General features: G+C 49.0%; 1 protein-coding gene and 2 long non-coding RNA genes across 7 annotated transcripts; 1 reads left to right on the forward strand and 2 right to left on the reverse strand.

Moving 5' to 3' along the window:
• Nucleotides 1-25,763: 25,763 nt before the first annotated feature.
• On the reverse strand, nucleotides 25,764-44,049 carry LOC123776518 (uncharacterized). Its single transcript, XR_006775380.2, has 3 exons — nucleotides 43,912-44,049; nucleotides 29,659-29,801; nucleotides 25,764-29,305 (listed from the first exon to the last, which is right to left on the reverse strand). It is a non-coding gene; the product is annotated as an uncharacterized LOC123776518 (long non-coding RNA).
• On the forward strand, nucleotides 43,513-120,526 carry SPIN1 (spindlin 1). 5 transcript variants are annotated; one of them, XM_045772550.2, is made up of 6 exons: nucleotides 43,513-43,660; nucleotides 81,529-81,738; nucleotides 97,981-98,029; nucleotides 109,161-109,414; nucleotides 113,604-113,837; nucleotides 117,040-120,526. In XM_045772550.2, the coding sequence occupies exons 2-6, from the start codon at nucleotides 81,687-81,689 to the stop codon at nucleotides 117,237-117,239; spliced, it is 789 nt and encodes a 262-aa protein (XP_045628506.1). In that variant the 5' UTR covers nucleotides 43,513-43,660; nucleotides 81,529-81,686; the 3' UTR covers nucleotides 117,240-120,526. The 5 variants fall into 5 exon arrangements, with proteins under 5 accessions (XP_045628506.1, XP_045628505.1, XP_087714871.1 ...); XM_045772549.2 differs by lacking the exon at nucleotides 43,513-43,660 and adding an exon at nucleotides 44,186-44,328; XM_087858745.1 differs by lacking the exon at nucleotides 43,513-43,660 and adding an exon at nucleotides 44,186-44,328 and having other exon boundaries at nucleotides 109,161-109,296.
• On the reverse strand, nucleotides 58,294-72,324 carry LOC148107158 (uncharacterized). Its single transcript, XR_015722866.1, has 3 exons — nucleotides 72,241-72,324; nucleotides 59,604-61,475; nucleotides 58,294-58,750 (listed from the first exon to the last, which is right to left on the reverse strand). It is a non-coding gene; the product is annotated as an uncharacterized LOC148107158 (long non-coding RNA).
• Nucleotides 120,527-142,369: the final 21,843 nt, after the last annotated feature.

Below are 142,369 nucleotides of genomic sequence, written 5' to 3' on the forward strand. Positions count from 1 at the left end.
ACACAGGGCCCGCCTCTACCCTGTCCTCACTGGGGTCCCTGAAGTTTGTCGACTGACTCAGGGAGAGGGACGTCTCTGGCTTGAGAAACTTTTCCAAATACAACCCCTGGACCCATCCCTGAGACAGGCCAACACAATGTCTCATTCATGGTGCCACCAGCAGCCTGCACTGCGTGTTTGTGACGTCACCGAAGTCACTGAAGCCTCCAGCGGTCCGGAGGGGTCGTCCAGGGGTCAGCGCTGTGTGTCAAGCAGACTCACGTTGTACATCTGTATGTGTGCAAACTTCAGGAGGGCAATAATGACCCAGTCCTTAGGATGCTTTTTTGCGTGGCTGCCTGCTCTGGTCTGGGACAAGCTCTGGCATCCTTCCTCTCTGTTCCTGCTGCAAATGGGGCAAGACTCGTGCCCTGGGCCTCGTATGAGGCTGTCTCCTCCAGGCCTCAGGAGGGGGACAGGCCGCATCCCAGGAGGGCTGCAGCACCCCAGCCCATAAGAGCTTCCAGAGTGGCCTGGCCACTCCTCCCTGGACAATGAGGTCCATGTGTCCCCCTGGCCCCCACTTTGCCAGGAACATTCTCTGGGCTCCTAGCAAATGGCCCTAGGCCGGCGGGATGGCTGGTCACCCAACCATGAATCCAGGTGACTTTGGGACAACCTCACCCCGTGGAGCATGCTGAAAGGGACCATGAGTTCCAAACTGGGGCATAAAAGGATGTGGGGCTTCATCCAGGTTTTCCTGGGGATTAGTCAACCTTTTTATTGTCTGTATCTTATGGTATTTTGACATCTTAAACAGCTTGCTGGCCAGAGAGGTGGCCCTGTCCAGGGCTAGCCAATTCTGAGACAGCACGCCATTCGAATGCAAACCAGCCAAACCCAGGTCTGTGCCCCGAACCACCCCTTACCTGACACTCATTCACCAAGCAATACCCCCCCCCAGCCCTAGGTCACCCCAGGGCCAGCCCTATAGCCCAGAGATAGAATTGTTCCAAGAGCCGCTCCCAAGCTCTTTGCTGCCCTGCCCTGCCTGTCTGTGGAAACTCTGACAAGTTCCAGGGCCCACGCGCTCCCCTCACGCGTGTTCTGCTTCCTGACCAAACACGCAGGTGCCCTCTGTGGCCCCATGTGGCAGCCCTGGCGTGGCCTGCCCCCTCTCTCTGGAAACGTTCATAATAAATTCTTTTTTGTATGGCATTGGCCTCTCCGTGTCATCACATGGTCACCTCCATAAATTAAAATCTCTCGGGTACAAGTAAGCCATCCTAGGACACAAGCCCTGAGTAAGGCAGCTGGCACGTAAGACGTCCCCAGGACCGCCGCGCTGGAGGGGCCTGTGCACAGGAGGGGACAGCACTGCCCGATCCCAGCCTCCAGCCGTCCCCGCCAAGGCACCGACGCATGCCAGGAGAGATTTTGGATCCTCCAGACCAGCCAACCTGCCAGCCATGTACCCCTGAGTGACCTCTGCTGATGCCACGTGAGGGGGTGCCAACCCCGCACAGCTGAAAATCCACGTATAGCTTCGCACTCTCCAAACACCTAACCACTCGCAGCTGCTGTTGACCTCACCAGTCACGTAAGCAGTCGGTTAACATGTAGTCTGTTTGTTGTATATATTATACCCTGTTTTCTTACAATAAAATCAGCCGAAGAAAAGAAATGTCATTAAGAAAACCATCAGGAAGAGAGAATACATTTACAGTTCTGCACTGTATTTATCGAAAAAAAAAAAAAAAACCTCTACATGTAAGTGGACCAGAGCAGGTCAAACCGTGTTGTTCACGGGCCCCGGTACAACCTGACCTTTGGGCTGCGTCTCTGGGTCGCCCTTGGGGACGGAGGTGTTGCCACGTCATCTCAAGTGGGAGATACAAGGTTAGCTGGACGAGTATATTTGGCAATCAGGACGCCACGGAGCCTCTGCACGCACAGATGGACGATAGCCACGCAAGCAGCCGCCGCCCCTCCACCCGCTGCCCGGAGCCTCGGCCACACTCTGCCTACGCGGAGCCCAGGGCCCTGGTAACACATCCGTTAATCAGAAGACAGTCATAGGCCGCCCTGGGTGGTGGTCAGGCAGCCACGGGGAGCAGACACCGGGCTCCCCTTCTCTGCCGCCTCTTGGCACTGGGGTCCCTGGGTCGTGGTTCTCGGTCGACGCGCCTCACGGCCTTGTGTGGCCGCAGGCCTGGGTGCCATTGGGTCTCCTGTCCTTCCTCCTCATTTCAAGGACTGCACAGCCCCACACCTCTGCGGAGCCCACATCTGAACTGTAGCTGCAAACAATTTCAGCCTAACATTTCAACTTGCTGATACTGAGTCTTTGGATTCCGTGGGTCTCGTTAGCCCTGGATCTAGAAATTGGAACTCCTGTGACTGTGCACACTTATTAGACCCCAGATCTTTTCTTTCTTTTTTCCTTTCTCAGGGCGTCTCTCAGGACGGCATTCCCAGGGTTGAAGGAACACGGGGCCTCCAGCCCCATCTGGGCCCGCAGGACCTCCAGCTCCCACCTCCTTCTTCCTCTCGGCTCGGAGGCCCCTCCCCGGACCTGCGGCTGCTCTGAGGGCTTCCATGCACTCAGCCTTCGCCAGCTCCCAGGGGCGCCGTCAGCCAGCAACACTCTTAGCTCATTAAAGCAGATGTCCCTTTGTCCGGCGCTCTGGTCTCCAATAAACATCAGCTGATTGATTGATCCCATGAGGTCCTTGTGCTTTCAGAAAGTAAAATGACAGAAGTGTCCACGCGGCCACCGGCCACTCCCCCAGGTGTCCACACTCTCTCTGGGCCTGCTCCTTCACCGCCCAGCCTCAGTCCAGGCCGGCGGACCTTGGGGTCTGCTGCAGACCGCCCGATGCTGTCACGGCACCCCTACCTGGTATGTGTCCTCCGGGTGTCAGTGGGGCACCCTTCACTCCTTGCCTCCTCTCCTCAGTCACACGCAGCGCCGTACGTGGGGCACAACGCTTGGCACCAAGCAGGTCTTCAGTAAACGGTGTAAAGAAGTGGTTCACAGTATCCCATTTTAAAAGGCAGAGATAAACCAATTTTTTCCTCCTCCAAACAGCAGGCATGCAGGCAGTGAGGTTTATTTCTGTTGAAAGGCTCAGATTTTAAAAGGGGAAACGGAACCAAATGTTCCCCTCGGCACACCAGGTATCCTCGCCAGTGGAGCTCATGTCTGTGAAGAGCCTCCAGCTCGGGCCTCGCACCCCACGCGTCTGGAGCCGGCTGGAGAGATGTAGGTCACTGCTCACAACGGAGGTAAAACATGGGATAACGGGTTGGCTTAATCAAGAAATACGACCTTAACAAGCCACTAACCAGAGTGCTCTAAGGATTGCTATCTGGGAAAACAGTAAACAGAGCATTTTATGCTGCATTTACTCGGGAAAAGGAGCGTCATCTCCCAGGGGACGTGGCTTTTGCTTTCTAAAGGGGTCACATTCCCAAAGTTTGCTCTGGTCAGGGTGCACCTCAGAGCGTCAGTGCCGGACGGCGTGGGCAATGCTGGTGGTTGAGTTCTGGAGGGTTCGGTGCGAGTGACTGTAACACCACAGGGACGGGTGGCTGGCCCGTTGGAGGAGGCCAGTCGTGACTTGCCATTTCTGGAGACTCGTGAGGGGGAATCGCTTGCAAGACGGGGGTGGCCCCGGCAGGTTTGGCAGACTTTCCAGAGGACGTGCTGACAAGGGCGACGGGAATGGATACCCGTTCTGACTTGGACACCCGCCCAGCCCAGCCCCTGCACTCCTTGCTTTGAGCGGGAAGTGTGACTGTAGTCTTCAACCTTGGTTTAAACCAAACAGACCAGAAAATAAAAGCTGAAGCTCAAAATAGCCAAATGGTAGTTATTTGGAAATTACTCTGAAAATATATTTCTCTGGGTGAGCCCAGCTGGCTCAGTCGGTGGAGCGTGCGACCCTTGATCTCAGGATTGTGAGTTCGGGCCTGGTGTAGAGATTACTTACAAATTGGGTGTAGAGCTTACTTACAAATAAAATCTTTAATAGACACACACACATCTGTATTTTAAGAGTTTACCTAATTCACATTGTATTTAATCTGACCAATGTTTAGAGTATATTTTATGTATCTATGTCATGGGTTGAATGGTGGTCCCTCAAAAGATATGCCAGGATCTTACCGTTGCTCCCCATGTATGAAAGTGACTCATTTAGGATATTTTCAAATATAATTAAAGATCTCAAGACACGGTTTTCCTGGATGAAGGTGGCCCTAAATCCAATGACTGGTGTCCTTATAAGAGACACAAGAGGAGAGACACAGACACAGAGGAGAAGGCATGCGGGAACAGAGGCACAGATGGGAGGGACAAGGTCACCAGCCAGGGAGGCCTGGAGCCCCGGAGGCTGGAAGAGGCAGGAAGGACCCACCCCCCCCTGGAGCCTTGGGAGGGAGTGCGGCCCTGCCCCGCCTGGATCTCAGACTTCGGGCCTCAGAACTGAGACAGGATAAATTCCTGTGGTTTCATGTCACCTGTTCAGTGGTCTTTGTTAAAGTGGTCTTTAGTTAAGAAACTAAAATGACCTATAAGGAATTTTATTTTGGGGGATAAAGCCGCAGAATTTTATCTATTTATTTTTTCCCCAGTTTTGTTTTTGCTTTTCATGTCCGTTTTTCAAAAACCTGCAGGGTGCCTGGGTGGCTCAGTCGTTAAGCATCTGCGTTCGGCTCAGGATGTGATCCCGGAGTCCTGGGATGAAGCCCCATGTCAGGCTCCTCCGCTAGGAGCCTGCTTCTTCCTCTCCCACTCCCCCTGCCTGTGTTCCCTCTCTCACTGGCTGTCTCTCTCTCTGTCAAATAAATAAATAAAATCTTTTAAAAAACAAAAACAAAAACCTGCATGGAGGTTTTCAGAGAGGCTTTGAGGTGCTTTCCTCCAGGTGCAGAGCCTAGGTCTCGGCTGGCTATTCTGGGGGTTTGTGTGGCTGCTGGGTGGTGTCTCTGACCCTCTCTGCTCGCCGCCCCCCACGGGGGGTTGTTCTGAGGTCTTGATGCATTTTGGTACTCCTGCTAGGGATTATGTCCCTCCCCTTATCTGTTACCGAAAAGAGTTAACTCTGAGTGTCCATTCTGTGTCCAGCCAGGGAAGATGGAACCCATGCACGAGGCCAGCAGCTTTCCTCATTTTGGAGAAAGGAGGTATTTCTACTCCATAGGGCGCTCCACCGTGGGCATGGGGTAGCAGGGGGAGGGGGATGAGTAAGGTTTTTCAGAGTTGTACCTAAGAGTCTTCTTGTCTCCAAGTGCTCTTAGAGGGATAAGCACCGAGTCTGTCCATCTGTGTCCAGGAGGGACTTCTCCAACTTCGGACAAATAAATCACGCACTGCACAACATAGAGGGAGAGAGGGTGAGCACGTGAGCCTAGAACCAGATTCCCGGTCAGTGAACAAGGCTGAGCCTCGGGCTCCTGACCGTGCAGTGGACCTGGTGTTCCCCAGCTCGCGTGTCAGTCTCCCTGACGCCCGTGGACCCTGGAGGCTGCCCCGTGGAGGGAGCCAGGGCACTGAGGAGGGACCCTCAGAAAGGTGCTTTCCCTTCAGCTTTCCCTCCACCTCTCCTGCCCCATGAACACACGTCCACAGCCCATTTTCACAGAACGGAGTCAACAGAGAGAGAAAGGTCCAAAGGCAGAGACACTGAAAATGGCCGTGTTGCACTCAGACTGCAAAGTTATTTCTTCACGAGAAGGTAGAACTCTTACAGATACGGAAATTCAACCTAATTTTTAATTTTTTTCAGTTTCTATGTAAGGATTTTTCATGATGGCTGCTGTTGATGAGAAGGCATTGGGGTGTTTATCACACAGAGTCCCGTGTGTTTGCCACGGGAGAGGCCGCTGACCTACGGACCCCACCAAAGCTGTTACTCAAAGCGGTGAGTGCCCCCTCCTCGTCCAGGAAGAACGACGGGCAGCCTCGGGGCCAGCCTCCTCCGGCAGACCTGACCTGTCCGGGGTGGCGCCCGACTCTCCCTGAACCCTGGGGCTTCGGGTGCGCACCCAAGTCTCTGGGCGACCCGAGGGTGTAAGTCCAGCCCACCAGTGAGTGTCCCCCCAGAGCACCACAAAACCCAAGATGCGAAGGCCCTTCCACCGTGCGTGGGGCTCGCCGCCGTGAGGTCGACGTCTGCAGCGTTCACTCTGTTGTTACTGTAGCTAATTCACTGACACAAGAGAAATCTCTCCGGGCGTAAGGGAGCCGTCGGCTTCACGCCTTTCCTATTGGGCCAAAACGTTCCCTGATGCGGACCATCCCTCAGATCGTTTACCTGGACTGACAGCGCAAGAGAACTATCTTCCTTTGTAGAAAACCATCTGAAGCATTCACTGAAGGGCTTTCTGTCTGCTGTGCTCCCTCCTTGGTATTGAAATCTGTACTGTATCCACAGCTGGGGCACTGGACAGGGGATGTGGGTGTGTCTGTCTGTCCAGCACCCCATCCCGAGGGACAGACCCCTCCCCAGTCCTCCCACCGCGCTGGCTCGCCCACCTGTCACTTGCCTTTCACTGATTTACATAGAAAATAAAAGGGTGGATTTATTCTGTGCGACTTTGAGCATTTTGGAGACGGAGAAGGTACATTTTTGTTGTAACAAGCAACTTTATTTCTCCTGTGCCTGGTATTTCTGCCTGAAAGCCCCCTAAAGCCCCCAGTCTGGGGAAGGAGATGCCCTGCTTCACACTTTCCATTTCACGTAACGTTTGAGGGTGCTCCACGGGCATTTCACTGAACTCCTACTACGGAGAACTAAACAGCAGTACAACTGACAGTGAACTTGGGAGCACAAGCCTAGACAAACGTGCTTACCAGGACAAAACCTTGGCAATGATCATTTTTCTCCATGAAAAGTAGAAAAGGCTAGATAAGGACAATGCTGTGCAGACATCTATTTGTGATTTCAAAGGCACGTCTGCTCCGTCTCTGTCTGGGAGGGCGCAGGCGCGTTCCTCCCCCCAGACTCAACAGCGAGAGTCAGCAAGTCCTCCAGTCCCGGGGCCACCAGGGCAAGTCCACGTGGGGCTAGGGGGGTAGGCGGGGTCTCCAAGGAAGGCCGTGCAGTGTCTGCATCCCCTGTGCTCCTCTGCCGTGTGACCAGGTCCTTCCCAGATCCTTCCCTTTGCATCTGGGCTGGCCGTGGACAGGCTTAGACCACAAGACTGCAGGGGAGCGTGGTTGCCAAGACCCACGGGGCCACAGAACAGCTGGGTTCCCCTCCTCCTCCGGCAGCCCTGAGCTCCATATACAGAGCCACGTGGGGAGAGAGGTCCAGCCAGCAACCAGGCTTCAGCCCCCCCGGGTGGGGCCAGGTTTATGGGTGCCAGCCCCAGGGGTTTCAGGCCCCAGCCGATTTCCCACCCAACGCCACATGGAGCAGAAGTACCCAGCTGAACCTCGCCCCAGCTCCTGACCTACAGAATTTTGCACAAATAGAGTGATGATTGCTATTGGAAGTCACCAAATCTATGGGTAGTTTGTCATCCAGTGAAACGGTCGAGTGACCCTCTGTAGCTGGGGTCCCGGCAAGCCTGACAGTGAACGGTGTCGGGGGCGTCCATGCACAGATGGCGGGAGGTGAAGCATGAGGAGCTGGGTCCCCAGCCACACAAAGGTCACGTTCCCTCTGCCAGGCCCACGCCCCAGGAGGCCTCGAAGCTGTCATGGCAGAGACGGCAGACAGGGGTTCGCGCCCTGGGGCCTTAGCCGCAGAGGCTGTCTCCTAAAGCAGCCAGAGATGCTTGAGCGGAACCGAGCACTGAGGTCGGAGATACCGGCACACAGGTTCAGCCTCGCGGAGCCGGAGGAAGGGGCCCGCTGCCCCGCGGAGGTTCAGAACGGGTCTCAGCTTCGGAGCTATGGGTCTGTGCGGATGGGATGGAAAAGCCCGGCTCCCACAGACTGAAGGAATACAGCTGCAAACAGACCCTCGTGTTGCTCGTGAGGATTCCGAGAGCATTCCGTGGGGAAAGAACAGTCATTTTAACAAATGGTGCTAAGACGACAAGAGCTCCCGTGCAATAAAATGATGTTGGATGTTCACCTGGCGCCATATATGAAAATTAACTTAAAGTGATTGATAGGCCTGATCGTAAGTGCTCAAACCACTGGACTCCAGGAGAACACAGAGCCGGAGTCTTCATGCCTTATCTCGGGTGGTGGTTCTTAGGTATGACACCAAAAACACAAGCAGCAAGAGAAAAACAGTTGAACTAAGACCACACCAAAATCCACAATTTTTGTGCTGTGAATGAGGTCATCAGGCAGGTGAAGAGACAGCTCAGAGGCAGGGACAGATGTCAGCAAACCCCACGTTGGATAACAGACGTGAACCTAGAACAGATAACGAACACCCACAAATAAGGACAACTAACCCAACTTAAAAATGGGCACAGGATTTGAAGGGACATTTCTCCAAGGATGCTGGCGTCCCTCCTTCTCTGCAGGGCTCAGGCTCCAAGACCCCCAGGGGATGCCCGAGACCACAGGGAGCACCCAACCCCGTATGCGCGCTCTTTCCTATACGTGCAGGCCTGTAAGGAAGTTTAATATAGAAGGTTAGACAACAACTGATAAGAAAATAGAAGAACTGTAACAATACATTACGATAAAAGTTATGTGAATATGGTCTCTCTCTGTCTCGAAATATCTGACTGTGCCACACCCACTCTTCTTCCCGTGAGGATGTGAGGTGACAGAACGCCGCGGGAGGACATGGAGAGGAGTCACACGGGCATGTGACGCAGCCGAAGGCTACTGCTGACCTTTTTAGAGTCTGTAATTGAAGTAAAATGGATATGTGATATTAAGTTAGTTTCATGGGGCGCCTGGGTGGTGCAGTTGTTAAGCGTCTGCCTTCGGCTCAGGTCATGATCCCAGGGTCCTGGGATCGAGTCCCACATCAGGCTCCTCTGCTGGGAGCCTGCTTCTTCCTCTCCCACTCCCCCTGCTTGTGTTCCCTCTCTCTGGCTCTCTCTCTCTCTCTCTCTGTCAAGTAAATAAATAAAATCTTTAAAATATATATATATATATAATCAATCAATCAATCAGTTTCAGATGCACCACATGCTGATTCCACAACCACACCTACGAAATGCTCACCACGCTGTGTATTACGGTGTTAGCAGCTCTATTCCCTGTGCTGTACGTGTCCTTACTACTGACCGTGCGATGACATCGTCAGAAGGAGGCTCCCCGGCTTCAGGACCACGGCTGACCATGGGTAACTGAAAGCACGGCTGAGGGGGGACCACTGTCCACAGATCAGTCAGCAGGCTCATGAAGAGGTGCTCAACATCAGCAGGGAAATGCAAACCCGAACCACAGTGAGACACCACCTCACTCACAGTCTCGAGAGGGGTACAGTCAAGAAGGCAGATAGACCCAGTGTCGGCGAGATTGTGGAGAAAGGGGACCCTCCTGCATGGCTGCTGGGGACGTAAAATAGTGCCTGAGCCTGGGCTGGGGGTCGGCTGGAGAACGGAGATTAAATGCTGGTTGGTGTGGAATTTATTTTGGGGGGGAAGGGACAGAAATATTCTAAATGCAGGTTATGGCAAGAGTCGTGTGACTCCACGGACATAGTATAAACACGCTCCGTTACGAACTCTAAACAGATGAATTGTACGGTGAAGGGGAGCTGAACGGCCACCCGCGCAGGCCACACTGGCAACGGGATTATTCTGAGCTGAACGCAGCCGAGAAGCAGCAGGTGCAGGAAATAGCTCTGCTCTTCCCCCCATTTGCCTAAAAGCAGGACATAAATTTGTAGAGACAGCCCCACTCTCCCGTCTACGGGGAAGGACAGAGATAAATCACCAGACAGCCCCTTGCAGCCCCGAAACCCAGCACAGGCATCGACACACTGCAAGTAGCTCTCCTGGCCGTGGATTTCCCCATGTATTTGCGACCCCACAGTTTGCAACCCCAGGAAACCCACGTCCTCCCCAAGTCCTGTCACTTCCCCACGATTTACCGTTGTTTTGTGGACGTGCTGTGTAACCTCTCTGGGTGGCTCATCTCTGGGTGCTCCTGGGCACGAACCTCTGCTTGTCCCTCTCTGGTTAATTGGTCTGCTGTCAGTCTAACCGAAGGGCCCAGCCAATGAGCCTAAAATGAGTGGTGGGAAACCCTCAACAGGACGTGAATCACACCTCAGTAAAACAGCTGCAGAAGCAAGCAAGGCCCAGTTGGCCAGGGGAGCCGGCCAGGACTCAGGGGCTGAGCCGGCTCGGGCCTCGCCCTGCCCACACTCCCCAGCTCCCGCCTCCCTCCTCCCTGAGCTGCGGGGCCACAGGACCCAGCCACTGGCACAGCTGCCACGTAACACGCAGGACTTTAAAAATGGTTTTAATATAGCAAAAGAAATAAAGGATCTAGATTGCATTTTTTAATTACATGCTTTTCATGATGTGCTTAATCAATTACAATTTTCAATAATCTGACCCCCAGTAAGAGCAGGTAAGACATGTAGGTGCAATTATAGTTTTGCCTGAGGGTCTAAGATTTTACTAAGTGTGTCTTGGAGAAAAACGTATCTAAATTCAAATTGGAAAGGTCAGCGTGAATTCACAGAAGTAAAGCAAGTACATCTCCCCCATTACGATAGCGGGTCAATGACCACCACGGCGCCTCTGCCTGCCCTCGCTCCTTGTGTCCTTCGGTTTCCGATTCTCTTCTCCCCCCAAGGACCCAGGGCATCTGAGGCCGTGTCTCAAGGCAGAGGGAACTCGGCCTGGAGTAGCTGCTGTCTGGAATGTCAGACGGTCACTAAGGGACAAGGAGCCGGCGTGTAGGGACTCCCCGCGACTGCGCTGAGACGCGGGTCCTCCCTGTGGCTGGTCTAACAATTAAATTAACGTGAGACACATCAACAGGAGAAAAATGAATTCAATTTCGTACGTACACACATACGTACAGAAGCTCCACAAAGACATACACCCAAACAGGTGACCAAAGCAGGCAGCGTTTGTACTTTCTAGACAAAGGAACGGTAAATTTGCGAGGATTTGACAAGACAAAGAGGTTCAGCTGGAGTCATAAATCACAGCCTCCTCGGCCCTAAATATCCCGTCTCTGGCGATAGGGCTGCTGCCCCCACCCCAGTGCAGGGAGGGCACCTGTCATGGGAGAGACTGATCTGTGTTGGGGGGTGGTGGCGGTGGGGAGGAAGGGGGTCAGAGTGTCCTTGTGCGGGCTGTTTCTCGAGTATCTTTAATTCAAAATAATCATTATGGGCAGGTGGCACATTTCGGGGTCACAGATTCTGAATCCCAACAAGGATTAGAGGTTTATCAAATGTAACATACTGAGAGAAGCACCCCTGGGGTTTGCCCCCTTCCTTGCCCCTGTCCCTCTCCTCCAGCCATGCAGTTCACCCAGTAGTCAGACCAGAACCCTGTCTTCTTGACTCACCTGCACATCCCCCTTCCATCAACAGCTGACGTCTAAAACAATCCCCGGGTTAAATGTGTGCATCTGAGCTGACACCTGCACGGGGCCTCCCTGCTTCTCCCCAGGCTTGCTGGCGTCCTTGGACCCTCGTGCCCGCTTTGGTGCAGGCTGGGGGTCACCTCTGGTCACTGGGGAGACTAGCAGTGGTCGGGGAGATCGCAGGTGTAAATACAGGCCCGACAGCAAACGCTGCCAGGGTGAGTGATGCTGGTGGATGGGCGTGCAGATCGCAGCCTGTTCCTGGTGCGGTGGGAGAACGTTGATGGGGGGACAGCAAAGGAAGCCACAGCCCAGGGGCACCAGCGCTAGTGCGGGAGCTCGGCGGGGAGCCCGGCGAGGGACGGCTCTGCCTGCAGGATCTGGGGCGGGCCCGGCCCAACAGCTCAGGGCTGCAAACCAAGTGCAGTGTGCAGGTCTGTGTTTGGAACAGTCAGGACCCCCACATGCCGCCCCCACGGGTGGTCCTCGCCAGCAAGGCTGCTCAGCCCAGCCGGGCGCCCAGAGGTGTGAGGAGCCGCGTGCGGTGAAAGGAAGCAGGACGGAGAAGGCAGGACAGGAGGCGGATGGAGAAAGTTACCTCGGAGGAAACAGGGAGTTCAGAGAACATAGGGCATAAAGCGAAGGCCACAGAGGAGGCAACGTCTTCGACCTGCATCCTCAGAGGCTTTAGAAAACCGCACACCCCCAGGACAAGAGCAGAGCCACGTGAGAAATGAGCCACGTGAGAATGCCCGCGACAAAGCCTCTGGAAATTCAAGGGACGTTTCACAGAACGTGAGCTCATGCGATGGACGGACAAGAACCTTTAGGGAACTCAGCACTCGGGGCGCCTGGCTGGCTCAGTCCCCAGAGCAGACGGCTCTAAATCTCAGGGTTGTGAGTTCAAGCCCCGTGCTGGGTGTGGAGCCTACTTAAAAACGGTCAGGAAACTCAGAACACAGAGAAAGAGGGGACAGACAATATGACAGAAACGGTGAGAGATACGGAGAATCAAACCAGGATGAATCCAGGTACGGAGCCTGAGTAGCAGGAATTGCAGAGACAGACAGAGAAGGAAAGAAAGAGAACAACGGAAAGAACGTAAGAGAAGGGCAGAGCATCGTCATGTGCATGACAGAACCTTTGCAAGAGCTGAGGAAAGACAGGCTGTCTGCGCTGAGCATGAATGGGCAAACAGCACCGTGAGGAGCCTTGGGACGGCCATTCCCGGGGCAGCTGTCCACACGCCCAGCGGTTTCCCTCTTAGGTCTGTTCTCAGGGCAGAGCTTCCAGAGCTTCCAACTGCCCGACCTGCCCACCTGAGCCTCGTCCTCGTCCTCGTCCTCGGGTGGCGGAGCCCGCGGATAGCGCAGTGGGACGGCCGTCCAGTTCCCCTGCTGCACTGCAGCCCGGGGCCGTGAGGACGAGCTGGGGGAGGCAGGGAGGCCGTCAGCTCCGACGGACACAGGGCGGCCCAGGCAGCGGTGTCTGCGGGGGTCGGTACAGACGGGGAGACGGATCAGATACAGCGCCTCGCTCACGCCACGAGCAGCACGCAAAATGAAAACACATGCAGGACCACACAGACCACGGCGGATAAAGTCTAGAAACAGCATGCTGGGCAAGAAACAAGCTGCAGACCGTTCACACAACGGCTATGATGCCATTCACGTAAAAGTAAAAAATCCACGGTGGACTGTACGGACGACGGTTTACTACTGTGTTTTTAAAGCCGGCAGTGCGACTTCAGAGTGTCTTGGCTGTGACGCGTGGCAGGGCCCCGCTCCACCACCAGGGGACGTGAGCCTCCAGCACCTTGCATATTCTCCCCTGCTGTGCTGGCCGGAGTCCAAAGTCTAGGTGCAACTGTGGGAGGACAAGACGTCCTGCAGAGAGTCAATGACGGGGGTGGTGACTACACGTGAATAAATCATAGAGCAGGATGCATTTGCTCCGTGAGTCTGGAGGGATTTGGACCCAAGAGCGGGGAGCACACATGGTCCATGCCCCGCTGGAGCTGCTGTCTGGCAGAAGTGCCACCCGCGTGAGCGGCCGCTGGAATGGGAAGTGGAGAGAGGCGGGCTCCCTCGGGAAAGGGGACACAGCCCACGTGGCGGGAAGAGCCACCCCGATGAAGCGATGGGCACACTCACAGCTGTCGGACCCAAGGAGCCAACAAGCAACAGGAACAAAGGAACATTCTGGGTGCAGGGAGCTCGGGAGAGGAGCCACCTGAGAAGGTACAGATGAAAATGAGAAATTCATGGGGCGCCCCCTGGCTCAGTCGGTAGAGCATGCGGCTTCTGATCTCGGGGTTGGGCGTTTGAGCCCCACGTTGGGTTTAGAGATTGCTTAAAAATAACATTTTAAAAATAAATAAACAAAATGAGAAATCCGTGACTGCAAATACCAGCAGGGTCACTCAAGAACTACCCATGTCATCTCCATGCACAGGGTCCCGGGAAGCAGGGATGGCCCAGGCTTCATCTTCAGGGTGATGAGGCACCGCTCTGCTTCTCTGAGGTCCCAGCATGGCCCCCACGGGAGTGGCGCGCTCTCTGCACGTCTGAGGATACCGCATTCACCTGCTTGTGTCGCCGTGAGGCTCACGCAAGACAATGTCCTCTATGCCAATACGGAGACTGATTTTTGTACCTTGTGAAAGTATTTCTGCCCTGGGATGCTGCGGATTCTGTGTTTCAGAATTTAGAACACGGACGGCGGGGGCGGGGGGTTGGTGTTCGGATGCCTTTAACAGCCTAGGAAAAATTCATGGTGTTCTGTATTCGAGCTTGTAATGTCATTACTGATGTTTTCTTCCTTCCTTCTTTTCTTTTCTTTTTTTCTTTTCTCTTTCTTTCTTTCTCCTGTTCACAGTGACTATTTCAGAATTCAAAACTACAGATTTTATTTTGAAGATTTTATAAAAAATAAGATTGTCTACTTTAATCTAGAAGGTGGAATTTTCAAATGAAATGAGAATACATCATACCTGAGGTCCTCACTGATGTAATAAGATGGGGCGGGGTGGGGGGCTGGGAAGCATGAACGATGAAGTGGTGATTGTCTTACACAGGAAATTTTAAATGATCAACAGAAAACCGAGTGGAAGAAGCAGGGAGTTGGGGAGCAGATATGGCTCCAGCAGATCATAACCGCTAGCTTTTCTGCACATGAGGAACATCCAGTTAGAAAACATCATAAAATTGGGGCGCCTGGGTGGCACAGTCGTTAAGCGTCTGCCTTTGGCTCAGGGCGTGATCCCGGAGTTCTGGGATCGAGCCCCACATCAGGCTCCTCCACTGTGAGCCTGCTTCTCCCTCTCCCACTCCCCTGCTTGTGTTCCCTCTCTCGCTGGCTGTCTCTCTCTCTGTCAAATTAATAAATAAAATCTTAAAAAAAAAAAAAAAGAAAACATCATAAAATTATCCTAACAAAAACTATGAAAAACTTAAGAAATGTGATCGGTAAATGCAACCCATCCTAAGCCTAATGTAACTTGAAAAGTGAATTCTTAAATTCTCCAAATACATAAAATTCACCAAGACAATTTTGCAGGAGAGGAGGCAGGAGAGCGCGCCGTCCTCATATGTGCTTTGAGGTGAAGATAGTTAGTGTGGCCCTGGCGCCACCGGACACAGCCTGACTGTGGGAATTTTGCACATGACCAAGGTCAAGGTCCAGAAATGGAGAGAAAGAACGTTACTCTGTAAATGGTGTGAGACGGCTGTCTGTTTCCACAGAGAAACGGGGATTCTTCTCAGGTCAACAATCACATATTCTTCAAACATATATATTTTTTTTATTGATTAAGAACCTACAGGTAAAAAAGGAGAATTATAAAGTCCTAGAAGAAACCAGAGGAGACTATTATGATTGTCAGGTGGGGAAGTACCTGCTGTGGACTGAGTGTCCCCCCCAAATTCATACATGGAAGCCTAGCCCCCAGGGTGATGGTGTTTGCAGGTGGGGCCTTTGGGAGGTGAGGTCAGGAGGGTCTGCCCAGGAATGGGATCAGTGCCATCATAAAAGGACCCCCGAGAGCCCCCTGGCTCCATCAGCCACGTGTGAGGACACATGAGAAGACAGCCCCCTAGGAACCAGGAGTGGGCTCTGTCCAGACACCCAGTCTGCTGGAGCCTTGACCTTGGACTTCCAGCCCCTTGACCTGGGAGGAATGAACGTGTGCTGTTTATAAGCCCCCCCCCCACCCCGGTCGGTGGCATTTTGTTACAGCAGCTGGAATAGACTAAGACAAAGCACTTACAATTAGGTATGAAATACAGAAGGTGCAAAGAACATAAATGGATGGGGTGCCCAGCTGGCTTAGTCGGCAGAACATGCGACTCTTGGTCTCAGGGTCATGAGTTCCAGCCCCATGTTGGGTGTAGAGATTACTTAAAATCTTTTTTAAAAAAGAAAGAGACTAAATGGAGGGATTTGGCTGCATTAAAATTTAAGCTTTTATATAGCAAGACACCATAAAAATTTAAGCAAATAATGCACAAAAATATTTTTAACATAAAAAGTACACCAACCCGGGGCGCCTGGGTGGCGCAGCGGTTAAGCGTCTGCCTTTGGCTCAGGGCGTGATCCCGGCGTTCTGGGATCGAGCCCCACATCAGGCTCTTCCGCTATGAGCCTGCTTCTTCCTCTCCCACTCCCTCTGCTTGCGTTTCCTCTCTCGCTGGCTGTCTCTATCTCTGTCAAATAAATAAATAAAATCTTTAAAAAAAAAAAAAAAGTACACCAACCCAGTGTGTGTTTGTGGGCGGTGGGGGGGCACAAAGGATATGTGTGGATGGTTTATGTAAGCGAAAAATACAGGTGATTAATTAAAATGCTCTCCTTTAGTAGGAATCAGAGAAATGTAAATTTAACAGTGAGAGCATGTAAGCTTATCACATGGGCATCGATACTGAAGTTAATAACATCCAGTGAATGGCAAGGAAGACCTATTTTTTAATTTTAATTGTAGAAAGAGAGAGCACGAGTATGAACAGGGGGAGGGGCAGAGGGAGAGAGAGAATGTCAAGCAGACTCCATGCCCAGCATGGAGCCCGACTTGGGGCTCAATCTCACGACCCTGAGATCATGACCCGAGCCCAAGCAAGGGTTGATGCTCAACTGACTGAGCCGCCCAGGAGCCCCGGGAAGACCTGTTCTTATGCGTGTTTGGTAGGAGATCGGTAGAGGAGGTCTACAGGATGGTCCCGATCTATCAACGCTTAATGTGGACTTCCTGATGGCAATGCCGTTTCTAAAAAGGGTGTCCTACAGAAACACTGAGGTATACGTGGATGTTTCTGGAAGGAATATTCATCACAATAAAAGCCGGAAGCACCCCAAGTATCCATCAGAAGGGGATTTAAGTAGAAAACTATGTAGTGGTTACAGAGAATATGAGGAATTCCAGCTCAGGACAGCAGAGCAACGAGTCGTGTCTCGAGTGACGCCTGCGGCTTCTTCACCCCAGCCTTCCTGCCCACACGCCCTAATGTGACCCGTGCTGGTGGCCGGTGGGCCCCCGTGCTCCTGCACAAAGTTCACCGGACAGACCCCTGGGGGGACATGACCTCCATCCAAAACAACAGTGCAAAATTCACTGGCTACGGAAAAAAGAACCAACAGTTTACAAGAGAAATACTTCTATAAACGAAGGGCTGGGCCAGGTGGGAGGGAATAATTTGGGGAACCACATACAAGTCAGAAAGTCTCTAACACACCTGGAGAGATTATGATTCGTCCCCACGAAATGCATCTGGCGAAACGGGGATTTGGTGCTGAACAGGGACAGAGATTCGGTGGTGCCCGAGGCGGATTGGGGGGGGGTGCTGTGGCGTGTGAACACGCTTACTGCCCAGCACCGCACACGTGAAAACGGTTAGGATGGCATTGCATTACTGCATTTTGCAGTAGAAGAATAAAACCAAGACACTATGAGAAATGAAAATCCAAAGACAACGGCTCTGACCGGTTTCTGGGCACCGGGCTTTTTGCTGCTGGTGGCAGCACAGCCGATGCGGTGGACGGTGCTGTTTGACTTCTGGGAAAGCAGGAAAGGGGCACACACCCTGCAGGTGTGGCCGCAGACCAACAGCTGTCCTGGGACCGGTGGGAAGGCAGGCGGGACCCTGGAGGCCTGACCCCGACGGTGCTGTCTGGTGACGCGATATGACCCCTCTGTGTGCCCGGCCGCACCTGGCAGAGACTTGCGGAGTGCAAGATCAGGCTCCGTGACACCCAGCACAGCACCACCAGCACTCGTCACCCTGTACACCTAACGAAGAAAAACAGAAGCCTTCCCTGGGAACGGGTGACCCGGCGGCACCTTCCATCGGGGACCTCAGAGGGGAAGGCGTAGGGATGACGCCCCAGCCCCCGAGGTAACAAAGCCAAGCCCCCCCCGTGTGGGTTCGTGTGCGTCAGCCCATTGGAAAGCCGGCCTCAGGGCATGAGTGCCCGTGGCAGGTGACAGATCTCCCCTGCTCCTCGAGGCGGAAGCTGGCGTGCCTCAGCCATCGGGAGAGGCATTAACCCCACGCCAAGAGCAACGTGTCCCTTTATTCCTGGCAGTCGACAGTATCACTTATTCCAGGGACACAGGAAACGAAAGAACTGAAGAAAGTGCTCAGCTATCGATGGCGCGTCCTGGAGGACGGAACAAGAGTTCAGCCGCCAGCCCTCCTCTTGCCTTTTCGCGATCAGAAACTTGGGCCTGGGAAGCTAATATTTATCACTAATTTAGCGACTCATCCAAGAATGTAAATCCTTGCTCAGCAGTGTGGAGAAGGAAAAATACTTTTCCTTTACTCCTGAGCCCCTGGCTGAGACCCTCCCCTGTAATATGACAGATAAGCAGGAGAGAAACAAGTGTATTCACATGCGAACCTCCCATACACACGGGACAGACCCAGCTCCCGATGGCCCAAGCCACCACCTCAAATACCATCAAGGCAGATGTTGGGCGGGGGGCCGGTTATGGGGGGAGCCCAGTGCAGCAAGGAAAACGGGGCTTGAAGTCAGTGCCATCCCCACTGATACGATTCTCCTGTGGTTTGGAGCCATCGTCTTCCAGGTGCAGAGAGGGAGACCGACAGTGGAGATTTCCTTCACAAATGTCCCTCACAAAGGGACTCCTACCCTCTTTTCAGAGCTACTCCTGCCTCTGCTGTTTCTCAAGATACCAAGCGGTATCTTTTGGGCTGGCATATTCTGCTATCCTTCAGAAAGCTCTAGTATCTAGAGGAAAAATGAATAATCCCGGTATTTTCCCCAAAGATCTACAAATTCACTGTCACCTCAAAAAGAAAATCTAGGGGCACCTGGCTGGCTGCCTTGGGGGAGCAATCTTGATCTTGGGTCATGAGTCTGGGCCCCACGTCAGGTGTGGAGATTACTTAAAATCTTTACAAAGAAAATCTAGGTGCTTGTGTGTGTTAAATAACAAATCCAACTGAAAGATCAAACTGGCTTTAATAAACAATCCGTGAATCAGGCAGCGAGTGGAGGGGAGCTTGGTGGGGCTGCGGAGGAGAAAAGGGTTTTACAGGCAGAGAGGGAGAGGAAAGGGGGAAATTATTATTAGCAAGGAATGCACTGTTCTAGGCCAGCTCCCCCCCCCCCCCAGGGACTTCCCAGGAAGCTCAGGACAGGTTGCATCTGCCACCAGCTTAGATATTAAGTCTTGGGTTGCTGATGGGAGGCTCTTGACATAATGGACACCATTCTGGGCCTGAGGTTTTCTTCTTAACAACTGTAGTTTGTTTTTTGGGTTTTTTTTTTTTTTTAACCAAGCTGGTATTTATAGTTCTGTTTCCCCATTGAACAAAGGCTGTGGTTTTAAGGCCACTGCAGCCTCCCCGCCCCCACCCCACACGCCACTATGTCCCCTTTCTCTTGACTTTCCTTGACAGCTGGGCCCTTGCCTCTAAGCTCCGGGCCAAGAAGAAATCACAGTCTAGAAAGATGATCGAAAATGTGAGTTCACAATTTTATACTTCTCTACTCTGGGTTTTACAGAGAACTTTTTATTTTATTTTTTTAAGATTTTATTTATTTATTTGACAGAGAGAGTCACAGTGAGACAGGGAACACAAGCAGGGGGAGTGGGAGAGGAGAGCAGGGAGCCCGATGTGGGGCTCAATCCCAGGACCCTGGGATCACGCCCCGAGCCAAAGGCAGACGCTTAACGACTGAGCCACCCAGGTGCCCCTACGGAGAACTTTTTAAACCATAATGTATGCTGTGTCCGTGTCACCAGCTAGACCCCAGGACTGACTTCTGCGAATCACCTGCTTGTACCCCACCCCCATCTTCGTCCCACACTTTCCTGAAGCTCTTGGTCCCACTTACCTCTCACGTCAGGGAAAGGACCGCCAGGCACAGCAGCCTGCGTGGAAACAGAAACCACCCCTCAGGCAGTAACGCCTGCTCCTGGGGAAGAGCTCTGGCGCCCAGACCACTCAGACCCCTTAGAGCGTAATCCCCACCCCGCCTGTGCAGGTGGAGCACGCAGCGACCCACGGGGTGACGACAGTTACCGCTACCTCGTTATGACACTAGAATCCTCGCCCCAGGAGGAGCTCGAGCCTCATTTACACGTGCAGGTGCACACGTGACCTGCGGCCCGCCTCTGCTCAGGATGACAACGCTTCCCTGTCTGAACGCTCATTCGAATCCTAAATAAAAGGAACCCATCCAGCCTTGCTCAGGCGTGGCAGCTTGGGCCGCTCTTGCCTGTGATCCCCTTATTTGCAGTAAATAGTGTTCTTTGTGCGACAGCTCACTTGGTGTGGTTTCCATCTGTCACTCAGCAAGGAGCGGACTCGCGTGGTGTCCGTGACACTGGATTGTAGTAACATGCGGATTCCCTTTTCCTAAAAATCGTAGTTGACATCCAGGAGCGTTTAGCTGTAGACATCACATGTTCCCTCCACAGTGGTCCTCGAGCCTAACTTGGTGCTTCCTTCAGAAGTGAGGCCAACAGTGTAGCGAGACCAGCAGCTCTCGCGGGGAGAGGTGCATCAGCACAGTGAGCAGCGGCCACGAACCTTTCGGGAAGAATGACCCGCGGCACCTTCGTATTTTCTGGGTGTGTCCAGGGTATCTGTCCCTGCATGGCTGGCATGCTGTCTCTGCACGTGTGGGGTGAAAACCAAGTTCAGTATCTGCTTCAGCAGTGCTAACATAGCCTATCTGACTAACTGGCGTGTTTCCTTAACGGTGTGATGTTTCTGATGGTGACGTGTACAAGTGATAGCTGACACGGGAACAAGGGCAGAAAGAAATTATTCAATTTCCTTACTCCCTACAGTCCACTGACAAGTCCTTGAAACAGGCAGAGTGACATTCCTCCAGGGACTCAAGGCCTCCATGTTGACACTTTGCTAAAGGGCAACAGGCAATCCTGGCCTGACCCCCTCCCCAGGGTCCTGTAAGTCTACTTTAACCTATAAAAATTCTTTTAGAAATTTCCTTTATCTCTACCCCCCCCCCCCGCAACATACATTTTGGCAATCATCCCCCAGGCATATGGCCCACCGATCTACATCCATCTGAAGGGCCTCATAACTAAGGTTTTATTAGACGGTAATAATTGACCTTTTTCCAACAATAGCTCAAGGTCCTGGAAATCTTGCTTCCAAATTCCTTAGAGACTTACAAGATCCCTAACCCCCTCCCAACTTGAAAGTATATAATGGGCCGGTGCAGCTCCTTCTGCCCCCGGGGTCCTGTCCCTGTGCTTTAATAAAATCACCTTTTTGCACCAAAGACGTCTCAAGAATTCTCTTTTGACCATTTGCTCCGAACCCCAACATTTCTACATCAATAGTGACGTATTCCTACCCGATTTGTTTGTTCATGAATCAACCTGGTTCTTATTTCCTTGTTTCTTTGCAGAAAATGTTGTTAAACAAAATAAGTAAATGAAGGGGGCGCAGATGAGCACCCCAGGTATTAACCAGGAAAGCAGGCCGCGGTGGAGGGAGGCCCATGTGCGAGCTCTAGGGACGTGCCCCCAACACCAGAGGCCGATGGATGGCAGGGCAAGGCCATTCAGGTCTGAGGAAGAAGCAAACCCTTCCTCACTGACCATGGCGGCTGCCTCCTGCGGGCCGCGTGGCCTGCACCTTGGTCTCCGGTGCTCAGGGAGCAAAAAGGAAGCAATCCGGGGGTGAAGCCCCCTCTTCCCACCAAACACAGAACCCCCCTGCTCCCCAGTGTCACGCTGGCTACAGTCTGGTCGTCGTAGGAATAAAACAAGAAGAAACAAGCTAACGGAAACCTGGCACTTGCTCAAAGGGCGAGGAGCGAGGTCGGGGCCAGCTGCAAGGGCACTGGGGTGTGTGGCGACGCAGGGTGGGGCGGGAGGATGGAGAGGCCCCCGGGGGTGCCGTGCAGGTGGTGGGGCTGCGGCTAAGCCGGCCGGGCTGCGGGCCCGCGGGCGCTCATACCTCAGGGGGAGAGGCCGCACCGACTCAGCAGGATTCTCGGCGGGCGAAGGCTGTCCTCAGGGCCGAGGCCGGGAGTCCGCCTGGAGTTCGGGCGAGAAGGGCCCCTGCGAAGCAGCAGGTGTGACGGGGCAGCTGGCGCGTGCCTGTGCACGTGCGCCCGTGTGTGCGTGCGCCGTGCGTGCGTGCGTGCGTGCGTGCGAGAGGCAGGCACGGCCTATCTTTAGAGGGCGCGGCCCTCCGCCTCTGGCCCGGGTGCCCCCTCTGCGTCTGGGATGTGAAACAGCGAAGACTCGCCCGGCGGGTGTTTGGAAGCGCGGCCTAACCTGCTCCAGGGACAAACCCGCCTGAGACACGCACGAGGCGAGACAGGGGTGGGGGGCGGCGGGCCGCACACGCTTCGCTCGTTCCCACCGCGGGAGGCCGCGCAGGGTCCTGTGGGGCGTGCACGCTGAGCCCCTAGGGCGGCCCTCGCCCCTCGCCCTCCAGCACGTCCTGAGCACTTGCTCTGCGCCGCCCGGGGTCCCGCGGGACGGGGCAGGGCTGCGGGAAAGCAGACCGGGCAGGGGGGGAAGGGCACCTCGGACAAGCCCCCGCCCCCCCCGCGCTGACCTCCCTGCTTCCTTTGGGTCGCAGGGTAAGTCCGCCCGCCGCTGGGGTTAACCCGTGCCTGCCCGCGCCCCACCGGGCGCAGGAGTTGGGGTCGGCGTGTGCACGCGCACAGGGCGGCCCCGCGAGCTTCCGGCGCCTCCTCTCGGCTGCTGCTCTCCGGCAGTCACCCCGGAGGAGGGGGCCAGCCCCGCGGGAGGAAGGCGTTAGCTCTCGCCGGTTCCGCCGGGCTCGCTCACTGCGCGGCGCGCCACACGTGCACAGGAGCCGGACCAGCAGCAGACAAGGGCACAGGTATCCGGCGTGCGGCTCGCAGACGCCGACACTGCAACGGGGGGCCGGCGGGGCGTCCAAACACGCACCGGTCCACCTGCGGGGAGGGCCTGGGGCTCAGGAACAGCTGTCCGCGCTTCCGTGCGGCTGTGGGAGCGGCTTTGTCATGCAGACTTTCCTCCTGCCGTCTCCGGAGACACCTTCACAAGTGCAGATTGGCCTCCTGCTTTCAGGCAGCTGCGGGGGGAGGGGGCCGAGAGCCTTGTTTGGCATCCGCTGTGTCTCAGTTGTCTTTAGCTCAAAATAGTCCTTATGCCGAAGTGGCCTCCTTGAGGGCGGTGTGCTGATTCCCTACAGCCCTTCATAATCCCAAATTTTGCATGGTGGCCAAGTACACGGCAGCACAGTCAGACAGTCGTGGTAAGAGGGATCTGTGTGGCACCGGGTCGGCTGAGTTTCAGATGCCGCTGTCTGTCGCTCCTGGCTGAGGAGCTGCGCTCCGGAAATCCGGAAATCTCTGCATTCACTCATTACTCAACAGAGCCGCTCACTGTGCCTGCCCCGAAGGCCCGTGTAAAAATAAACTGTTAGCAGGTGTGAAATCCTCAGCACATCACCGCACACGGTAAGCGCTCCATAAATGCCGGCGTCTATTAACTACAAGAAGACTTCAGCAATAATCTGCAGCCAGAGGAACCCTGTGAATTTGGGGTGAGTGTCTGCCTTTAATGGATTATATGTGGGTGAGGAGACTCCAATCCCGCTAACAGAAGCCACACACTTCCGTTGGTCCCAGACAGAAAGCTGCGGGTGAGGAAAACATCGCACAAACAGAAGTGAGAAGGAAGGGTGAGGACAGAGAAAAGAACTTCAAAGAAATGAGTAAAATTAAAAGTAAAGTTTGCTTCATTTGCAAAGTTGCTGATCAGGGTTAGCGTGAGAGCTAGCATGAGAGCTAGCATGAGAGACATTTTGGAAGAAGCTAGTGTTTCAGAGAATGGAGTGTTTCTCGGCTCTAAGAGGACCATCCAGTGGGAGGCTGCACGGGGCAGTTTGTGGAAATCTACGTACCTAATTCGTAATTTTGTTGTCAATCTACAACTGCTCTGAAACAAACCAAGTCAGCTTTTATAGATGTACTGAGGGCGTAGAAGGAGACACTTTACAGTAGAGAGATCGGCTCATAGTTCTAATGAAATTGCTTCTTTGCAACGAAACATTCCATCAAACAGCACTTTTACAAATCCCGGTGTTGGTGCCAACAAGATGTGCGCGGGTCAGAAACATCTTCCTTGGAAAGGCCGTACGTTACGGTGTCTGTGTGGGAAGAGAGGTCTCTTGAACCTATGATAATCGTTTCATAAAATATGTGAATCAGGCCATCACGCTGCATGCCTTAAATGTGAACAGTGAGGTACGTCAATGATTTCTCAATAAAACTGGAAAAATAAAATAACAGGATGATCCGTAACTAGCACAAAGGAGGCTTGACCGGCACTGATGCTTTTGTATGCAGCTCCCCTGACAAAACAGGATGCAGACGGGCAGAAGGCAGTGTTTCGAGAAAACTTTAACAAGAAGAAAGACAAAGATGTCGTGAACCACGTGCAGAACGGCCCTCTGAGTGTCGTGTGCCTGACACCTGCGAGGCCACCGTCACTCTTGGTCACCCTCTGGAGGCGCTGGTTTCATCGTCCTTGGCGGGTCTGGGTGTCGGGCCAGGCAGGGAGCACGTGGGCACCCACTGTAAGGACACATGACTCTGGTCACTGACGATCCAGATGCAGGGAGAGGAGGCGGAGAAGACAAGCACATTGAAAACCCTCCCTGGGGTTTCCCGCTCCCGTGGGTAGATTGTTCCAGATTTCTCTGCGGTGGAGAGCAGACTCGCTGTTACAGAATGTATGAATGAGGTAAGTGGCACCACTTAGCTTGTGTGAAGAGACATTTCTTAAGGATGGGACCACCTTCCACGGCGGCACTATGAGCTTCTTTCTTATCAGTCCTTCCATTAGACTCGAGAACACGATATTTGCTCCCGTGAAAAGGCCAAGTGCCTGACCACTGCTGCTGACGGTCACCTGTCCCCAGAGGACGATGCAAGCCTCTTGCTCGGAGTGCTCCACAGCAGCCAAGAAAGCCCTTTAGAGTCCGGCGAGCCATGGGAAACAGCCCCATCTACCAGTCCAACCGCGGCCACGCTGACAACGCTCTGGGTGATGCAGACGCATTCAGCATTTGGAGCCCAACAGCCGGGAGCCTGTGGTCCTTTTCCACAAGCTCTCACCCAACACAAGGCCAGCCGGGCGGGGCGCTGGTTGCTGGGAGCACAGCCCTGGACCACCTGCTATCCCTTGCCACCGGCCCTATGGTGCCAAACCTCAGGGCAGAGACCGAACTCGTCCCTCTGGGACAGGATGCTGTCCTGCCAGCAGGGTGGTGCAGCTGCGGTGTGGGAGAATGTCAGTGCAGCCCCTCGTCCTGGCGAAGCAGCGGGTGAGGCTGTATGTCGGCAGATGCAGGAGGGACAGGCCGTACCAGCCAGGGCCCCAGCTCCACCACACGGGGCACCCAGGCTGGCAGGGGGGCCAATACAGACTGAACAGAAGAGGCTTCGTGGTCCTGAGAAATTCGGGAAGAGACATCCTCCTTCCCCTTTTCTTTCAGAATGTCTCTGTCTATTCTTTTTAAATGTATGAAAGTCTTGGGAGGGGGTGGGCCCGACTGGTCACCTGACTCCAGATGGCAAATCTCCCCAAAGCGCAGCCTGTCTGCAGTTTCCTTCTGTCTCTGCAGCACCCTTAGTGGGTGCCTGATGGTCCTCACGTCCAGGGTTAATGCTCATCTGATAACAACGTTGTTTCCTTTCTCTTCTATCCTTACGGAGCGATTTTCTGGGACGCGAGAGGATTTTGTTTGCAACTGTATCTCCCCACCCCTGGCCCCAGACAACCCCCAGCGCACCTGCCCCAGAGCACCTGCCCAGGGTGCACACTCTGCCTCCTCCCTGAGGCACCAGGGGTGCTCCAGCGGGAGCCCAGGCCCTTCACCCACAATCGGAATTTCTGGGCTAGGGCTGGGAAATCAACATGTTTTGTTTTGTTCTTAACTTCCCAGGAGATTCCTGCAGAGATTCCACTCTGGGAGACAAACAAACTCTAGCAGGAATTGGAGACTGCAGCAGAGCCGTAAAGGAGCCGGGTCTCTAGACTGCCTTCTATTTGGGGAATAGTAAGTTGCCATGAATTTAATTTCACTTAAGTTAGCTCACCATGAAAAACCCAAGAAAGCTGTCCTAAGGAAGCGCAAGGAATCGGGGTCCCTGGCTGGGTCTGAAAAGTAAGCTGACAAAGACAGGTGACACCGATGGGCAGAGAAAAGCAGACAAATGGATTTACTGTAAGTTTCACAGGCAGGGGAACCTGCGTAAGGAAATGAAGACCCAAGGGAACAGTTAAACATGAGTGTTTTCATGGGAGGTTTGCTGAAGAGTGGGCAGTCGTGGGCAACAGGGCAGGACAGGGATGTGAGATCACCTCTTGTGTGAGGGGCTTATGCCCAGGTTCAGGGGGAGGGGGCCAGAGAACTCTTCCAGCACCTGCCATTTCTCAAATCCCTTCAGCTTAAAATATTCACTATGATAAGGTGCCAAGATGCCCCGAATCCCACAAGAAGGAATCATTAGTCTGAGCTTTATAAGGAAAACTCTTAACCGTGAGTCAGATTTTTTCCTAACATCTCATAGCTTAGAAAATCCAATCCAACCTTCTTAAGACCATAGCCCTGTTAAAGAAAAAATTATTCTGACACTTGTTGAAACAGGACAGTGGGGATCGGTGTGCAGACTGTCAGACGTGGACATCGAGTACAGCAAAGATGCTGGAAATGTGTAGCCACCTGTCATGGTCATGTTGGGCTGGTTTAGCCAGAATCCCCTCCTGGTGGGTCGGTCTTGCTATATCCCAAATGTTCTTTAATACACTAGATTTTAAAACATTATGTAACTGTCGCTATGATTAGATTGTCAACTATCTGTGGAAGAGACCGAGCATGGTGCCTGGACCCCGAGTAGTTTCTCAAACGTAGTTAATCTTAACACGAAGACATACATTTCTTTCAAATAAAATAAAAGCCAAAAAAAAAAAAAAGAAGAAGAAGGAAAAGAAAATAAAAGAAAAAGGAAAGAAAAAGAAAAAAGAATGAAGTAAATTTAGACTATAGTTGGCAAAACTAAACTCGGGGACTCCCCACGGAGTCACCCCTCGGGTCCCGAGGTCTCTCGCCAGCCGGCCTTCTTCTCTGCACCTTTCAGAGTCTTGTCATGTCTGTTTCACGTACAACATCCAGTGGTTTGTGTTGTACTTAGTGGGAGGGACGGGGAAACCACCATGACTCATCCATAGTGAAGTAGATCATTTGAATAGCTACGGATCTTCAAAAAAAAAAAAAACGGAGGCCATAATTTAAAACTCTCAAAAAAGAAATATTTAGGGCCAGATGTTTCCATTGGAACCTTCTACCAAATGTTTAGAGAATTAACCCCAATTGTACACAATCTATTCCAGAAAATAGCTGAGGTGGGAACACCTCCCAAATCATTTTATGAGGTTAGTATTACCTCGATACTATAACCAGACAAAGAAAATACAAACGAACAAATAAAAAACCACAGACTGATATCCCTCATGAGTAGAGGTGCAAAAATCCTTAGAATATTAGTAAATAGAATTCTACAAGGTATTTAAAATTGCACACCACGACCTGTAGAGTTGGTTCTAGGGACGCAAGACTGGTTCAATGTTTGAAAAGCAATCAGTGTAATCCATTAAACTAACATCATAAAGAGGAAAAAAATCACCCGATCATGTCAAGCAGAAAAAGCTTCTGACAGAATTCAAGGCCCGTTAATGATAACTCTGCTGGAGGGCGTGTGGAACGGAGCGAGCCATTTCTGTGGTTCCTCAGCGTGGTACACCCAGCGTTACTATGTGACCTGGCCGCTTCACTCCTAGGCACCAACTGGGAGAAACACACATGTGGGACGACACAGAAACTCGGACACAAGTGCTCATAGCAGCATTCTTTGTAACAGCCCCCCCAATAGAATAACCCAAATGTCCATCAACTGATGAATGAATAAACAGAATGTGATCTATACACAACTTATTGACGAGATGCTTCGAAAGATCTTACGTACATAAAAACACACCTGCTGTTGGAACGGGCTCTGCGGAATCTTCGACCCGTACCTTATCCCTTTGTTTGCTTGACAGCAGGGGATGAGAAGCCAGGTAATTTTCAATTTTCTTTTCTTTTTTTTTTTTGTTTTATTTATTTATTTGGCAGGGAGAGAGAGAGTGCGCATGCTCACACAAGCAGGGAGAGGGACAGGCAGAGGGAGAAGCAGACTCCCCGCTGAGCGGGGTGCCCAATGCAGGACTCGATCCCAGGACCCTGGGATCAGGACCTGAGCCGAAGGCAAATGCTTCACTGACTGAGCCACCCAGGCACCCCGATTTTCAATTTTCTACCACAAATGAACTGCCCCCTGGTTCAGTTAAAATGCTATATATGAGTGACTGACACATTTTCTGCACCCAAGTGGGAAGTGGGCTGTCTGGCTGCCCTCACCGTCTGCCATGACGAAATGCAGCAACACCTGCAGCCCAGTGCTGGGCTCACTCTAGGATAGGGGTGCCTGGCTGGCTCAGTCAGTGGGACAGCGACTCTTGATCTCCATGTTGTGAGTTTGAGCCCCATGTTGGGTTTAGAGATTACTTAAAAATCTTAAAAAATAAAAAGCTTTACTAGTAAGAATAGTTTTACATGAAAACCAAAGTAAGACCAACAAAGAGGAGGATCTTTTGCCAAATGGGGTAAAATGAGTATGGGATCAAAAATCCTATGGTAATGAGGATTTTGCAGTAATTGTTCTAGGCTAAAGGCAAGCTAAACAGCACAGCATGTGTTCATGCCATGGCTACGGCTGTTATTTAACTCAAATGCCACTGGCTTTTATTTAAACTAGAGTGTGGATTTTATTGCTCTTAAGTTTGTTTCCTGGAGCAGCACACAGCATGTGTATGAAGCACCAGGAGAGAAGTTTAAAAGGAAACACGTGCCTCAGTAGGGTGAGTGGGTCCCCCAGGAGCCCCACACTCACTCAGCATGACGGTCCTGGGGGACCTGCCACGGATAGGCCACAAAGGGAGTGTTCTCCTTCTAGTCAGAGTGTGGTAATGGGCACAGAATCTACCCCCTGCCTCACCCAACCAAAAACATACCCAATAGAGGAAAGCATCTGAGCAGCCAGTGGGCAGCAGGCAGGCAAGACAGCGGCCCCTGGATTACTGCCTGGAGAGCTTGCTGGCTGCGGCTGGAGGCTCCGCTGAGGGTGGGGTGGCCAGAGAGGGCCGGGCTTCACAGCAGAGCGGGCCTCTGAGGACAGATCACAGATGGCTCCAGGAATCTGTCTGCAGAGACCTGACTAGGTTCTGCAAAGTGTGAGTGCCTGCGGGGACGAAGGCCAGAGAGAGATCAGCCTGGTGGCGCAATCCCCAGGCTCGCACAGGCCAGGGCTAATTCACGGTCCACCGGCCAGGCTGGAAAGACTCCCAAGAAACCATTTGTTGAGAAAGGTACTCAGAAGGGTATTTGGTCTTGGTGAGAGGGACTGGCTCTCACCAGAGTAAACAAGTCTCAGAGGACTCAAACCCTTTCCACCACCTTCAGGGTGCACCCCAGAAAAAGCTAAGAATATTTAAAGGGATACTCAAAAATCCCGCACCCAAGGACATAGTTACCACATCTGTCAAGCAATAAAATATTACCAAATATGCAAAGAAGCCGGAAATGATAACTCACCATTAGTAGAAAGATCGATCAGTAGAGACAGATGCAGAAGGACCCCAACGCGAGGACCAGTGGACACGGACTTTGCAGCAGCTCTGATAAATCTACTCCAGGTGTGCAGGAAGAACCGCGAAATGCATGGGTACGAACGAGATCTAGAACAAGGGGCCCAAACAGAAAGACCTTCACGAAATAAAAACACAACATTTAGCGTGAAAATGACCGGATGATTCACGGCACCTTAGACGACGTGGAAGAAGAGCGACGGCCGAGCAAAACCGTCCACGATGCGACCCCACCAGTGAGCTGCGGGCCCTGAAAGCGGCCCAGTAATTTTGTGATGTGAGCCCAGAAGTATGGGGGGAGGGGACTGGACGAACCCTATAAACCCAGGGCTCAAACACGCAAGAACAAAAAACAGAACTCAGCGACCCCCCGCAGAAGGAACATGGAGAAAGTGACTCCAAGCCATGTTATAATAACGTTGCTTTTAAAGAGAACGATGAGGGAAAATCTCCCACTGAGAGAACATTGCCACATTGGGGGCAGACAGGCCAACATGGCAGGGCGGCCGGGGTGGGTGGGTCCTGGGACCCTGGGCCTGGAGGGCCTGCCTGTCCTCCTATGTCCTCTGGGGCCCAGCTCACAGAGGCTCCTGTGAGGGGCAAGGATGCTGCTGACTCTGGGCCTCCGAGGGGCATCAGAACCCCTGTGGCCCCTCCTGGGCTCCCTCCACGAGCCCCTCCCAGACTGGGGAGGTGCGCTCGCTCGGAAGGGGTGGGGGAGGCTCCAGGCCCCGGTCTGTGAAATACTCTGCCAGCGGGCGGGAACACAGGACAATAGACATTTGTTAGATTTTAATATTGTGTGAACGGGCGTCCTGGGATAAAAGTGAGTGTCCCAAAGGCGGTTGATGTGAGAGCTTCTGTTCGTCCTGATAGCGGCAGGGGAGGTGGCCTCTTAGGGGAAGGAAGGATGACTGGGCCCTTGGAAGAAAAGATGGGACATGTAATACCGTTAGAAACAAAACGACCGCGGCCTGGATGGTGTCCCCAAACCACAGCTTAACACCCAACCAACGGCAGTTTCCACCTCCCCTAGAAATGCAGTCTGACCGGCCAGTCTGGAACCTTCTTTGGGGCAGCAGTGAGGAGATCTGCCAGCGGGGCCCTCGCCACCCCCAAGGGAAGGTGAGGGGCTCTGCCCCGTAAGACCCCTGCCCTTCCCCCTCAGGGAAGGTGACCTTGCCTGGAACAGCCGTTTCTGCTTTTGCTAATTGTCCTGCCCCCTTCTGCCTATAAAATGCTTGCATTCCTAGAGCTCCTGCAGAGTCCCATTTACCTGCTGGGTGGTCTGCTGCCCTGTTAATGAGCCGAAGGAGAAAGCCAAGAAGACCTGCAGATTTACTGGGCTGCATTTTTGTTCTTTAACAACAGTTTGGGACAACGTCTGTCTGGGTGTGGTGGTGGCTTCTAGTCTCTTCTTCTCTGATAAGAGCCAGTCTTCCCTGGTGCGTGGAACCCTCAGGATGGACCACAGCTGAGCTGCTCTGAGACCCTGTCTTCAGCAGATGAGGGGACTTCAGAGAACCTCTCCTGGCATTTGCTCTTTTCAAGAGCCTTGACTCAAAATAATATGCTAAAGAGGCTTATTTCTGGGTGGCGTGTCTGGAACTCCTTCAGGAAACCTTAGAATATGTGCGTGCAGAGTGGGGGCCTCAGGAGGTACAGAATCCAAGAAATGTCACTGAAATATCTTACAGCCACAAAAGGCAAACATGAAAATGCAAAGAGGTCAGCTACTGTCTTACAGGGGAGCCCGCAGCGCATCATCGATAATGTGTAACTTGAGTTCTGGGGACATAGGCCCTCTGGCCCAGAAACGTGTCGCTCATGCTGAGAAGGGTCACATCGGTTTTCTGGAGCTAAGCTAGTGGCACTGCTTGGGAAGGGCGTCCTCACCCCACTCCTGTCTCTGTTGCGTGAATGTGCTTGAATCCAGGAAGATTTAAACCGTGTGGACCCGAGGACACAAAGTGAACACGCAGTGTTCATATTCTTGTGCATTCTTGGTATTTTCAGTATTTCTAAAGTAAGGATTTGGGGCACAACAGTCTCGTGATTTCGATTTAGAGTATGTAAATAACTGAATGGACTTTTTTTTTAATTTGAAAAGGAAATTTTTCTCTTCATAAACATTATCAGACCATCTGGAAGAGCCTACAATGTATGAATTTGTGAAGGTTGGTGACCGCTTGGGAAAACTTTGTTCACTCATTACTCAACGAAAGCTCTGACACAGGAAATCTAACATTTTGCGAAATGCTTGAGGGTTGTATCAAAGCCCCTCCTTAGAATTGATGCAAACGTGTATTAGATACATAAATAGAGTAGTAAGAATTGTAAGTTTAACTTGAAGAACTAGGTTTTTGCATTTTTTAAATTCATAAATTTATATTCATCCCTTCGGTAAAGTAAATATTGATTTAAAAAACAAAGCTTGCCCCACCAAGTGGCTTGAGTGTGTGCGGGGAGCCCCTCTCGAAGGTGTCCAACACTGTGCTTTGGAAAGAAGTAACTTCTCCCATGACGGAGGAATGCGGGAAGTCAGCAGGAGCCGTCCCCGCGCAGTGCAGGGGAGCCGACTGTATACAGCTGTCTGGCATTCCTTCTACCTCGCTCAGCAAGTGTGGATCCCTTTTCCAGTAAGAAAGCGTTTTGAAAAATGAATGTCTCATTTCTCCTTTCTTATCACGGAAGACCTAGACTCGGAAGTCCCACTGCATCTGCAATCCTCAGGGAGGGGTTGGGAGCCGGCCCCCTCCCCCAGGGTCCTGCTCACTGCCTGCACACAGGAGGTGACCAGGGCAGCGAAGGAGCAGTTTGCCTTTTGCTGCTCCAAGAAGAGGGACCAGCTGACATTTGTCCTTGAGAACCAGACATCTCTCCTAGGCAGATTTTTTTTTTTTTTTAAAGTAATCTCTACACCCAACGTGGGGCTTGAACTCACCACCTGCAGACCAAGAGTCCCACCCTCCACTGACGGGGTCAGCCTGGGCCAATTGAAAGCTCTTCCTCTTCCTGGTAAATAACAAAACTCAACGGAGCAAATCCAAAGCTCTAACTGGCTTTATTAAGTGAATCCTGGAGGGGCAACCCCCCACTAGTGAGCGGAGAGACGGAGTGAGAGCTGGGTGGTGTGGAAGGTGGTTGTAGACAGAGCTTGGGGGCCGAGAAAGTTAGCAGCAGAAGAAAGGGATTGCTCCACAGGAGGCTGGGGGACAGCTCAGGGTCTGGCTATACAGATGACCTCCCCTTCTCTCGGGGGTGAGGAGGACCAGACTCCGAGGTGCTGCAGGAGCAAACATTTCCTCGGTGCCTGGCGAAGCCACATTTCCAGGGGAGGTGGAAACCGCAGTCAGATGGGAAGGAGGTCTGGGCTTGGGGATTCGGTGTGAGCGATAAGCGACACCACTGCGGCCTGCTACCCCAGTGTTACCATCAGCATGGCGCCACTGCACGCTCGCTACTTGGACTAACCACGCTGAGCTTACCGATGTCTAAGGCAGCGGGAAAAGCTGTACTTCGCCAGTCTTTCACATATTTTTAAAGATTTTATTCACTTATTTGAGAGAGAGCGAGAAAGAACAGCAGGAGGAAGGGGCAGAGGGAGAAGACGACTCACCACTGAGCAGGGAGCCTGACTCAGGGCTTGATCCCAGGACGCTGGGATCACGACCTGAGCTGAAGGCGGACGCTTCACAGACTGAGCCCCCCAGGCGCCCCCAGTCTTTCGCGCGCTAATACACAGCAGTATATAGGGACGTTCGCGCGAAGCATATTCGGATGTGGGGATGCATGGGGCTTTTAGCTGCCCGATCAAACATGTTTGAAATTCATCTGTTTAGAGCATACGGATGCCCCTGACTCAACGGAGGGGCATCAGAAGAATGGGAACAAAATTCTTGCCTTTTGATGGGCAAAGTAGGCTTCCGAGGTTTCAGGGTAGAGGTTGTACTTTGGGACAGAAACGGGAAGCCTCTGAGCTGGGTTTGAGATTCAAACACTGGTGCCTAAGGACACTTGGATTTGGGGATGTGGGGAGAGCAAATGAGGTCAGCCCTGCCCTGCCCTTCTGCAATCAAGATGCTCTCCTCCTCCCAGGACCAGAAGTCTGGTGATGCCAGGAGAGGGTCTGAGCGTCAGGGCTTGGCACAGATCGTGGGCTCAGGAGCCCTCTGGCCCCAAGCTGTCTAGGCCGGGTCCCTGGAGTCTTGGCAGAGTGCCCCGTCCATGTTGGTCTTGTCCTGGCCACAGGCTGCACGGCGGGGGTGACCCTGGACGTCTGTTGTTCGCTGGAATGTGGGTGCTCACCACCGCGTGTGCCCGGACTTTGCTCAGCCTGAGTCACCCTCACAGCAGGAAGAGGTGTGGCGAGGCCCAGCGTCACCCTCCGTGGGGCACTAACCTCACACACCCAAACTGAAGTTGGTGAATGGCCTTGAAGGCACATTGTGAGAATAACTTGTCACCCAGGGTCATTGTTTGCAAGCACTGGGGCCTCACAGATTTAATCTCTCCCATTGTATGCTAATTATTCCCGTCTTTTTTCAAATCAAAGAAATGAACTTTAAAGCCTTTGTGCTCTGGAGGCTAATAGGGCCAGGGGAAGAGGGTGCTGAACAAGGACGGACAGACAGACAGACACACACACACACGCACGCACGCACGCATACGCGTGCGCTCACCTGTGGCCCTTGGGAAAGCGAGTTTTGGATTTCTTGTGAAGTCCTCTCTGAATGATACAGACGGATATTTAAATGTGATAGAGGATGAATGTAAGTGGTTTTGGGTATTCGACATGGAGAAATGTTTAAAGACAAAGTCGAAATTAATCTTTTCTAGTGTTTAAGGTTATATTGTATCATTCCAAGTCTCTAAAGAACCCAAAAAAGAAGTTTCTGAACGTGAGAGGAAAAAATGCATTATCTCATTGTAGGGAAGGTCTTTCCAAACATGGTAAAAAATGAAGGGGCAACGTAACAGCACCAAATTCACTCGTATAAAACTTAAACCTTTGCAGGAAAAAAAAAATACCAAAAACAAAATAAGAAGCCAACCGAAAAATCGGGTAAAAATTTTGCCAGCATGTGATAAAAGACTAATATTCTTCAACGTGTAAAGAGTTCCTATAAAGAAAGGAGAAAAATAAAACAAAACTCCAAGTGAATGAAAGAGTAGACCAAGGCCATGGACAATTCACAAGTCAGCTGTCCAATGGTGTGTTTTCTGTTTTATTCTTTTATTTAGCAGCTTGTTCTGAGAGAGAATTCACACAGCAGACAGCCCCCCCATTTAAAGTGTCCAACTCAGTGGCATTCAGTACATTCACGTAGCTGTGTACCCATCATCACAACCATCCTGGGACCTCCCTGCACCAGCCCCGGGCAACCGCTAACCTGCTTTCTGCTTCCATGGGTTTGCCTATTCTGGGCATTCATATAAATGGAATCACACCCTCTGTGGCCTTTCTGAGAGTTGATGACATTGAATGTCTTTTCGGGGGCTTATTGGCCATTTGCTTATCGTTTGGAGAGAACTATCTGTTCGGATCCACGGTCCATTCTTAATTGAGTTGTTTGTTGTTTTACTATCGTAAATTCTTTGTGTGTTCTATACACAAGTCCTTTTTCAAATATGTTATTTTCAGATATTTTCTCCCATTTTGTGGGTTTTCTTTATACATTTTTAAAAGGTTTTATTTATTTGAGAGAGAGAGAGAGAGAGAATGCACGAGATGGGGGAGGGGCAGAGGCAGAACCAGACTCCCCACCTGTCAGGGAGCCCGACGCAGGCTCGATCCCAGGACTCTGGGGTTGTGACCTGAGCTAAAGGCAGATGCTTAACCATCTGAGCCACCCAGGCGCCCCCTTTACATATTTCTGATGGTGTTCTTTGGAGCTCAAGTCTTAATTTTGGTGATTAGTAGTTTACCTATTTTTCCTTTTACTGCTTGTGCTTTTGGTGTTGTATTTAAGAAACCACTGCTCTAATCCAAGGCCACAGAGATTTACACCTGTATTTTCTTCTAAGCACTCTATAGTTCTTACATTTCAGTCTTTGACACATTTTGAGTTAATACTTAACACACAGTGTGAAGTGGGGTAGAGCCCATCAAAAAATGGGCAGAAGATATGAACAGACACTTTTCCAATGAAGACATACAAATGGCTAACAGACACATGAAAAAATGTTCAAAATCATTAGCCATCAAGGAAATTCAAATCAAAACCACACTGAGATACCACCTTACGCCAGTGAGAATGGCAAAAATAGACAAGGCAAGAAACAACAATTGTTGGAGAGGATGTGGAGAAAGGGGATCCCTCCTACATTGTTGGTGGGAATGCAAGTTGGTACAGCCACTCTGGAAAACAGTGTGGAGGTCCCTTAAAAAGTTAAAAATTGAGCTACCCTATGATCCAGCCATTGCACTACTGGGTGTTTACCCCAAAGATACAGACGTAGTGAAGAGAAGGGCCATATGCACCCCAATGTTCATAGCAGCAATGTCCACAATAGCTAAATCATGGAATGAGCCGAGATGCCCTTCAACAGATGACTGGATTAAGAAGTTGTGGTCCATATATACAATGGAATATTACTCAGCTATCAGAAAGAACAAATTCTCAACATTTGCTGCAACATGGACAGCACTGGAGGAGATAATGCTAAGTGAAATAAGTCAAGCAGAGAAAGACAATTTTCATATGATTTCTCTCTATGGAACATAAGAACTAGGATGATCGGTAGGGGAAGAAAGGGATAAAGAAAGGAGGGGTAATCAGCAGGGGGAATGAAGCATGAGAGACTATGGACTATGAGAAACAAACTGAGGGCTACAGAGGGGAGGGGGGTGGGGGAATGGGATAGACCGGTGATGGGTAGTAAGGAGGGCACGTATTGCATGGTGCACTGGGTGTTATACACAACTAATGAATCATCGAGCCTTACATTGGAAACCGGGGATGTACTGTATGGTGACTAACATAATATAATAAAAAAACAAAACAAAACAAAAAACCACACAGTGTGAAGTGGGGGTAGAGCGGGTCCAACCTCATTTTACATAAGAACATACACTTGTCCCAGCACCACTTATTGAAAAAACTGGCACCCCATTACGTTGTCTTGGTACTCCTGTTGAAAATCAATTGATTGTAAATATGTGGGTTATTTCTGGGCTGTTTTATTCCATCTGTCTATGTATCTGTTCCTATGGCAGTCCCACGATGTCTTTGTTACTGCAGCTTTGTAGGAAGTTAAACCATCGAGAAGGGTGATTCCTCACACTTTATTCTTCTTTTTCAATATTGCTTTGGCTATCTTGGATCCCTTAAATTTGTACACGAATTTTAGGATCAGCTTGTCAATTGTTGCAAAAAAAAAAAAAGGCGGGAGGGGGGTTTTGCACTGACCCCATAGACCCATCTGGGGAGTACTGCCACCTATGAATATGAAGTCTTTCAGTCTGTGACTTCATTCTTTAATTTCAATACTGTTTGGCAGTTTTCAGGGTATGAACTTTGCACTTTTTATTAAATATACTCCTGTTTTATTCTTTTGAAATCTATTATAGAATGAATTTCTTTTCAATTAAAATCTATTTTCATTTTTTTAAGTGAAGTATAGTTGACACACAATGTTACATTAGTGTCCAGCATACAGCATGGTGACTGCACGTTACACGGTGCTCCCCACAAGTGTAGCTGCCCTCTGTCACCGTGCAACACTATCCCAGTACTGCCGACGGCACTCCCAGGCACTCCCCACGCTGTGCCTTGTATCCCCGTGACTTAGTCATCTGTCACTGGAAGCCGGGACCTCCCACTCCCCTTCCCCTGCTTTGCCCATCCCCCACCCACCTCCCTTCCTGCGACTGTCAGTTTGTTCTGTCCTTAGGGGTCTGTTTCTGCTTTTTGTTTTCTAGATTCCACATATAAATGAAATCATATGGCATTTGTCTTTGACTTATTATAATACTCTCTAGGTCCACCCACGTTGTAGGAATGGTTTCCTTAATCTCACTTTTAGTTTGCTCATTGCTACTATACTGTAAAGCCACAATTGATTCCGGTATGTTGATCTTATATCCTGCAACCTTGCTGAATTGGTTTACGACTTCTAATAGCTTTTAGTGGATTTCCCAGGATCAAATGAGTTTTAAACATATGAAAAGAGACCAGTTTCTCTTATAATGAGAGAGATGCAAATGCAAACTATCATGGGATATGGTTCTCCTCACCTATTAATTGGCAGAGATCTAAAGTTCTGATATTGTATGGGTGCGGTATCTAGTAACACATACACCTCAGTCATCAACCCCACTTCTGGAGCATATCCTACAGCAGCTGTCTTCTAGTTCGCGTGCAGTATAACTGGGATGTATATATCATATTGAAGGAATATGACATATGCAGGCACGTCACTGTTTGATTCCATTTATATAAAGTTCAAACACAGGCAAAACTAATCTGAGAGAAATCAGCATAATTGCATTATGCTCATAACATTTAATCAAAACTCTCAGGATGTTTTTTTTAAATGATGAGGATTTCCTCCCTCTCAACCTGACCATAGCGCCATCCAATAAAACAGTAAATTCTCCCTACCATCAGGTGTCCAGTGTGCTTGCTGTTTGGAAGTTATTATATTATCCTTTCCATGAGCACTCCGTTCAGCCCAAAGCTGTCCCCCGACATTATTACCGTAGCCTTCTTCATGGTCTCCTGTAGTTCATGATTCTCTCTCTAAATTCTCCACTAGATAGCACCAGATTGATTCAGCAGCCACCCCAAAACCCAACTGAACATCATTAGCGGTCTGCTGGATGGTGAAACTCCCCTGTGCGTGCGTAGGTAGGGCTGTACAGAATTTATTTTGATCCTTGACATAACCTTGTAAGAGTAGGTAATGAGAATTTAAATTGCCCGATGTCCTGGCATTTGAGCCCCTTCACAAGCCCTACGTCCTAATAAATCCACATGATCCAGTATTCCCAGAACAAGTCGTACGTTCATCTATAATAAATAGCTGCTGAGTCCTTACTGTCCTTCAGGAGGTATACTGATAAGGACAACAGATCTTGTCTCTGACACCTGGACTTTACAACGGGGTGGGGAACAGGCAATACACACATGAACGAATCAACGCGGTAGGTGATTGCAAGGGAGAATCAGTGCTCCGAAGAGAAATCAACAAGGATGTACGTCACGGAGAACAGTCGACTTGTGCCGGTGGTCCTGAGAGGCTTCTGAGGAGACATCTGAGAGTGTTTATTTACCTGCTGTGTAGACAATGACCTGGAGGGGCACAGGGCTGAACCAGGGGAGGAAGCTGCATGGTTGACCAGATGGCTCAACTCTGCTCCTGCTGTTTCTCTTGGAGTCATTCTCTCTGCAAACATTTCCCTCGCTCCATGTGATGTTCCCTCCACGAAGTGTAAACGTTCTTGTGGCTGTTGACGTAGTGTCCCCTCCAGAGGCTAATGTGGTGCCTGGACTGTTTGACATTTGTTAAGCCAGGGGGTGGGAACGCTCTCCCGACTCACTTCTTCATTCGGCAGGGCCCTGACAGTTCAGTTGTTTGAGAGAAGCCTGGAAGGGGCAGGATGCTCTAATTTGTGATTTTGTTGAAGTTCCAGGAGCAAGTTATTAAGCCAAAAATGTTTGTGGAGAGAGTACCTTCTGAGAGACAGGATTCCGGGAGACAGGCTGGCTCCCTCCCACTTTATGAGGAAGAAGCTTCTGTGTGGGATCTACCTGGTCTGAGGCTTCCTGGAAAGCAAGGTGGCCAGGTCCCTCCATTCAGAGTGGAAAGGGAGGGGATTTACACCTTCCCAGCTGAGGTGGACCCTAGAGGGCCCTGGGTGTGGGGAGAGTGGTCAGCAGCGAGGGTCTAGGCCTGGGACTGTGTGGCCCTCCAGAGCCTGTATTAGCATCTCCGGTGAACCTGAGTTTTTTCCTGACCAATTACTTCCCCTAGAAGAATAACATCTGCACGGAAGTTGTGCAGCAAAGCTGGGAAGCCATTTGTAGACCACAAATGGTGTGCAGGCTCTTCAATGAACCCCTCTCCCATTCTGTCTAGTCCAGCCAATGGAGATACAGCAGAGAACAGAAAGAAAGGGTCTTACAAGAGATCGAGTGACAGGAGGGTGAGAGGAGGCTTGGAAAATCCATCCCCAGCCATTCCAGGCTCCAGGAGCCCTGAGTGTAAATATCTGGAGAAGTTCCAGGCAGAGCTAACCCTGCCCCTGCCGGAGCTCTCCTTACCCCTCCCCCTGTTAGCGCTGGTCACCTCTGCACTGGATGACAGCCCTAGACCTCACGCATCCTTCTGCAGAGTGTGTATCATGCTGGCTTTCGGTCAGAGATCTAGCCCCAGCGCCTTATCAGGACCAGCAGAGTCCCGACGCCTCTGTCCTGATAAGGCCACCGTCTTATCAGGACTCACATGCTAGGGCTGCCTAATTAGCATAGCCAGAAATCTGGAGCCACAGGAGGGAGTGGGTGGGCCAGTCTGAGCTCCAATCGTAGGACCAACATGTTAGACACAGAAGCCCCAGTGTTCCCGGTTTAACAGCCTTTGCCCCCACTGCAGGGGGGTGGGGTGCAGGAGGGGCGGGGCAGGGTGTAGCTGGCTGTTGGGCTGGAGGATGACCCAGGCAGCGAATAGGGAAAGAGCATACCTACCTACAAGAAGCTCGTCAAATTCATCCACCTAGAGGCTAAACTAACACAAAGACTTATCCCTGTGCATGGTGTATATGATGCATTTTGAATACTTTTGCTGTTGAACAACTGGATTATTTTATAATATAACTTGAAAAGGCTTCTGAAGTTTGGTTTCTAACTAACACAACAAGGCCAGTGGGGTAAGTATACCAATACACCAAGGTTTGCTGTGGGTCTAAGCTCACCCCGCTCCCACACCACAGATTTATACATCTCTAGGGCAGAAATGTCCTCTCCCCCAGTAGGAGCCCAGGGACCTTAGGGGCGCCTGGGTGGCTCAGTCGGTTACGTGTCTGGCTCTTGGTTTTGGCTCAGGTCATTATGAGCGTTGTGGGATCAAGCCCCATGTTGGGTCCTGCAATGGGTGTGGAGCCTGATTCTCTCTCTCCCTCTCCTTCTTCCCCTCCCCGTGCTTGCTCGATCTCTTTCTCAAGTAAATAAAATCTTTAAACAAAAAGATAGAGAGAGGCATAGACCTAGTAGAGGTTGGAATTGCTAACATGACCATTTATATTTACCAGCAATAAAGTTCCTGCAGGAGGAAAAATATATGTAGGCTCATCACCAGAAGTCCAGTATGGTTGAGAAACTGTAAAAAAATCCAACTATATATTTAAGTTTCTGGAAATACCTGGCTAGTAAGTTGGAAGGCAGCAGGGACTGCTTACCGAGCGTCCCATCCTAGAGATTCATGACGTAACTGGAGTTCCACTTTTCCAACTTGTTATTTTGAAAAATTTCACTTTCCCAGAAATGTTAAATCAGACAATGAATGCACATATACCCATCACTTAAATGTACCAATTGTTACCATTTGTTACATTTCCTTTATCTCTAGATAAAATACATCTCTTTCTGAACCATTTGAAAATAAGTTGTAGCCACCTGGGCTCTTCACTTAAATTCAGGACACATCTCCTAAGAACAAGGGCAATGTGATAGACGTCATCACACTGAAACATTTAGTGATAATTCGGCAACAGTCTCTCTGAACTGTATCTCATATAAAAAATCCTCCAACTGTCCCCCAAATCTCTTTCACAGTGTGTTTCCTTTCGAGGGTCATGTGATGGATTTGGTTGTGGTCTCTTTGGCCTTGATTCCCTAGCTTTTCTGTGTGTGTGTGTGTGTGTGTGTGTGTGTGTGTGTGCGTGTGTGTGTTTTGATAGTTTTTGAAGAGTCCAGTGAAGCTGTTGTGCACGATGTCTCTCAATGCATTTGTCTGATTTTTTCCCCCTGTAATGAGATTTATTTTAAAACTTTTTGGCAGATTTATCTGGGTGATGTAAAAGCCCATTTTTTGACCTTCAGATTGCTAAGGAGCAAGGCTTCTGAGGCTAGGGCGGGTGAGATACCTCTAGCAGAAGGACTGGGGGTTGCCTACTTGGGAGCGTGGCTCTTTCCGACATAGGGTTGGCTCACCTCCCCAGTCTGTGCATTGTTGACAACTCCCAGTGATCGTCACTAGAGGCAAAATTTAAACCCGGGGTTCTCCAGGAGGGAGGAGATGGGAAAAGGGATTTGTCCTTGCCTGGAGACCATTTTGACTGTCATAATGTCGGGGAAGGTGTGTGCTACCGGCATCTAGTGAGTAGAGGCCAAGGATGCTGCCAAACGTCCCCCCTAAAAAAGAACTACTCAGCCTCAAATGGCAACAGTGGCAAGGTGGACACACGGAGGGGCCAGCACTGAAGGTTCCGACCAGCTGCCTCCTTGGCACCTGCCTGCTGCCCACCCCTCCTGGTTCCCGATCTGCTCCATACTGTCTGCGCCATAAACCTTAAACACAAGCGGAAGCAACAACTTTCCAGCGCTTCCTCACTGCTGACTACAGTGACACACTTCTAATGTCTGTGTCTAAATGGGCTCTCTAGTTGGCCTGTGAACTCCCGGTGCACGCCAAGTGTGTCACCTGAGATGAGCCTTAATTGCTTGAGCAGGCACATATCCGTCTTATTTGGGAGAAAAGTAAAAAGGTGCCAGTAAGATCCCGCGGAGCATGGCTAACTACCAGTAGAGCTGCAGGCCAGAGCCTAGAGCGCTCTCCAAAAGTCCTGTCATCTGACCTGACAACACTGGGTAAGCGCTTTACTACGACATGGCTGTGCCGCTGCACTCGAGGAACCCCGGCTGCTCGGTGACCTGCTGGAGGACACCGGGCTGGTGGGGGCGGGGAGAAGGGAAAGCTCCTGGCCCCGGGGGTGTGGGCGGTGCGCGCAGAGCTTCCAGGCTGGGGTGCGGGGGCTTGGGGTTCTGCCTTCAGGTCCTGCACTTAACTCAGCAGGAGTCAAACTGTTCTCACTTCCTTCCCCTCTCCCCTTCCTCCCGCAAAAAACCAATAAAACACTCAAGGGCCATCTTGGGTGAAACGAGTCAAACGAGTTCATGAGTGACCGTGGGAATGCCTGGCTCCCGATCTCGGAGGAGAGCTGGTCGACTTCTCTTGTGTGTGGTCGGGGCCAGGCTCTCAAAGTCACAGATGGGTGGGCGAGGCCCGGGTCCGCGCGGACAGGGGCGCGGGCCTGCAGAGATCCCCTCCTCCGCCCGGCAGGGCAGGTGGGTGGGCGAGGTCCGGGTTCGCGGGGACCCGGGCGCGGGGCGGCGGCGGCGCAGTGCGGCGGCGGGTCCGCGCGCGGGAAGCGGGCCAGCGCTAGAGACTGGCGCCCTGCCCGGCGCGTGGGGCGCGTCAAGACGGCCACGGCTCAGCCCGCGGACGCCCCTACCACTGTACCCGGCCTCATCGACCCCAGCGGCGCGCGCGCTGCAGGACGTCTTGCGGCTTAAATCCCAGAATGAAGACGGCCGGTCAATCCAGGACAGTCCTCCCACCAAGCGAAAACGAAACTTCCCAGGATGCTTGACTTCCGGCGCGAGCCGTGGCGGCCCTGGCTCCCGGGGCTCGGCGCCCCGAACACCGCCCCTTCCCGGCGCGCACCTGGGGTCCGGCCCCGCGCCCCGCCCAGCCGCCCCCGGCGCCAGCAGGTGAGACGCGCGCCAGGCTCCGCCCCTCGGCCCCGCCCCAGCCGCCCACGCCGCCACCTGGCCAGAGCGGCGCCAGGTCCGCCCCGCTCGGTTTCACGCCCAACCGCCAGGTGAGCGGCACCAGGCCCCAGCGCCCAGCAGGCCCAGCCCCGCTCCCTTCCTCCCCGCTCGCCCCGCTGCCAGGTGAGAACGGCACCAAGCCCGTCCTGCTCTGTTCACCGCCAGCCCCGCCGCCAGGTGAGCAGCTCCATGCCCCGCCCCGCCGCCAGGCCCTGTCCCGCGCCGTCCGCTCTCATCCTCCCGGCCGCCAGGTGAGTGGCGCCGTTCCTCGGTCCGCCGCCCACCAGGTCCCAGCCCCGCCGTCGACCCTGGTCCAGCTTCATCCCGCCCCCCCCTCCCCGCCGCCAGGTGCTCAGCTCCAGGCCCCGCCCGCCGCCCGCCAGGCCCCACCCAGACGCCCGGCCCTGTCGTGCTCCGTTTAGTCCCACCTGCCTCGCCGTAGGGTGAGTCGCGCCAGGCCCAGTCCCGCCTCTAGCCAAGCCCGGCTCCCAGGCCTTCTCCCACCTCCTCGCCAGGCCCCGCCCCGCTTCCAGGTGAGCGCTGCCGGATCCAGTCCAGCCTCCAGGCCGCGCCCCGCTGCCCTCCAGGCCCCGCCCTGCCGCCAGGCCCCACCCGCCGTCTGCGGCGCCTGCGCAGTGCGGCCCGTCGGGCCGGGGCCGGGCGGCGCGGCCGGCGCAGTCGGCGGGCGCAGTGCGCGTGCGCCGTGCGGCCGGGGGCGGGCGGCGGCGGCCGCGGAGCGGAGCGGGGGCGGGGCGGCGCCGTCTGGCTCGGTCGGGCCGGGGCGGGAGTGCGGCGCGGGACGGCGGGGCCCGCGGGCTGCGGACGGCGGCCTGGGCGGCCGGCAGGTGAGACCCGCACGCCGCGGGGGAGCGGGCGCCAATGAGGGGGGAGGGGGCGCGGGCGGGGCGCGCTGCGGGGCGGCGGCGCCCGGGGAGCGGCGGCCGGGCCGCGGCGCATTGTCCGGGCGCGGGCGGCGCCTGCACAGCGCCCCCTGCCGGCCGGGCCGCGGGGCGGGGGGCCTCGGGCTCGGGCCGCGCGCCTTTGTTCGCCGCCCCCGCCAACATGGCGGCCGCCCGGCCCGCTCGGCCGCGGGCCCCGCGCGCTTTGTTCCGCAGGCCTGGGCGCCGGCGGGCGGGGGGCGGCGGGGGCGGGGCGCGGGAACGTTGCATAACCCGCCGGGCGGGGCGGGGGACGGGACCCCCAGGCGGGGGCGGGGCGGTGGGGGAGGGGCGAGGCAGGGCAACCGCTAGTCCTCCCTCCCTCCCTGCGGGCCCGGGTCGCTCCCCGTCCCCCGCCCCGGCCGGGGTCTGCCCCTCGCGTCGCGCGGCCCTGCATCCCGGGTGACCTTGAGCGCGCTGCGCCCGGGGCGCCGGGATGAGCCGCACGACGCGGAAGCTTGCGCAGTGCCCGGGGTGGGCTCGCGCACCTCCGCGGACCCGGTTTCGGGGGGGCGCGGTGGAAACGGCCGCGAGGTGGGCGCCCCGCGTCTGTTGGTGCAGCGGGTGGTATTGGCGTGTGTGCCGTGTGGTCGGGGTCCAGGTCTGGACGGGGAATTTCCGTGCACGTTGGGGCGGCACACGCAGGTTGCGGGGCTGTGTTGTTGAGGACATCAGGAGGCAGCACAGGACACCCTCAGCCGTGTGACGCGCCTGGAGCCGGGGACCACAGGCCTGCCGAAATGCGAACACCTGTAACTTTCTGTGTTGGAATTTTCTGGAAGGAACTCTGCAGTCTGGAAGGGTGGACGGAGAGGGCAGTCACAGCCTTCTGCATAGCTTTTGTTAGGAAACGAAAATCAAGCCTGCACTTGGGTGTTCCCAGGGCGGGCCAAGTTTGTGAAGGTCCTCAGAGGTGGTGACATTTCAGACGGGGTCAGAGGAAAGGGGGAGGCTTCTCCCAGCCTTGGTTGGTGGGCAAGCACCCCCAAGTTGAAATCGCCAGGAATTTACATTAGATTTTATGATAGCAAGTAAAGGTCGCACAATTTGTTTATGTCAAAATTATAGATAGTAGGTATTAGCTTCTTGTGAGATATAACATAGAATTTTTCATCTTGACTAGCGAAGTAATGTTAAGATGTTGCGAAATGGGTAAGGCAAGAAAAGGCCTTCTAGTTCTTCATGTTTGTAATTTTTTAAAAAAGATTTTATTGATAGACAAGAGAGGGAACACAAGGGGGGAGGGGCTGAGGGGGAAGCAGGTTTCCTGCTGACCGGGGAGCCGGATGTGGGGCTTGATCCCAGGGCCCTGGAACCATGACCTGGGCCCAAGGCAGACGCTTAACGACTGAGCCACCCAAGCGCCCCAGTTCTTTATGTTTGACTTAGAATTTTTTTTCAAAGACTTTGGCGGATCCCAGGAATTTCGCTGGTACTGCTCCGACAGTACCTTCAGTTCTAATTCACAACATGGTAACAGTATTTACTTAGTTTTGGATTATCTGAAGCGGTGTTGCTTAAGGTGGTGTGTTTATAATGCTAGTTCTAAGAGATGCTGCTGGAAAAACAAAGGGTTCCTTGGTCACCTCAGCTTGGGAAACAGTGCTGTGTTCTGCCCTTCCTTAGGCTCAGAGTTCACTGCATCGAATTAAGAGCTCTGAGAAATACTATATTGTTTCCGCAGTTGGCTGCAGATCTTGTTTTGTTTTGTTTCAGCATCCATGAAATCCAGGTAACAATGAAACGTTGGTCGTTGCTGTCCTCGCAGTGCATCTTGGGTAGTGGTACCTGTGCCTTCATTGTGAACTGGGAGGTTGGTGTGGTTTCTGAGTGCCTGTGCATCTCATGGACAGTATCTCAAATCTGCTCTTAGTCTTAAGATATGAGAATTATTAATTTGAAGTTGTAAGTGGAGAAATTTAATTACAGTGTTTTCACTTCCCAGTGACTTCACTTGATTGCCCACACACTCATAACTTGACTTGCTGCACTCCTTAATTGTTAGCGTTTTTTTCCTGGTACATTAAAAATACGTGGTAAGGATACTGTTTCTGAAGAATTAATCTCATGGGTTATTTACAGACTAAAAATAATGTTGTTGAGTATTTCTTCTGGTTTAGCTGTTAGCAGGGTCTTGATTTGCTGAGAAAGCAGTTAATACGTATCTATGTAAATACTTCCTTATATTTATTGATGCTTAATTAAATGTTTTCTTTCCCTGTTCCTTGAATGAGAACAACTTGGAAGAGGGAAGCAGTTATTTTGCCCAAGTATTTTGTTCGGTCTGGCAGACATTGTGGTCTTTGTGAAAAGGCCATGCGCTCTGGAGTTGGCCCTGGAGGTAGCGTTGCCTTCAGCTCCGGAGAGTCTGGGTGGAAATGCAGCCCCACTCGGTGCTGGTCTGAAGCCATGCAGCAGATCCCTCCCAGCCTCGTGGACTTGCCATTTCTCAGCTGTAGACTGGGAGGATTCGTGTCCTCTGAGGCTATCGCGAGAATTAAGTGGATTTGTAGGGTTCCTGAAATGCATTAGCTACTGCCAGTCATTGTTGATTTCCTTCCTTCCTGCTTTTGAACTTTGCTGTAGTTACTAGCATGATGTATTTAATGTTGAGGTGAACAGTATTCAACAGTTTGTGTTCCAGTATTCAATGTAATTTTTATTTCTTTGTTGGGTGCTTATGGCCTTAAAATTGCCGTAAGTTCTTACAAAAATGAGTCATGTGTGGGCAAATACATAAAGATGCGCGGCCTCGTAGACCTTACAGTCTGGTAGGGAAGGTATGCATGCACGTGATGAGGGAATTCAATGCGGAGAGCATCTGGAAGAGAAGGCAATGCTCCAGCAGGGTCAGGAGTGTAGAGCAGGAGAGCAAAGTCGTCTAGGTAGAGGGACAGGAGCAGCAGAGGCGTGTGGAGGGTGTCTGAGACCATTTTGGATTTGAATCCCAGCCAAATATTGCCCCGTGTTAGCGTTTACTTCTGTGAGTGTGTTTATCTGTTGAACAGGATGAGAACACCTATGTCATCAAATGTAAGCTTCTAGGGCTCTGTAGTAGGTGCCCCATGGGTACCGATGATGGTGATGGTGATGGTGATGACGACATTACCATGCTGACACCACCTTTAGTTTGGTATGGCTGTGTAGCATGAATTTGGGGCCAGATTTTACATAATTCTGTGTATCCCGTCAAGGCAGCTGGTGTTTATCCTGTGTGTGAGGAAAGCCTTTGGAAGGCAGTAAGCAGCACGAAAGGTGCACTGAAGGAATCTGCCGGCACAGGATGTCTAGTCCAGCCTGTGGGAGGTGATGGATGAAGTCATTTGGGACAAGGGGAAGTGGTCTGGAGTCTCTAGAATGTTAAATGTGTTGAGTTTGGGGGTGGGAGGAGTGGAGGGAGAAAGATCCATTCAACATGAATGTTGTTTTATCCACGTGTTGACAGTGTAAGTAGACTAGGAAAGCACTTTTTACACCATTTTAGATATTTTTAGATCATAGTAATGTCTTTAAAAAAAAAAAAAAGGGCAGGGACGCCTGGCTGGCTTAGTCGGAAGAGCATGTGACTCTTGATCTCTGGGTCATGAGTTCAGGCCCCACGTTGGGTGTGGAGATGGCTTAAATAAATAAAAATAAAAAAGGTAGAACAATTTTTTTTTAAAAAAACCTAGATTGTATTTGTTTATAATAAGTTCAGTTTGCTTATAGTTATATTCTTACAGCATAGGTGTAATTTTTGGACCTGTTTTTGGCCTGTGTGTTTATCTGTAAATGAGCTCTGGTAATCTAGATACATGAATCTATGTTTATAGATTTATATGTGACTGTATGTTTATATATTAACTAGTTATATATCTTAGTATTAATTAAGTCCTGACAAGTGATCAGAAAGTCCTTTTTTCTGTGTACAGGGTTGGGTTGTTGTGAGTTTCTTTTCACTTTTTTCTGTTTTTGAAACCACTGTGGACCTGTGGATTTTTGTGTATTCAGTGTGTTTTAATCAAGTAGTCCTCATTCTTTTTCTTCAGCTTGTCCTCACTTGGTCATGGTGCAGTCTCTTCAAGCTGGATCTCTTCCCTGGGATGCCACCTCATTAATCTTTGAACCATTTCTTGCTTTCTGATACTAGATGTCTAAGACTTTGTGCTTTCCTGATCAGCCAGTTTTTTTAGCTCTTTTTATTGGGGGTTGGAATTTAGATACCAAAATCTGGTGCAGTGTGTCTGTATTGTTAGTGGGATGCCTCTACTTTCATGGGACAGATGTGGGAAATACATAAAATTTGATTTTGTATTGATATTTTCAATTTAAATTTAACATTGCAGAGCTATTACTTTGAGTTTATCCTTTTTTCTCTAACGTTGAAGATTTGCATTCTTTGCAACATTACTTCCCTTGTTCTGCAGTATATAAATGATGTTGGAAAAGGCCAATAACAGTTCTTCCGTTCTTAAAAGTCCTTAAAATGTATCCACGTAAGGATGCGCAGTTGACGTTCTGAAGGATAAAATGATCTGAAAATATTTTCTTTCTGATAATGTTACCAGTTTAATTATTAGTTTGGTTTATTTGTGTGAAATCTTCAGGACTTAATGATTGCATTAATTTTTTGTTTAATTTTTTTTTTTAATTTTAGTATGTAAAACGTGTATGTAGTTCCAAAGTCAAAGCTGTGTTACAGAGGTATGTTCGTAGTCTTCCCGTTGCTGTCCCTGCACCATTTCCATAGTGCCCTATTTCTGTTTCCGGTTTCTTCTGCAAATAGAAGCACAGACACATATTTTTATTTCCTTTTCATTTTTAAACAGACGGTAGAACTGAACACTGTTCTTTCTTTTTTACTTAATATGTTCTGGAGATTGCTTTATATAAGCTCTTTTCCATTCTTTTGTGTTTGTAGTTTCCCGATGATGAATATGGGCTGTTAATATTCTGTTGCTGTTGTAAATGTTGCTGCAGGGAATAACCTTGTGGATATACGTTTTTTGTATTTGTGCACGTTTAGCTTTAAGATAGTGAGATTATTGGGTAAAAGATAAATGTGTTTGAAATTTGTTTAGTGTCAAAAAATTAGAGATTAAAAAGGTGGATCTGATTATGTCACCCTTTTACTTAAAGCTCTCAATGGCTTTAAGTACTGTATTTAGTAACATGATCCCAAGGGCATCCATAATTTCTGTCCTTTGGAGTCTCAGCCTCACCTTGCACCACATCTCCCCTTGCTCTCCTTGCTCCAGCCATGCCTGTCATTCTTCTGTGCCCAGCACCTTTGTCACAGGGCATGTGGCACTGTTTCTTTCTCCTCTGCCTGAAATGTTTTGTTTTTTTTGTCCTATTTCAGTTCTCCCTAGTTTTCCTTTAGAGTTTGTCTCAAGCATCACCTTTTCATGAGATTGTTCGTGTGAGTTTGCAGATTTTCATGATAAAGAGAATAGTCTAAACAACTCTGTATATCCATCGTACATTGCAACAGCCATCAATTTTCTGAAGTTCTTGAGTTTTTTTCTTGACTTCAAGTTGTCTTACAGACACTACTGTCCTTACTGCTACTTAACAAAATCACAGTGTAAATTAATGTAACTTAGTGAATTTTCATTTTCTCTGGAAGGTTGAGCTTTGTGAAAGCAGAGACTGCTCCTGTTTTTGCCTATAATTACTTTCCTAGTTCTCAGCTTAGTGCCTGGGTTGTTGAGGACTCAAGCCCTCCTGGGCAGTTGTCTAAGGAGAGAGATGGATGCTGTGTAGTTATGTCTGGTTTGCTCTACGGGACAGATTAAAAGTTGTGTCTGTTCTGTTGCCTCTGACTTTAGTCTCGGAGCTGACCGCACACATGGCCCAAGAGGTAGGACTCAGGGAACCTGGGGAAAAGACGAGCCACTGCAGCAGCCTTGCAAGGCCAGCCCTAACTGGCCTCGGTGAGGGGAACCAGCAGGCCCGCGGACGCAGGCTACAGATGGGCTACACTCTCTGCCTGCTGTACCAGAAGCTTTCTTGTGGCCCAAACTAGAAACCAATGGAAAAGGAAGTTCTGGGAAATGCGGTTCAGTCTAGCCAAGTTAAAACGTTACAAAGCAAAGTGATGAGCTCAGGGTTTTAAATTCCAACTCAGGTTCCACATAAGGCGCCTGAAAGTTTCTGCGACTGCCTTAAAAAAATGCAGATTGAATTCCAAATTCATAAGCAAGAACATTGATTGATAAGGAGTGGAATCCTAAAAATTGGATTAGGAAACATATGGTCAGATCCCGGTTAAGCTGGAAACCTAAATTCTGCTGTGCTAACTTTGCCAGTAGAAGCAGCTTTTCCAGCCCCTGTGTGAGGAACTTAATCTCCCTTTGCCTGGCAAACCTGTAATTGCTCACCCTCCCCCAAGGATCGCCCCAGCAGGCCCCAAAGTAGGAGGTATAGAGTGTGACTCATGAGGAGACCCAAAAGATTGCCTGGTTTGCCACCATATTGGTAGGACTTGGGGGGTATTTGTGGGAATGGATCTTAAGGGTGTGGGATAATGGTGGAAGGGGCGTGAAGAACGTGGGTTAGGCTGAATTTGTTGATACCGGCTTATAAGCAGGCATTCTGGATCAGTTTTGTGTAGCTCGAGGAATTAGAGTGCTGCTTTACTTCCTGAAACAAATAGAAACGTGGTCTGTCTAAGCAAAGCGGAGAAGCCAGATACTGTGGAGGAAGAAGGCATCCAGAGGTTTAGGGAGATTGGAATGTTGGAGCCGCTTTGTTGTGAAAGACCTCACTCACCCTGGGAGGATTCAGAGCTCATGGCTTATATTGTAGTTGCAAGGGGAGCCCCAGTATCTTGAAGAGCTCTGGTCACTCTTCTCAGTGGGAACTGCAGGATCTGTAAATGCAGTGGTGATAGTGGGCTCCTGGGGTGGCATGTCTGTGCAATGGTCTTGTTTTATTTTATTTTATTATTTTTTAAAAATATTTTTATATTTATTTGTGAGAGAGTGTGAGTGGGGTGAGGGGCAGAAGGAGCAGCAGATTCCCTGCTGAGCAGGGTCATGACCTGAGCCGAAGGCAGATGCTTAACCACCCAGGCGCTCCATATTTATTTATTTTTTTAAAGATCTATTTATTTATTTTTCTCTAGACCGAGCAAGCAGGGGGAGAGGAAGAGCCAATCTCCAGCAACCCCCCGCCCCCATCATGGAGCCCAGCTTGGGGCTCCATCCTTTGACCCTGAGATTATGACCTGAGCTGAAATCAAGAGTCGGATGCTCAACCGACTGAGCCATCCAGGTGCCCTGGAATGGTCTTGTTTTAATTTAGAATTAGTATTTGGATTGCACCTAACAGTAATTTCTTTGGCTTACTCTGGTATTGTTTAATCCTGTAAAGTTTTTTCTTTAAATTGATTCAGTAAAAGAAGTGATCCTATGAACTTCCATTTATAACTATTTTTTATAACTTTCTTTCAAAGATCATTTATTTATTTGTCACAGAGAGAGAGAATGCACAAGCAGGGGGGAGGGGCAGAGGGAGAAGCAGGCTCTCTGCTGAGTAAGGAGCCCGATGCGGGACTCGATTTCAGGACCCTGGGATCATGACCTGAGGTGAAGGCAGATGCTTAACCGACTGAGCCACCCAGGCGTCCCACTTTTTGTAATTTCTAAGATGTTAGTCTAATAAAGTAAGATTCACCTAAAGTATACATAGGTTTTCAATAAATTGTGTGTTTTTTGCGGCTGCAATTTCATAGAACCTCTTTGGAAAGTAGTTTCACTATATTTAGACACTTTCAAAAAAAGATTTTATTTTAGAGAGTGGAGGAGGGACAGAGGGAGAGAATCTCAAGCAGACTCCCTGCTGAGTGCAGAGTTTGACACAGGGCTTGATCCCAGAACCTTGAGATCATGACCTAAGCAGAAACCGAGAGTCTGATGCTTAACTGACTGAGCCACTGAGGCGACCCTATATTGACGTTTTTATTTATTTATTTATTTATTTATTTAAAGATTTTATTTATTTATTTGACAGAGACAGCCAGTGAGAGAGGGAACACAAGCAGGGGGAGTGGGAGAGGAAGAAGCAGGCTCCTAGCGGAGGAGCCTGATGTGGGACTTGATCCCGGAACGCCGGGATCACGCCCTGAGCCGAAGGCAGACACTTAACCGCTGCGCCACCCAGGCGCCCCTATATTGACATTTTTAAACGCTCATACTGTTTGGCTTAGTGGTTCCACTGATAGGAATTTGTTGTATAGATGCATTTGCATGAGTATACAAATGTAAGTGTAAGATTTTTCATAATAGTAGTATTTGTGATATGACAAATTTGAAACACCTGTCCAATATTGGGGTTAGGGCAAAATAAGTGAATTTTATATCCATACACTGGAATGTCTTGTAACTATTACAAATAAGGAAAATTTTACTGTACTGTGTGGGAAACAAAATATTTAGTAAGAAGCGAATTATAGAACTATGTTCTTGCTTCTGTGTGTGTACTTTAAGATATTTGTCTTCTGTCTATGCTTTAAGTATTTGCATAAGGGTATGTTAGAATCATAGCAGTCTTATAATTGGTTAATTCTGGGGGCGGGCTGATGGAGGAAGGTGAGAGGAGGGCTCTGGCTAACATAGTAGCAGTTTGTCTCTAAATAGCTTAATCTGAGTTAATAGTAGCAGATTTACCTTAGGTTTGAGGACTCTCGACTTCAGAGTCTAGCTCTGTGTGTGTGTGTGTGTGTGAGAGAGAGAGAGAGAGAGAGGTGTATAGAAGTAGTGGCACAGTTATTGTGTGACACACTGTGGAACTGTTCATCATGAATTTCATTTATGTGGTCACTAGAGTTGTAGTTTCTCTTTCATGTATGAATTGTACTATTCATGGGCCTTTATTCTCTTGTTGATAAACATTGGATGTTCCCAGTTTGAGACTGTTAGTTCAGGTCTCCCAAGAACCAGTGGACAATAAATTTGGATCAGGTTTGTTTGTTTATTTGTTTATTTAAAAGGTCTTACGAGAGAGAGAGAGAGAGAGAGAGAGAGCGCACGCGAGCGAGCGCACAGAGGGGGAAGGGGCAGAGGGAGAGGGAGAAGCAGACTCCCCACTGAGTTGGGAGCCAATGCAGGGCTTGACCCCAGAACCCTGGGATCATGTCCTGAGCTGAAGGCAGATGCTTAACTGAACCAACCAGACATCCCAAGTTTGGATCAGATTTAGATATAGTGGGGGAAATACATGTGTGGGCATTGTCAGCACTTTGGAGGTCTGCTGCATGTGGAGGAGGAAGGGATGAAGAATGTTTGGAGGCAAAGTCTGAAGAAAGTTTAAGCAAGGCCAGAGAAAAGTCTTCCTGCAGGAATAAGCTTGCTTTAGTATTCTACCTGTGGCTGGTCATTGGCTGGAAACAGCCTGTGGGAAGTGTGGTGCTGGTGTGGAATGTGTTGGTGAGTTCAGAGTGGAGCAGCTCTCCATGGTAGGTGATGCCAGAGGCTCATTTTCATGGCTGTCAGAGGGCTCACATGAGTGGACTTGCTGTGAACTTTCAGGTACATGTTTCTTGCATACTTTTGTGTTCAGTACATTTAGGAGTAGAATTGCTGGGTCATATATTAGGTCTGTGTTCAATATTAGTAGATAATGCCAAAGTTTTCCAAAGTGGATATATCAGTTTCTATTTCTAGTACAATGAATAAATACATCCTTGTGGCTCTACATCCTCACCAATATTTGGTATTGTTGGTCTTTGTAATTTTAGACATTGCAGTGGACGTGTGGTAGTATCTGGTTCCTGCTTCTTGAGTTAGATGTGGCCATGTGTTTATCTTGGTCAGTGAAATGTGAGCAGAAGAGACTCATCACATAAACTTCAAGAGCAGTGGTGAGATTTGCCACATCCCTTTTCTCTTGCCAGTGATCACGTTTCCAGATGGATCTTCCTGCAGTGCTGGTCTTTTATGTGTCTACAGTGAGCAGAAAGCAGGGTGGGGGGGAGAAACGAGGAGGGAGGAGTGGGCAGGCAGGGGTGGGAAGTGGGAATTATTTTGGGTTAAGTTTTCTTAACTAAGATTTCTGGGGTTTGTAACCAAAGCATACTTAACATAACCTGACAGATAAATCTTTTTAAAAAATAGACTTTATTTTTAAGAGCAGTTTTATTTTATTTTATTTTATTTTATTTTATTTTATTTTATTTTATTTTATTATTTTTTTTTTATAGATTTCATTTATTTATTTAACAGAGATAGAGACAGCCAGCGAGAGAGGGAACACAAGCAGGGGGAGTGGGAGAGGAAGGAGCAGGCTCATAGCGGAGGAGCCTGATGTGGGGCTCGAACCCAGAACGCCAGGATCACGCCCTGAGCCGAAGGCAGACGCCCAACCGCTGTGCCACCCAGGCGCCCCTTTAAGAGCAGTTTTAAGTTCACAGAAAAATTGAGCAGAAATTACAGAGTTCTCCTGTACCTCCTGATCCCCTTACCACCCCCCAGCCTCCCCCATTGTCAACATCCTGCACTAGGTTGTACATTTGTTTGTTACAGTCACTGAACCTTTGTTGACACATCATCGCCATTCTAAGTCCATAGTTTTATGTTAGTATTTACTGTTGGTGGTGTATAGTCTATGAGTTTTGCTAAATGTGTGGTATGTATCCACCATTATAGCGTCATACACAGTGGTTTCACTGCTCAGAGAATCTTCTCTGCTCTGCCTATATATATTTTTTAAGAATTTATTTATGAGAGAGGGAGAGTGTGAGAACACGTGCACATGAGTATGGCGAAGGGCAGAGGGGGGAGCAGACTCCCTGCTGAGCAGGGAGCTGATGTGGGGCTTGATCCTGGGACTCTGGGATCATGATGTGAGCTGAAGGCAGATACTTAACCTACTGAGCCACCCAGGTGCCCCTCTGCCTATGTTTCTGTCTTAATTCTGTTGTGGTCAGAACACTGTTTAAAAGCTTATGAAATTTTTGAAGCTTGCTCTATGGCCCAGGATATAATGAATTTTGTAAATGTCCACTGTGTGCTTGGAAAGAATGTGTTTCTGTGTTTGTTGGATGCAGTGTCTATATATGTTGGTTCAACTTGGTTAGTCATGTGGAGTTTAACATCCTTCTTAGTTTTTCCTTTTAGTTTACTGGTTGTATTGCTTAGCAACAGAAATGTATTAATACTGTGAACTTGCATTTGTTCATTCCTCCTTAGTTTTGATAGTTTTTGCTTTATGTATTTGGAGGATATGTTGTTAGGTGCATACATGTTTAGAGTTGTATGTCTTCCTTATCAGTTGAGGTTTTAAAAATTATTAAGTGTCCCTCTTTAAGACAAAAGCAGTGTTAGGATAAAGTTTATTTAGCTGAATATTAATGCAGCTGCACTATCTTTTCTCTGGTTAATATGTATAATGTATGTCTTTTTTTTATCTTTTATTTTCATACTTTCTGTGTATTTATATTTTTGAATGAGTCTGTTGTCATCAGTGTATAGTTGGAATTTAAATAATCTAGCCTGACAATATTTCTTACATTTGGAACATTTGGTCTGTTGACACTTGACAAAATCACTGACATAGTTGGGATTAAATTTTATCTTAATAAGTATTTTCTCTTTATTATACTTGTTCATTGTGCTTCCTTCTCTCCTTTTTTGTTTTTCTTTGGATGCTTTTTTTTCTTTTGTTAACTTGGAAGTTATTAAAACACCTGTTGCTTTTGACTTCTCAAAATGTAATATTTGGTTATTTCCCTCTCTTTGTGGGCACTTAAACTCCATTTATCTCATTTTTCACTTATATGCCACTTGTGCTCCTTTAATTCTGTATTTATTTTATCCTAGGAAATTATTAATTTTATAATCAATAACCATTTAGATTTATCTTTCTCATTGTTCTTCATTCATTGCTGTAATTCCAGTCCTTCATCTTTGAACATTGTCCTTATGCCTGAGGAACCCTTTGTGTTTCTCACTTGTTGTATGACTGCTAATAGTGAATTCTCTGATTATGTTAGCTAAAAATTTCACAAGTTGATTTTTTTCCAGGGGATAATTTTGATGTGTATTGAATTGCCTAACTTGTTGATTTTCTTTTAAGGTTGTTGAAAGAAGCTCCTGAATTACATACTCGGTTTCTCTTCTTTCTGGGAGAAGTAAGCTGTCAGTTTGATATTTACTCCCATGAGTAGAATTTCTTTCTTTCTTTCTTTTTTTTTTAAGATTTTATTTACTTGACAGCGAGAGCACAAGCAGGGGGCGCAGGCAGAGGGAGAGGGAGAAGCAGGCTCCCCACTGAACAAGGAGCCCGATGTGGGACTCGAACCTAGGACTCTGGGATCATGACCTGAATCGAAGGCAAATGCTTAACTGGCTGAGCCACCCAGGCGCCTGGAGTTTGTCTTTTTTTACTTAAGACTTTTATGGGGTTTTTTGGTCTTTAGTTTTCAACAGTTTTACTGTGATGTCTGTAGGTATGTATTTCTTTTTATATATATTTTGTTTTTGTAGGTGTAATTAAATCTGTATTGAAGTTGTTTTCATTCTTTTGAAAAGTTTGTAGGCACCATCTTTTGAAGTGTTTCTGCTGCCTGCCTAACACCCCCTTCTCAGAATCCACTGAAAGCATATTAGAGCCTCTCAGTTTCTTATCCTCTCCGTGCTTCATTCAGGATATTTTCTTCTAATCTCTCTTTGTTCACTAATTTTTAACAAGATTAGCCTACTGTGAATGTCATCCATTGAATTTTCTGTGCTGTTTTCACTTCTGGAAAATTCTGTTCTTTGATATCGTCAAAGGTTCGGAATAGCTAGAGTACAACTAGTGAATAACTGAAGTGTTAATTAGTAAAAGTTTGTTGTGCACACACCAAAGATAGAGTTTCAAACGAGAAGCACTGAAGTCAACATAGAATGAGGGTTAGGGGTATATTATTATAAAGAAGCATATATAGTGAGAAGGCAGTGACAGTGTAACTTGTAGAGTGATTAGTTACAGTATTAGAATTTTCTTAAATGGTATGGAATCGATCAGCAGTTACCTCATATCAACCTTGGGAAACACTTCAAGTTTTGCTTGTGATTTTTCAGAGGCACAGGAGTGGAATGGTCCAGATCAAGTTAGCCTTGCCAAGTAAGCTGAATAAAGCTTTGCCTGCATGACTAAACTGGTTCTGTCTGCTCAGGGGATCTTCAAGGCTGGTCTCTGCCTGTCTTTGATTTCAACAGTTCCCACCTTTTGGTCATTCACTTAGCAGGCTGAGAGTATGACCAGCCATTATAATGTTCCTGGTTACTGCCGCTGATGTAGTCAGGCAGAAGAATAAGCACATTTGCTGTTTCCATTAGTTGAGTCATCAGGCTGGAGGTCCGTGTACTCACTGTCTTTATCATTCATGTGGTTATTGTTGATATCATTCAGTTGTTCATCCTGATGGATGGTATTTGTCATGTGAGTGGCTGCCGATAGGCATTTAAAACTTCTTCAAGAGATTGCCGTGCACTAGATGGGTTAATATGATGACTGTGAGGAGAGCAATAGCCAAAGATTGAAAAATTTCCCAGAGCTGGGATTCCCAGGAGCTAATATTTAACCAGTCAAATAAATCAGATGGGTTATAATCAGATTCAGGTTTTACCTAAGTCAGTTGACATTTTTTAAATGATTATGTAGAGCACAGCATAATGTATAAGCAAACACTTATATGTTCAGAATATGTAGGACAGGATGAACGAGAGGGTGTTGTATTTCAGAAGGTGGTGTTGCGGGGGGGCTTCCCTGTAAATTAGGCCTCTTTAAGATGAGATTGATCAGGTAGTTTAACGAGAGTCACTTCTATGGGAACAAAAAAAAAGTTTAGTAGTTTGAGCAAATTAAAAATTCTGTTCTGTGAATTTGACGAGCAGCCAGTTGAGGTTTGTTTCTTTTTTTTTTTTTTAAGATTTTATTTATTTATTTGACAGAGAGAGAGGGAACACGAGCAGGGGGGGGGGCAGTGGGAGAGGGAGAAGCAGGCTTCCTGCTGAGCAGGGAGCCCGATTCGGGTCTCGATCCCAGAATGCTAGGATCATGACCTGAGCTGAAAGCAGACGCTTAACGACTGAGCCCCCAGGCGCCCCCAGTTGAGGTTGCTAAATGTAGGGTTCTGAGCATCTTCAGATGGAGTGAGGGCAGATAGTGGCAACCTGACAGATTTTCCTGGTTTGCAGCAACAGTGTTCTCGGTGATCTTCCTGAGCAGCCTCATAGCAACAGGCATGAAAACTGCCCACACATGAGCAGTGTGGTTCCTCTGAAGTTGCTATCAGGTTGTCCAGCTTTAGCTTACATGGCTTTAGGAAAGAGTCCGTTTTAGTTCCATGGCGATTCCGTGTCTAAAAAGTGGGAGAAAATTGGAAATGTTAGAGAGTCCTACCTAGCCACATAGTAGAGGAAACTAGAATTCAGTTCACTGGTAGGAAACAATTAACAGACTGTAATTTGATATCCATAAAGGTGTATTATTTGATATACTTTATCTCTTTATATCATTTCCATTTCTATTAAAAATAAGAATGTAAGACTAATCTTGCAGATTAAGTCTAGTTTTGATAAACTTGTCTTGATTATTTGTGTAAGTGCAGGAATAATAGGGTTTTGACCATGAAGGCTCTTTTTAAATCTGCTTCGCTGGAGCTTTTCATAAGGAGTCTCAGATTGAACTTTAAAAGTCTCTTTAGGCTAAAAAGCCAAGCCAAGGACTTGTCTAATTGTTTCCTGTCATAGGGAGAACAGACTTTTTTTTTTTTTTTTTTAAGATTTTATTTGAGGGAGAGTGCACACAGGCAGGAGGAGGGGGAGAGGGAGAAGCTGACTCCCCTCTGAGCAGGGAGCCTGATACAGGGCTCGACATCATTACCTGAGCTGAAGGCAGACACGTAACCAACTGAGCCACTCAGGCGACCCGGCAGAACAGATTCTTACTGAACTTATGCAGACACGTACATTGTCAACCTTTGTTATAAAGATATATGTTACTAAGTTGCTGCTAAGTCATAGAAAGCTTAAAAGAGAGAAGAAAAGGGGGTCCTTTAAATCAGGAAATCAAAACATTAAAGAGCCAGCAATGTCATAACAATCATGGTCATCTTTATCAGCTTATCCAGCCTCCTGTAATTACTTTTTTGTCTTTTGTTAATAGTTTTATGAATTCATCAGTTTTTGCATCAGAGTTTTAGAAATTCTTACCCCAGTTCAGTTTTATGATTTTAAGAGTTTCAGAAATCTTTATTCTGGAGCACTTGTCAGGGTCTTTTCCATGAATTTCCTTGAAGATGAAGCATTTTTGTAGGCACAGTTTTGTACAAGCATCCGAGTAAAACAATAACTGTGACAAAAGACTTAAAATTTGGTGATGGTTAAAGGTCAGATGAGACATTATTATAATGTAATCGACAGGGGGGTTTGATTATTTTTTGTATTATACAGCAAGACAATAGCTGAAATGAAAGCTTACAACGTGTGCCAAGACATTTCAGATTTTTAAGATTTCCGTATAATTTCCGGAACATTTATAATGTATATATGTAAGTACATCAAAAAAGAAGGGTTAGATTTTTATTTGATAATGCTTGCCATACCTGTTTCAGTGCACTTCATTTTATTGTGCTTTGCAGATACGTGTTTTTTTTTTTTTTTCTTTTCTTCTTTTTGGCAGATTGAAGGTTTGTGGCAATCCTTTGTTGAGTCTGTTGGCACCATTTTTTTTTCTTTTTTAAAAAGTTTTTTTTAATTTTTTAATTTTTATTTATTTATTTATTTTAAAGATTTTATTTACTTATTTGACAGAGAGAGAGACAGCCAGCGAGAGAGGGAACACAAGCAGGGGGAGTGGGAGAGGAAGAAGCAGGCTCCCAGCGAAGGAGCCTGATGTGGGGCTCGATCCCAGAATGCCAGGATCACACCCTGAGCGGAAGGCAGACGCTTAACGACTGAGCCACCCAGGCGCGCCAAAAAGAGTTTATTTTTTAAAGTACTCTGTACCCATTGTGAGGTTCAAACCCCCAACCCCAAGTTGCATGTTCTACTGATTGAGCCAGCTAGGTGCCCTGGTGCCATTTTTTAAACAGTATTCACTTGGTTTGTGTCTCTATGTCAGATTTTGATAATTCTCACGGTATTTCATACATTTTCATTAATGTGATACTTGTGGTGGTGATCTGTTACCATTGATCTTTGATTTTACTATTGTAATTGTTTTGGGGTTCTGTAAACCATGCACAAATAAGGCGGTCAGCCTAATTGATAAATGTTTTGCATGTTCTGACTGCTCCACTGTCTGGCTGTTCCCCCATCTCTTGCTCTCCCCTGAGACACAACGGTATTGAAATTAGACCAACTACTAGCCCTATAATCTCTACGTGTTCAACCAAAAGGAAGAGTCACATGGCTCTCCCTTTCAATCAAAAGCTAGAAATGATTGAGCTTAGTGAGGAAGGCATGTTGAAAGCTAAGATGGGCTGAAACCTAGGCCTCTTTCACCAGTTAACCAAGTTTTGATTGCAAAGGAGGTTTTTGAAGGAAATTGAAAGTGCTACTCCAGTGAACACACAAATGATAAGAAAGTGAAACAGCCTTATTGCTGATATGGAGGAAGTTTGGTCTGGATAGATGATCAAGCCAGCTACAACATTCCATTCAGCCAGAGTTTCACCCAGAGCAAGGCCCTGACTCTTCAATTCCAAGAAGGCTGAACGGGGCGAGGAAGCTGCAGAAGTTTGAAGCTAGCAGAGGTGGTTTCGTGAGGCCTCAGGAAAGAAACTGTCTCTGTGACATAAAAATGCACGGTGAAGCAGGAGGTACTGATGTAGATGCTGTAGCAAGTGATCCAGAAGGTCTAGCTGAGAGATTTACTGAAGAGATCTCCGTTAAACAACATGTTTAGTATCGGTGAACTAGCTTTAAAGTGAAGGATGTTATCTAGGACTTTCATAGCTGGAGAGAAGTCACTATCTTGTTAGGGACTAATGCAGCTGGTGACTTTAGGTTGAAGCCAGTGGTCATCTACCATTTTGAAAATCTTAGGGATCTTAAGTATGCGGAGTGTATTCTGTCCATGCTCTGGAAATGGAACAAAGAAACCTGGGGTTAGTATGTCTGTGTACAACATGGTTTATAGAGTATTTTAAGTCTACTGCTAAGACCTGTCAAGGAAAAAAGTCTCCTTTCAAAATATAAATAACTGCTTGTTGACAGTGCACCTGGTCACCCATGAGCTCTGATGGGGATATCCAATGAGATTTATGTTTTCATGCTGGTAATACAACATCCATCCTGTAGCCCATAGATTAAGGAGTAATTTTAACTTTAAGTATTGAAGAAATACCTTTCGTAAGGTTATAGCTGCCATAGATAGTGATTCTCTGATGGGTCTGGGCAAAATCAACTGAAAACTTCTGGCAAGGGCTCACTACTCTAGATGCCGTAAAAAACGTTGTGATTCATGGGAAGAGGCCAAAATGTCAACATCAACAGCGGTTTGGAAGAAGTTGATTCCAACACTCATGGATGGCTTTGAGGGGTTCAAGACTTAAGTGGAGGAAGTCACTGCAGATGTGGGGGGAAACAGCAAGAGAACCAGGCTCAGAAGTGTGGCCTGAAGATGGAACTGAACTTCTAGAATCTCATGATAAAACTTGAACAGATGAGGAGTTGCTTCTTATGGTTGAGCAAAGAGAGTGGATTCTTGAGATGGAATCTACTGGTGAAGATGCCGTGAAGATTGTTGAAATAAAAACAAAGGATTTAGAATATCACACCAGTGTAGTTGTAAAATAGTGGCAGGGTTTGAGGGGATGGACTCCAGTTTTGAAAGAAGTTTTGTGGGTAAAATGCTACCAAACAGCACCACATGCTACAGAGAAATTTTTCCTGAAAGAAGAGTCAATCCATGCGGGAAACCTCAGGGTTGTCTTATTTTCAAGAATGACCATAGTCACCCAGCCTTCAGCTGCCAACACTGATGGATTAACAGCCATCAACACTGAGGCAAGATCCTCCACCAGCAAAAGATTACATTGTTAAATTAATGTTTTCTTTTTCCTTTGTTCAGAATTTGATTTGGGGAAGTTTATTAAAAACATCAAAAGCTTGGGGCACCTGGGTAGCTCAGTTGGGTAAGTGTCTGCCTTCAGCTCAGGTCACCATCCCAGCGTTCTGGGTCTGAGCCCCTCTTTGGGCTCCTTGCTCAGCGTGGGAGCCTGCTTCTCCCTCTACCTCTGTCTGCCATTCCCTCTGCTTGTATTCTCTCTTTCTCTGTCAAATAAATAAAATCTTAAAAAAAATGTCAAATGCTTTAAAACATTTCATCAAATAGGATTATAGTTTTTTGTGAAGCCATATTTCATTATCTGTTCAACCAAAGTGACGGTGAAAAGATTTCAGTGGTAAGTATATGTAAAGAAACCCCCACAAAGTTTAGCTGTTTTAATAGAGAAAACATTTTTCTAAGAAGTGAAAGACCTGTTAAAGACAATGTAGAACACAGGAAATTATTCTTGTAAGTTATTACATTAAAGGCAGAGAAAAATCTTTGTAATTTCTTATTAAGAACAGAGCAGTAGTCTAAAAAGAAGCTTGTCCATTTAACAGAAAGCCAAATTCCAATCTTGTAGTAGGGTACTTTTGAAAACAAAATAATTCTTTTTCTTCTTCTTCTTCTTTTTTTTTTTTTTTTTTTTTAAGATTTTATTTATTTATTGGACAGAGAGAGACACAGCAGGAGAGGAAACACCAGCAGGGGGAGTGGGAGAGTGAGAAGCAGGCTTCCCCCCTGAGCAGGGAGCCCGATGTGGGTCTCGATCCCGGGACTCCAAGATCATGACCTGAGCCGAAGGCAGACGCTTAATGCCTGAGCCACCCAGGAGCCCCTTCTTCTTCTTTTTTTTTTAAACTTAAATAGTTCCATCCTAATCTTACCTTGACTACACACAAAATATCTTTAAGATTCCTTTTTCCACAAATCTTCTCCAAGTTTCTATATCTATTTAAGTTTTGTTCTGTTTTTTCTTTTTTCCCCCTTTTTCTGGGATAATTGTTTTATTTAAGGATAAAACTGTTTCCTTCAACAAAAATGCACCTCCATTCCTTATATATCTTTTTTCCTTAACAGAAACCATAGATCCTAGTTCTTGTATACATTTTCTTTCATCATTATTTCTAGTAGTACAAATCTGTGTAAAAAAATACTTTTTTGGTGGTTTGCTGGCAAGTTGGCAGAGTAGGAGGGCCTTAGGCTCCCTTGTCCCATGGATACAGCTAGATAACACAACATCCTAAATAACCGAGAAAATGATCTGAAGACTGTCAAACTCCACAACTAAAGTTAGCGAAAATGCCCCATCAAAGAAGGTAGGAAGGGTGAAGATGTGGTCTGGGAGTAAAACAGACTATGGCCATTTGAGGTGTGGAGGGAGCTGGTGGCAAGGAGAAGGGCAGTAAACAGACTTTCATACCAGGGAGCCCGGAAGTGGGGAGGATGAATCCCCATAATGTTTGCCTTTGAAAGCAGGAGGGCCTGAATTTGTGAGTTCTTGTAATCAGCAAGACTTAAAGCCTGGAATTTTAAAAATTAGCAGGCTTAGCTCAGAACCTGGAGGGAGAGGGCGTTAGTAAGCTGAATCCCCATCATTAAAGAGATAGCATGACCAGCAGCGGCCTGAGCAGATGTGGCATAGAACTAGCAGTTTGAAAAACACTGGTGGCAACTGGGAGAGTGATTTGCTCATTTTGAAGTGTGGCCCAGGGAGACCGTGATCATAGGGAACCTCCCCCCCCCACCCTGTGGTGTGGCAGATCTGCCCTTCCCAGTCATACTCCCATCAGTCCCAATGCTCTGGGCCCCTCACCTAGAAAACCAAGACAAACCCTGCCAACACCACATCTCCTGATCTGCACATTTTGCATGATGTGTTCGGGTGCAGGTCTCATTTTGTAAGCAGACCACCTCACTCCTTGTTAAAATGCATCCCACCCCGCTGGGGACCAAACACTACAAGCAATAGGCAAAGAGAGCCTCTGCAGACAACAGAACTAAAGGAAAAAGTGCCCAAGACTTAATAGCAGAGCACACGCAACACACGTGGGAGACACTCCCTGAAGTGCCAGGACCTGGGTAATGGGATACTGCACTGCCAGACACTACAAGGTTTCTTCACAAGGCTATTATCAAAAAGAGAAAGAGAAGTAACTGACTTTCCTAACACACCGAACCAGACCTAGAAAGACAAAATGAGACCGAGAAACATCTCCCAGATGAAAGAACAGGATCAAACCACAGCAAGAGACCAAAGTGAAATGGGTAGAAGTAATATACTTGATAGGGAATTTACAGTAATGATCATAAAGGTACTTACTGGACTTGAGAAAAGAATGGAGGACATCGTGAGACCCTTGACACAGAGATAAAAAAAGAACCTGTCAGATCAAGAACCCAATAAATGAAATTCAAAGTACAGTTGATGGAATGAATAGCAGGCTAGGTGAAGGGGAGGAAGAAATTAATGACCTGGAAGACAGAGTAAAGGAAAGTAACCAAGTTTAGCAAAGGAGAGAAGAGAAAATTATGCACCTTGAGACAAGTCTTCGGGAACTTAGTAGCAGCAACAAGGTAATGACGTTTGCATTTTGGGATCACAGGAGAAGAGAGAGGTAAGGGGGCAGAAAATGTATTTGAAGAAATAATAGCCAATAACTTTCTGAATTTGGGGAAGGAAGCATCCAGATCCAGGAGGCACAGCGAATCCCTGGAAAATTGAACCCAAAGAGGTCCACACCAAGACACATAGTAATTAAAATGACAAAATATAGCAATAAAGAAGAACATTTAAAAGCAGAAGGAGATAGCTATATACAAGGAAACCACATAAGGCTATGAGTAGATTTTTCAGCAGAAAGTTTGCAGGTTAGAAGGGAAGCGGCATGTTATATTCAACGTGCTGAAAGAGAAACATTTGCAGCCAAGAATATTCTATCCTGCAAGGCTATCATTCAGAGTAGGAGAGAGAGAGTTTCTCAGACAAAAACTAAAGGAGTTCATGAGCACTGAACCAGCCCCACAAGGCATATCAAAGGGGACTATGAATGGAAAGGAGAGATCATAAGGGAGAGTATGAAAAGAAGAAAAAACCAAAAGCAGTAAAAATGAATATTTCTGTAAAAATCAAAGGATTCATAAAATAAAAGGATGTAAAATATGATACCATATACCTAAAATGGGGGGAGAGGAGTCAAGAATGGGTTTAAACTTAAATGACCATCAATTTAATATAATATAGACTGCTATATGCATATGTCATATACAAACCTAATGGTAGCTACAGGTCTAAAACCAGTCATAGATAAGGAAATATTAAAAGAGATAAGAAACCAAGTATATCACTAAAGAAAGCCAATAGTCCATGAAAGAGCAAGAGAAGAAAGGATCAGAGAAAATCTATAGAAACAGCCACAAAATAAGTAAAAAAGTCAATACATATCAGTAGTTATTTTGAATGTAAATGGATTAAATGCTCCAATCAAAAGACACAAGGTGATAGTAGGTTAAGAACAAACAAACCCATCTATATGCTGCCTACAAGACACTTCAGATCTAAAGACATCTGCAAATTGAAAGTGAGGGGATGGAGAAATATTTATCATGCAAATGGATGTCAAAAGAAAGCCCGGGTAGCAGTACTAATATCGGACAAAATAAACATTAAAACAAAGAGACAAAGAGGGATACTATATAGTAATAAAGGGGACAACTCAACAAGAGGATATAACAACTAAAAATATTTATGCATCCAATATGAAAGCACCCAAATAAATAAAAGTTAACATGTAAAGCAACTAATTGATAGTAATACAATAATAGTAGGGGACTTTAGCGCCCTACTTACATCAGTGGACAGATCATCCAAACAAAACAAGGAAACAGTAACTTTGAATGTCATGCTGGACTAGATGGATTTAATAGACACATTTAGAACAGTCCATCCTAAAAAAGCAGAATACACATTCTTTTCAAGTGCAACGTGGAATATTGTTCAGAATAGATCACATATTCGGCCACAAAACAAGTCTCAAATTCAAATCGAAGTCATACCATGCATCTTTTCTGACCACAATGCTAAGAAACTAGAAATCAACCACAAGAAAAAATATGGAAAGAACACAAATACATTGAGGTTAAACAATGTTCTGTTAAACAGTGGATCATCCAAGAAGTAAAAAAATAAATAAAATTACAAGGAAAGAAATGAACATGAAAATACAATGGTCCAAAATCTTTGGGATGTAGCAAAAGTGATTCTAAGAAGTCTATAGCAATACAGGATACCTTAAGAAGTGAGAAAAATCTCCAATAACATAATCTTACACTTAAAGGAACTAGAAAAAGAACAAACAAAACACAAACCTAGCAAATGGAAGGAAATAATAAAGATTTGAACAGAAATGAATGATGAATAGAAACTTAAACCCAGTAGAACAGATCACTGAAACTAGGAGCTGGTTCTTTGGGAAGATCAACAAAATTGATAAGCTTCTAACAAAGTTCATTAAAAAAGAAAGAACCCAAGTAAAAATCACTAATGAGAGAGGAGAAATACAATCAACACCACAGAAATACAAACAGTTGTAACAGAATATTATGAAAAATTATATACCAACAAATTGGACAGCTTAGAAGAGATGAGTAAAAATTCCTAGAAACCTATAACTTACCAAAACTGAAGCAGGAAGAAATAGAAAATTTGAACAGACTCATCACCAGCAAGGAGATTGAATTGGTAATAAAAAATCTCCCCAAGAATAAACGTCCAGTACCAGACAGTTTCACAGGTGGATTCTACCAAACTTGTAAAGAATTAATATCTGTTGTTCTCATACTACTCCAAAAAAGTAGAAATGGAAGGAAAACCTCCAAATTCATTCTGTGCGGCCAGTATCACCCTGATAGCAGAACTGGTTAAAGACGCCAGAAAAAAGCAAACTACAGGCCAATGTCTTTCATGAATAAGGATGCAGAAATCCTCAACAAGATAGTAGCAAACTGTATCCAACAATACATTGAAGAAATTACTCACCATAATCAAGTGGGATTTATTCCTGGGATGCAAGGGTGGTTCAGTATTTGCAAAACAGTGTGATACCTCACATTGGTAAGAGAATAAAAACATTTTATAGATGCAGAAAAAGCATTTGACAAAGTACAGCCTCTATTCATGATAAAAGCCCTCAACAAAGCAGGTTGAGAAGGGAACATACCTCAACATAATAAAGGCCATATATGAAAAGCCCACATTGAAAATCATACTTAATGGGGAAAAACTGAAAGCCTTTCCCCTAAGATCAGGAACAAGACAAGGATGTTTCCTCTCACCATTTGTATTCATCATAGTACTGGATGTACTAACCACAGCAGTTACAGAATGAAAAGAAATAACAGACATTCAAATTGGTGTGGAATAAGTAAAACTCTCACAATGTGCAGGTGACTGCAAATGGTATATGATATGTATCACAGTATATATATATAATACTATATATAGGAAACACTAAGACTCCACTGAAAAGTACTGGAAGTATAAATGAATTCAGTAAAGTCACAGGATATGAACACAGACATGAACAGACATTTCTCTGAAGAAGATATCCACGTGTTCTACAGACCCATGAAAAGATGCTCAGTATCACTCATCATCAGGGACATGCAAATCAAAACTACAATGAGCTATCTCCTCACACCAGTCAGAATGACTAAAATAAAAAACACAGGAAACAAGTGTTGATGAGGTTGTGGAGAAAGGGGAATCCTTTCACTGTTGGTGGGAATGCAAGCTGGTGCAGCCACTCCAGAGAACAGTAGGGAGCTTCCTCAAAAATAGAACTATCTTACGATCCAGCAATTGCTCTACTGAGTATTTACCCAAAGGGTACAAAAGTCCTAATTCAGAGGGGTACATGCATCCCAATGTTTACAGCAGCATTATCAACAGTAGCCAATTTATGGAAGCAGCCCAGGCGTTCATCAGTAGGTGAAGGAATAAAGAAGGTGCTGTTTGTATACTATGGATTATTACTCAGCCATAAAAGGAATGAAATCTTGCCATTTGCAGTGATGTGGATGGAACTAGAGAGTATTATGCTAAGTGAAATAAGTCAGAGAAAGACAAACACCATGCGATTTCACTTAATATGTGGAAGTTAAATGAGCAAAGGGGAAAAAAGACAAACCAAAGAACAAACCTACCATAGAGAACCCAATGCTGGTCACCAGTGGGGAGGTGGGCAGGGGATGGGAGAAGCGGGTAATGGGGATTAAGGAATGAAAATCATAAAGATAAGTAAACATAAATACCTTTTGCTGACAGTTGCAATTTTATTAGTTCAGATGTTCTCAATTTATAAAACTTATAAAACTTATGACTCTTGCCTAGAAATGAAATTTGCAAGGCAGTTGTTAGAGTTCACTCTTAGAGTATAACAGAAGTGTTTGTGTATTACATGGAACGGGTATAAATTCCTGGTACATAGTTTACGTGAACCACGTGCCTTTTGTGATGACAGGATGAGATTGTGTCTGCAGGCTTCTCCTGACCTTGCTCTGCTGGACTGGGAGTGATAGGACAGGTGGGGACAGGACAGGTGGGGGCTGCAGATCCCTCATTATTGCTGAGAGGGAGAATCAAGATTTGAAAGGTGGGTCAGCAACCTCTAAACTGATAGCAGAGCTGTAAATACTGGGGAGCTGCCCCCAGAACTCACAGCCTTGCAAGTTCAGTTGGCCCCTGAACAAGGACTTTGAACCGCACGGGTCCCCTCACGGGCAGGGGTTTTTCAGTAAATAATATAGGACAGTACTATAAAAGTATCTTTTCTTAACGACTTTTTTTTTCCCTAAAGATCTTATTTATTTGAGAGAGAGAGAGCATGCGCACACACAAGCAGGGGAGAGGGACAGAGGGAGAGGGAGAAGCAGGCTCCCCACAGAGCAGGGAGCCCAGTGTGGGACTCGATCCCAGGACTTAGCTCAAGACCTGAGCTGAAGGCAGATGCTCAACCAACTGAGCCACCCAGGCGCCCATCTTCTGACTTTCTTAATGACATTTTCTCTAGTTTACTTTATTGTAAGAATACAGCATATTATGCCTGTATCATACAAAATGTGTTAACTGACTATTTACGTGATTGGGAAGGCTTCCAGTCAACAATAGCAATTACTGGTTAAGGTTTTGGGGAGTCAAAAGTTATACATGGATTTTTGACAATGCTGGCAGTCCCAACCCCAGTGTTGTTCAACGGTGAACTGTAGTTATAAGAAATAGGAGAAATTCTTTTAAATACAGATTGTTGCCTGGCTGCAAAACTGAAAACACAAGGCAAGAACATGGGAGCCTATCAGAGAGTGTTTGCAGCCTGGTCTTGGGGGGCTGTCACTGTGTGTGTGCAGGACAGAAAGAGTGGTGGTTCTTATATTGGTCTTTCCAGTTGGCTGCATGGACCTTTTTGTTGCTCAGTATACTGTGGTATCAAAGCAGTGGCTTTCAAACATGTGGGATCATTCCACAGCAAAAAATACAATGTGTATTTTGGCCCAGCACATACTATACAAATATATATATATATCCATATAAGTAAAATAAAAGTCTAATAAACTGACATGTACTTCCTGTTTTCAGTGTATGCCATGCATGTACTCTTGGCACTTTTTGAAATTCTTTTAGTTATCCATAGATAAATTTATAATGAATTTATAGGTTATATAAATTGAATATACATATTATCCATTTATGTATATAGGCAGCTACAAATAATGTGTATATTTCCTATTTATTTCTTGAAAGATTTTATTTACAGAGAGAGCAGTGGGGAGGGTCGGGGGGGAAGAGAGAGAGAGGGAGAAAGAATTTCAAGCTGACTCCACAGTGAGCATGGAACCTGACCTGGGGCTTGATCCCAGGACCTTGAGATCATGACCTGGGCTGAAGCCAAGAGTTGGATGGTCAACTGACTGAGCCACCCAGGTGCCCCTATATTTCCTATTTAAATAAATGTTGATCACAACTCACTAAGGGTCTGTAACCACAGTTTGAGAAACAGAAGTTAACAGTAAATTACTCCACACTAGGAGGAAGCTCTAGGGAGCCCCACTGTCCCCCCCACCCCTGCTTTGCAGGGTGTGCCTGCTGCCTTGTGGACACACGGTGTGTGCACAGTTAATTTGTGCCATTACTCTAAGTGTTCTCATGGTTTCTCTGGTGCATTTTTCACTCTCAGCCCCTTTTCCAACTTTTAACAGCTCTTAACTTCGCTTTCTGGGGAAAACCAGGAGGCGGGCGTTGTGAGCAGTCTGTCATAATGTTAGCATCCTAGTAGATTAGTAAACTGATACATACATTCCAGAATTCCTGCTTCAAATTTTTTCGGGGTGCTTGGGTGGCTCCATTGGTTAAGCATCTGCCTTTGGCTGAGGTTGTGATCCCAGGGTCCTGGGATCGAGTCCCACATGGGGCTCCCTTAGCAGTGGGGAGTCTGCTTCTCCCTCTGCACCTCTCCTTGCTTGTGCGCTCTCTCTATCAAATAAATAAATAAAATCTTAAAAATTTCTTTCCAGTGTGGCATGAAACATGTTTATTAACAGAGCCAAATATTTTTTGTTTCTATAAAAATTAAAAAGTCAGAATTAGATAAACAGGTTTAACATTTAATGTTTATCTAACGTGGAAATGATTTAAATATTCAGTGAACATCCATTAGTTTAACAGAAAGTTTGTTCTTATTTACATTTATTTAAATTGCCTGTTTCTAACAGGCTTGTATTAGACATTAAATAATTAACCATCATCTTAATTGTTTTCTTGTTGATATATTCTGTAACCTAGAGACACTATGAGCTTACTTGATCAGTAAACCTGGGTGGGAAAATTTCCAGTTTGCATTACGTTCAATATTGGTAACTCTGAAGACATGCCTGTTTTTGTTAAACCAAGAAACTTAAACTAGCTTTTATTTATCAGAGTTTATCCCAGATCAAATGAACTTGAAGAGTGTTTGGATTAGTACTATGTTTCTGAGAGTATACTTAATTTATATAAATGCCTAATTTTCTTTAAGCTAATTGAATAGAGCCTTTAAAGTTAATTCTGGCAATACCGTGCAGTGGTAAAAATATATCACCTCAACAACATGGACGTAGGCGTCATAAACCTACAGATAGAGATCTTACAGCTTTTGTTTCAAAAAATTTTAGTCATGTGTCAGATACAAAACTCAGAAGCACAGTTGGATCCAAATTGTGTTTTTGGCAGATGGACTAGGTTGAGGTCGTTTGCTCAGATGGCCAAAGATTTTACTAAAGATTTTATTTGCATGCTGTAAGGATCCTTTTAGAACTGTTTTTGAAGTCATTTTTGTATTTTCGAAGCTTCTGCATACCAGTCAAACAAAGCATTCATTCCATTGTTGGTCTCAGAGGTTTGGGATCCTCTTTTCCGGGTGCCCCCTAAGGTGGACTCAGCTGGAGAAAGGTTCCCGGCAATGGCCATTACAGTTCCAGGTTACCCAAAAGTTTACCTGTTTTTGGAGAGAGGCCCAAGAGCCTGGTCCAAGGACCAGGTGGAGCCTGTTCTCCTTTGGATTCCCTAAAACGCCTTAACTATGAGGCCCTTCGTTTCTAGCAGCTGTTCCAAATCACCGGGAATCATGTGTTTCCCCCTCTGAACAGGATGGGTGACTTACCGAAAAGTTTCAACAAAGGGAAATAGAAACCAGAAAGCAAAGCAGGGACAGAAAGCAGGTGTGCACAAGAAGCTTGGAGAGCTCAGAACCCGGGGAGACGTACCTTAAAATTGCAGGGTCGGGGAGAAAGCAGGGAGCTCAGTGGGCTCTGAGCGCACCAGCACCTGTTTGCTGTCTGGCCTCAGAGTCACTGGGAGTCTTGTTTGCATTCCATTCCTGACCCCATGAAATGTCAAAGGCTCAAAATAGCCAAAGTAAGACCAGTGAATCACTGCAGTAGCAGTTAGTAAAAGTTTATCATGCACACTCTGAGACAACAGTTTGCAAACCAGGAGCACTCAAACCAGAGCATGGAGTGAGGCTGGGGGGTAGATGGTCATAAAACAGCTCATGTGTATTCTTCCCAGGGATTGGTCATAATGCTAGAATGTTCTTAAGTGATAGGGAACTGGTTAGTGGTTACCTCCTACCAACCTTGGGAAGCAGTTCACGTTTTGCTTGTGATTTCCAGAGGCACAAGCGAGGGATGACCCAGGTCCAGTCAGTCTTGCAAAATAAGCTAGGTTCAGTTTTGCCTGCATGACTAAATTGGTTCTGTCTGCTCAGGGAAACTTCAAGGCTGTTTGCTGTCTGTCCTTGATTTTAACAAAAAGTTTTCTACCAGTTTCTCTGTTAGGTCTTACCCGTTGGAGCATGATGCTGACAGCTCCTTTATTTTTATTTAATAATTATATTTCCATGTCTTTCTTTCCCCAGCATACTTTGAAGTATGATTTTGCAACTCCAAATACCTAGCAACTTTGTGGGTCTGCTTTTTTCCTTCTTATTTGTTGTTTCTGCCAGTTTTTGTCTCCTTGTAGGCCAGTTTGTATGTGTGCACATGTATGCCCATGCAGATTACATTTTAAAAATTGTTTGAAATAATCTGGAGTCCGGGCTGGTATTCCTAGGGAAGATTTATGCTTGCTTCTGCCAGGCATCTGAGGGAGTCTGGGCTCCCCCTCAGCTCCGTATTAGGAGTACAGATGACCTACAGTCAGACCGCGGTTCTTAGCCTGGCTTCCTACCATACCCCAGCTCACAGCAGCCTGGGGTCACAGCCCCCTCCTCCCTTTGATGGTCCCTGAGAGTCCTGGGGTTCTGGTCCTCTGGTCCTTGCCGAGCCGTCAGCCTCTCAGCCGCCCCTTGCTCTCAGTGATCTGAGCTGTTCGGGACGTGGGCTTTACCTCCCTATATCCTGCCCCTGTGAGTGCTACCATCACGTCCTTCACTGCCTTCTAAGTGTGTGTGTGCAAGATCTTGTCATGGAAGTTTCAGTCACATACAGAATTTAAGAGAACCCCCTGACTTTTTGACAGTCCTCTGGGACCGTCTTCCTGGCTCGTCCCGTATGTCCTGCACCTGACCTGGAAGTAGCCGTTTCTGTAAGAAACCCTGGTTCCTGATAGTTCTTGTTGGGGTATTCTTTTAGATTTCGTTTTGATTTTCTGGCTTTCAGGGGAGTGTTCTCAGTGAAGAGTGCCTCCCTCCCAGGAGTTGTCCGTTCTTTACATGGTGCCTACAGGTGGCCTTGAGAGGTTTCAGTTTCTTGTTGCCCGAGGTGTAGGCAGGTGGTTGTGCTGTGGTCCCCTTGGCAGTCTGCTGAAGCCCGTGGGTACCTTCTTGTCGTGTTTCTGAACACGGTAAATAAGGGATCACGATAGAGATGAGTTATGTTTAAATGGTTGTAAAACTATGAAAATAAATTTGACAGTACATTGGCTTCTTTACTAACGTTAAGTGCAACTTGGTATTAATATACATATCATTAAAATGTTATATTTTAAGATATTTAAATGATGGCTTTTGATGCTCATCACAGAATAAACTGAGGTGGTCTTTGACTTTTCTTCCTTCACCTGCTGGTCGACAGATCATCAGTGAGAAGGAACATAGGGAGCTGTGTAGACCTGTGTGTGCCTACAGTGCCAGCTTCCTGGGTGCGGTCGGATATCCGAGGCCGAGGCTCCGCACAGCTGCCCTCACTGCAGACCCCAGCCCCAAGTTTGGGGCTTCCCACGGTCCTCTTGGATTTGCTGATTTACTGGGACATGTTGCAGAATGCAGGAAAGCACTGTGCAGGCCCTCATCTCACTGAGCTTCCCATCATGGTGCCTGCAGGTAGTGTTTACAAATGAGGGGTTTGTGGCAGCTTGTCAAGCACGCAGTGCCATTTTTCCAACAGTATTTGCTCGCTTTGTGTCTCTGCATCATGTTTTGGTGATTCTTGCAGTATTGCAAATTTTTTCATTTGTTACAGTGATCTGATCAGTGATAATGACTTGCTGAGAGCTCAGATAATGGTTAGTTTCTAGCTATAAACTTTTCAAATTAAGGTATTGTTTTTTGGACTTAATGCTGTTTTATACTTTAGGGACTATAGTACAGTGTGACCATAGCGTTTTTCTGCACTGGGAAACAAAAAATTCATTTGACGTCCAGTGGTCTGGAGCTGAAGGTGTGCGTCTGCTTGCAGTCCAAATCAGGACCAGACGTGAAGGGAAACAAACACATAGGGCGAGGTCTCTGAGGTTCTGAGTGGGCAGCTTGTAGCGCTCTTCGTGGAGTCCGGAGCGTTGCCTACCTTGCATGTGGCTGTGTAGCTGTATGTGGAGTTGGAGCATTGCTGACCAGGGAGCCCACTTCAGCTCCATGTCCAGAGTTTTATTGGGGTTTCATCATGTAAGCATGGTTGATGGATCGTTGGCTCTCAGGTTGAATTGACCATCTAGCAGCTGGGTTGCCTTCATGGGATTCTGAGCCTCATTCCTCCAGTGCCATGATTGGTCTTTCTGATGTGACCAACCCCATTCTGAGACGTCTTGTTAGCACACATCATCTAGGGGCCACCATGAATCACAGACTCCTGTCACTCCAGAAGCTCCAAGGATTTAGGGGGACTCTCCCTGGAATTTGGACCAGGGCTGGCCCAGCTCTTTGTCTCAGCATCACCAGTTCTGTTTTCACAGTTGGAGGACTGCTGACCCAACAGCTGGTCCCCTCTGTTTGGGTCTTGTCTGTGGCAGGCCACGTAACATGATTTAAAAGTGTTGATAAGCTTAAAAGTGACTTTGAGATCTACAGCACATGCAGCGGGAGGGACAGACTGCTTCCTCTGAGGAAGTCAGAGGTTTTAGTAATACTGTGGTTTGTTGCGTATGTTCATGGAGGAGGGAGATGCTGTCTTGAGATGAAGGTTACAGATGTTTCCCCCATCCAGATTCACGGCACCTGTGCATTTTGTCCGTGCTTGAGAGCTCCTGTATTAGAACGTGGTATTTACATGTGTATGGATTTCAGCTGTTCAGTAATTCTGCTTACATTGATATATGAGCGTTTGAGGCTCTGGAGGCCTTCAGATAGCCACTTGGTATTATAGCCAAACACTGGATAATTAGCAATACTTCATTCATATTAAGCCCTTCATTTTAATCTTGAGGTTTGAGCCAAAGGGACAGCCTGCAGTAGAGGCCTCTGTAATGTTGTCTTTAGGTACCATCTGTTGGACTTTACTTTTTTTTTCCCCCAAAGATTTATTTATTTCAGAGAGAGAGCGCGCACGCAAGCGAGTGGGGAGAAGGGGCAGAGGGAGAGAGAATCCTTTTTTTTTTTTCCTTTGGGTTTCAATTTTTATTTTTTATTTTTTTTATTTTAACGTTTTTTTATTATGTTAGTCACCATACAGTACATCCCCGGTTTCCGATGTAAAGTTCGATGATTCATTAGTTGTGTATAACACCCAGTGCACCTGCAATACGTGCCCTCCTTACTACCCATCACCAGTCTATCCCATTCCCCCACCCCCCTCCCCTCTGAAGCCCTCAGTTTGTTTCCCAGAGTCCATACTCTCTCATGCTTCATTCCCCCTTCTGATTACCCCCCTTTCTTTATCCCTTTCTTCCCCTACCGATCTTCCTAGTTCTTATGTTCCATAGATGAGAGAAATCATATGATAATTGCCTTTCTCTGCTTGACTTATTTCACTTAGCATTAAGGGGGAGAGAATCTTAAAGCAGACTTTGTGCTGACTGTGGAGCCCAATGTGAGGCTAGATCTCATGACCTTGAGGTCATGACCTGAGCTGAAATCAAGAGCCACCTGCCCAGAGACGACTGAGCCACCCAGGCGCCCCTCCATTAGACTTCTAGTAAATTCTAGGAAGTAAATTTCCAGTAAACCTAGGAAGGTTCTCAGTTGTACTCCAGTGGGTTTTCCCCTAGATTTATGAAGTAAAACCATTGATTCTTTTTCTCTCTTAATTTTTTATTGTGAAAAATTCCAAACATAGAAGAGTTGAAATAGGCAGTTGAACATTGTATGTTCCCCATCTAGATTTAGGAATTACAAACATTTTGCTGTTTTTTTAATTTCTTTTAATTTTTTATTTTTTAAATTAATTTTTAAAAAGATTTTATTTATTTGACAGCATGCACACGAGCGCACAAGCAGGGGGTGCAGCAGGCAGAGGGAGAAGCAGGCTCCGTACTGAGTAAGGAGCCTGATGTGGGACTCAGTCCCAGGACCCTGGGACCATGACCTGAGCCGAAGGCAGACGCTTAACGACTGAGCCACCCAGGCGCCCCTTTTCTTGTCTTTTTTAATCCATTTGAAAAAAATCACATCTTAGAAAATAAGTTACAGACTTTTGAGCACCTACAGTAAACCTGTGTCGTTACCAGTTCCAAACTTGCCTTTTCTCCCCCCTGCTGTTTTTTCCCCAACCTTTTTTTTAAATGAGATTTTCCTTAATTCATTTTAGAGAGAAAGAGTGTGCATGTGCACATCACAGGTGAGTGGGGAGCAGGGGGAGAGGGAGAATCCCAAGCAGGCTCCACACCCAGCACAGAGCCGGACAGGGACTTGCCCATGATCCTGAGATCATGACCCAAGCTGAAACTGTCGGATGCTCAACCCACTGAGCCACCCAGGCGCCCCTCCCTGAGACTTTTTTAAATGAAATTTTCTGTACACAGAAAACTTGCAGCTGTAGCTGAGTTATATTGTATACCTTCCATTGAGATCCATTCACTAGTATTTTGCTGCACTAACATTTTTTTGTCAAGCCATTTGAAAGCTTGGAGTCAATTGCAGACGGCATGACACTTCTTACAACAGGGATATTTTTCCTTATAACGATAATATTGTAATTAATGTTATTTAGTATTTAGGTCCTGTTCAGATTTTAGCTGTAGATCATTTTTCACATGTTTGTGGTCGTGCACGTTCCTCCCACCCATGTTGAACCATCTGCTGTCTTAGCACAACTTGTTGGCAGCCCAGACTTCAGCTCACACGGGACGTATTTTGGCTGTTAGTGCTCCTCTGTACTTTTCCAGTAGTGGTCCCGGTGTTGAGACCTCTTTGGGACTTAACATCTTTGCTTAAACAGTTTTGGAGATTTATTTCCTTCTTATAAATAGCACTGTTTGATGATAACAGCTGGCCGCAAATACTTTGATGTGTAATTTCTGTTTTGTTTTTATTACTCCTTTTATATCTAAAATGTGAAAACACTCATTTCTTATGCTGTCTGGAAATAGGACATAGTGGTGCTCTCTTCCTTTATGGGAACGGTGCATGTGTTTACTGTTAACATAGGAGGTTATCTCGGCAGTGCTCCTTGCACTCTGCTCTTTGTGCTCGAGCTGCGGTGTGCCTTGTGCTCCGTGTGGTCCCTGTGTGTGCCTCCTGGTGGCCGTGAGGCGTCTGAGCGGACGCTCCTGCAGCATCCTGTGACGCACAGTGTGTGCTTTGGGACAGTGTTTTTCTGTGACACTGTTTGTGAGAATCTTGTCCCCTTTAAGATTACTATGGAAGGAGAATTTCGAGTTTGAAAACTAAATTAATGACACATTTTAAAGATTGTTTAGCAAAATTGCAAGCCTGGATAGTTGGCCATGTTTACTAAAGATGGATTTAGCAGGGGAAAATCCAGGATCTTTTCTTTTCCAGCTTTTTATTGTGAAAAACTTCAAATTGAAGTAAGAGTTCAAAGAGTAACATTAGTATGTCCCTCACTTAGATTCAACAATTAGTAGTTTATAGTTTTCATTTTATTGTGTGTGTATATTTCATTTTTTTTCCTGAACCATTCGAAATTCACTTGCAGACCTCTGGCAGTCTGCCTCTAGAAATCTATGTGTTTCCTGAGAATGACTGTATTTGGGTGTGCAACCCCGGTGTCACAGGTGTGTGAGGGGCCAGCGGTAATGCCACAGTGTCCTTGAGTTTCTCCACTTGTCTTCAGCGTCTCGTGCAGCTTTCCCCTCCAGATTGCGCGCTCAGGGCCCCTTTAGTCCTAGGCTGGAGCCGTGCCTGGACGTCGGGGAGTGGGGCCTCTTTGCCTTTTAGGCTCCCGTGTCGCCTGTGTTCACTGTAAACTGGCCATGAGGTCCAGAGGCTTGGGGGAAGCGTTTCTGACAATGCTGTGTCAGCGACGGCACCCCTGGGGGCTGTGAGGAGCGCCTGGCTCGCGTGAGGGGCGCTGGCCTGTGTGGCCGTGCTCTGTGGTCCCTTGGCACCCTTCACCTCGTGACAGCCGCGTCCGTTGGGCCTTTCCAAACCTAGGACTGCCTTTCTGTGGTCCGTGACAGCATTTTCTGTAATACTTGAAAAAAACTTACAATTCCCACTCTCCTAGAAATAACGAGATTTTACAATGTCAGCATTTAAAGTTTTTTTAAAAAAAATTTATCTTCACTTTGTCTCGTTGACTAAATTAACCACTTAATAGAGTAACTTAAGGTCAAGGTATGTTTAAAAAGGTTTTTTTTGAACAAGTTAAGTTTTTCTCTTTCTGGTCAAAAGAGTGAGATTTGTTCTGGGAAAGTTTTTCCAAGCATTATATGGCCTCTGTGGGAACGAGCAAAGCCAGGGGTGCGTTACCGCTGGGTCGTGTTTGCCTCTTGCTCGGCCCCCCTTTCTCTCTGGACTCACAGGCATCAGGGTAAGTTCAGGCAGTTGGAATATTAACTGCCTCTCAAAAATGGGGAAGGACTTTGATCTAACATTTTGCATTCTTAGATTGTTCTGAAAGCTCCTTGTAGCCTTCCCGCACTGCAGCTCCTCCTTCAGCTGGTGCCTGCACTGTTCAAAGTGGAACAGGCCTAACACGTTCCTCCCGGCAGCCCGCCGTGCCACGTGTGCAGTAGGAAGCATCACCGGAGAAGGCCGCACACTTGAAGACCTCAGGCAGCTGGGTTCGCATGTTCTAGAACCAGTTTAGCTCACTAGGCTACAGTACATTGACATTTGTGCAGATTCAGCTGTTCCTCAGTCTTCGAGGGAGTTTCGTGCAGAGCCCGCAGGGGTCGTGGGGCGTCTCCAGTTGGGAGATGGTGCATCGTTTGTTGAGCGCTGCCGAGAATGCTCTGACGGGAAGGCAGGAGCCAGTAGGGAAGGCAGGGGAGCGTGGAGGGCGCCATCAGGGTCAGGTGGTGTGAGGGTGAGCCGTCCTCTCTTGTGTGGGGCTGGCCCCCTGGCAGATGGCAGCCTGACTCCCGAGGCGTGGACCTCTGTTGCACACTCATTTGAGGTGGGAGGTTATAAATTGGTTGGTTATGCCTAATGGCATAAGCTGTGGGCACTGTAGGCGGGGAATTGGGTCAGGGTTTTGCCACGAAGGTGACAAGGCAAGAAGGGTGAGAGAATGGGGCAAAGCAGGGGAGCAGCTGTTGTGGTTGATGTTTAAGGAGTCAGAGCAGTTAGGAGGGCAGTTAGTCCCCGAGGAAGACCACGGACAGTGGCACAGTGGTGAGGCCATAGAGGGAGGTAATGGTTGCAGCAGGGAAGTGTGGGGTGGGAGTGGCCGGGTAAGGGAAGAGGGACGATTGGAGGTAGTTTGAGTTGAGGTGCTTGGAACGAGGATTCTGGAGGTGTGGTAGTCCTTGGTGATGAGAAGGTGCAGGCTGTGACCCTGGAGGTCAGGGGCGGGATTGGGGGGCAGGTGGCTTGAAAGGAGGGTGTCAGAGACCTGAGGGGCAAGCTGCAGAGGCATTGTTGCAGAGTACGTGGTGCAGAGGAGAGTGGGATGGGGTCCTTGGGCCGCCGGAGGCGAAGATGTCAGGCCAGGATGCCCGCCACTCTGTGCTGTGGCTGTGTGGCTGTGTGGGTGGCAGGGTGGGGAGCTGGGGGGGTGCCCAGCGGCATTCTGCCTTCTGGAAGGCAGGGCCCCGCGGGGCTGGGGAGTCTTGTGGATGAGTTGCTGAGGGAGCTGGCGTGGCTGGTGCTGAACAGGTTCGGGGAGCGAGGCTCAGTGGCGATGGGTGGCAGCCACTTGTCAGGCAGCCTCGTCGTGAGCTCCTCAGGCCTTGCATGGCGAGGCCACAGAGCACTGGAACCTCTTGGGGGAAGAGCTGTGTCCAGAAGAGGTGCTGCTCCTGGCTGAGGTGTGCACTGTCCCCTCCTTCCTGAGCCCCAAATGGGGAGGGAGGGCACTCTGGATACTCGCTGAATGCATGAATTCTAAGATCTGGTCATTTTTAAGTCTGTGTTCCTTGAATAATAAGTTTTATATAGTTAAGAATTTTTATTGGTTAAATGGATTCTTCTCAACTAATTAGGCTTTTTAATCATTCTATTTTGTTACTTTCTTATCTCGAGAAAATTAATTCAGCACCGCGTTCAGTTCTTACCCCTGTGCACGGGTGGCCGTGGTTTCGTGAAGACTGAATGCACCCAGCCCAGAGTAGTCCTGGGCTTCAGTGAGATTTGCAGCAGACATTTTCATGTTTTATGAGACTGTGTCTCCACATATGTATTACTACGTGGACTGAAACAAATCAAATTTGGCTGAAAGGATAAAGTGCTTCCATAAGATGACCTAACTTTTGCATGGGTGTGGGACTTGCTGATCTTTTCTGGTTTCTGGAAGCTTGAGAGCGGACAGGGCACGTCAGTCTTGTTGGCTGTGCTCCTTTCTCTTGCCCTGCGTGCTGGCCTGGCGCCCAGCTGTGGTTCTGACCTGAACTTGGTTCCCATGCTGCCCCCGCTGCAGCCGTGCTGGTAGCCTTCCTCCTGGGGACTGCCGCCCCCGTGGGCTGGGTCTTCGTGTCCCATCAAGGAGATGGGCCATGACAGGGTGCATCTTCACGGACACCCCGGCATCCACCCTTTACTGATGGTGGCAGCAGAATGGGTCGGGGGTGGGGGGAGGAGGCAGACGCGGTGTGGTGCTCTGCGCCGCCTCCGGGGAGCAGTGCTGCCGTTGGTGCCCAGGTCTTTGGAAGTAAGGCTAATTGCTTCTGGGCAAAGCACTTTGACGTCGTGTTTGAAATTTTATGTTAGTTGGTGGCTGGCTCAGGTCGTTCTGCTCTTGTGATGCTCTAGTAACGGACTGTTCACTGTTTTGCAGAGTCCTTATGATTTCACATGTTTTTGCTGCACTTGTAAAAGAGGCACTTGGATGATGGATTAACAGGAACATTGAGATTCTGTGAAAAGTTTCAAATCGGAGAGTATTCAATTTTCACCCTAGTCCAGCAGCTGTGCTGCTCACTTAAATACAGATGAATGAAGACCCCATTCGGGAAGACACCTGGCCAGCGGTCCAGAGCGGATGCAGGTAGGCGGCGCGGTCCCTGCGTTCTTCAGTAAGTGAAACGTTGCTAAAATCCAAGAGTACTTCGGCATAGTTCCTAGTGGTTTGCTGTTCTTGAAGCTGTGTGCTTTCCACTACTCCATACACAAACGTGGGGAAAAAACAGCTTCCTTTTTTGAAAGGCAGGGACCATGTTCATATTTTTTCTGTCGTCTTTCATCTTCTACAAGTTACAGATATCCATTAAACTTAGCAAGTGAATTGTAAACAACTACGTAATGCGATTATAAGAAATGAAGGATTTCTCATTTCTTTTTGAAGGAAGTGAAAGTGTTTTGACTAGAGCAGTATGAGATTTAGGGTATTTATAGTGATTTTAAGGAAAAACTTTTTGTATGTTTATTTGAAAGAACTTTATTGGAATGAAATGGATAGAAAGGAAACAGAATATTTGATAGGAATTATTCCCACTTTTGTGGGACACAGCTGATACTACTGGAATAGAGGGTTAGACTTCGAATGATTTTTACCCACCCCAGAAACAAAGGTGAAGCTTTACAGGCTATACTGTGAAGTAGGTAAGTGGTATTTTCTTTAGGACTTTAGTTTCTCTCCATTCATAAATACATTCGAATATTGAAAAAATCTGTCATAACATTTTAAGATTCTTTGATAAATGAATCTGAGAATTATGCTGGTAAAACTAATATTCTGCAGAAATGCTTGCTGTTTGATTTAGAACTATTTCTTACTTTTATTAAGGAAGTATTTGGAAGTCCTTTATAGAAGAGCCACAGGGATTCAGATTTTTAAGTACCCCCTTATCTCTTTTTTGTTCTAGCTCCTCTTTTGTAAAGATAATACTGATTTCACTGTTCAGGGTTTGTCAGTAAGATTACTTTGGGCCAGAGATGACAGGCTGAAGCGTAAGCCATCTGCGAGTGTATTGTCACTTCTTGGCCCCCTCAGCCACGCAGACCCGGGCATGCCACACATCTTCTCGAGCCTTGGTTTTTATCACCTGAACAGGTGTGCTGTGCTACATACTTGCTGAGGTTAATAGGAGGAGTGAGTGAGCTTGTGGGTTGGGGCTCAGCTAGGTGCCTGGCACATTATAGCTGTTCTACCAAAAAGCATTGTTATCGTTGATCATACTATTTATGATTTAATTTTATTTTGTTAATTGCAAAAATTGCTGTCAAGTTTTTTTTTTTTTTTTAAAGATTTTATTTGAGAGAGAACGAGTGGTGGAGAGGGGCAGAGGGAGAGAGAGAGAGAGAGAGAGAAGCAGACTCCCTGCTGAGCAGGGAGCTCAACGTGGGGCTCTGTCCCAGGACCCTGGGATCATCACCCGAGCTGAAAGCAGATGCTTCACTGACTGAGCCACCCAGGCACCCCTGCTGTCACGTTTTTTGTTGATCAGTGAAACCTCCCACGTTTGTCATTTGAGATAGTAATTCATTTTCCAGAGTTCTTTTTATGCACACCGTTCCAGTTTCAGCACTCCTGTTTCCTTCATTGATCTTGAGTCCTTGTTGTCAGAAGAGTGAGCAGAGTACACCGATGTCAGTGCCCGGAGGATCTAAACCGAGAGATGCTGTTGCTCTTAGGGGAGAGATGCTGTTGCTCCCAGCCAGGACTCTGATCTGAGATACTCTTCTTCCTCGACGTTTCTAAGAGCACCCGGCATAGGCTAAAGACAAAGCGGGTGCTCTAAGTTCTCGTCGGCCCGTTGTTTGATGCTTTAACACGAGACCGTGTAGTCTCTTGTTTCCCGCTGTTGCGTGATCCTATTTTGGAAAGATTGCTGATCCCTTGATCAGTATTGTTTATAAAATTGTCTTAAATCATTCTCCCTCTTAACATAGACGGAGACTTTCTTGCTTTTAAACCCCTCAGTCAGTTACACATGTGCCCATTTACAAATAAAGAAAATTCACCCAAAAGATGGGTTTTTTTTTGTCCTGCAACGAGAACCCTGGGTGGGCATTCTAACCCTGGTTGGTGCAGTGGCTCAGCTATGCCTGGAGAGAAAGCTGAGGGACCTTTGTCTTCCTCTCTGGGCCTCTATGGAGCTGGACTAACATGACAGCTCCCCCAGAGCAAGTGTCCCCAGAGAAACAGGCGCAGCTGTGAGGCTCCCGTGGCGCAGCCTGGAGCCCTGGGACTCGCACTGGCTGACTAGTGCTGCCTTGCCAGCCGAGGTTCAAGGGAGGGAGAGTGTACTATGCTCTGGGAAGAGGGTGAGGAATTTGGAGCCCTGCCTTAAAAGTGCCACAGTGGTAAATAGATCACTAGGCAGTCCCTGGTGCTGGGTTCTATGTTTGACATAGAGCGTGGGTGATCAATAAAAACTTGAAAATTGAATGCTTTTGCATGCTCTTTATATTTCTAGTTGCACATGTTAGGAATTTCTATTTTAAAATAACAGGTTTATCTCTATAACTATGTTGGAATTAAATTGGTTGTTAAAATAGTAATTTATATACACCTAATGACGGGCGGCAAGTCCTGTTATATGGTACAACATGTTTCATGTGTTTTTTCCCTTAGTTAGCCTCCATTTTTACTGGTTTATCCAAGGTTGCAGTTTTCCCCTTTGTATGACATACTTTAATTATACAGATAGATACAGGGAGTAGTAGTAATGCGTATCCATGTGCCTAATCCTCAGATTTAGCAACTTCTTTGCTGTATTTAATCCAAATATTTTTAAACCTTGATTTTATTTTTACCAAATTAATAAAAATTCATTGTTGAAATTGTCAAGTAGTGCCAAAGACGTAAAAAGCAGGCATTCTGGGGCACCTGGGTGGCTCAGTCGTTAAGTGGCTGCCTTTGGCTCAGGTCATGATCCCAGAGTCCTGGGATCGAGTCCTATGTCAGGCTCCCTGCCCAGTGGGGAACCTGCTTCTGTCTCTGCCTGCCACTTCCACTGCTTGTGCTCTCTCCCTGTCAAATAAATAAATAAAATCTTTAAAAAAAAAAAAAAAGGCATTCTGCCCCTTCTGATGTTTACCTTCACCATTTGTAAATATGAGTAGAAAAATTTCTCTTGAATCTGACAGTGCTGAACCAGGAAAGGCAGTCTAAGGACTTTTTATTGTTTCTTCTTCTTTTGTATATTTATTTTTCCTGGAGTTTAGGGATTTCTTAATTTTTTTCTATTTGCTTAAATTTCTTTGCAACTTGAAGTCTCTTAAACAGTTCCCACAGCTTTATAGAACTGTCAGTGTAATATGCCTTGTGGCCGACGCCATAGATGGCCCATCTGTCCGCGCTTCCTTGGGGACTCTTGTAGTGCTTTCGGCCCTGTTCTGTGAGCCTCGTCCTCTGGCCCCACAGACATGCTCCCATCCTTGGAATGCCTGTTTTCTTTCTGTAGCTGGATTCTCCTCGTTTCTGTTTGCCATGCCCTCCCTGTTTTGGTGTGTACTCTTGCCTAGGAAAAGCTTGTACGGCGTCAAGAAGCTTCCAGAGCAGACAGTGAGTGAGTTGATGGTTAAAGTGACAGAGGAGGGGTGCCTGGGTGTCTCAGTCGGTGAAGTGTCTGTCTTCAGCTCAGGTCGTGATCCTGGGGTCCTGGGAACGAGTTCCGCATCGGGCTGTCTGCTCAGCGGGGAGTCTGCTTTTCCCTTTCTCTCTGCCCCTCTCCCTCCGCTCATGCTCTCAAATAAATAAATAAATAAACAAACAAACAAATAAATAAATAAAAATCTTTAAAGTGACAAGTGGAATGCATGGTCGGTCATATTCTCTACTTTTCTGCCCGTTTGAAATTGTCTCTAATACAGTTTTCCACAAGTGTACCTAGATGAGATTCTTTTTGAAACCTTGCATCAATATTGTCTTAATTCTGTTCTTCTCAGTCTTCAGTGGGGCAGAAGGTTCTAGGTTGGAAATAACTTTTCATTCACAATTCTCCAGGCATTGCTCCATTCCTTGTCTTTGAGGCCCCAGTGTTGCTGTTTGGGGAAGTTGGATGCTGTTTCTGCACCTGGGTGTGTCCAGTGGTTTCTCCCTGTCCTCTGAAAACTTCTGGGCTGGACTTTCCATGTGCTGGGAAACATGGCAGTGAGTGTCTGGATGGGTCTTTTTCGCTCCGTGCTTGGGCTTTCAGCGGCAGGTCCGTTTGCTGTGGGGAGTTCTGTGCTCCTTCTTTGATGGCACTCATTTCTTCTTCTCTCTGGAATGCACACTGCTGGGACGTCTGCTGCTTGAGCTGGTCTTTCTGTTTTTTTCCTAAACTACTTCAATTACTCGTTTCCATTTTCTCATTCTTAGGAAGTTTACTGACTTTTTTTTCCAACCTTTTAAAAAGATTTCAGTCAGCATTTTGTTTCTTCTGTGAGCTCATTTTTGTTTTTATATTATTTCATAAGTGCAAGTAACTTGTACTTCTGAGGCTATAAATTGTATTTTTAAAAAGACTTGTTTGAATTAGTTTGGCCTGTTAGGAGTATCTTTGTGTCTGTTTGCTTTTTAGTCTGTTTTGTCTGGAGGTTCTCTGAATTTCCTGAGATCCGAGGTGGATCCTCTAGCGAGGCATGAAGGAGTCGGTCGGAAGCTGTGTGTGTAAGTGGTGCCTGGTGGACTTGAGTTACGTTATTGGGGTCTCCAAGTGTCACCGTTTGTGGGTGTTTTCCCTAGAGGTGGGTCTTCAGATTTCCTACCTGTATGAGGAGAATATTAATCAACTCTCAGAATTCCTGATTTCTCCCTTAAAGTTTCAGTCTTATACCTTTACATCTGCTGAGGCCTCGCCACCAGAGATGACTTCCGGTCACACAAAACTGGGTTACATATTTGCTCAGGAGCAGGGACAGAGTGCCCTTGACAGCCTCCCAGGGCGATTTCACAAGAGGCAGAGCTGTTCACGGGGAGGAATGAGTGAGCTGGTAGGGTCGGAGGTACTGAGTGTGGTGTGGACGAGATTGGTGAGGATTCCTGGTCTAAACGAGGCACCGGAACAGACAGGGTCTTTATCTTTGGAAAATCTGAGCCCACCTGAAATTAACAGCTGGTAAAAGTCATGTCTGTGAGCTGTTGCGGGTTTGGTTCTAGACCACCACAATAAAGCGAATATTGCAGTAAAATGAATCAGATGAATTTCTTAGTTTCCCAGTTGTATAAGAGTTATGTTTACACTGTACTGCAGTCTACTTCCTGTGTGCAGTAGTTTATGTCTATTTTTTTAAAAGATTTATTTAACCATTCTATTAATTTTTTTATTTTCTATTTTTTTTCCATTTTTAAAAATTTTATTATGTTAGTCATCATACATCCTTAGTTTCTGATGTAGTGTTCCATGATTCATTGTTTGCATATAACACCCAGTGCTCCATGCAATACGTGCCCTCCTTAATACCCATCACTGGGCTAACCCATCCCCCCACCCCCGCCCCTATTTATCCATTTTAGAGAGAGAGAGTGTGTGTGTGTGCATGAGTGGGGGAGAGGGGGGCAGGCAGAGAGAGAGGGAGAATCTCAGACTCCCCCCCACCCCCCCACCCCACCCCCGAGCATGGAGCCCAGCTCAGGGCTTGATCCCACCACCGTGAGATCAGCACCTGAGCTGAAACCAAGAGTCAGATGCTCAACCAACTGAGCCACCCAGGTGCCCCCCCTCCTTTTTTTAAAGTAAGCTCCATGCCCCATGTGGGGCTTGAACTCACAGCCCTGAGATTGAGTTACATGATCTACCGACTGAGCCAGCTGGGCACCCCAATAGCATTATGTCTAAAAAACAATGTACATACCTTAATTTAAAAAAACAGTTTGTTCCTAAAAACTAACCATCATCTGAGCTTTCAGCAAGTCACTGATCACAGAAATTGTAATAACGAAAAGGTTTGGAATATTGTGAGAATTACCAAAATGTGACACAGAGACACGAAGTGAGCAAACGCTGTTGGAAAAATGACGCTGATAGACTTGCTTGATGCCGGGTCGCCACAAACCTTCAATTTGTAAAAAGCGTGGTATCTGCAAAGCCCTGTAAAGTAAGGAGCAGTAAAAGGAGTAATGAGTGTTTTGGAACATGCGTCTCTGAGCTTCTGTTAGAACGGTTTGAGTGAATGTAGTTTTTCTTAGCCATCTTGGTTTAGTACAGTGTAAATAACTTTTGTGAGTCATCGAACAGTTTATTTTATAAATTACGGCTCTATTTCTTTCACATTTCAATCAACAAATAGATGTAGTACCTAGTAAAGGATCTTGTTCTGTTTTCTACTGGGAAGTCTGTGGTCCTCAGATGAGCGATGCCACCCACTTTCAATGACAGACTGACACCAGGCACAGTGACTACATATACACCTGCCTACTCCTCTGAACAGTGTGTGTTGGTGACTTCTGCTTAGCAGTATGTAGAGCGCCTCCTTCCCACTCTATGGATGAATGGTTTTCATACTCATTTGTTCAGAGGTCAGTTACTTGGACATTACGGTTGTTTCTACTCTTCTGTATTAGACGTGATGACTGCAATGAATAGGCTTGTTCATTTGTCCTGCCCATGTGTTGTTATTGGGATGGATTTCTAGAAGGAAGACTGAATCAGATCTTAAATGCATATGTAATTATGTGAGGTATTCATGGGCTTTGTACCATTTTGCCCTCAGTGTATGTGTGAAGTGAATACTGCGTCCTGTAAGGCCTCTTTGGCCTTCCTTTTTCTGTTCTTTTCTCCCCTGATTTTCTTCTACTTTTAGAAGCTCTTTTAAAGTCAGTTACTTTGTGATAGGAGTTATTTCTTATACTTGCCACTGTGTGGTGTCAGCTTCTGGGAGAGAACTGAAGTTCTCGGCCTCTTGTTTGCATCCTCTTGGGTCTCAGCCTCCGTCACAGAAGTCATGCTGGACTTCTGCAGTCCTAGCTAATGTCTGTGGTTTCTTGGATGCTGTGTTTATGAATCTTTTCTCTCTTGTTTTCTGAAGAATATCCTCCAGCAACTTCCAGATATTTGTGGGAGAGGTATTTTTGAGCCCATATGTGAATGTAAATGTCTATACTCTTAATTGGTAATTTAGCTGGGTATGGAAGTCTGGGTTCAAAGTCATTTTACCTCCACTTTGCAGGTCTTGCTTTCCGGTTGTGTAGCTCAGTGTTGATGATGAAAGAAAGGTCTAGTACCTCTTCATTTTTTTAAAAAGGACCTTAAAAAAGGACTTTATTTTTCTTAAAGATTTTTTTGAGACACACACACATACACACAGAGCACAAGTAGAGGGAGAGGGAGAGTAAGAGGGAGAAGCAGACTCCCTGCTAAGCTGGGAGCCCGGCATGGGGCTCGATCCCAGGAACCTAAGATCATGACCCGAGCTGAAGGCAGATACTTATCTGAGCCACCCAGGTGCCCGAGGACTTTACTTTTCTTAAAGCAGTTTTAAGTTCACAGCAAGATTGAGCAGCATGTATGCTTCTCATATACCCCTGGTGCCTTCCCCCTTAGCCTCCCATACTAGCAATAGCCCTCACCAGATAGTACATTTGTTACAGTGCGCCTACATTGGACACGTTGTGATTACCCAGAATCCGTTGTTTATCTTAAGGTTCACTTTTGGTGGTGTACATTCTGTGGGTTTTGACAAATGTGTAATCACTCAAATCCACCGTTCTGGTATCAGAGTAGTTTTACTTCCTGAAACTCTCCTGTTCTTCAGCTATTCATTCCTCTCACCCCCTGACCGCTTGCAGCCACTGACCTTTTATTTTATCTATAGTTCTGCCTTTCTTGGAATGTTAATAGAGTTGGAATTCTATGGAGCCTTTGCAGACTGGCTTCTTTCACTTAGCAGTATGCACTTAAGGTTCTTCCATGTCTTCCCATGACTTGATAGCTTGTTCCTTTTCAGTACTGAATAATATTCTATTTGTAGATGTACCATTGTTTATTTATCCAGTCACCCGCTAAAGGACGTCTTGGTTGCTTCCAAGTTTAGGGGATTACAAATAAAGCTGCTATGCACATCCATGGGCAGGTTTTTGTGTGGACTGGTTCCAACTTATTTGGGTAATTACCAAGGACCATAGTTGCTAGATCATATGGTAAGAGTGTGGTTTGTAAGAAACCACCAAATTGTCTTCCAGTGCAGCTGCACCAGTGTGTATTCCCTCTAGCCACAAATGAGAGTTTCTGTTGCTGTACATCATCTCCCGTGTTTGGTGTTGTCAGTGTTCTGGATTTTGGTAATTCTGTTAGAAGCGTAGTGGTATCTCATTGTTTTTAGTTTGCATTTCCTCCACGTATGATGTATAGAGCATCTTTTCATACATGAGTTTTGCCGTTTCTATCCGTTCTTTGGTGTTAAGCTCTTTGTTCCATGTTTAATTAGGTGGTTTTCTTATTGAATTTTAAGAATTCTTTGTGTATTTTGGATAATAGTCCTTCATCAGATATGTTTTCCAGGTATTTTCTTCTGATTGTCCCCTTTTTTAAAAAATTTATTTTATTTTATTTATTTTTGAATTACAAACCCTTGTGTCGAGGGCTGACTTTTAATAGATCACAGCGAGGGAGCTGCTCTGCTACGTATGAAACCCTGACCTAGAAGCAGGTCGTCTGTGAATGGTTTAGCGTGAACGTGTGTTGTGTGACTGGCGGGGGGGTGGCCTCCTTTCCAGATGCGCCCTGTTTTGCAGGATGAGGTGCTTTCTGCACTGGACCCTGGTCTCTAAGTGTGGTGGCCCGCTGGTGGGGTAAGTGGGAGACTGGCTATCTGAGGCCAACCGAGGCTCCTTGGCACTGCTGTATTGTTCCACCTGGGCAGGATTCTGACTTAGAGGTGTTCAGTCAGAATCCCACAGATGGTAACTTCGCCTCATTGGCTCCTCAGCCAAGCACACACACCAGATTCTCATTTTTTTGATAGTGTCTTTCACAGAGCAGAATTTTTTAATTTTAATGAAATGCATCTTATCAATTTTCTTTTCATAGATTGTGCCATTGTATTATCTTAAAAAGTCATCAGCATAACCAAGTTCATTTGGATTTTTCGCTATGCTAACTTTCAGGAGTTTTATAGTTTTGCACTGTGCATTTAGGTCTGTGATCCATTTTGAGTTAATTTTTGTGAGGGATGTAAGGTCTGTGTCTAAATTCATTTTTTTGCAGGTGGATGTCTAGTCATTCCAGCACCATTTATTAAAAAGACTATCTTTTCTCCATTTTATTGCCTTTGCTCCTTTGTTAAAGATCAGCTGACTATATGTGGGTCTTTTTTAGAGTTCTCCATTTGATCTGTTTGTCCATTCTTTAGCCAGTACCATGCTGTCTTGATTAGTGTAGCTTTATAGTATGTCTTAAAGTCGAGTAGTGTCAGTTCTCCAGCTGTTCTCCTCCTTCAGTATTGTGTTGGCTGCTCTGGATCCTTTGTTTCTCCCTATAAACTTTAGAACTGGTTCGTTGATATCCACAAAATAACTTGCTTGGATTTGGATTGGGATTGCATTGAATCTATAGATCAAGTTGAGAAGAACTGACATATCTTTTTTTATTAAAGATTTTGTGTATTTGATAGAGAATGAGTGAGAGTGAGAGAGAGTGAGAACAAGGGGAGATGGGGCAGAGGGAGAAGGAGAAGCAGGCTCTCTGCTGAGCAGGGAGCCCCATGCGGAGTTTGATCCTAGGACTCTGGAATCATGACCTGAGCTGAAGGCAGATGCTTAACCGACTGAGCCACTTGGGCACCCCTGGGAAGAATTGACATCTTGACAATATTGAGTCTGTCTGTGAACGTGGAATATCTCTCCATTTAGATAGTTGTTCTTTGATTTCTTTCATCAGTTTTTGTCATATCTGTCTTATATATGGGGTCTGTAGTGATGTCTCCTCTTTGATTTCTCATGTTAGCGATTTGTGTCTTCTCTCTTGTTAGTTCTCCTGGCTAGAGATTTATCAATTTTGATCTTTTCAAAGAATGAGCTTTTGATTTCATTGATTTTTGTCTGTTGATTAAAATATTACTGATTTCTGTTATATTTTTTATAACATTTTTTTAAGTTTTATTTATTTATTTGACAGAGAGAGCTCAAGCAGGGGGAGCAGCAGGCAGAGGGAGAAGGTAGAGGGAGAGGGAGAAGTAGGCTCCCCGAGGAGTAGAGAGCCCGCCAGGACGCTGGGATCATGACCTGAGCCAGAGGCAGACGCTTAACTGACTGAGCCACCCAGGAGCCCCAGTCTTTATAACATTTTTTGCTAGCTTTGCATTTAATATGGTTTCCTCTTTTAGCTTCCTAAGATGGAACCTTAGATTTTTTAATTTTAGGCCTTTCCTCTTTTCTGATACATGCATTCAGTGCTATAAATTTCTTTCTGTGCACTGCTTTCCCTGCATCCCGCAAATTTTGTAAATTGTATTTTCATTTTCACTTAGTTCAAAACATTTTTTAATTCATCTTGCAATTTCTTCTTTGAATTATGTATTTAGAACTGTGTTGTTTATCTCTCAGTATTTGGGGATTTTTCAGCTATTTTTCTGTTACTGAAATTAGTTTGATTTTATTGTGGTTTGAGAGCAGTTGCAGGAATTCTGTTCTTTTAAATGTATTAAGGTGTGTTTTATGATCCAGAATGTTGTCTTGGTGACTACTTCATGGGAACTTGAAAAGAACGTGTATTTTGCTATTGTTGGATAGAGTGGTCTATTGATGTCAATTTTATCCATTTGATTAGTGGTGGTGTTGGGTTTGACTGTGTCCTCACTGATTTTCTGCCTGCTGGATCTATCCCATTTCTGATAGAGCGTTATTGAAGTATCCAGCTATGATAGTGGATTCATCAGTTTCTCTTTGTAGTTTTAACAGTTTGACTTCCTTAGTTTGATGTTCTCTTGTTAGATACACATGTTAAGGATTGTGATGTCTTCTTAGAGGATTGATTGCTTTATCGTAAGATATTTCTTTTTCCCCGGTGACTTTTCTTGCTCTGGAATCTCTCTGAAATTAATATAGCTACTCTCGTTTCTTTTGATCAGTGTTAGCATGGTGTATCTTTTTCCTTTCCTCTACTTTTAATCTAAACATACCTTTAAAGTGGATTTCTTGTGGACAGTGTACAATATGGTCTTGTTTTTTTTTTTTTTTTTTAAGATTTTATTTATTTATTCGACAGAGATAGAGACAGCCAGCGAGAGAGGGAACACAAGTAGGGGGAGTGGGAGAGGAAGAAGCAGGCTCATAGCGGAGGAGCCTGACGTGGGGCTCGATCCCATAACGCCGGGATCACGCCCTGAGCCGAAGGCAGACGCTTAACCGCTGTGCCACCCAGGCGCCCCAATATGGTCTTGTTTTTAATTCCACTGTGCAGTCTTGGTATTTTAATTGGTGTACTTAGACCATTGATATTAAGGTGATTATTGGATTAATATCTGCTCTATTTGTTACTATTTTCATTGCCCTTGTTCTTTTACTTTTTTAAGAGACTGCCGTAGAGTTTGCAGGATACATTTATAACTAATCCAGTTCACTTAGAAGTAAGCTATAATCATCTAATATGTTGTTGCTGGTATTCTGAAAAAATGGTACCAGTTCTATTAAATAGGAGTAATAAAAATGGAAGTGTTTGTTTTATCTTCACTGATTCCATCTCTAATGATCTCTCTGTAGATTTGAGTTTCTCAGCTATATTATTTTTCTTCTCTCTGAAGAATTTCTTTTCACATTTCTTATAGTGTAGGTCTCCTGGCAACAAACTCTCTTACCTTTTGCTTGTTTGAGCAAGTCTTCTCCTTCACTCATGAAGGGTAGCAGAATACAAAATTCTAGGTTAATTTTCTCCCAACACTTCGTGTGTCTCAGTCCGCTCTCTGCGTGTGTGCTCGCTGAGGAGACATTGGATGTAATTTTTGCTCTGTTCCTCTGTACATACGGTGTTTTTCCTCTGTCTCTGTCAGGAGTTTTTCTTTCTCCTTACATGTGATTTTGGGGCATTTATCCTGCTTGGCATTCTCTGAACTTCCTGGATCTCTGGTTTAGTGTCTGACTTCAGTTTGGGGAAATCATCAGTCATTATTGCTTCACATACGTCTATTCCTTTGTCTCCTCTTTTTCTTCTGGCATTCCCATTGTATGTGTTACTTCTTTGTAGTTGTCCCATGGTCCTTGGATATTCTGATTTGTTTTTTCCTGTCTTTGTCTTTTTTCTCTTTGCTTTTCAGGTTTGGAGGTTTCTGCTGGCATGTCCTGAAGCTGAGAGAGTCTTCCTCAGCAGCCTCCGGTGACCGCTGAGTTAATGTCGGCCACGTTTCTTACTGTTTCCTGTTCCTTGCCCTGTGCTTTCTCCCTTTTTTCTCTTCCACTTTTCCCTACTTTTTGTGGTTTTATTCAACTTTCCATGATTTTACTTTCTCCATCATGAGTCCCCCCAGACACATTCTTCATTTCTGTTATGATGTTCTTTTTTTTTTTTTAAAGATTTTATTTATTTATGTGACAGAGATAGAGACAGCCAGCGAGAGAGGGAATACAACAGGGGAGTGGGAGAGGAAGAAGCAGGCTCCCAGCGGAGGAGCCTGATGTGGGGCTCGATCCCGGAACGCCGGGATCACGCCCTGAGCCGAAGGCAGACGCTTAACGACTGCGCTACCCAGGCGCCCCCTGTTATGATGTTTGATCTCTGCCATGTCTGTTTAATTTTTTCTGATAATTTCCACCTTTCAGTTTATGTTACTCATTGTTTCTCACATGTTTACTTTTTCCTTGGAGCCCCTAGCTTATATTGATCGTTACTAAAATTCTTGGTCTGATAATTCTACCATCCCTGTCATACCCGAGTCTAGTTTGGATGCTTGCTGTCTCTTCAAACCATGTTGTTTGCTTTTTAATGCGCTGTATAGTTTTTGGGCTGAGACATGATGTGCTGGTGAGAAGGAACTCCGTGAGCCGTCAGTGATGTGACAATGGGGCGTGGGGGCGGGGCACGTTCTGTAGTGCTGTATGGGTCTCCTGCCCTCTTGAGTCTGTGTCACCAGCTGACCTTCTCCCCCTGTGGGACGGGAGGGCAGGCAGCTGCACTTTGAATTCCTCTTCCCTCAGGCTAGCTGGGCTCCCAGACAAACCCCAGAGGTTAAGCTCTTGAGGGCAGGCCTTGTTGAGAACTGAATGCTTTGTTGTATTTCTAGACGGGTACTTTTCCCCTCCCTCTACTGGAGGCAGGAGGGGATTTTCCTCTCATCTTCCCTGAGAACCTGGCAGCGCTCCTGGAGGTGAAACCTGCCCCAGCATTGGTGCCCTGCGTCCCTTCGGCATGATTAGTGGCTGGAGGCTTCGTCCCAGCCTTCTCCACACTGAGGCCCCAGCCGCTGGGCGTCTTCTGTTCAGGCTTTCCTGCCCTGCTTCCCGCAGATGTTTCTGCCCGCTGAGCTCTGATTGTCTGTATCTGCAGGTTGGTCAGCAGTTTGGGGGGCACCGGTTTGCCCTGTGACATCACGTCTCTGACCAGTTGAGGAAGAGTTGTTGATTTTTCCTCGAGTTCGGCTCTTTGCTTGTTAGGACGCAGCACCAGAAACAGCACGTTCTCTCCGTTCATGGCGTTCGGTTTTCAGGAGCTCTTTGTTTTCTGCTTTTGTAGCCTCTTGTTCCCATGTGGTGACGGCGATACCCTCCGTTCCCTTGAGGACACCCGTTCTTTCACGTCATCTGTGTGGCTCTGGAATCATTTCAGAGTTTGCCGCTCGTCTGACAGGACTCCTACCATGGAGGGGTTGTTTCTTGAGTGATCAGTAGAAGATGGTTTCCACCAGGGTCCTCCTCCAGCTGGGGAAGTGAGCTCCATGGGGACACGTGGTGACTTGTGGGCCTGAGCTTTGCCTGGCATGCAGGGACGGGGCAGCCCAGATGCTCAGTCAGCTGCCCATCCCGGTGTCCTCCGCGTGGGAGGGGAGGCACCCTGATGCCTGGGGCAGGCCCAGCAGAGCCTGAGTGAGTCCTTCACGTCTTCACGTCTCTCCTCATCCCGTCTACCCCAAGCCTCGCCACCACGTTCCCGGGTGCTTCAGGGAGCTCTCCCTCCAGGCTGTGTCCTCTGTCGTCCCTGAGCCCCCTGCGAGTCTGTGTGTGGGTGCCCGGGCTGCACAGAAGGAGGATGGCCCTGCACTGTCACCTGGGAACAGTGACAGATTGTCCTGTGCAGACCAGTTGGCCGTCTCTCTCCGTGTTCTCTTCATAGTCGGGAACGTAATACTAGTAAGGAAATGTGTGTTTAAATCACACACTTTAAAGGCCAAGGGGAGAGAACTTGGTGGACCACCCGCCAGCCTCCAGCCAGGGGAACCACCACACCGAGCTTGTGCGTGACGTGCTTTGTTTTCCGTCTACTTTTGCTGCTCAGAGTGAGTTTTGATCACTATAGTAAGTACTGTGTTTGCTGCATTCCACGGATCGAGTTTCCATTTTTTCTTCAAGATCAGATTTCATTGTGATTTTGTCTTTGAACTGTGGACTTTCAGAAGATTGTTGTTTAATTTTCAAAAACACGGGTATTTACAGATATTTATTTCTGGTTTAATTCTGATGTGGTCAGAGCACAAAATTCTTATGATTTCAGGTTAAGTGCATGGAAGGTTTGTGTTACGAGGAGCAGATGGTGTGTCTGGTGTGTCTCATGTGAACTTGGGGAAAAGTGCGTGCTGGCTGTTTGTGGAGATTAGGTCTTCCGTGTCTCCACCGATTGTCTACCTGCGTGTTTTGTCCGTTACCGAGAGAGGAGTCCAGGTCTATGCATGGGATTGTGGTGAGTCTTCCGGCCACACGATCCGGTTTCAGTCCGTGTCCTTCAGTGTTCTGGGACGAGGTCCACACACAGTCGGCCTGGGGTTAAATATGGGGGCTTCTTGGTTCATTGGCTCTTACCATTTTGAAATGTTTTCTTGATCCCTGATAACTTTGTCCTGAAGTTAACCTGTGTGGAGTGAGCCACTGTCCCGTCCTTTCCGTCTTGTCTCTGAATTGGTGTGTGTGGCATGTTTACGTTTGATGTGGTTCTCTGTCCTTTGGGCTGGGTGTAGTGCTGAGTCTCCGGGTTCACCCCGCTGTCTTCTGTCCTGGCTGTTTCTGACAATGAATCTGGAGTCGGTATTACCTTTGTTTCCCGGCATTTAATGAGTCTTTCATTGTCTGGCTGTTGTAAAAGTATTTTATTGGTTGCTGGTTTCAGAAACGTGGTGAGGATGTGCCCTGGTGTGGTCGTCGTCTTTGGCGTTGGTGAGCTCGCTGGCCCTGTGGTTGCGCACTTACCGCACCTAGAGGCCTCCCTGCCGTTGCTTCCTCCAGAGTTGTTTCTTCTTTCCCGCGCTGTCCTCTCTGTCGTGAGCGCAGTTGACTGTGCCATCTGGCCACCGAGGCCGTCCTGCTGTTCCCCATCATTGTGGAGAGCGTCACTGGTCTTCGCATCTGTGTGGTCTGGTCTGCGGTTCACCATGTCCGCTGATCTTCACTTCAGATCTGTGTTTTCCACTAGTTTCATTCAGTCCTTTCTTTCTTCACAGTTTTTTAAGTGTCGTCTGTATCTTCCTTTAAATATTTGAGCATATTTATTATAGTGCTTTTCACATTTTTGCCTGTTACTTACATTGTCGTTTATAACCCACGGAGGTGTGGGGTCCAGTCTGCCGCTCTGTGTTGGGAATGAGCTGTGGTGCGTCGGGACCCCGTCACTGCCCTCTGACTTTGCTCCTGTCCACAGATGGGCTGGGCTGTAGCAGCTTTGATTCCTGGGGCTCCTTCAGCCTTCCTGCTGAGGGGCCACCTCTTTGAGGTTTTTACCACACAGGTTCAGAGAGGTGGCTGGCGCACCCACCGGGTTCTTCTGGTTTCCCTTCTCCTACTGTCGTCTGCGTGTTGCCCTCAGAACACAGTCTGGGTCCGTGTGGGGCCCCCCCAGTCCTGCCCCACCGGTCGTCCCGGTGCCTGGATCCAGGGGTCTCACGTCTGCCGGCGTTTTGCTTGCTGGGAGCAGAAACACGGCTACTGTAACGTTGTACTTTACGGCTAGAATTGGCACTTACTTCTGTGGTTTTTGTCCATGTGATTTTAGGTGTTTTTTTATGGCTGATCTTGGGCGATGAGCTGTTGTCCCTGTCATTTTATCTTCCCAGAACTCCAGTTATCTCCTTTTTGAAAATTAGACAAACAAATGGCTTTATACATGTTGGCTGTTTATGGTTTATTTTCATTTCATGCTTTATGTAGCAGTTTTTCAGAAGTTAATTTTTTTCCATGTTCTGAAGTATTTTCTATCCAGTTTTTATTGATTTATATTCACTTCTCTTTTAGGCCATGCTGGTGTGTCTGCAAGCATGATGAAGAAAAGGACGTCCCACAAGTAAGCACCCCTGAAGCTTGATTTTAGATAGCAGGTTGTGGCCGTAGGTGACGTAGGGTCTGTGACTCGCGTGATGCCCTCTCCCCCGGTTGAGGAGGTCATGCCTCGCTGTGTGTTGAGTACAGGCATACAGCCGTGTCCCTTGTCCTTGTCCTGGCCTACGGCTGCCTAGGCCTGTCCTTCCACCTCGTAAAGTCTCTGGGCCATGATTTCCCCTCCAGCTCCAAGGGGCTGGACTGATGGTAGGAAGTGTCCGTTGTGACGAGGGCGGCACGTGCGTGGTGAACCTCTCCTCCTTCTCTCTTCACAAGGGCTGCACGTTCCTGGCATGCAGGTGGTTTTCTCAGCCTCAGATCTGCTGCTGGTTAGGAGCTCCTTGTGGTAGAGGCCTTTGCTCATGCCTGAGGGCCTTGCTAGCATGCTGACAGGTGCTCACTTGCTGCTTTATAACATTTTCAAATAAATGAAAAGTTTGTAATCAGGGAGCTCATATGCATGTTGAAAGATAATTAAAAAGCCATGTATTTTAAGTGACCAGTATGTTATAAATCCTAAACTCTACAGATACCAGAATAAAGAAGCCACTTTTTCTTCCTTAAATCTTCATGTATGACATAGTTACATTTAAAAAGAAAATTGAGTTACTATCTTAAATGAAAATACTGTGCTTGTACTGAATTACACTTAATAGATTTCACAAGTACCCCCCAGGTTCTGGTCGCTGCTACTGTACCATGGAAATCGCACTAACGAACCAGTTCTGAGAGTTCTGAGTCTTAATTGTAGACGGTTAACTCTGGAAGAGACCCGTTGACCCCAGCTAGCACCTTCCGAGCGTCTCGTTATAGCCGTTCTTTCCAAACCGTTCATACTTGTAAGCGCCCCAGCCACCACCCTGTGCAGTTGAAGAGCACGAGATGCCCGTTCATAACGGTCGGTGGTTGGTGCACACGTGGACATGTAACGTAAATATCTGTAATGCGTAGTTCAAGAAGTGACCTGGAATAGGAAGGTGTGATGTTGAGGTGAGTATGTGTGTCCCTGAGGTGTGATCAAGCATTTCCCAGATTCCGTGGATTTGCCCATTCCCTTCATGCTTCTGCCACAGCCAGCTACCTGGTAATTGGTGTGCTGTCTGCCCTCATTATCATACCATAGCATTACCATAAATGGGAAACCATGTCTTGGCTCAAGTTTAAGGTAACCAAACAAATACAAGCCTTAAATATTAGGTAATGATAGAAACGTAACTACAGTGGGGAAGAGAAGCAGGGCACATGTTAACTTCACAAGATCAGAACAGTTCATGCAAAATAGATTTTGCCAATCAGTTAAAAATAATTGGCTTTAAGAATGTAATGTGCATTCAGTTTTATCCATTTTTACACGTTGCCGGGTACAAAAATGCTAGGACTGGAAGGTCCTTTAATCAGGACTTCGGGCGTTGTTGGGTTTGTGCAAGGGTTTCATGAGCCTCGTCTGAAGCACTGTCATACGTTAACTCCTGGATCCGAGGTGCTGGTTGTTTCTTCCCTCAGAGCACAAGGAATAAACACCTGCCTTTGCAACTTTGCTGTTCATGTGTGTGTCAGCTGAAGGCATGACCCCCTGTGCTCTGCTGTGCAGGGAGCTTGACCGGTGCTTTGCTCGTTTCTGTTCAAAGAGTAGAGGGCCGAGACTGGGTTACTCTGTAGCCAGAGGGAGCCGGAAAGAAAGGAAAGGCCGTCGCTCCCCTTCCCCTCTGTCTTCTCATCTCTGTGCACATGTGAAGATGGTTTGAAACAAAGATCGACGATGCACAGGTCTGCACAGTTCACCGCGACTGGCTGTTGCTAGCGGCCTCTGGAGGGGCCGCTGCCCGGGATCTGACATGACGCAGAAAGCTGGATGGCTCAGCTGGGCCCCTTGGCTCATTTCCTTCATCTACCTGGCACCGGGCTTCCCAGGCCTAACAGTCCTGCCGTGGACCAGGACGGTCCCTCTCCATAAGTGACACTTTTATGGAAACCACATAGAGAAGCCGACCTGGCGCCTCCACTGTGGCCCTCTGGCGATCGAGGCAGGCCTGCAGGGCTGACCCACGCCTCATTCCAGGGAGGCTGAGCAGGAACCCCACGTGTGGACGCCTCTGCCTGCTGGTAGGAGTCACAGGGACACCCAGGAGACGCGTGCCGGCGGCGCCACCATCCCTGCGCATACTGGCAGGACTCGGGGACCTGCCGTGGTGGAGCACCATGGCACCCAGAAGTTCTGCACCGTGGCTTGTTTCTGATTTTACGGTAAATGGGACAAGCTGACGTGCCTCCTGCCGGCCGGGTCCACACTGCATTTTGGGAACAAGCTGGTGACCGGTGTTTCCTGGCTTCTCAGGAGGTGGTTTGGGAAATGCGTTGCAGTGAACAGCCTGGGCCGGAACTGCACAGGTCCACACGCACCTGCATTTCTTTCTGTAAACACGGGACTGCACGGTGCATGTGTTTTGTCTTCCATATGATGTCTTATAGCACTCTGGGCTCCAGCGTGCTGCATGGTGAGAACGCCATGTGGAATACGTGTAACATACAAAGTAGGGGTTAACTGGTTTACGGTATCAGCCAGGCTTCTGGTCAAGCTGGTAAGTTTTGAGGGAGTCAGAAGGTACGCGCAGATTTTCAGTTGTGGGGGGGTCAGTGCCCCAGTCCCTGCTTTGTTCAAGGGTCAGCTGTGCTTTTTGAAGGGAAGGTAGAGTTGGGGGGCCTCTACGGTGAGTTTAGCTATAGTGGTTGTTTCAGTTTTCAAACAGAAATCTGGTTCTTTTTCTTCCCTAATTTGAATAGTGGATGCATTTCCATTTCCAGGGTTTTCGGTATTTCCCACTAACGCACATTTAGAGAATGGACTGGAGCTATTACGCACTAAGTAGAGATATTTCCAGGGAGCGATTTTGCATATGTTAAGACGTAAGTCACTGACAGCGACAAGGACAGAGACGCCCCCTCCTCCTCTTCCTCGGGTCCCTGGGTGTCCTTGGGCAGTTTTCCTGGCATCCCTGTCAAGGAGGAACCCTGAGTCCTTTTATGCACAGAGGCTGACGAGCCAGTCCGGGCTCCTACACGGAGCAGTGACTGAGTGAGGGCTCACAGATAGGACGGCAGGATTCTAGAGCACACAGTGACCACACCGCGTGTCCGCGGGGAACGTGTTCTCGTCTCCCGTCTGCAGAGTGGGTGTTGTCTGTGGTAAACACACGGACTAGATGAGCCAGTGGAGCAAGGTGCTGACTACCTTAAACTGATCAAAACCTAGACGACTTCTTAATGAGTTTGTAAGGAGCTGCTCTTCACACCAGTGAAGTGAATAGCGTTTTGGAAGGCCATTGGCATTGGCAGGCTTCTGTGGACAGCTCTCAGTGTGTAACAGAGTAACCAGAGAACCCATAGCGATTTGTTTTTATCTTGTCCTGTTAAGTCAGTAATGGCAGTATCTGCTTATTAAGCACACGTACCAGAAAGGTGGTTTTTTTCTTTCTCTTTGCTGGTGGGCATCTTGTACAAAGACAGTCACTTTGATTTAATCAGTATTTTCTGCTGAAATCTGCTGGAACACAGAGTAAGGGAACTGCTTTCCTAGGGCACTACTGAGTAGAAGGAAAGCGTGTCTGTAATTCGTACAACTACGTACTGGGATTGTGATAGGCACTTACTGGTTCACAGCAGAGCTCGGGTAGTTGCAGTTGGATTGAAGAAGTGTGGTTCCGTTAATGGTTGACCGCCAGAATCAGGTCTACCAGTCCTGGGGGGTGGGCAGTTCATGTGGGTCTCAGGCATGGAGGGAATCTGGGTAAACACTGGAAGGTCTCCCCACACAGGATTTTCTTTCTGGATGACAGAACAAGTAGCATGGTTGATTCAGAACTTATTGGAAGTGTTGAAAGTGTTGAGCAAGGTAGATATGTCCCCTACAGTCGCAGCTTACCTTGTTGGGAACATGGATGCGTAGAAATTAGTGTTGGTTCTGAATCGTGCTCCCCAGGTGTGGTGCCTGGGGCAGAGCGCCTGGGAGCCTATTAGCTTAGAAGGTCTGAGATTGTGGACTCAGGTCTCTGGGGCCAGTGTGGGCCTTCCACACGTGCTCCTGGTGGCCACGTGGCTGCCTGTGGCTCCTCTGAGGCTCACTGGAAAGCTAAGCAGGTAAGTGCTGTAGCAGTGAGAGCAGCTGCTGAGGGGCTGGCCCCCGTCCACTCGCCCTGAGGACAGATAACAGCTCACAAGGGTCCCTGAAACCAGTTGTTTCAGAGATGGCTTCTGGAGATAAGGAGCAAGCACAGTGATCATAGGTGTTTACCTATGGTCTCTCTACTTTACCATCGAATCTTTTGGATGGTGACTCAGGGCGGCCTTGTCCTCACGCTCGGCTGCAATTCCAGCTACCTTCCCAGAGCGAAGTGTCTGGGCGTCTTTCTGCAGCTGCACTGTGTGTCGGCCTGGCGAGTGATTGCAAGAGCATTGCAGACTTGTTCCCAGGAACATACAGGAGATTGAGAGCAGTTAAAAAACACGTTTTTCCAGGGAGGACCTGAGTCAACATCACCATGTTCAGGGATCCCTCATTTTAAATTAGCTATTTCCGTTGATAACGTCCCATCTGTGTGCTGCTCTTTGACTGAACCACCCGGAGAAGACCCAAGAAGGGTGTGTCCGATTCAGCACCTTCTCCGGGAATTGGACACTTCCTCTTAGTTTGCTTTTATATGTACTGTTTCAGCTCGTGAAAATAAGCGTTAATTTTTATTACAGTTCTTGTTGCTTTTTATCTAAATTAGCAATTAGCAATTAAAAAAATTTTTTTAAAAGATTTTATTCATTTATTTGACAGAGACAGCCAGCGAGAGAGAGAGAACACAAGCAGGGGGAGTGGGAGAGGAAGAGGCAGGCTCCCAGCAGAGGAACCTGATGTGGGACTCGATCCCAGAACGCTGGGATCACGCCCTGAGCCGAAGGCAGATGCTTAACGACTGCGCCACCCAGGCACCCCAAAAAATTTAAGAACTTGTTTAGGATATAATTTTTAACCTTTCTAGTTATGAGCAGTTTAAAGTATACACAAAAACAGAGCCCTGTCAGCCAGCTTCAGCGGTCATCAGCGTTTCGCCCAATCACAGACACTAGTATGATACACGAGCGTATCACTTGTTGCCCAGGGAAGTTTCGAACCTCGTCGCCTGGTCGATGCTGGTTGGAAGAACTTAAATCAACTTAAAACAACATATATTTGTGCACTGTTAATATGAAATAATATTTGATATTTTAACATGTATAAAGACATTTCAGAACACTCTTCTGTAAGCTGTGGCTGCAAGAGCCTTGGGCAGTGTCACGTCCCGGTAGTTGGGGAGCTTGACTTCGACTTGAAGCACAGGTGTGTTATTCTAAGTACTCGTGTTTGCCTCCAGTGCTGCCGTGGGGAGAATGACCTCTGTCACCTCTGCCTCTTCAGCCAGACTGCGGATGGATCTTCTTTCGTTCTTCCTTTAGAGCCTGGGATGTGATGCCCCACAAGTAGAATTACCCCTGACTAAACGCAGGCACTAGAAGTGAAGTTCGGAATTGGTAACAATGAAAATGTGTAAATCTGTTTTTACATATAGTTTTCTGCAGAAGTAAAATACTCATTGCATTAATTTGTCAGTAATTAAATTAAAAATTGTGCTTTATCTGCCCATAAAGACAAACTGCTTTTAAGTCATTGTAGGAAAATTTGGAAGCACGGGTAGACCCAGAGGAGGACAACCTAAGTATTGCTAATGCTATTCCAGGATTACTCACAGCTGTTCGTTCTGTACCTAACGTGGGAGAAGCCTTTTTTCTCCCTATCTGCGGGTAACTATGTGCACAAGTTTTTCATGTCCTATATTCTCCATTTCTTGTGGATTAAATAGCTGTATGGTACGAGCTGCTGCATCAGGGGGCCTGTGGTCAAACGTACTTTATCTCCAGTCTCCGTCATGTATACGGCTCAGCGCGCGGCAGCCAGGTCTCTGTCCACCACCTCCAGATAAGTTACTGGGTGTGGAATCACCGGGACAAGGGATTGCTGAGTTGTGTGCTGGGCGGGCTGTATCTGTACCACAAGCAGAGAGAGGACTGGACCTCACCATAATTTGCATTAAAATAAGTCCTCAAAATTTGCAATTTTTGTTATTATCGAGCTAGAAAGTTCATCCTGCCTCATCCTACTGGCAGGCCAGAACACTAGAAATTTCTGGGAGACCTAAAGCGTGTTGGAACAGATTTATGTAGAAGTGAAGCTGAGCTGAGGAACTCTCTACCACTTTGAGGAGAAAAGGAGGCTGTCCGAAGAGTGACGGCCGGAGCAGACCCTGGAATTCACACCGGTCAGAGACCAGCAGGGCTGGCTGTAGCCAAAGGGGAGAAACCAGCTCGCCCAGCTGCTTGCCTGCCCTGGCTGTCCTCCCGAGGTCTCCACTCACTCACCTCCTGGCCACTCTTCAGCCCCCTGCGTCACAGCTGCGTGTCAGATCCTGCCCAGATGTCAGGGCTTGCCTGGGCCTGAGGAGGTGCTCCCCACCATAGATGCCATGGCCCCGGCTTGCGTGTAACACTGGAGCCCTGGGAACCAGCCAGCCCCTGAGCAGCGCTGACGGCACGAGAGATCGTCACACACGATGGGAGAGATCACCGGTGGGGGGGAGATGCACATGGAACAGCCCAATACGGACAAGGCCGAGCAGCGGACTTCATGGAGGAGTCAGGGAAGGAAGCAAACGTTACCCCCGATGTTAGAAGGCTTGTTAATTGAAGAGATACCGTTCAAGAGAAGATCAAACCATCAGTTTCTAGAAATTTGAGATACTATGTAAGATACTCAATAGGTAGGCTGAAATTCAAGCTTATCTGTTTTACCTGATTTTATCTGATTCAGGAGCACTTGGTCTGAGGCTTTCTGGAAGGTGAGCAGCGTTGGGGAAGGTAGATCATGGAGGACAGACCTGGAAACCCTGTGTCCCTCTGCTACAGAAGGGGTGGAGGGGGAAGGATCAAGAACAAGTATGGGAGATAATTCTGCACAGCCCTCTCTAGATTGACCAAGTGCTAGTTAAGGGGTGATTGAAAACAAGTCACAAGTTCTGGTGACATTTTCGATTGCAGGAACAAAGAAAATTCTAAAAGCAACCCAGAAAAACCGGTCAAATTGAAGAAGGATCTGTTGGCATCTGATATCTGTAACTTGGAAGATGGGAGACAGTGAAAATACTGTTTTCTGACACAGGCACTGAGGGGAGAAGGGTCTTGAACCTGACGGGTAGACCGAGGCGGTTTGGGGACTTGGGCACCAGGGCAGCGTTTGGAGGCTTCCTGCATCTGTGAACCCAGTCTGATTCCCCACAGGGTGTATGTAGCAAGATAAAATGTCCACGGTATGGGAGCGTTACAAGAAGCAACAAAAATCCTTCCTTCCTTGTTTGTTTCTAAATAAGGTAATATTTTTAAACAGTTATTCAGATAAGAACAAAATGAAAAGTAGCAATTTAGAACAGCAGCCCAAATTGGAGCAGTGTCAGGTGGGGTTACTATGTGCCAAGGTGTTTTTAAGAAATTTTCCTCCTTTTACTAGGAGTTTTTTGCTTGTTTTTGGTCTTGCTGGAGCTACGAAGGACGTACCGGTCTCGATTAACTGGATTTTACTAGAGCGGCACTGAGTCTGAGCGTGGTACTCGGGCGGTTAGAGGTGGCCTCTGAGAGCAGAGCTAAGCTCCGACTTCCAGCAGGAGCCCCGTGCAGGGCACAGAAGCCTCCGTCGTCCCGGCCGCACAAACGAAGGGGGACACAGGGGAGGACGTGAAGACACAGCGCCGCACAGAGACACAGAACGAGATGCCGGGCCCACCCAGCTGTCCCGTGTATGGCAGTAGGACTTGGTTGCTTGCAGCTCCCTTCACGAAGGCAGAGGGAAGGACGGCTGTGTTTGGGTAAAGGGTGCAGGAGCCACTTTGGAGAGGACCATCCGGCAGCTCTGAGTCCCCTGCAGCGCCCTGGAGAAGGAGGGGGCCTGTGCTGCTGCTGAGCACGGCCGGGACGAGGGCCTCCTGTGCGGAAACACGGTGATGCACGGTGCCACGCTCCCCTTCAGGAGCAGCTGCGGGCCACAGCAGAGCGCCACTCGCGAGTGTACAAGGGACGCGTGGCCGAGCTGGAACGCTGCTGTTCTGAGTCTCCAGCTGCCCCTTTGTGCCGTCACTGGCCAAGTTGAGGTTGGTTTTGTTGAGAATCACGGTAACAGAAGATGTCCTGCCTCTGGATCTTAGAACCGTCTCTGGCTGTGGTCTGTGTTCTCCAAGGAGACAGGACCAGTGGTGATTGTGTGCGTGTGTGTGTAGGTGTGCATGTGCACGCATGGACAGAGATTGGAGCCCGGGGAAGATCTGGTGGTGTAGCTCCAGTCTGAGGGAAAAGTGCATCTTCCTGTGAGACCTTCCTCAAGACCTTCAGCTGATTGGACGAGGCCCACTCACATTGCGTGGGGGCCATCTGCTGATTCCATGTCTTTCTAGGAGAGTGCCTTCACAGAAAACACCTGCAGTAAGGATTGACCACACAGCCGGGTCCTATGGCCCAGCCACGTGGACGCTGGCGCAGATGCTGTGTTGGCCTGTAATTTTGGTAGTGATGGTGGAGTGTGTGTGAGTCAGTGAGATGCTGCACGGGACTGCGTTCCTTCCTCACTGGGGTTTGGGAGCCAACCTCTGCCCTCACTGTGTAGAAAGCCTGACCCCGTACACAGCGCACATCGCTAGGACTTCAGCCTGAATGTCACAAGAAGTAGGTGACGGATTGATGGAGGAGGAACGCCATACTATCAAGATTCCAGCCGTTTGCCCACACGGCACACTCCCAGGGACTGTGAAGAGGTTCGCAGTCGTCGGGGTTGAGCGTTGTTCGTAGCTGCGGGACAGGGACTCGGTGGTGCGCAGTACTGGCCTTTTCCTCTGCACTGAGCCGCACGCTGCAGTCCGAGCAACTCTGAGTCCAGCTGTCGGCTCTCCCTTCTTCCCATCGAGTTAAGGGCCGCAGGTCTCAATGCTCTTCTGTCCAGCGGGCGGCTCTGCCTTGCTTTGTCTTTCCTCCCCGCAGGGTGGTGCCGACTCCCACCCCCGCAGACCCCAGCTGCGCGCACCTCTCCACCTTTCCCCGCGTTTGTGTGCAGTTGGAGGTGCTCCCGGCCTGCGGTCGGCCCCTGGGGAACTCCCGTGACTTCCTCAGGAGACACTGGCGAGGACCCTCGGCTCACATTTCCCTCAACCCCGTCACTCTGTTGTCTGGTGGCCCCGGCATCACTGTTACGGTCCCAGTTTTCCTTACGCGTGGTGTGGTCCTTTCGGCAGGATGCTCACGAGATGCTGTGTTCCCTGGAGTCCATTGTTTCACTAGAATGTTAGTGTCCGTGGTTGGGGGTCCACCTTCCCAGAGCGGCCTGTGCACATGTCCGTCTTCTGGTTTGGGGAATTTTTCTTGAGTCGTGTTGGTGTCCTTCTTTTGTGTGGAAGCTGGAATTCATGTCTGTTCCCATCTCTCCGTGACTGTTTTGCCCCTGCTGTCCCCTTATCCTCTCTCCCAGCTGTGCCCCACGGTGTCTGTTGGCTGGGTTCCCCCGGTTTGGTCCTCATTTTTGGGCTCTTCTGTCTCTCCTTCGCTGCCCTGGCCTATGTTGTGTGCCTGACAGTGGGCAGATTGTCTTTAGGTGTGAGGCCCCTGTGTGTGAGGAGGGCTGGGGCTGCCCTGACGGCTGTCCTCCCTGATGAGCTCTGAGCCCCTCCGTATCTGTGAGGCCTCTGTGGGGTGGCCCCGTAGTCCCTTCCGAGGCCCACCTCCTTTGTCTCTTGTGGCGCCATCCTGCTGGAGAGGATTGCGTGCCCCGTCTTGCGGGGAGGAGGGTTTGCTGGGTCCTGCTGGGTCCTCCTGAGCCTGGCGGGGCGGCGGGGGTGCAGACCCGTGATTTCTCCTGTCCTCACAGCCCTGCATGAAACCTCGGGACCCCTTCTCCAGCCCGACGTGAGACGTTTTCCTCCTGGGCCGTGCCCCTCTTGCTAAGGTGAAGGCCTGCACCAGCTGATCCGGCCTGGTCAAGTGGCCGTGGTTCCTGGAACTTGTGTCTCTGTCTCACAGAACCCCTGGGTTTACCAGACTCAACTGCTTGAAATACAGACCTCTATAGCTTTAAACGTCATAGCCTGCAATAAATTGTTTTTCTTTTCAAAGTCTGTGTGCACGCCAGTCGCTCAGCACTTGTGCTCGCAGCGCGGCAGCTGAGAGCTTTCTGCCCGCCCGCTGGAGGTTCCCGCGGCAGCGTGGGCAAGACCTGGCCCTCAGCTTGTGCTCGTGCCCAGCCCAGTCCCTTGTGTGCAGACTCCTAGGTGGAACCAGGATTCCTTCCCTGATCCCGAGACCCACACGTATTGCTTGTAAACATCGTGTGTAGATTTCTCAGTTAATCTGGGAAGAATGTAGTTTGGTGTTGCCGCAGTAATTTTTACATTACATTAAGTATTTGTCACAAATGCAAGTGTGTAAGATTCTGTGTTTTCTAGAGATTGCTGACGGTACAACGTGGGGATGATGTGGGGATGCCAGCCGGCCTGGACTCTGGCTGCGGGGGGCGGGGGGGAGGCTAAATGTCTCACTGATTAAGGTGGTGGGGGCTCGTGGGATGGGTCCCGGAGTGGGTGAGATTGAACGTTTGCACATTTCCGTTGGACGAGGAACGGGTTCATGTGCATATGTACATATTTCACGCGCCCAGCCCTTCTTTTTCTGTGATTAACTGGGATCATTGTGAGTTGACTCATTAGAGGGAACTCAGATGCTGAGAACGTGATGCTGTGCTCAGTGTGAGGGCTGAGGTTGCCATAGGCAGTGGTGCTCTCCTGCCCATCCACAGTGGGTGCACGGGGGCCTTGTGGCCAGCAGGCTGTGTGCACACGTGGTGACCCTGAGGGGCACCTGGACTGGGCGTGTGGCAGCACGAGCTAGCTCAGGCCTGGGGTAACCCGTAGGAGAGCGTGCTAGCTGGCGGTTGGACTGAGGGGTGCGTTCTTCTGAGATGATCCCTTACGTGTGTATATGTGTGAATGCAGAAAACATCGGAGCAGTGTGGGGCCGAGCAAACCTGTGTCCCAGCCCCGGCGGAGCATCGTAGGCTGCAGGATTCAGCATGGGTGGAAGGAGGGGAACGGCCCTGTCACCCAGTGGAAAGGAACCGTGCTGGACCAGGTGCCTGTAAACCCTTCTTTGTATCTTATAAAATACGATGGATTTGACTGTGTTTATGGACTAGAACTTAATAAAGATGAAAGAGTTTCTGCGCTCGAAGTCCTCCCTGATAGAGTTGGTAAGTTCTCTTTACTATTTGTGCGTTGTATGCTTTAAAAATGATTATTGAAATGGATGCTTTTTGATTACTGTTTTGCATTATTGGTATTTTCATTTTTACTGGAGTGCCAGCACTCCTGATAGACAATTAAGTCACTAGAACCACAGTTCAAGGAACTGTGAGGGATTTAAAGATGTATGAAGTTACTGCTGAAGAAAGTGACAATCTGATCATTTCTAACATGGTTATTTCCCACATTTTGCTCACTGTTCATGTGGACTCTGATGGGTAAGAATATTTTCTTATTAGCTCAAATACGCTGTGTACTTATTTCATCCAATTATAGTAGCTTATGCCTTTATTTTAGAATCCTTATGTGAAGTATATCTCACAGAGTGTGTTATGACAAAAGTGATCATTGCACTTTCACCTGTAATTCAGGCCGCCAGAGCCGGTGGGCTTCATCACACATTCTTTAGGGTTGTTTTTAGTGACTGGGGAAGCGAGCGGCCCTTTCTTTAAGTGTCATACATGCTTCACGTTCATAACCTAGTTCCTTAAGGCACAAGGTGTCAGTTAATAATAAGAATGACTGATTTTATCTTTAAAGTAAAATGTTACTGTTACTGTTAAGATGAGTAGGACGCCTCCACATTAACCTTACTCTCTTCAGCGTGTTCCCTCGGGAGTGTTTTCTTAGTGCTGCTCGTGCACGGGCGCCAGCGCTGCTTTTGGGACGGTCTTCGGAAGCCTCGGTGTTAACAGACCAGTCCCGGCAGAGGTGGACTCACTCGGAGGGTGGGAGCGTGGGGTCCGGTTGTCAGGAGAGGGGGCTTCTCCGTCCCTCCGTCCCCTTCGTTTTTGCCACTGTGCTCGTGGGACCCAGTTCCGCAGCACCGTAACCCTTTGCCAGAGCGGGAAGTCCTTTGTTGGTGTCCCTTTGGAAAGCAGGGCTATGTCTGTGTTCATCCTGTGTAAGTACAGCCGGTTCTCACAGCAATCTTGCTTTCCGTCTTTTTTATCCATTTATGAGAGGTGCCTCTTTGGTCAGCGTTGCCTCTCCGGCATCCGTCACATCTTACCTCTTCTCTGGGCCCCTGGACCCTCTCTCTTCCTCGCGAGGCACATCCTCGGTTTCCTCTTGATCTTGATGTCCGCCCTTGTCCAACGTGAGAAACCCATATTGAACAGTCTTACCTGCAGGTCTTAAAAAGTGCCCAAACCTTCATCTCCATTGTTTGTAGGAAGTAATTATCATGTACTCTTCTGACCCAGAAGTTTAGTCTCCATCTCCTCTGGGGCGAGACTGTCAGCCCACGTGAGATTCACTGCATTTTGCTGCGTGGCCTGTGCCCGTTCTCTTGAGTTCTTCTGCCATTGTAGGACAGAAAAAGTCCTTTTATCTTGGTAAAAACATGGTTTGACCAAACCAAAATACCCCCAGATCTGTAAGTAGCTCTGGTGATGGACTTCAGGGTTGCCTAATGTTTTTCTTTGTAGTTCCCAGCAGGAGACAGGACTTGCTTTTGTAAACAGCAGAGTATTTCAAACCGGAAATCCGAAGGCTTCTCTGCAGACCAGCGGTACATCCTGTGCCGACTTTAATCAATAGTTAATTGTGTATTCCCTGCAGTAGCGCAGTCTGGAAAGTTCTGTGGCCCTCACATTCCCGTAGGAAGACAGCACTGTTCATGATCTGCACAGCTCAGCAAACGCAGTATCTTCTGTGTGGGACCAGATCGTGTGTTGGTAAAGGATCCATTCGGAGACTGATAGATTGTTCTATTTTGGTGAAAAAAAAACGTGGGACTTGAAATTTACTACCTTGACCAATTTTAAGTGTCTGTAGTTCAGCCTGGTGTTAAGTGCGTTCACGCCGCTGTGGAGCAGATCTCCAGATCTCTTCATCTTGCCAGTCTATAGTTCTGTCCCCATTAAACAGCAGCTCCCCTCCCCAGCCCCTGCCTCCCACACGTCTTCTCTCTGTTTCCGTGAAGTTGGTCACGTTCGATACCTCTTAGGCGGGATTGTAGAGTATTTGTCTTTCTGTGACCGGCTTCTTCCTCAGCATATGTGCTCGGAGTTTGCCGAGTCTAGCTGCTGGCAGCATCTCCTTCCCTTTCAAGGCCGCGTGACCCTGCGTTGCACGTGTGTGACCCCTTCTGTGCGCCCCTCCCTCCGTGGATGGACGCCTGGGCCGTCCCCACTGTTGGGCTGTCACGGGCGGTGCTGCTGTGAACGTGGTGGTCAGGCACTTCTTCTGCTTTCCTTTCCCTGGAGGGTAGTCCCAGAAGTGGATTCGCTGGGTCACACAGTAATTCTGTGTTTGATTTTCTGAGGAGAGTACGTGCTGTTTTCCACAGTGTTGAGAGCATTTTGCGTTCCCAGCCGCAGTGCACCGGGCTCCTGTCCTCACAGCCCTTGTCCTTCGCTGTTGGTTTTGATTTGCGTTTCCCTGACGATTAGTGAGAAGTCAGGCATCTGTGCACGTGCTTTTCAGCCACTTGCCTGTCATCTTTGCAGAAATACCTATTCGAGTCCTTTGCCCATTTTTTAGTCGGGTTATTTAATTTTTTTTGCTGCCGAGTTGTAGGAGTTCTTTACGTGTTTTGGAGAGAGTGAGTTTTAACGTGACAGTGTGACAGGTGTGCTGGTAAGGATTTCAGGTTCTGCACCGCAGTTAAGCATTGAGGGTCTTTCCTGTAGCGTCACACGGGAGTGTCTGCAGTTTCCCCGAACACGCAGCAGCAGACTCCCCTCGTGGCCGCAGGTGTTGGTGAGGCTGGATCTTGTACGCCAACCGGAAGAGCACGTGACAGGTCGGATGCGGAAGCAGACAGAGTCCGGCTGTCCTCCTGTACAGCTGGACATCGAGAGGCTTAGCGAAATGTAACACACCGCGCTGTACTTCCTACCACATTTCTGCATCACGTAGTTTGTCATTTGTGATTTCTCACATAGCAGGTTCTGATAGTCCTTCATCTAAAGAAGGCCCCTTTCAGATCCTCAGAAATGTTTAAGAATACCGTACAGGAGTCTGGAGATCAAAAAGTTTGAGAACTCCTGAAGCTAGCCTTTGCTTTAGTATGCAGTGGGGAATTTATGTAATTTTGGGGAATTACTGCATGTGTAAGTAAAGAGAGGCACCATATGTGTTTAGTGTGTCCTCTACCTACTGGGTAGCAGTGTCTTTACCAAGAAACTGTAGTCTGTGTTCCTTTGAATTTTATTTTAACAGAAATAGAAGCACTTGTGAATGAGTAAAATAGAAGTGCTAATTATTTTTAAAGACAGTTATCTACAGTGTGAGGACCAGAGAAACTTTAAAATCATTAGGATCCTCTGTAATTTTCCCAGTATTAATAAAAGGAAGGTGGTGATTTTCCGCCTGCCTCTTCAGGAACACAGAGCAGGGCTGAGGATGAGTTTGTTGGGCAGGTGTAGACGCCCTGTGATCTCAGTATTGGGAAACAGACGGGAAGGGCCCTGCTTTCGTCAGTGTCTGGGCCGGGAGCAGGATCACTGCATGTGGTGGCAGATGTCATTAGGGAATACAGTAGCGACAGGTGGGTGGTAGTCCCGCAGACAGGGGAGCCTGGTGGGGGGAAGAGAGAGGTCCGTGGGGGCAGGGGACAGACCAGGAGGGGAGCCTGACAGGAAGCAGTTTGTTTTTCACGTGACCAAGTGGGAGCGCGGGGGCGTTTCGTGCCAGGGCGCGGTCTGGCCGCTGTGCAAAACACTGGACGTGAGAGTAGCCTTTCATCCCTGGCCTGAGGTTACGTGGGTGTTAGTGGAGGGAAGGTGAGTGAGAGTACGTGGGAACGCTCCTGTTCTGCAGTTCCGCAACAAAGCTGTTCTTATCTCAACATACAGTAAGTAACTGTTCACACAGAAACACACTTTGTACCCCGAACAAACCATTGAAGCTGCAGTTCACACACAATACCAAGGGCAGAGGAGTTGAGGAAAACACACAGAGCAGCAGGTGCTGTCAGGAGCTGACGTGGGACAGAACAGTGCCCGTGGGATCCCATGGTCTGGGCCCCACAGGGCTGCGGCACCGGCCCCTGAGGTCCGCCGGCTGACCCTCGGGCCACTGGTGTGCTGCGCAGACAGCCCTTCAGGCCGCCCCCTTGCATGAGCTCAGTCTTCACGGTACGTATCTAGTAAAACCCCGTGTGAACCGTTGTTTGCTTCTTGTCCCCAGCGACCTCTCGAATCAGCGATGCACACCTGGCCGACACGATGATCGGCAAGGCAGTAGAGCACATGTTTGAGACGGAGGACGGCTCCAAGGACGAGTGGAGGGGGATGGTCCTGGCACGCGCCCCCATCATGAACACGTGGTTCTACATCACCTACGAGAAGGACCCCGTCTTGTACATGTACCAGCTCTTAGATGATTACAAAGAAGGCGACCTTCGCATTATGCCCGATTCTAGTAAGTGCGCCTTGACAGCCTCTGTTTCTGTTAACTCCAGAGGAACCTGGAGTTCAGACGATGTGTGTGACGAGCTGTTCTGAGGCTGTATCTTGTTTATTTTGACTACTCGGGTCAAGTGATCATTCTTCGAGTCCTGCACCAAGCGTAGGTTGTGAAGTTTGCACCTGTTGCCGAGGGTGATGTGCTTGCCGTGTAGATGTGCCGTTCTGGGTCGTGGACCCGCGCGTGGTGGAGTACGTAGGGCCGGCTTCCTCACTCAGCTCGGTGTTCTCACGTCCCCTGGTGTTGGCCCGTGTGTTAGTGCCTCACCTGTCCGCATACCAGATACAGCGGCTCCTGAGCACGTGTGCTCATCTGTCCACCGATGGGCGCGTGGGTGTCCATGCTGAGGAAGGGTGCTGTGGTCCCTGCTGCACCCTTCTCCACGCACGTCAGCTGCGTGTGAGGGTTCTGACACAAACGTGTCAGAAAATAACTGGCATTTTCACCCCAGCCGTCCTTATGGTGGTGAAGTGTGACCTCATCCTGGGCTTGGTTTGCATTTCCCTGATCACTAAAGACGTCAGGCATCCTTTCGTGTGTTATTGGCCATTTCTGTGTCTTCTTTTCTCTTTCTTTTCTTCCTTTTTTTTTTTTTTTTTTAAGATTTTATCTATTTGAGAGAGAGTACACAGAAGCAGAGGGAGATGCAGGCTCCCTGCTGAGCAGGGAGCTGGATGCAGGACTTGATCCCAGGACCCTGAGATCATGACTTGAGCTGAAGGCAGATGCTTAACCCACTGAGCCATCCGGGTGCCCCCGTTGCCATGTCTTCTTTGGAGAGAAGTCTGTGCGTGTTGCCCGCCTGTTTCCCAGTCAGGACAGTGTTCTGTTGCTGCGTCATCGGAGTCCGGGTCCTGATGCGGGTCTCCTGACCTGTGTGGGACTTGAAGACACTTTCTCGTATTCTGTGGGTTTCTCTTCACTTTCTTGGTGGTGCTCTTTGAAGCACAGGAGTTTTTAATTGTGATGAAGTCCTGTTTGCTTTTTCTTTTGTAGCTCATGCTGTTGGTGTTGTGACCAAGTCCTGACGATTTACCTCTTTGTTTTCTTCTGCGTGTCTTGTAGGCATTGCTCTTACGTTTACATCTTTGATACGCGTGGAGTTAATTTTTGTGATGTGGTGGAAGGGCCCTGCTTCATTCTTGTGCACATTGTCTGAGCGCCATGTTGTGGACAGATCGTTCTTTCCCTGCCGGGTGGTTTTGGCGCCCATGGTACAAGGGAGCTGGCTGCGATGACGGCTGTGCTCCTGTCTGGTGGGGCACGTGCCGCACTCGGTCACACGGCTCTGAAGTAAGTTTTGACGTTGGGAGGTACTGAGTCCTATTTTGTTCTTAGAATTCTTTTGACTCTTCTGGGTCCCTTGCAATTTCATGAATTTTGGAATCCATTTGTTGAATCTCTGATCATCTTGACCCTGTGAACCCTGCTGACCCAGGAGCACGGGATACTTTCGCATTTATTGAGAGTTAAATATTTCCATCAACAGTGTCTTGGAGTCTTTAGAGTATTAGTTTTGTATTTCTTTTGTTAAGTTTATTCCTAACTATGTTGCTCTTTTTGATGCTATCATGAATGGAATTATTTTCTTGGTTTCATTTCGGGTAGGCCTGTTCTTTTTTAAACTATTCCATAGCCTTTCCTGCAGCACAGGGTTCCCTGGGCCTGGACGGGGTGACGCGCCGACGCTTGATACCGAGCGGTGCGACAGCACGTCTCGTTGGGTTCTTTTGCCAACAGGCCAGTCAGTGAACCTGCTTTCACGGTGCTCATCCGGCCCTGACTCTTCACCCTCTTTGTCTTACAGGCTTTGTGTACTTTTGTCATAAATCTGTAAAGGGAAGTATTTCTATGGGCAGGAATTTAATTATCAGGAGAGCATTCCTTAAAAGCATTTCTCCAAGTCTGTGTGAAGTTGATTTTTAACTTTTTTGTAGAGAAAGAGCTGCAGTAAGGACTGTTGCCTTGCTGCCAGAAAGCGTAGGGGCATTTGGACCGTCTGGGGTGTCTTCCAGGCCCTCCTTACCCTCTCAGCCTTCTCCCCTGCCTGCTAAGTGGCTTTGCGAGTGTGGAAGTGCAGCTGCCACCAGTGACAATGCCCTGGTGCTGGGAGCTCTGCAGGGGCCTCTGTGTGAGACCCGTGCATCTTGGCTCAGTCGTTGTGAAATGCCCGGGCATCGCGTCTTCGGAATGCTCTGTAAACGTGCCCCGGGGCGGGGGGGGGCATCTGGAAGCCCTTTGCTGCTCCTTGTAAAAGAGCTCACCCCACGCAGGACCTGCAGGGGTTTCTTGAGAGAGGGCGATAGCCGCCCAGCCCCACTCCCCTGCCCCTTGGGTCTTTGCTGCTGGAGGTGGCAGTTTGCTCTGGTTTCTGTGCTCTGAGAACACCTCCTGGCTCCCGCTGGCTCAGGGCAGAGTTCTCCGGCCCGCAGGCTTTGCTGGGGGCCTTCTGACAGGCACGGGTGCCTCCTCCATCCTGGAGGTCCCATCGTGATTCCTCTGGGCAGGGGTTCTCTTGGCACCTGTTTTCAGAGCGCAGGAAGTCTTATTTGGGAGCTGGGTGAAGAAGACCATGTTGTTGCAGTGAATGTACGGAGAAGGAAGCTTTCAGGAGTCACAGGAAAAAGACCAGGGATGTGTTGACGTGAACGGCGTGTTCTCAGTGTCCCAGGAGGTATTGCCTGTTTTGAAGGCCTGTTTCAAAGTCACTGCAGTTGACTTGTGAGAAGTTTTGTGCATCTGGGCTTTTCTGTGGCCTTTCCTTGCCTCACCCCCTCAGACGGTCTCAGCTGTAATTTAACGTAAGCCATGGGGATTTCTGCTTAGGATTTTCAAAATCCTGACGCCCCTACATCCTGGGGGTGTGGGTGGCACACTGTTTTTGTACATAAAGTTTTATTGGCATACAGCCACACGTTTTCATTTTGCGGCTCCTCACGGCTGCTCTCGTGGACTGGCACGGCTGAGCGGTTGGCGCAGATACCGTATGCCCTCAAGCCTCTGGCCCTTGAAGAAAATGTGGGCCGACTCTTGCTCTAGATAATCGGGATGAATCCGGATGTTACGCTTTTAAAAAATTATTATTAAAATAGGCATGTGAGTTGGTACATATGTAAAAATTGACTTTAAATTGTTTCTTCCTCCCTCTTTAATGCAGATGATTCTCCTCCAGCAGAAAGGGAGCCAGGAGAAGTTGTGGACAGCCTGGTGGGCAAACAGGTGGAATATGCCAAAGAGGACGGCTCTAAAAGGACTGGCATGGTCATTCATCAAGTGGAGGCCAAACCGTCTGTCTATTTCATCAAGTTTGATGACGATTTCCATATTTATGTCTACGATTTGGTGAAAACATCCTAGATGTCATCATGAACTTGGCCAAATTTGTGGAACTATTAAATGTATAATTTGTAGACATAAAGACTTGATTGCTTTCCAGTTTAATGAAAGCTTACATGTCCCTGCGAACCCACAATCTCTGCCAGCAGAACTGGTTTTGTTCTGAATAGTACAGATTTATGTGAACACAAAGCATTTTGTGTAAGGAACTCCTTCCTCTTACGAGAAGTCTGTGTGTCTGGAGGGGAGTTACAGGCAAGTTTGGTAAAGCTAAGCTAGCATCGCGGTCGTGTAAAGTGTCCTGGATTGTCCCCAGCTCCCCGGCACCATAGTTCTCCCCGTCTGCTGCCACACTGCAAGCATAGTTTGGTACTGTCGGTACTGCCTTCTCTGTCGAGACACGTATGCACCTGTCTCTCCCTGTCCACATCCGTGTGTGTCCACACGCCCTGCGTGCGCACGTGCGCACACACACACACACAAACACACACTTCCTTGGCAGTCCTTTCTTTGTGGATTGGGGCGGGGGTTCAGTAATATTCTCCAGTTTAACAGGAGTGTGCTTGTCCTAAGTCAGTCTGATTTCATATATTACTGCTGTTAATTTAAAATTAAATGTGGGCACAGGAGACGCATAGGGACGCCCAGCGTGTTTGGAACTCAGAAGTTCAGACACTTTTTCAGTCTGGAGGCTTTAAACCATGAGTCCAAATAGGAATCATTTGTGAACAGTTGCCGGACCCACATTATAATTTAGCAAAACAGTTAGGAATTTGGGTAAAAAGCTGCCTTTAATTTCTAAGCTTTGTAAATTTTTGTTTACATTTTTTATCATAAATACTTTTTTTGTTTTAAAGCAAAGCCCAGGTACTTGGTCCACACGGTGTGATGCCGGTGTGTTTTGGACGGCACAGCTGGTCCGTTGCTTTGTATGCTCAGCAGCCTGGATTCTAGGTCGTGGATTTGAGAGGCTACAGTGCATCATGGGTTTGTGTGTATGTGGTAAGTTCCTGGCAGAGCCTAGTGCTTTGATGTGAGACATACAGGTTTGAGAACGGTGTTGCTGCCTTCTGACAAGTTCTCTGGGACACTTGTATTTTTATTACTGTTCTTGCTGATACGTGGTTGTGGTCAGAAGGCTTTCCCCCCAGCTTTCCCCCACAGAGAATATCTAGACACAGAACGGCCTCCATCCCCTGACGCCCTCTGTGGTGCTGTGTGGTCCTGGCTCCCGGTGTGCTGCTGACATGGACTCTCTGTCATCGCGCTAGCTTCTGGGCGTGACTGGCCCTTGGCCACGCAGCCCTTTCATGGCTTGCTCTTGCAAGGTTGTTTTGACGGAAATGGAACCGCAGAAGTTGGGGTGGTAGTGACACGGCCATCTGTCACTTTGTTTTGGATGAGCCCTGATGGTTTGGAAGCCAGGAGAGAGGCAGTACGGGAATCCAGTCTCTTGTGGAGCTTGGGAAGCTTGCCTGAGTTTTGGGCAGAAGGCACATGTTGTCAGTTACCGGCAGTCCGTGCGGCCTCTGTCGTGGCTGTTCTCAGTGTTGGAGATTCTGTCATTGGTGGCCTCGGTGCGCGTGGTCCACGTGGTGCCCGCTGCCTTCGGGAAGGCTGTGCGTTGTGGTGCTGTTGGACGGTGACCCCGTGCTGTAGAAGTGCAGCGCCTCACCGTGGGCAGCAGGGGGAGCTTGTCTGCCTCTGCGCTTCTCCCTGCAGTGAGTGCCTGGTCTCACGCTCCTCTCCTCCTGCTTGAACAGGGGTCGTGCTGCACATCTGTCTGTCACCTCTTTTCCCGGTGGCTCTGGTCAGAGTCCCTGCATGCGACTCTCCAGGCTGAGCCCGGTTCCCTGAGTTCAGGTGGATGCGTGTGCCCCGAGAGTAGGGGTGTCCAGCATGCGCACTGTGCAAACGTGACACAGTGGCTTTGGACTGAAAACCAGTGTTCTTTGGAAGTATCCCGAGGGTTGGGTCAGTGGAAGCCTTTCCAGCATCACTTAACGACTTGCATTGTGGTTTTCCTGCGAGTACCTTTAGCACCTTCTATACCAGGTGGTCTGCCACTCTCCAGACGAATGTGACACGTGATGGTCACCGTTATTTTAATCATTGTTCCATTTGTTGCCTTTAGGGTGGAAGGAAGGGGAAGGGGTTTATTTTGTTGTTTTCCTTTTCACCCCCCCATTCTCTTTTCTTTTGGTGGCTTAACCCACACCTCCGCGGTGACTGATTCCACTCCCTCGCCCGGTCCTTCAGGCTTTGTTCTAGGCTCACGTTTCAGATCTGCATGCATTGCTTGCCTTTTCCTGGTATCAGAATGTTGGTTCCTTGTTCTAGGAGCCCAACATGAGTTTCCAAAATTATCATGGGACTTGTGACTGCACAAGCCCCGAACCTGTATAAAATGTCCCGGCCTTCCTCACCGACCTGCTATCGTGTTCCCGTGTCGTGTGCGTGTGACGTCCGGCTGCCACGTGAAGCTTCCGAGGAGAACCTTAAACGCAGACCATCCTTTTTTGCATGCTCTATTCTAAGTAGAATGTTCAATGTAACTAACTGAACTTGCATGTGAAAGATATTTAGGTTTTTTGTTTTCTATCTTTGTTTTTATTTGTTTTCAGTTTTCTGTATATTTGCTTCCTGTACCGTTGTAGTGGTCGTAGGATGAAAATGCACTGGCCACGCCATGCAGTGCCAGCAGAAGGTGATTTCCCAGCTCTGTCTGTCGTGCAGCATTTGAAGGGACTGTGCATTCTCGATGCGCTCACAGTTACCTCTAAGCCAGAGTTCATTCCTATTCTTGTTTTACGTGCCAAACCCCGAAGTGCATTGGGCTCGAATCTCTGAACGCTGTGGACCCATTAGAAGAGTGTTCTGATTGTCACAAATTGTAGTGCCTGAAAACATGTGTAAGCTGATTGTCTTATAAAAGAAAGAAAGAAAGAAAGTTCTCCAAAGACAAAACAGGAACAATTATTATAACAAAATAATTATGGTCGAAATGTCTGTGGTTCCTTGGAAATGCTGCGCTTTTTGTGTTTCCACCATTAGTGCGGTGTGAGCGGGTGTGTATAGTTCAGAGGTCTCCGTGTTCGCATCTTACAGTTAGGTAAATGACCTCATCTTTCAGGCTTGAATTCATTTTTAATTTTAATTTTATTTTATACGATGTGTAGACAGTTTCCTGTTCTCTGCATTTAGAAGTATAAACAATATAAATCTGTTAATTCTGTAAGTAATTTTTATAATTATGATGTAACTCTATCCTATCCTTAAAACATTTAAAATAAACCCTTTATGTGCAACTTCTGACTGTAAATTTTGTGCTCATGAGCAAAATGTGATGTGTTAAACCTGCTTCTGGAAAAGTTGTTAAAGTTTTATTTTAAGATTTTTAACCTTTTCCCTTCTCCACATGTAAACCGTCCGATGTGTGCAGAAACGGAAGAGGCCGAACTGCTCCTGCGCTGGTAATACTTGGTCGTCCCCGAGGGGACGGGGGCAGTGAACAGTGTCCAGAACCATTCCATAGTCCAAATACTCAAGTCTGTGGATTCCCGTGAAGGAGAAAATTTATCATAAAATTTTAAACTTGATTATTTTAAGTAGAATTAAATAATGTGTGTTTTATACTTTCACATCTAGTTTTGCTTTATATACTGCCTGTAATGCTGCTAATACTCGAGTGCCCACCAGCGAGAGTGTAGGGGAAGATCTCCGTTTCCTGGTGGTGGGACGAGGAAGTGTGGGTGACGCTGCTGACCGGTATGTGTTCTGTGCTTTCTCTTCCTGGGTAATTTTAACCAGTGAGGTAAAAAGTAGATTCACGATGTGCCTTTAATTAGATTTGCTTTGCGATGTTTCCCTGTTGAGTTGGGCCTGTGGCTCACGTGGTTAAGGCTGGGGCTGCGGGGAGGCGCAGGCAGGTGTGGGGAGGGGGCTACAGGCGCTGGCGCGAGGCCTGATCGCGTGTCCTCCTCCTGACCTGCACCAGCCCTAGTGCCACTGCAGGCGCAGCTTGGGAAGCGTGTTCCCTAAAAAGATAGCAGGTTTCGTGGGAAGGTTGGCGGTCGCCAGCCGCCGTCCACAGGCCAGCGAGTGGGTCTGTTGGAAGCGGTCCCAGCTTGGAGAATTGTGGGTGGGGCTGCGCGTTGGACCGTCCCCGGCGCAGCCATGGCGCTGGTGGTGAGGAAAGTGTGGCAGACGCTGCGCAGCCCTCAGCCGTCGCTGCATGGGACTCTTGGTCAGGGAGCGCACACCTTCTGTCCATGGCGCCCATGAGGGAGGTGTGGGGACGCATGTGTGGTGCAGGACGCCAGTGGGCCTCGGCACGGGCCTGGAGCGACCACAGCCCAGCCGTCTCTGTGGGCACTTCTCTGACCTCCCTTCCCAAGTCGATGGCAAAACGTGTTGTCTTATCTTCAGTTATGCTGAAGAAATACGCATTTCCGTCACAGGACTGCAGGAACTATTGAGATAACTGTAAACATGCCCTTAGGTTAATATTCTTGTAAAACCTGGACTTCTTACACCGCAGTACATGGTCTCACACCTGTTGTCTAGCTGTTGGTTTGTCCCATGTTGTGTGTTTGTAAGCGCTCAGGCCGCCGAGTCTGAGAATTGGGGGAGTCTTCGGATTATTTCTGCGGACGTCTCAGTCTCTGTCTGCCCTCGTACTGGCCACAAAACCCTTCAGCTTAGGTGACTCCGTGGCAGACGGTTTTAGGGTTATTGTTTTGGTACATCATTTTGCTTAAAAATGCATTCTTTCTGCTTAGTTTTTTCCTGAGGACACTGGGCCAGGTGGCACTTTGATCCCTCCCAGCCCAGGCGACGGTGACGCTCAAGTGCGGGCCCAGGCTCGGCTGTTCCCATTGGGTGAGTAGGCTGCCGCCTGCTGTGTGGGCGCGTCCCTGTGCCTCTCACCTCCGCGCTCTGGACTTGGGCGTTCGGGGAGCACAGGGCGTGAAGCCCCGCGTGAACTACCTAGAACCCTTCACGGGATCAGCACGTGCACGTAACTTTAAAACTCTGTCTTGGTGTTGGAACAGCTGCGTCAGATGTGACGTGAACAGGACAGAGGCAGGCCTTTCACAAACCTTGGCGCTAACGTAGAGCTAGCGACTCTGGATTGAAATTCTGTGCAGACCGCAGAAGTCGCTTTAGAGCTTTGCCTTGAATTTGTGTCCTGCTGAGTGTGTAAGCAATCTAGTAGCTTCTGCCCAGGGGCTGTGTGTGCGAATGTGTGACAGGCGGTGGGCGCCCCCAGCGGGGAGACGAGAGGGGCTCTGATACTGGAAGTTGTTCTTTTCTGGGGACTGTGTGTGTGTGTGTGTGTTATGCACCGGGGACCTTATTTTAGCGGAATTTTGCTTCGGCTTGTCCTGTAATGCTAAGGTGCAGTCGTGTTCACGCCTTGGTTGTGTTCTCTCTGGAACGGCCCTGCGGGAGAGTGTGGTCGGGGGCTGAGAACTGCATCTGAGGGGAGGGAGCCCGCAGTCTGCATCGTCCCCCAGCTGGGATTCCTGCCCGTCACGTCCGACCCTGTTACCAGAGGTCTCTCTGCTGGACTCACACACATTCACAAAAACACGGACGAGTCTCAGTTGTCCTCACCAGCCTTCTCTTTGTGTTACGTAGTAACTATTTTTCACAAGGGTTGTGCTCTGATGGATATAGGCATGTGGTGGGCCCCTGAGGGGTACTTGTGAGAGCACTCCCCATGCCACACATGGGAGGCTGCTCTGGGGCTGCAGCAAACACAGGACGGGACAGGTCGTTTAAACAGCAGATGCTCTCCTCATGCTGGAGGCTGGAGTCTGGAGGTCGGTTGGCAGGCAGGCAGGGCAGGGCTGGCGTCCCCTGAGGCCTCTCTCCTGGGCGTCCAGATGGCCGGGCTCCCCTTGTCCTCACGCGGTCATTGCTCTTCGTGTAGTTGTGTCCTGATCTTCTCTGCCTGTAAGGACACAGACAATGCGCATTGGATCAGGTCCCTCCCGGATAATCTCATTTAACCTTAATAATCTCCTTAAAGGCCCTGTCTCCGAATGCAGTCCCATACTGAGGTCCTGGGGGTGGAATTTGGGGGACGTGGTGCGTGCAGCCCACAGCCCGTATCGAACGTTAGTTGGGCTTTCTTAGTGTTAACCTAACACTGGGGAAGAAATCTTACTGGCCAGGCATTATTTTTGACAGACTATTTTTAAAGTGATAACTAAGATGCTATTTTAGTATAAAAGGGGTGGGTAAATTTCATGCACTGAAAAGCATGAAATCACGGAGTTCTAGGTGTGGCCGCCGCCTCTCCCGGTGCTCGCGGGCAGATCAGCTCCCTTTACCGTGCTCTCATCTGTGCATGGGGAGAGCCCTGCCTGGCTCCCTGAGGACACACCTGGGTCCAGCAGACCTGAGCCTGACACGGAGGCCACGTGCCACCACGTTGCAGGGCCTGCCTTACTCAAAGGCCTGTGTTGTCCTGCGGGCCTTGCCATGTCCCGCTCCTTGTGCTTGACTTGGCTCACACGTCCTGTATCCTGGGACGTCAGTGGGGAGGTTCTCGTTGGTACTGATCCTGGAACAGTAGGGTCCACACACGTCGTCCCCATAAAGACTGTGGAGGTGTTGGTGAGGTTGGATCGTGACTGAGAACGTGAACCCCACCCTTGTGCATAAAGGTGCGTGTATGAGTCTTGCGTGAGTTTTCATGTTGTCATGGGGCCCTGAGCACCACGCTGCCTCCTTACCACTTTTGAGAGACATGGCGCTGGGATTCTGCGTCCACTGGCGGCCGGATCCGCTGTTATTCAAAAAGCAGGTCTTGTGTCAGAACCCACGGCCGCCGCACAGGGAGGTGCTCTTTAGAACGCACACTCTTTAGCCTGTTCTGTAACTGCAGACGTACACGAATAATTTCACAAGCTCCCTCGCACCTGTCACGGAACAAAACGGGTGTATTTGCTTTGTCCTTGAACCAAGTTCTCCATCCTTCAGTGGTGAATTTCCAAGCAGTGCCGTGGAAGATTGCAGGTACGCACCTGCGGGCAGTGTGGCGCCCCCTCGGAGCGCTGACCTCCAAGAGGCAGTTCACCAAAACCCCTCCTCAACTTTGTGGTCACTGGTCGGTTTGGTTCCATGGTGGCTGTGGTTTGGGGGCTGCGGGAGCCGTGTGGTGCGGCAGGTGGACTCCGTGGGGCAAGGTTGCCGGAGCCGAGAAAACCAACCAGCCTGGCAGGGTTTGGGGTCTGGTCTCCGCTTCTCTGTCTGAAAACGCCCCTGTGCCCCAGTGTCTCTCCTTGCAGGGTTTGTTTTAACCTCTCCAAACTTCTCATTTGTTTTTCCAGATAACGTGATTTCCTGTGTCTTTAAAGCACTTAGGAAAGATAAGTAGCATTTACAACAGTGGCTCAGTAAGTGGCGGTCTGTGGTGTGTATGCAGCAGTCAGGCTGGCGCCTGCCCTGAGCGTCCCCGCATCAGGCTGGCCATGCTGACCTCTCAGAGAGCTGCCTCACCCCAGTTATGCCTGGGTGGTGGCCGATGAGCACGGGGCCACCGGGGGCATGTGTTCCTGACCGGTGTCGTCCCTGGAGGCACTCCCGTGCACCGACTGCCACGTAGAAACCAGAGAGCGGCATGGAACACAGCAAAACACGGGTTGCGACATGTCCTCCATTGGCGTCGTTCCCAGCTGCCCACAGCCGGCCGAGTGTCAGGACTGCGGAGGCCACCAGGGCGCCGGGCAAGGCCGTGTGCACATGCCGCAGCTTCCGCGTGGATCCCGGAGACAGCAGTCACCGCATTTCTTGTTAACCAGAGAAAAAGCCTGAAATTTTTTTCCTGGTTTTTCTGTCTTCGTTATTTCAAATATCCTAGAATTGTGCGTCTCGTGTTTTTCATGTTCTAGTTGCAGTCCCAAGCTGGCCGCGGGGTGAAGGGCTGGATGTGGTTTCAGCCGGACACCCGTCTTGATGGCAGCTGCCGAATTTCCCTCCGTATTGTTACCTCCACCACCTTTAGAAAAAAGATCAGCCTTCCCTCTCCGCTGGGGATATTGCTCAGTTGGGTGGATTTGGAAAAGTTTAAATATTTTGAAGAAAGACACTTAAAATAGGACTTTTGAAAACCAAGGCACTTGAACGTTCGCCTGTGGAAAGAAGGCGGGGTTTTACTAAATCGCATACAGGCTCACTCAGCACTGAAGGTAAAGTGGAAAGTTTTCAAAATTGATTTGAGAGGCCGTTATAATTACTGCTTTAGTGTGAGACTAGTTGTTAATTTTTCCAAGAAAATGAAGTTCCTCTTACAACCAAACGTACTGCTGAAATTCTTTTGCACTTTGTGAAAACTAAAATGTCTATAAAGTGAAATTAGGCCTTTAAAGATCATTTTTAAGGATCGCGGTAATATAATTTTGTGTTTATTTGTGCTTTGTGATCTTTAAAGGTAAGATTGTAAGAATCTTGTGTCATGGATCTTTTCAGATGGTTACACCCTAGATCACGGGGAAGTACTGTGTAGAGCATCCTTCTGAAACGGTTCTGGGTTCGAGTGACCAGAGAAGAAAATTGTCCCAAAGGGACATACGTGGAAGCACTTTGCTGGAAGAAGCACAGTTGTCCATGCAGTGTTGGGTGCCTGTGAGTGCTGGAGGCCATGCTCGGAGCAGGGGCGCCCCGGGGTCACCTGAGAGCCCATCTTCCATGCTCCCTGTTCCTTTCGGCTGCCCGCCAGCCTTGAGTGTGTTGGCATTCCTGCAAAACGGAGTGCTCAGCCAAGAGTCGGGAAGTGTCCCAGACGTCCTGTCCTCCCGGGGCTCTGGCTGCCGGCCAGCAGTCCCATAAGATCGTGACGAGTGTCCAGGCCACCCGGGGGTTGGTGCCGTCACCTGGCACTGCCTCCGTGAAGTCCATGGTGCAGCCTGGCCTGGAAGCCAGTGCGAGTGTAGTCCCTGGTGGTCAGCGGGGATGCAGAGACAGAAGGCAGGAGATCACCTGCCCTGGCCCCTGCCGTCCGGCCTCCCCTCAGGCCACTTGGCTGAGGGAGGAGGATGACAGAATCGCTTCCTGTGCACAGAGATGTGTAGCTGTTCTGTCCATGATGCCCCTGCTGTGGGAGGTGGGGTCCGTGAGGAAAGGGCGTCACAGAAGCACAAATCCCAGCCCCACGTGGCTGTGCTGGATTGACTGCCTCGGGCTGTGGCTGCAGCACACTCGTGTGTGCCGGTGGAGCTCACCATGGTACTTGGGAGCATGTCTACCGTGTGTCGTGGGGCTTCTGAGTGGTGCCTGGGGAGCCAGTGGGGGTCTCCCTGCCTCTGCACCTCATCACACACACTGGTGACCAGGGCTTGCAGGGAGCGCGGCTGGCTGGCCCGGGCTGCACGTTGGAGCCGATAGCTGAGCAGCGCCGTACGAGGTGGCAGTGCCAGTGGATGGGACTGTTTTCTTGCACAGATGGCCCCGGTCTTCATACCTTCGTCTCCCTTGCGCTGTCAGCACTTAACACACTTTTTGCAAAGGCTACTGAAAATGATCCTCAGAAGCCCGAATATGCCCTTCTGGAAAACTCAGTTGTTACCTCTGTCTCTAAAAGGTAGCTTTTGTGTGCTTTCTCCTTGCTGTCTGACGTGGTTCTGGGGCAGACGGGTTTGAGCCGAGAAATAGGCATTTACTGCACGCAGATTTTGTTATCCATGAGGAGAGGCTGGTCGTTAAGACCGGTCAGTAAGAGTGAGATGCGGGCCCCCCTGGGGCTAGTGCTCCCGACGGCACTGTGAGACCCAGCCCCAGCATGTGTGCAGTGGACATGCAGGTTCCTTCCGGCACTGAGTCTGGGGCCCAGGAAACTGCAGTCTAAGAAAACTCCTCCCCACACCCAGAGTAGCGTGATGCACACTGACGTTGGAGATGCCATCTTGGGGCTCAGGGCTACATAAAAGTCATGGGGTTTCTGTTAGTATTCGCAGAGCTCGATCTCCGGGATGATGAGAAAATGCTGTTAGATTTCTAATGACCGTGACCGGACTCTTCCTCTGTTTTAAACCTCCAGATTACGTTTTACATCAATACAAGAATCTTTTCTTAAAGGACATTGGAACTCTGGAAATGGTTAAGGTTGGGTTTGGAGTTCTGTAAATGCTTTCCGTGGTTGCTCAGATGATCAGCATGTGGCATTCCTGTGTTTGGCCGTCCTCGAGTCAGGCCGTGGGCTGTCCTTGTGACTCAACCAGGTGGCCCTGGTCTGCTCCTCCAGGAGTGCCTTCTGGGTGGAGCTCGGCCCTCCAGCGTCAGCATCCTGACGAGGTTGGTGTCTCCATCTGAAACGAAACGAGACTCCCTTCTAGATACCTCCGTTCTCTTCTAGAAAGGATGCCCACTAAGTTTTAGAGCAACAGACGAGGAAGACCTGCAGGCTGGGCAGACCTTGCACCAGAATGATATTTACCTGTAAGATGCTCTTGCGTTCTCTTGCAATAACTTAACGTTGGAGAACGGATTGATGTTGCTTTATAACTTTGGAAGATACGTATTATTTATTACAAGAAACCACTACTTTATTATAGGAACAAAGTAATATTTATCACAGGGCATTTGTCACGTACCCTTGGGGATTCACTGAGTAGCCACCTCAGCTGCGTGTTCCACAGAATTCACGTTTGTCCGGCAGAGGCTGGAACTCAGTCCCCAGACCGTCTCAGTTAAGACGTGGGTGTGTGTGCCCAGGCTTAGTACCAAGCGCATCCCTGTTGACTCTCCAGGCAGTTCACAACAGCCGACACCCGGGACTACGTGCAGAGAAAGAGAAAGCTTGTAATGTGCCTACTGTTACTTCTCAGTACACGTAGTAGAGAACTCGGATTAGTGAACTAATAACCTGTGTCTTGTATTGAATTCCTTGGTACCTTCCTGGAAGGGAGTTTGACTTTGGCAGAAACTGTAAAGTGGTCATTAAGGAGGTTTGTAAATTGCATATTACTTCCTAGTGAGAGTCACAACACAGCATATCAGTTGATGAGATGCAGCTAACCCGTGCTGACCGGGAGATTTGCAGCTGGAAATACTGAAGAGATTCCAAATCAGTAGTCGAAGAGTCTACCTTAAAAGCACTAGAAGACGAGCAAAATAAATCCAAAGCAAACAGAAGGAAAGAATGAAGATTAGTATGGAAATCAGTGAAACGGGAAGCAAAGACAACAGAGAAAAACCAACAGAACCAATAAATAGCTGGTTCTTTGAAAAGATGCACAGGCTGGCGCACTTTTAGCTACAAGGACAAAGAGACACGGATTGCTGTTATCAGGAGTGAAAGGGGACGTTACCGCCAACCTTAACAGAAGTTACGAGGGTTGTAAGGAGATATGCACAGGTTCGTGCCAGCATGTTGGACTGCTCGGGGGAGGTGGGAAGATGTTAGTTGTCAAGAAGAAGTGGAAAATTGCACTCGGCCTGTAACCAGTAAAGAAACAAATGAAATGCAGCCCAGGGCCAGAGGGCTTTGCTGATGAATACCTCCAAACGTTTGCAGAGGTGATACTGCCCATCTTTGACAGCCTCAGAAAAGAGAAGAGGGGGGAGTATCTACCAGCTGCAGGCCCCGAGCCAGACAGAGACGGAGCGAGAGTACTGTGGACCAGAATCCGTCACGAGTGCTGAGCAGAGATACAGAACCTTCAACAGCTCCAGTGGCACGGGCACACCTCTGACATTCTGCGGGTTTCTTTCCCTGATAAAGCAGTATCACAATATGGGGATCAGATGAATTTCCTGGTTTCCCAGTACATACAGAAGTTACGCTTATGCTGTACTGTGGTCTGTTAGGTGTGCAGTAGCATTGTGTCTAAAAATAAGTGTATGTTCCTTAATTAAAAAATACTTTATTGCTAAAAAATGCTGACCATTATCTGAGTTTTGAGGGAGTCCTGATCACTGATCACAGATCACCATAACAGATATGACGATAATGGAGAAATTGGAAATATTGCAAGAATTACCAAAATGTGATGCATAGATACGAAATGATTAAATGCTGTTGGAAATGCCAATAGACTTGATCAGTGCAGGGTTGCCAGAAACCTTTGATTGAAGAAAAAAAGTAATTATGAAGCGCTGTAAAACAAAGTGTATCTGTATAGAAAGGTCAAGGTACATGGCCAGGTGAGATTTAATATCAGAAAACCAGTGTGCGTATTCCACCATATGAAAAGGTGGAAAGGACAAACGGCACAAGTCAGCTCAAAAGGAAAAAAAGCATTTGACAAAATATGGTACCTATTCATAATAAAATCTCAAGAAACATGGAATAGGAAGGAATTTTCTCAACCTGGTGAAGGGCCTCCATAAGAAATCGACAGCCGGGGCACCTGGCTGGCTCCGTTGGGAGAGCAGCTGACCCTTGATCTCAGGGTTGTGAGCTTGAGTCCCCTGTTGGGTGTATAGGTTACTTAAAAATTAAATCTTTTTTTTTTTTTTTAAAGAAATCTAGAGCTGACATTGTATGTAACAGTGGAAGAATGCCTGTCTGGTAGGATCAGGAACACCGAGGGCATCTGGTCTCGTCCCTTCTACTCAGCATTGTACTGCTGTGGTCAAGTGAGAAAAAACTATGCATCCAGACAGGAGAGGACGAAATAAACCCATCTTTATTTGCACATGACATGATTCTGTTTTGAACCTGAGAACTAATGAATTCGGCAGGGTGGCACCATAGATCTGGATACAGAAGTCAACCCCTTCTCTACATACAACACAGTAGTTAACTATCTGAAGCTGCATTAATTCCGTCCACAACAGCATCAGGATGATGAAACTACTTGGGAATAAATTCAGTAGAAGTGAGATTGTACGCTGAAGACTGCAACTGTGAGAAATTCCACGTTCATGGATTGGAAGAGTCCTCACTACTACGGCGATCTCTCCCAGAATCCTGGCCGGTTTGTGGCAGAAATTAGCATGCTGCTCCTAAAATTTTTATGGACATACAAAAGGACTCCAAATAGCCAAAAGAATGTTGAAAAATGAAAATTTGGTTAAGTTCTGCTTCCTGATTTCAGAGCTTACCATAAATGTGCAATGAGACGGTACCAAGATAGTGTGGTGCTGGTGATCTGTCTCAGAGACCCTGGAGAATCCAGAAAACTGCACGCGCGGCCCGTTGGTTTTCCTCAGGCACACCAAGGCAGCTCGCTGGGGAGAAGATTGTCCTTTCTGCACACGAGGCTGGAAGAATTTGATGTCCACGTGCAAAAATGTGAATTTAGAGCCTTTACTATATAGAAATACTAAGAATGGAACGTGGATAAACCAGAAAGTAAGAGCCAACATTGTAACCCTCAGAGGAAATCCCAGGCGAGAATCTTCAGGCCCTGGGGTGGCAGAGACTCCTGTATGATCCCCGAAGCCCAGTCCGTAAAAGGCAGGGCTGACTCAGTAGGACTTCATCGGAGTTAATATGTGTGCGTCATAAGCACCTGCTAATAAAGCGAGGGAAGCTACAGATGGGGCTGTTTGCAGGGCATGTTGATAAAGGATTGGCATCCAGAATCCAGAAGGAGCGCCAGCAAGAGGACAACCCAAATGGAAGGAAAGCTGAGTGGATGCTCTTGTGGAGGAGATGTACAAGGGCCGGTAAACGCACGAGAGCTGCTCCACATCCAGAGTCACTAGGGAAAGGCGGGTGAACGTGGAGCTGGTGCTTCGCTCTGTTGGAGCGGCTGTCCCGCGTGGGACGGGCAGTGACATGCTGGTGAAGACGGGGAGGGTGGTGTTGCCGTTGCCTGAAAAGTTAACACAGACTTTGCATCCGACACTGGGTTCCTGGGGGTACTCGTGAGAACTGAAAGCCCTCATCTGCAGGAAACTTGTGAGCCGGTCGTGGGAGTCTTGTCTGTGGGCGCCAGTGGGACGTGTGCCTGGGGTGGACAGCGTGGCCTGCTCAGGAGGGACGGCAGGCAGGACACAGCGTGGGGGGAGCAGGTAGAAGCCAGCACAGCATACCATTCTGTTCACGTGCCTCGTCCTGACAAGGGAGGAGGAGATGCAGAGTGGACTCCGGGCTGCGGGGCGGAGCTAGGAAGGCAGGCCACCTGCCAGTGGGCACGGGAGGCATCTCCGTTTGGATTGTAGTGTTGGTGGACCACGGATAAATCTACTGAATGAACGTTCACTGAAAACAGGCTATTCTGTGATGTGCGCGTCACATCATGAAGCCTTTGCAGGATGCGTGAGCAAGACCGGAATTCTGAAGTAAGTCAAGGCTGCCTGGGAATCTGCGTGTGTAACACACTCTGATGGAGCTTCTTTCTAGCGGGAGGGGGGCTGGGCCAGGGGGCATGGTGGCTGTGGGCGGCCGTGACCTCCATGAGTGGCCTGTGTCTGCGCTCAGGACGAGGGCTGGTGAACCGCGTCAGGGCTAAAATCATGGGAAAGTAAGGTTTTTCCATTTCAGGATGATGACTGGTGGGAACTCCAGAGGGGGTAACGAGGGGTCCTTATGAGTGGATGGTCCTGCCGAAGGCTGGGGGAGAGGCAGAAACGGGAGAGGATGCCCCATGCGCGTGCGGGTGGGCAGGTGGGGAACAGAGGCAGAAGGCCCCTGGGGGACACCCCTCTGGTGGCTGTGGCAGGTGCGCCGGCCGTGCCGAGCCCACCGCCTCTGCCTGGGGCCCTTCTAGTGCTGACAGGTTCCAGCAGGGGCCCAGAAGGAGCTCCATCTGAAAGGGGGGATGGGCTGGGGAGGAAGGTAGAGCCAGAAAGGGAGTTTGGATCACAGAAAATAACAAGGAAACAAAAATAGAAGCTGAGTAGGACACGCTCATGCACTTTATTTTCACTCCCCAGAATTTGTGACCTGAAATCTTTGCTTTAGCTACTCAGTGGGAATTAAACAGGTCACAAGTGGGGACCAGTGGGGAGCTGGGCCCAGAACCCTTGGCACTCTCGCGAGGTATCTCCATGCCATCATCTTTTGGCGGGTGAACTGGGGAGACCCAGGCCCTGGGGCCTCGACCCAGCCAGACCCCAAGGACGGGCACGCGGTCTAGCCGACGAGTGACTCAGCGGGAAAGTTAAAGTCTGCAGAGGAGAGCGAGAAGAACTGAGGGCTTGGGCGAGTGAGCGAGAGCTGAGTCCGGCCGGGTCTGGGTCTCCATGTTTTATCAGCAGTTGGTAACAGAGGTGGGATATTCCGCACCTGGGGCCGGAAGCTGGGCTTCGCGGCTTCTTCCTAATTTGGTCAGGGTTTCCTGGCCCGGCACCGCCATCTTGGGCCTGCGTGTTGGGAGCGGGCTTCTGCGCGGTGCTGCCGGGACAGGCCGCAGAGCCTCCCAGGGGCCTGCCGGAGCGTCCTCGTTGCTGACCTCCAGGCGTCCTGGGAGAGCCCCTCTGACATTCCTTCACAACCGTGCCCACTGCCGCGAGTCCCTCCGAGGCGGAGCCGGGACACGCGCCCCCGAGGCTGGCAGCCGCGCAAGGGGCTTGAGCAGTGCCGGACTCATGTACGTTCGCGTTCGTGGTTCTGTGGGGTTTTGCGGAAGCGCGTTTTGAGGAGAATCAGCTACGGAGGCGATCCTTCGGGTCAGCAGAGCAGAGTCATGCGGGACGGTGTTCCGTCAGAGTCCTGCGCAGCGCGGGTCCCCCGCTCCCAGCGACTGTGGTAAGTTTGAGATCACCTTTAAAATCCGCCTTTGATAACCGGCCCTACGGAGGCCCTTAGACCTACGGCTGCTGGGTGGGTGCTTTTAAGAACCGGGGTCTACCAGTGTGTCTTTGAATGAGCGTCTCTCAGTAAAAGTGGTTTGGGCGTGTGGCCGGGGACTGCCGGAGACCAGGGTGGCGCCTCCGGCAGGGGGGAGACGGGGCAGAGGGCTGGGCTCCCGGCCGCCATGGCGCATCTGCTGACAGGAGCCAGCTGTGCTCCTCAGACAAGGAAGGTCTGAGTCAGACGCTCTCAGCCCTTTTACCCCAGACGTCGTCTGAGCCCTTGACGAAGTGCGGGCTCTGAGGGGAAGCACGTGAGCCTGCATGGAGCACCAGGCAGAGCCGCAAGCCCGCGGTGCTCAGGGGGCCTCAGACTGTCTGCCCAAGACTCACGGGGCAAATCCTGACCCAGGCCGGTGAGGAGCTGGGAGAGCGGGCCTGTGAGGAGAAGGAGGAGGGAGAGCCGGCCGGTGAGGAGGAGGGAGAGCCGGCCGGTGAGGAGGAGGGAGAGCCGGCCGGTGAGGAGCTGGGAGAGCGGGCCTGTGAGGAGGAGGAGGAGGAGGGAGAGCGGGCCTGTGAGGAGGAGGAGGAGGAGGGAGAGCGGGCCTGTGAGGAGGAGGAGGGGGTGCAGGCTGAGATACACAGATCGGGGCACAGCACCCAGAGAGCAGAATGTTCCGGACTGGGCCTCTGTTGAAACGGAGCACGTGTGCCCAGGGGTGCTCGGGATTGGTTGGTTGCTTGGCAACTACAGGGCGGTGCCCCGGACTCCCGTGGAGCAGGTTCTGATTCAGCGGCTCTGGCGTGAGCCCCGGCGCCTGCATTTCTAGCCAGCTGCAGGGGCGGCTGCTGCCCTGGGAGGGGCCGGGTGTGTAGAGGAGGGGCCGGCAGAGAAGCAGGAGACGTGGGGAGGTAGCCAGCCTCGGGAGCTGAGTGAGACTCCTGCGGCCGAGGGGCTGGGGAGAGTAGGTGGGGAGGCTGGGCCTCCATGCTGCCAGGACACTGATACCCCCCGCACCCCCAGGGGCTGGGTGGATGAGCCCCGTGGAGTGAAACTGCAGCGGTGGCACCACGTCAGCCACCACAGGAGGGAGTGAGCATGCGGCTTCGTGGAAACCGGTCACCAGGCCTGGAGGGCAGGTGGCCTCCACCCCAAGGGCGCTGTATCCACCTTGGACTGGGAGGGGTTTGGAGAGGCCCTTCCCCTGCGCGTCTTTTCTGGGCAGGACTGCCGGCGGCCTCGGGCCCCAAGAACACGGGGGAGTGAGTGTGCGTTCCTGGGCTTCACGGTCAGCAGCCAGTGGCCAGCCGGTCAGAGCCTGGAACGCCACAACTGCGGTCAAACACGGAAATAGGAGGGCCTCCCTCGGCCTGCACCTGGCCAGCGGTCTTGCAGGGGTGTCCGGGGTCATGGGGCAGTTGGTTGGGTCCCTGCGGCCGCTGCTTTGCTGTGACAGAGTCATAGTTGCCGGGAGGGGCTCAGTAGCAGCGGCGTTTGTCAAAATTATAAGAAGAAACCAAGCAGAATAGCTTCCTACTTGCCAGATGCTTTTTGAGAGAGCCTACCAATATCTCATTAAATTCTCTCAGCGGGTGCTACCATCTCCCTTTGACCTCTGTGGGAAACTGAGGCACAGAGCCAGGAGGTGAGTTGTCCAAGGTCCCACCAGTAGGAGGTGGTTGGGCCTGCTTCACTCCCTGCCGCACATCCGGCTCTTGAGACAACAGCCCGAGGGACATGCAGCTACACGCGTGATTATGTGTGGTGACGGCGTGTCCTCAGGGTGCTGCTGAAACTCCACTGTGACCATGAGAGACGTGCAGCGTATTCACCCCTGTTTCACACACACCGTGACGGCTCTGCTTAGAAAGACAGCATGTCAAGTTGGTGAGGACACGGGGGACGGCGAGCCTCATTGCGGCTGCCGGGATGCAGGGAGATGCAGCCACCACGTGACCCGGCATCTCCCCTGCCCTCAGCCCAAGAGAAATGAAATGTGCCACCCACGTTTGTGGCCAGGAAGCGGAGCAGCCCGTGTCCGCCAGCCAATGAGTGCGTGCACAGTGGTCTCTCCACACACTGGACTGGGGCACAGCCATGGCGGGGCTAGGGGTCGTGGGAGCGAGACATGAGTACAGGCTTCCACGTGGACGAGCCTAGAAACGTCTCCTGGCGTGAGAGAAGTCAGGCCTGAAGGCCACATGTCCTGTGGTCCCGTTTCCAGAGCTGTCCAAAAGGGGCAGAGCCGTAGAGCCGGGAAGCTGGTCGAGAGGTCGTGGGGCCGGTGGGCCCCGGGAGCCATTCAGCGGGTCGGGAGCTCCCCAGGGACTCTGGAAGCATGGAAGTGCACAGTGGTGATGCCCACCAGAGGGCCAGCTGAAGGCTTTCCTGGAACCCAAGTCAGGGCTTGGAAGGACGTCCACTGCTCGGTCACTCGCACTGGTGCAACAGCCCCATTTCAGCTGGCGGCACAGGGACAGCGATTCCTGTGTTTTCATGCTTTTTATCCTGACAAGGAAGCCCCTCTCCCCATGCAGACGTGGCTGCTGACCACCTTTCTTAGAGCAGAGGCTTCGTGTGCTCACACGCATGTGTGAGTGTGCATGCACGTGTGTGCATATGCGCATGTGTGTGTGAGCTTGTTGGGGGGCTGGTCCGAAAAGGGACACGAGAGACCCAACCGGGCAGAGGAGGACCCGCCGTGCTTTCTGGTGGGAAGCCAGGGTTTTCCCATGGCCTGCATTCCTGTGTGCCATGGGTCCTCTCTGGGCTGCTCAGCCGGGGTGACCTCCCCTCCAGCTGCCCCAGAGCCCTTGTGGACTTGGTTAGAGACCGCTTCGAAATGCTCAGCGGGGAGGCTGCAGCGTGACAGGGACACTGCCTCTAGCGGGCACTTGTAGCGACTGCAGGCCCATCGTGGCAATCCGAAGTCGGACGCATGCGATTTCTCTTTAGAGGAAAATCCCCCAGCTGTAGTTGGGAATCAAGAAGGATCAAAGTGGACCCCCACATTGAGAGTCTTGGAAGGAGACCGTGAGGGGTCTCCCAGCGTCAGGTCTGGAGGCAGCAGGCGGGAGCTCCAGGCGGAGACCTGGGACAGGCCTAGAGATGAACTGCAGGTGGACCTTCGGATGGCTGGCCGCTCCGCTAGGGCAGTGCCCATGCATGCTCGAGCTGCCAGTGTCCATAGTTGTGAGGCCAGCCGCCCTCCAGGGGCCTGAGCCTCCCTTGTTCCCAGCAGACCAAGGACTGCATGCTGGTACGTGAGCCTGAAATCACGTCTCTTCCAACAGTGCCTGCACCCTCCCTTCTCGTGGCTGCTGGGCGGAGGGACGAGGACACTGGACCGGCTAGGAGGAGTGCCTCACCCCTGCAAGCAGCCCCCGGGCTGGTTGGTGGTCAGGACCCAAGGCCGGAGGGCACCCGTGGGTGGCAGCAGAGCTGCTTGGTGACCTGGGAGGGGTTGCAGGGGTGTTTGTGTTAAGAAGCTCGTTGAGCTGCACATTTGTTCTGTGTGGTTTTCAGAATCTCAGTAAAAGCTTAAAGCCAACGGTGAGCTACAGAAAGAAACCAGGAGCAGGGCATCCATGGGCGCTGGCGCTGCGGCCCCACAGCTCCCAGGTCGTGAGACACTTCAGGCCAAGGTCTTCCACAAAATGCACTGGCCTTTGTGTTTGATCTTGTTCCTAAAGACTTGGAAACATTTTCCTTAATGGCGGGTGCCCTCTGGCCTCCGGGTGTAACGGCTTTGTGTCAGGGAGGGGGGTGCGGGAGGGGGTTGCTCACAAGATGAGCAGGCCCAGCACTTTCATGGCTTTTCTCATTATCCAGATGCTTTCCCTTGAGGCCTCCAAGTTGGTCTGCGTGTGTGTCTGGGACTGGGACTGAGATCAGTATGGTGCCTGTGTGCTCCTGCTGATGTTCCTGCTCCTGGTTCCCACCCAGCTCGTCAGGCATCTTGCCGGTCGGGGCTGGGCTCCCTGTCAGCTCAGCAGGTCACGTACCGGAAGCACATCTCCTAGCGGAGCAGTGCAGCTGCTGAAACGGTATTCTCAGTGCAGCCCTGGGCCTGCCTGCTGCTCACCCGTCACCCCGATCTCCTGTCTTGTCCCAGAAGGGACTCACAGCAACAACAACCAGGGATGTTAAAGAAACACAACAGGAGATGTGGGAGAGAAAGGGGATGCGGCCCCCGATTCTGAGCCCCAGGGGAGGGGGGACTCCTGTAGTCAGGCTGGCAATTAGGAATTCAGGGAGCCCTGGAGTCGAGCACCTGGGGATGGGGGGACGTGGCAGACACTCTCGATGGGTGACAGAACGATAAGGTTCTCAAAAGTCGAGTCCTACTGGGTCATACTCAAGGAACACGAACAAGAAGGAAAAGCGTTTCAGGGTCCAAAGCTGTGTGGGTCCGCGGTGCCCCCACCCCACGCAGAATTCTCCTGTGGCTCTCGTTTGCCCAGACCTGCCCTTGTGTGAAGTGCTGTTTTTGGAGCTGGTTTTACTGTGCAGTAGCGGTAGGTTGCACGTTACTGAAATAGGACAGACACGGTGGGACACGGGGCGCTAATGTCCCCGGCTTCATCAGCCAGGGGCCTGGCCGCAGAGGAGCTTTCCCCAGCTTGAGAGAGGAGGGTGCCTCTGGAGGAACGGCAGGCAGGTTGGAGACCCCCTCCAGAACTGGACGCAAACCTGGGGGCCAGCCCTGAGCGCTGGATGCCGCCCCAGCTCCTGCCACAGGGAGTGGGGCCACGCGGGGCTGAGCCCGCCACAGGCCAGAAGAGGCTTCCAGGGCACTCGAGGCCCTGCCCCCAAGGCCCAAACCGCCATGTGCGTGTTTGGATGCTCGGTCACAGATTGCGCACACACATATACACATCTTTGACACGCTTCACACACGTGCACATGCGTGCACTGAGCCTACTGTTCTAAGGTGTAAGGTTCCTTATTCAGGTGTGATGAGGCCAACACACCGGGACATGATGCCCCTGAAGGCATCTGAGGGTGTGATGGTGCCCAAGAGGAGGGGACACGCCACGCCATGCCACACCACGTAGTTCACACGGGCAGCATCCGTGTCAGACACAGGCGGGGGAGAGGACGAGTGTGGGAGGAACGGCGAGGCCGGGTGCGCAGGCTGGGGACTGGCCAGTTTGAATGAATTTGGCAGGCTCTGGGCCCAGGGCTGCTCGCCCCAGGTGGGCAGGGAAGAGCACGTGTGAAGGAGGTGGCTGGGTTGCTTGGTGGGTTTGCTCCCAGGCTGTGCTCCCCTCTCTGGGCAGTTGGTAGCCCGGGGAGGAGGGGGCTGTCCTCTAGGTCGGGAGGGCCTGATGTCAAGCATCAGAAACACATGGTTGACACCTCCCCCCATGTCTGTTAGGTCAAGGACTGGGTTCTAAACCCTTGCTGGGGACTGAGGCTTGCTGTGATTTCCTGACACGGCTGCTCAGGTGACCTCTGCTGGCCGTGCAGCATTTTGCTGGGAAATGGGGGGGCTACATGTCCGTGGATCACCCTGTCCTGTGCCACGCTGAGAAACATCTTGCAGGTGCCCTGTTAAGTTTTTCTGAAGAACAGTGAGCAAAATTACTAACTTCTACAGCGTCGTCCTGAACATTAAATAAAACTGGCTTTTTCACCGCGAGTGCACGTAGGGGAAGGATATGGTGACCACTACAGTTTGCTGCCACTGGCTTGATTTGGGTTGTCCCAGCTTTTTCCCACTGCTCCCTGTGCCCCATCAGAGTGAATGTCAACACTCCGAAGAAGGCAGCTACTGTCTTAGCGTTCTAAGGGAAAAGTTGCGACCCTGCAAGCCTTCTGAAAGGATCTCGGGTCTCCCGGCGTCCTGTAGAACATACTGTGAGCACTCCTGAAATTCAGGTTATTTATCTTGTAAGCCATCTGTAAGCCTTCGGGGATTGGTAATGCTGCTTTGGGTTCAGTGGCTCTTAATGTCAAAGGACGAGGCAGGTGTCTCTGGAATTCTCTTGGCCTATTCCTCACAGCCTCAAGGTGGCTGCACCAGCTCCAGGCATCACATCCTCACTTAGCATTCAGAGTCAAGGAGAAGGGTAGGACCAGGCAGGGCTTCTCATTCTCTTCATGTCAGGGAGAGGAATATCATCCCAGGGAGAGCCTTCCGTTCCCCTGGGCAGGTGCTGGGGAGGGAGGTTGAGAAGGAAGTGTTTGGATTGCCCCAACACCTGGAGGGTGGCAGGCAGGGAGGATGGGGTCAGCAATGGGAAGCCACATACCACACCAAGTCCAGTACTTTCAGATTTCATCATCTCTCGTTTTAATAAAACCAAAAGCAGTTTCATAGCTGCTTTTTTTCAAAGAGAGGAGCTTGTACTATTTTGTTTCTACACCTCGTGAGTCTTTACCTGCAGATAAAGCACCTGACACGGTGCCTGGCACATAGCCCTGAATAAACCGGCCGCTGGGCCCTCCGCGAGCTGGCACAACCCACCTGCCCTCATCCTCTCCGCCCGCCTGCCTGCCCGTGTGCGGCCGCTGCAGCCAATGGAGATGCTCACCCTCCCCTGTCCTCCCTCCACCCGCTGTAGCCCACCACCCACCACCCCGTTCCTAGGCCTGCCCTCCTATGAAGCCTTCCTCCTGTCCTGCTCTTGACGTAACTGTCCTTCAACACTTCTTTTTTTTTTTTTTTTAAGATTTTATTTATTTATTCGACAGAGATAGAGACAGCCAGTGAGAGAGGGAACACAAGCAGGGGGAGTGGGAGAGATAGAAGCAGGCTCATAGCAGAGGAGCCTGATGTGGGCCTCAGTCCCATAACGCCGGGATCACGCCCTGAGCCGAAGGCAGACGCTTAACCGCTGTGCCACCCAGGCGCCCCATGTCCTTCAACACTTCTGTTTTGAGTTGAATTGTGTCGTCCAACAAAGATATGTTGGCATCCTGACCCCCAGAACCTGAGAATTATTTGGAAGTAGGGTTGTTGCCGAGCAAGGAGTGAAGCCAGTTCATGGGTGTGGACTCCTGCAGTCTCGGGGGCCCCACCTTGAGCTTGGGGCTCTGTGCTCTGTAGTCACCATTTTGAAATTCTTCGTAATTTTATCTTTGAACCTGTGTTTTGTACGTGAAGTCTGACAGGCCCTCGGTTCACGCATGCTCCCACCTGCCAGTGCCTGCCGTCTCCTGGGGACGGGTTCCAGACTGCTCCCTCCTCCTCTCTTGGTGTCCCTAGTGGCCAACTCCACCTGGCCTCCCGCCCCCACCCCGTGGGTGTTGGGTGCAGAGGGTCACCTTGGGACATGAGACCGGTGGTATCTCAGGGTGGACGTGGTGGTGGGGGAGCAGCTGGTGGGACAGGAACCCAACAGTGGTGGGGCTGCTCATTGGCAGACTCACAGGGTAGGACCCCTGGGCCAGGGTGAAGGTCAGTGTTCACCCTGTGCCCGACACAAGGGGACATTCAGCAGCCAATAAGACACCATGACAGGCCAAGAGAGAGCCGTGGAAAGAGGGAAGAGCCTGTGTACTGCAGCACCTCCACCAGCCCCGAGTTCTCATTTTGTGCTGGGCCTATGGGCTACTGTGGCTGGCCCTGCTTGGGAGCCACGGTGAGCCACGGAGAGCCACGGAGAGATGCCCCAATGCAGAAATGATGCATGGATCCGTCAGCTGCAGCCTGAGGCCACTTCTGGTGGCTTGGAGCTGGGGCAGGCAGCCTAATGAAGACACAGGTGTCGGGGAGGTGGTCACACTCCCCGGGGAGGGGTGGTCTGGCCACTGGACCTCATACCCCATGTGCAGTGTCGGCCAGGCTGCTCCTGCAGAGGTGGGGGCAGATGTGTGAGCACGGACGTCACCACGGATTCTGCAGCCCTTGGCACGGGCACCCTCAGCCTGGCACACCCCCCAGGGCGCATTTCTGAGGACAATTTGGCGAGATATGGGATATGGGGGTGAGCTTCAAGAGAGGATATTGTGGATAGCATGGAGCATTGAGCTCATGTGATGAAGTTTCTTTGAATCCTGGCAAACAGAAGCTGTTCTGCAGTTGTTGACCCCCTACGTCCACCTCCAGTGCCATCACCCCGTCCTGGGTTGTACTGTTGGCCAGGACGCCCATAGCGCTGCTCTTTTCCCACACACATTATTTCTCCTCTTACTGAGGGCACTGGAGCCTGGGATCTCCCACACACTGGACTCTAAACATTTGGGGTCAGGGATGTGTCGTGCAATGTGCCTTCCCCCAAAGCACTGTGTGTGGTCTGAGCCTTGTCCCCGAAATCCACATGCTGAAGCCCTAATCCCAGTGGGACTGTCTCTGGAAGTAGGATTTCTAGGAGGTAATTATGCGTGAACAAGGTCCTGAGCTGACAGGACATAGCTTTATAGGAAGAGGAGGAGAGATCTCTCTCTGCCATGGGGGGGGGGGGCACAGGGAGAAGGTGGCCCACAAGCCAGGAAGGGGCTCCCCAGAACCTCGATCTTGGACTTCCAGCCTCCAGGGCCATGAGATACAAGTTCTGCTGTCTCGGCCGCCCTGTCTGTGCTCCTCCGTTCTGGCAGCTGGAGAGGACCGCACACGCTACCACCTTCTCTCTGTGCTTCAGACCATCAGCTGGGGCAACACAGGTGTTTCTAGAATCATCTGAAGCATACCTGGGAAGCCACTGGTGGGGCAAGGGAGCACTCCCTCAGCCTGAAGCCACATCTGACCACTTCTAAACACGAAGCTGTCCCTGGAAGCCAGCCCTGTGGGGTGACTCGCCCGTGGTCCCAGCTGGTCACTGAGAAAGCCAGGCTTCTGTTTCTCACTTGGGCATCCTCCCCCTACAAGGGGCCAACCACTATTTTGAAAGTGAGCCTTGAAGACCTCACAATATCATTCCCTAGAACAAATATTTAAATACAGGCAAATAAATAACTCCAGCATGAATATCTAAAACCAGGAAACTCAGAGTGTGATATTTACACACTGGGATGTCTAATTTGGTTGCTATGCTGATCAGAGCAGACAAAGTTTCCGTGAGAGTATTTGTGTATTTGTAAGCAGTGGTAGAAATAAATGAATCATTGTCACGTGTACATGTTGTAGTGAAAAGAAAAAGTCGGTTTCATGTGAAATGGCCTAGGATCCTGTTTTCTCCGTGTGCCCCTCGCTGTGTGGCATCCAAAGGCAGGGTGGAGAAGAGGTGCTCTGGCTGGGACTTCCCAAATACTCCCACTCAGAAAAATACTGTCTCTGACGAGGAACAACCTCGATCACAAATGTGGGGAGCGTGCGTGCTGACCACAGAAAGCAGAGCCATGATCATGCTGTAGTGTGTCTTCCCGGAGACACTTTGAAGACCCGTGTGCCAGCCAGCCAGTGTTAGCCCCGGAAACGTTCTGCCCTGTGGTCAGTGCCCTGGCTGTGAGCCAGCCAAGGCGTCTGAGCCCCTGATAGCTGTTCGGGAGAAGCAGAGCTGGGCGCCGGTTA

This window comes from Ursus americanus, chromosome 34 (assembly GCF_024610735.1).
Source record: "Ursus americanus isolate L20-20 chromosome 34, mUrsAme1.1.p, whole genome shotgun sequence".
Taxonomy (NCBI): domain Eukaryota; kingdom Metazoa; phylum Chordata; class Mammalia; order Carnivora; family Ursidae; genus Ursus; species Ursus americanus.

What these genes read in the sequence shown, in the direction of transcription:
- SPIN1 (XM_045772550.2), top strand. Translation starts at nt 81,687, where the DNA reads ATGAAGACCCCATTCGGGAAGACACCTGGCCAGCGGTCCAGAGCGGAT. An exon ending in GCGGTCCAGAGCGGATGCAG is followed by an intron (nt 81,739 to 97,980) that starts GTAGGCGGCGCG and finishes CTTCTCTTTTAG; the next exon opens with GCCATGCTGGTGTGTCTGCA. An exon ending in TCGCATTATGCCCGATTCTA is followed by an intron (nt 113,838 to 117,039) that starts GTAAGTGCGCCT and finishes TCTTTAATGCAG; the next exon opens with ATGATTCTCCTCCAGCAGAA.